We start from the raw sequence: 144,179 nt of genomic DNA on the forward strand, positions 1-144,179 counted from the left end.
TAACAACAGGTGAAGAAAAAACTGGATGAGAGCTATGTCCCTCAAAGAAATCAGCAAGAGAGATTGTACAGGTAAGCAGTGGCGTTGCAAGGGGGGTGCGGGCCGCATCGGGTGACACCAGTCTGATGGGGTGTCACCAGCCCCCACTGCCCGCCGGACTGACTTACTGCAGTGCAATTTAAATGTGTTCAATTCATCACCTAGGTAGGTCTGGTTGGCGGCTGCTACAATGGGGTGTCACCCGCCCCCACCGGCCGCCGGACTGACTTACTGCAGTGCAATTTAAATGTGTTAAATAATTTAATTAATCACCTAGGTAGGTCTGGCTGGCGGCTGCTACTGTCTTGTCTGGCCAGCCTACATGTGTGCCGTGCCGTGCGTGCGGCGCTCAGGCCCAAGGAGGCGTGACTGAGTCTGTCAGTGGGGCCGCGGCGGACGGCAGCACCTGCGCAGCTGTCTGGAGGACTCTGGATGGAGGGAGGAGAGGAGGCTGAGCTGCACTGCTGTGGCCTGTAAAAGCTGCCTCTCCAGGCTGGCAGCAGAAGAACACAGAGAAGACTGAGTGAGGCACGACTTGTTGGCCGACCCTGCTTGACTCTGGAGAAGACAACTTAAGGCTGAGACTGGAGCCAGGACCCGACCCCACTCCAGCCAGACCCCCACTGATATATCAGGTATAGTACTACTGATCATTCTCAGCCCAGAGAAGCTGCTGAGTTGATTGGGGAAGGGGGGACTGTATTGTAACAGAGAGGGGGAGAAAAGAGATAGGGGACAAAATGTACAACATGTCTGTGCCATGGAGCCTGGAGGGGAAGAAAAGAACTGTGCCACCCATTGGGGGGGGGGAGGGGATGACATGATGAGCCCACACAGATATTTTCCTGCATGGGAAGTCTGCAGAGCCAAGGTAACCAGGTCTTCCTAAGGGCAGAGGAATCCCCCTTTTGGGAGTACACCCAGTTGAAGTCAAGGTTTTCTGAGAAAGAAATATAAAAGAGGTCTAGGAGCTTAGAAGATGCAAAATATCTCTGGGCACTTCCATTCCTTAGAGATTGTCCTCAAAGTCCGAATAAGCAGGCAAGAACTTGGGAACGTGTTTGGTCCTTTGAAAATGACTGTTGTGGCAGGTAGAAGGCAAAAACTCCTGTCTAACTTAGAGGCAATTATAGAGGACTGAACGAGATCCAAGTCTCTGGAGGTGGGGAAGCAGCAGAGGAGACTGAGTAGGTGGACCTGGAAAGCTGGTTTTCTATTCTTGGTCTTTTAGAGGGTTGTCTGCCACAGGGAGAATCCTCAGACAAGGCGGTCGAAGGGTACCATGAGGAAGGGGCTTGGTCATCCATGATGGTCTATGGTGGTTTAGAGGTTAAAGGGTTTAACTCAAAGGTTTGTGGCAGCCACAGATTTCCCCTACATTTGGAAGGCATATTCAATTCAAATTGGAGGTATAATGAAAATTAGAGATAGAATGGTGATTCCAATCCATTCTATACCTATCCTGTATGGTTGGTCATAAAAAAAAAAAAGGGAAAAAAAGGCCTCAAAGAGCACGATCCAGCACATTTTGGTGGTTTTGAACAGTACAGCAGTTTATGGGCACATCCCTGGTGGCACATCTCTTATGGTTTAGCCCTTATGGTTTTAGGTGGAAGCGCCTCTCTACAAAATATGGGGATTGACTGTGATTGAGTTACAAACATTATTACTAACTGTCTGCTTATTACAAACCCCTCTGCTGTACAGCTACACCACCCATTGTTAGGGGAGCTCCCCGCAGGCCAGTGAGAGAGTTTTGAACACATAATACTTGTTTCAGGGAAGAGAATTGGTTAAAGAAGACACCCTTGGTGGTCTAAAAAGGTGAGTGGGTTAATGGGCAAATCTGTGGATGGAATAGTTGATGTCCAATGGTTTTATTCACTTTCCCAGGCTTCAGTGTAGTCTAGTGAATGACAGCAACAACCATGAATTGTTATTGCTGACAAGAATATATTATGTTTGACATGTTATGTTCTTAATGTGCATTTGATATGCATTTCTTTCCTTTTTAGGCTGGACTAACTAGTAACTTTTTTGTGTTCAGATAAGCTTCTGCCCAGGGGATAGCCATTATATACACAGGGCTTCTGTCTCTAAATGTAAGCTTCCCTATACCCTATACTGTATGTATAGATGGGAACAAGATCTGATTAAGTACTTTTTGAGATCCGAATGGTATAAAGCCATGCAATGGTCTGGCAAATACACCCATTGCATAAACCATTTTGAGATCATACTTACATTACAGATGAGGTGGTATATTAAGCCATCTAGATTAAATAGATATAATTCAAACAATATGGATCTATGCTGGCAGAACTGCGGTTCAGTAGGCAGCATGATACATATCTGGTGGCATTGCCTAAAACTGAAATGCTATTGGGAAGATATATATATTATCCTTTAAGCGACCAACTTTTACTATCAATATGGAACTGACCCTAACTGAATTCCCCCCAGCCAAAACTATAAAAAAGCACAGCAGAAAACACATTCCAAACACATCAAGGACATCAAACTCTGTGGTACTACAGATTGCAAACACAACAAGCATACTAAAGTGAAACTACAGATTCCAAAATATAAAAAACACACTAGACTCCATGGAACTAAAGATTCCAGAATACACACTAAGCTACAACAAGATCAAAATAGCAGAATGTGGGAGAAAATTCACATGGCATACATCATACTTGACAACAGAATGAAGTTAGGCCAGGACATAAATAGAGTCAACAATCAGAACTCCACCCTAATCAACCAGAAAATTCTATACAATAACCAAACCCATATTAAAATGTAAATTACAAAGCAACTTCCCAAATACAGTTAATAAATAGGTGAACTTAAATCAACAGGCATACACCGCAACAGCACTGCCATAAGGACCTAGTGAGAAGCTGAGAGTGACATATGCTGCAGCTACTTTGACAGGAGGTTGACACGTGAGACCTGCAGGAAAGTGTCAACCCTGAGGAGAAAAAGATGGAACTGCATGCCAGACACAGCAGTCCAGGTGGTCTTAGCAATATGCCAAAGTAAGTAGTTGTTCCATATGAACTTGCAAGTATTCAGTAGCAGATAAATATTGTAAACTGGGATTAAATAAAACGTAACCTTTACTAGGTCATTTAAAATAATGTATCACGCTGGGTGAGAGACGACATTGACAACAATTACCTCCACTATATCAATTCATGTACCATTAAATGAAATGAAAAAAGGGTGGATCTCACCTCGTCTGGGTAGGGTCCACGACCATGGAGGAAGGTCCTGGCAGTGGTAATACCTATGACCGATGTGACCAGGTGCTGATGTCGTGATTGGCACAATATTTACTCCTAAGACACCCTATTATGGCTTTCCTGACTTCCTAGGGGCCAAGGGGCTGTTCTTATAGCCTGCCTACCACAATGGAGCACCCGCCCCGACAGGGGCGACCTCACACCGAACCTTTCCCTCAGTATGGGTCTAAAGTTCTTTAAAGCCCTAACTACAACGCCCTACATGCCATGTTTCTGTCTTTTTCCAGACATCATCAGGGGACTTCACACATGTATTCCAGGGCAATAGAGATCAAGGTGATTTTAGCCTATTTTTGGTGAGACACTGACTGACATGGGACACTTCCCTTGTAACAGTGAGGATAAGAGTTACCCACTATCCTGTCTGATGATACGAGGCTAAAATCACCTTGATCTCTATTGCCCTGGACATGTGTGAAGTCCCCTGATGATGTCTGGAAAGAGACAGAAACATGGCATGTAGGGCGTTGTAGTTAGGGCTTTATAGAACTTTAGACCCATACTGAGGGAAAGGTTCGGTGTGGGGTCGCCCCTGTCGGGGCGGGTGCTCCATTGTGGTAGGCAGGCTATAAGAACAGCCCCTTGGCCCCTAGGAAGGCAGGAAAGCCATAATAGGGTGTCTTAGGAGTAAATATTGTGCCAATCACGACATCAGCACCTGGTCACATCGGTCATAGGTATTACCACTGCCAGGACCTTCCTCCATGGTCGTGGACCCTACCCAGACGAGGTGAGATCCACCCTTTTTTTAATTTCATTTAATGGTACATGAATTGATATAGTGGAGGTAATTGTTGTCAATGTCGTCTCTCACCCAGTGTAATACATTATTTTAAATGACCTAGTAAAGGTTACGTTTTATTTAATCCCAGTTTACAATATTTATCTGTTATATTTGGGTGTAATTAAATACCACGTACACATACCTGAAGAGGTGGTATAATCAATTAATAAGTATTCAGTAGCCCCAACGGTCCACTAGTCTAAGAAGTGTGCCTGTAGAAACCCACCATCAGCAGCATCTGTAACTGTAACCATTGTATTATGAACTTTTTTCTCTTCTTGTTAAGTGAACTGTAACCACCATGCTTTTGCACCTCTCTAGAGTATAGCCTGCTTATTTTTGATCCATACTGACTGATTGTTATAACTGTTGCTGTACCTCTACTCTACCTGTTGTGAAGGAAAGACTCCATACATATGCCCCATTATTATATGTAAGGGGATTTAGTCTTCGGGCTTGCACAGACCTAGCGGCTGGTTGGGGCACCATTTTACATAGCGCTCATCTGCACTGTAATTTATAATTGATCTTATCTAATTACTGTATGTCCAACTTTGATATAATACAATAAAGTATGCATTTCAACTATATGTGTGGTTTTCTTAGTTTGGTGCAGTATACATTGGTACCACACATTATTATTTGTACTACTGTTTGGTGGCCCAAGATTTGAAATCACTGGCTGTTTATGTCATGGGAAAACAGGATTCAAGCCGTATACGAGCATAGACCTATAAATTCGACCAGGCTGACTAGTATGGAACTACAAGTGCCACAAACCACGTTATGACGTATCTTACAAAATCATCTGCATTGTAAGCCATACACATAAAAAAATCTTCAGGAGCTGAAATCAGATGATAAAAACTGCAACACCATGACTTTTGCATTAACTTACAGGGTCGATTGGAAGAGGACGAACTGCCAGGCTGATATTCAGTGATGAGGCTACCTTTCACCTCAGTGGCAAGGTCAATTACCACAACGTTAGAATCTGAGATTCAGAAAACCCATATGCCCTTATCGAGCACATAAAGGACCCATCCAAATTTATCATGCTCTGTGCAATTAGCAGGCACAAAGTCTACGGTCCTTTTATTTTTTGCCAAGTATACTGTTACTGGCCACTCCCACCAATAAATGTTAAGGGATGGTTTATGCCACAGATAGAGGAAGATACGATAATTGAATGAAACTACCAGAATGTTGGATCGGCTGTGCCAGAATAAACGATTACCCAATGTTGTGCTGGTCTTCACAATCACCAGATCTAACACTGTGCCCTAAACTCCACCTACACCAATGTCCCTATTTACTTGGAAGATCTGCCCTAAATGACGGCCCCCAACTTGGTGATGGTCCCTAACTTTACTAAGGGGAGGGGCCTAGAAAAAATGGGGTAGACACTGTCTGACAAAGGCAGACCCAGAAGGTAAAACTTCAGAGTCAAATAACAGACAGGGTCTATACCAGGAGGTGACATCAAAAATATAATCGGCCGTCAGAGGTCAAAGTCAAAGCATAAGTCAGGATCCAGGAGTCACAAAATGTACAAACAATAGTGAGGCAATGAAGACTAATCACAGCTGCCTGTTTAAATCGGTATCCCTGCTCCCAAATAGCCTGACTGTCAGGGGGCTGGTTACCACACCAACAGAATAACCTGGGCTATGCCACCAAAGAGAGGCCGGGCTCGCTGCTGGAGCAGAGAAAAGTAAGTACGTGAGCCCCACTGTGCCACCAGTGGCCCTCACATCAAATATTTGTAGTGTATAGATAAAAGTTGTGAAGATAGTGGGTCTTTTCATGCTAATAAATTTGTGTTATGTTCTGTTATGAATACGAAGACTATCATTTTGCACCATTCTTTTTGAATCACCCTGTGTAGTGCCAACATATTTCACACATAAGAGGACATAGAAACTCGTTACAGATGTTGACCATGGTTGGATTTGAACCCTAGTGCTGCCAGTCACTGCTAACCTCCATACTGCCAGTGCTGGCTTTTGGCTGCACTAAACAGCATTGTGGGCCGAAACTTCTGCCCTGTGTTTTACATCATGTTTAAAAAAGAATATTCTAGAATATGGCTGAAAACTGGCAACATAATATCTAAAGCTGATCATCACATAGAGACATAAGAACATAGGCCCTTCTGTAGACTACATCCCATCTATATATGTATGTAGCTTATAGCTTTAGTTTTGGCTGCCAGCAACTTCAGGAGTTTTGCCCTTTTTAACCATCAACTATGATTAAGAGCAGCCCTATTTCTCAATTAATCATTAGTTTGGACTTTGTTTCCAAGTTGACCTTAACGTTAATTTAAATTTTCATGACTGTATAAAATAATTTTAATTCAATTCTACTGTCTGCACAATGTAAATGATTCCTTATATATTTATCAGCCCAAGGATGGTACATCTGGATCATTTCAATATTGCTCATAACACATTAATGCGTTCATTAATACATGGTATTTCTTGCCCCAGTGCTTCACCGCCAGTGAAATGTACTTTGCCCCTCAGCAAGGATTACTCCTGTGAGAAAAGAAAACCATGTTTTACAAGGACAAGATGTTTGTGTAGCGTCCTTATAATGTAATTAGGCCTTCAGACCACCAGAGCTTTTAAAACAGTTTGTTGAGGATTTCTTCATCTTTCTTGTCGGATATGTCTGGATTTCAAATTATTGCATTGATGTTTTGCATTTGTGGAACCGGAGCAGCAATTGGTGCAGTTGTTTCAAACGAATGGAGAGTGACTAGCCGAGCCAGCTCTGTTATCACGGCCACTTGGGTGTTCCAGGGCTTGTGGATGAACTGTGCGGGAAATGCTTTGGGCTCATATCACTGTCGACCTCACTTAACCATCTTTCATGTAGAAGGTAAGAAGGTCTTCTGTTTCTTTCATATGTCAGGTCTTTTTTTTATTTTCTGTCATCCAAGGAAACTTTTTGTTAAATACAGTACGGGGAATTATGCTGGGGCTGTATAATTAAAGAGAATATCTGCAGATAAAAAGCTACGGCTTTTAGTGAATACTCATATTTAAAGCTAAAACGTATCAAAGTCTATAAAATTATTATTATGGTATTGTTTGCTCAGTAACACTAATATGGTCCTCTATTAGCCATAATATGTAATAATATGTAAAATACTTTTGTTTTAAAAAAAAGAAAAGCAGTTTCATAAAAGTAATGCTGCTATTGGTTAAACCAAACTTTTAGATCACAGAGGTCCCTTCATCAGGTGTATTTACAGATGAATGACCGAAAGGCGAGCACACCATATAAAAGATGTCATACTAAGCCATTGTACATGGGGTGCCTCATCATTAAGATAAGCCAAAGTTATAAACTACATTTAGGGCTATATTACACCAACAGATTATCTGACCAATATCTGTCCAATAAGACCATTAGTTGGACTGAGTGTGATAGGCCACCTTACCAAAATCTGTTGGTATAACATAGCCCTCACTGTTACAGGTGGAAGGGCAATAGAGGTGATTACTAAAGGTGGCCAAACATTTTGGCGAGATCAGCTGAACATTCACTATGGCTGGGGGCCTCTTAACTCTCCCCCGATTTCCCCAATTTGGATTTCAAGTTGCTTGATCCTTTTGTTTTTTCTATTCTTTCAGTGATTCTTTTGTAAACCTGACTGATGAATGGTCATATGTATGTTTCTGAAAGCTTGCAAGTATAATTTGTCTATTTAGCCAATAAAGATATCACTCCGATAATACTTTTGTCCTTTTTGACACAAAAGTACTTTATATTACATAGATTATTCGCTCACGAACAATATAAATCAAGTATTTTTTGGGGGGCTCCTGGCGTTTGACATCACATACAGTATTTAACTTTTTGCACCTATCCATAGTAAGGGCTCTTTTACACTTGCGTTCTTTTCTTCCGGCATAGAGTTCCGTCGTCGGGGCTCTATGCCGGAAGAATACTGATCAGGATTATCCTAATGCATTCTGAATGGACAGTCCGTCCTTCAGGATGCATCAGGATGTCTTCCGTTCCGGAATGGAACGTTTTTTGGCATGCTGCGCTTTTTTGCTCCGGCCAAAAATCCCGAACACTTGCCGCAAGGCCGGATCCGGAATGAATGCCCATTGAAAGGCATTGATCCGGATCCGGCCTTAAGCTAAACGTCGTTTCGGCACATTGCCGGATGCGACGTTTAGCCTTTTCTCAATGGTTACCATGGCTGCCGGGACGCTAAAGTCCTAGCAGCCATGGTAAAGTGTAGTGGGGAGCGGGGGAGCAGTATACTTACCATCCGTGCGGCTCCCGGGGCGCTCCAGAGTGACGTCAGGGCGCCCCAAGCACATGGATGACGTGATCGCATGGATCACATGATCCATGCGCATGGGGCGCTCTGACGTCACTCTGGAGCGCCCCGGGAGCCGCACGGATGGTAAGTATACTGCTCCCCCGCTCCCCACTACTACTATGGCAACCAGGACTTTAATAGCGTCCTGGGTGCCATAGTAACACTGAAAGCATTTTGAAGACGGATCCGTCTTCAAATGCTTTCAGTACACTTGCGTTTTTCCGGATCCGGCGTGTAATTCCGGCAAGTGGAGTACACGCCAGATCCGGACAACGCAAGTGTGAAAGAGGCCTAAGACCTGGAAATATGGTATACAACATTTTGTTTGGGAAGACACGCAGTAGCAAAACTGATGTAGCAGGACAAAAAACTGACCCCCATAGGAAACAGTTTTTTTTTTTGTTGTTTTGTGATCAGGGCCCTAATGACTTTTTCTCTCTAGCTAGAAGGAAAAAGAACATAATATACAGATATAGGTAAGTTACTAAAAATATGTGTAGTAACTGTAACAATTATCTAGCAGATCAAGAAATATAAGTTGCTTCTTATATCGACGTGGCATCTAAAGGCACTGTAAAGGCACGTTACTATTGTGCTGTCTAAGATTTTAATCATTTTATTTGCTATTCATTAATATGTACTGTTCAATGCTGGTTTCAAACTTTGTACAGATTGTCTTTCATTTTACTGTACACTATTCACTATACACCTTTATTTTCTAATGAATGGATAAAATATAAATTGTTTGGATTGACTTTTCTATTATCACCAGGTTTTAGATCAATTCTAAGTTCATATTATAGATACAATTCTCCAAATATTTCAGTTAAAATAATAAACTTTATGTTGCGCTATGATCTCTCAGTAGTTAGCATTGTTGCCTTGCAAGACTGGGGACCTGGATTCAAATGTGGATAGAGTTCTGATTATTAGTTTATTAATGTATAGAGCACCAACATGTCCTGCAGAGCTGTAAAGAGATTATTACCACTCACATTGGTGTAGGTTTTCCTCCCACCCTCCAAGAAAAGACTATGGGCCAGATTTATCATTCCTCTGACAGATCGCTACACTTTCACGTATGGCTAAAGTCAGTTTTAGCCAAGTCAGATTTATGATCAGCCCTTTAAGGCCTCATGCACACAACCGTTTTTTTTTTGCAGTCCGCAAAAACGGGTTCCGTAGTTCCGTGATCCGTGTCCGTTTTTTCTTCCGTGGGTCTTCCGTGGGTTGTTTTGGTGTCTGCCTGGCCGTGCAGAGCCAAACGGATCCGTCCTGACTTACAATGCAAGTCAATAGGGAGGGATCCGTTTGACGTTGACACAATATGGTGCAATTGCAAACGGATCCGTCCCCCATTGACTTTCAATGTAAAGTCAGGAGTCCCTATTATACCATCGGATCTGAGTTTTCTCCAATCCGATGGTATATTTTAACTTGAAGCGTCCCCATCACCATGGGAACGCCTCTATGTTAGAATATACCATCGGATTTGAATTAGATCGTGGAAACTCAGATCCGACAGTATATTCTAACACAGAGGCGTTCCCATGGTGATGGGGACGCTTCAAGTTAGAATATACTACGAACTGTGTACATGACTGCCCCCTGCTGCCTGGCAGCACCCGATCTCTTACAGGGGGCTGTGATCCGCACAATTAACCCCTTAGGTGCCGCACTACGAACTGTGGACATGACTGCCCCCTGCTGCCTGGCAGCCCCTGATCTCTTACAATGGGCTATGATACGCACAATTAACCCCTCAGGTGCCGCACCTAAGGGGGTTAATTGTGCGGATCACAGTCCCCTGTAAGAGATCGGGTGCTGCCAGGCAGCAGGGGGCAGTCATGTCCACAGTTCGTAGTATATTCTAACTAGAAGCGTCCCCAAAACTCTGTGTTAGAATATACTGTCGGATCTGAGTTTTCACGAAGTGAAAACTTAGATCTGAAAAAGCTTTTATGCAGACGGATCTTTGGATCCGTCTGTATGAAAGTAGCCAAAGGACACGGATCACAGATGACAATCTTGTGTGCATCCGTATTTTTTCACTGACCCATTGACTTGAATGGGTCCGTGAACCGTTGTCCGTCAAAAAAATAGGACAGGTCATATTTTTTTGACGGACAGGAAACATGGATCACGGACGCGGATGAACAACGGTGCATTTTCCTAGTTTTCAACGCACCCATTGAAAGTCAATAGGTCCGCAGAAAATCACGGAACAACGGACACGGATGCACACAACGGTCGTGTGCATGAGGCCTCAGACTGTAATAAATGTGGTTTGATGGTAGCAGTTTATCTGTCAGTAAGCGGCTTTACAAAAGTCGCACGTCTTTATGAAAAAGTCGCATGTTCTTTTAAAAAGTCGCATAAGATAAGCATGGTCCTCACTGGAGAGATTTTGCACATTTTTTGCGACTTTTTAAATTGTCGCAATAGTAAATCTGTCTAGAGATTAATTTACACAAGAAAACACGCCCACTTTTAGAAAACTGGCAAGCATAGTGCAGAGCCAATAAAAGTCGCAAATTTTTGCGCAGTTTAAAGGGGTTATCCCACTTTGCGTTTTTATACTTACCTGCTGCCACCGTGCGTTCACTTCCTGGATTCTGGCTGGGTGCGGGCTTCATCTTGATTGAAGTCTTCTCCCGGCCGGGCCGCCGCTGGACTGAACGCGCACGCCGCCGCGCATGCTCCATGGTGACTTATTTCTGGCCAGTATAGTACAGAGCCGGCGTGCGCGTTCGCAGCTCTGTACTATTCTGGCCGGGAAGAAGTCACCGTCGCGCATGCACGGCAGCGTGCGCGTTCAGGACAGCGAGCGGCCCGGCTGGGAGAAAAGAAGGAGTCTTCTGGGCAAGCGCGACCATCGGGATTTTGGAGAAGAGCGGTGGTCGTAACCAGGGGAGACCCAGTCACAACAATAATGTAAGTGGGGATGAATTTTATCCTAATCGGTGGGATTTTGTTAATAAAGTATATTTACAAAAATGATCACTGTCAAATCATTAACAGATTTAACAGTGATCATTATGATGGGATAACCCCTTTAAGCGATTGCGCAAAAATTTGCGACTTTTTCACTCCATTATTCTGACTTGAGCTAATGATATACCTGGCCCTATATGTGTGCTTGAGATATTATGGAAATTAGATTGAGGGCCTCACAATGGACAAGGACTGATGTGAATAATGACATTCTCTGTACAGCCCTACAGAATAGGTTCACACTACTGAATATATATTATAGTATAGATTTCAGAGGCCACAAGGTAAAGAATATAAATGTACTGTCCAGTAATACATAAACTAGTATCAGGGGAAGATTTTCTGCACTTTTATATGTCAATTACAATTAGTTTCATAGTTCCCATTTCAGCAGTAGCTCATTATACATATTGGTGTACTCAATATTTTCTGTTCCCCCTGTAAAGTGTAATCCAGCCTTAACTCTAACACTCGGTTCTGCCTTTTACTGAGCACAATGACAATCAGCAAAACATTAAGGATATTTAGGGTGAACATTAGAATATTTGAAGTGCATTTGTTCAACATATTATCATTGCCACTGTTCTTTGTTTGGGGATTTTACTATACCTTGCCTGTACCATATACTGTTTTTTGCGCCTGATAGTGACTATTTTACTTGCTTCTAACCGCCAGGATTTTTACAAGCCTGCCGAGCACTGATGATTGTAGCCATATGCTTGGGATTCTTCGGCACAGTGTTTGCTTTTGTTGGCATGAAATGTACAAGAATAGGAGGCTCTGATCAAATGAAAGCAAAAGTTGCCTTTTTGACTGGAATACTATTTATATTATCAGGTAATGGCTATTGTAGTATGGTGATACCATCATTTCATTGCTAAGCCAAATCATGAATGGGCACTGATGGGATCATGATATCTATCTATCTATCTATCTATCTACCTATCTATCTACCTATCTATCCTTTATCTACTGTATTTATCTACCTATCATCTATCAATCTACCTATCTCTCTACCTATCATCTATCTATGTCTGTCGACCTAGCTATATTCAACATTTAATTTACAAGACTTAAAGTGGGATTCATATAGAGTTCAATGCAGAGAGTAAGTGCGGCTATCTCCTCACCGAATTCCATGGAGACTTCAGCTGCTCTGAATTGGCAGGTAAGAGTACCGGGAGTGGAACCTGCAAGCATAAATGTTTAAGATGGGAATACCCATTTGAAGGTACAGTCATGAGAAAAAGAAAGTAGACCCTCTTTGAATTCTATGGTTTTACATATCAAGATAAAAATATCTGGCACTTAGAATGTCTTAAACCTTTAAGTACAGGATGATTTTCTGTTTTTGCAATTTCATTTTTTTACTTCTCGCCTTCCAGAAGCCAGAACTTTTTTATTTTATTGTTTAAATAGCTGTGTGAGGGCTTGTTTTTTGAAGAACAAGTTTCACTTTCTATTGGAGTGAATATTGCATACAATGTAGAGAGAAGCTGGAAAGAAAAGCAATATTACCTTCATTCTCCGGGTCAGTACGATTACTGCAATACCAAAATTATATGTTTTTTCTTGTGTTTTAACACAGAAAAATAAAGACATTGATAAAAAAATGTTTTCTTTGAAAGGGAGGTGAAGTGGAAAAAAAATTGTGAATTGGCCATCTTGATTTTTTGCCCCATTACTGTGTTTATCGAATGGCATAAATACGTTTATATTTTAATAGTTTGAGCGTGTTTATTGTTTACTTTTATTATGTGGAAAATAGCGGTTTTAATTTTTATATTTTTACAAACTTTTTATTTAACTTTTTCTTCACTTATATTATGTTCTGTTAGGGTACTTGAACATGCCATTATTAGATTGCTTGTCCCAAAGACTGCAATGAATTACCATTGAAGCCTATGGGACCTTGAATACATTCCTGTAGAGCCCTGCCACAAGAAATGCTCTATAGGAACTATCGCTATTTTAACCTCAGATCCTTTGGAGGGACTTAGGCTACCACAATGAACAGCTCTCATAATCGGCCACAGCATCTGAGGGGATTGCATCAATAAAATCTACAGGGAAAGGGTTATAAAACCCAGTGTTACAGTATGAAATACAAAGTCCTGTCAGTCCCGGAAGATCTGCTAAACATGCATATGATTTATAGATCATGGATCTCCAGGAGCTTCTCCTGAACACATACTGGAAACCCTCTCACTACCCTGAACACTGGACTCATCTCTGCATGTATATAGAGTCCTCTGGGGGGCAGGACAGTGAGAGCATATACAATAGGTAGACAAGACAGCATGAGAAATGAACATTCCAACCAATAAAACCAACTAATTAAACAATGTCCCTATCTCGCTGTTTCGTTGTATCAGTATGAGGGTGATCTCATGGGGCTCAGAAATTCTGCAGCCCAGTCTGATCTCAGTGCGCCCACTATCTGCAGGAACGGGAGTAATGCACAAACCCCCACTTTTGGCCGACAGAAGAAGAGTAAGAAGGCATCAGAAATATCAGAACTTTGAAGTGAGATGTTAGGAGACAGAGATTGGGGGACCATTACTCAATAGGCCAGTCTTGTACCACTTAGTCAAAGAAAAGCATGAGTGCAGTTTAGAGTGAGTCTCTGGAGGAAGCCCGGCAATGTATTTACACCATACTGTAAAGAAAGACTTCACCTTCCTTTCTTTATTCTGGGCTGCCTCTATCCAGTTCACCTTCATAATAAAGTTTAGCTTCTCAGAGAAAAGAGCAAATGAGGGGGAGAGGATGCTTCCAGACTTGAAATATACAGGGTGAGCTATTTATATGGATACACCTTAATAAAATGGGAATGGTTGGTGATATTAACTTCCTGTTTGTGGCACATTAGTATATGTGAGGGGGGAAACTTTTCAAGATGGGTGGTGCACATGGCGGCCATTTTGAAGTCGGCCATTTTGAATCCAACTTTTGTTTTTTTCAATATGAAGAGGGTCATGTGACACATCAAACTTATTGGGATTTTCACAAGAAAAACAATGGTGTGCTTGGTTTTAACGTAACTTTATTCTTTCATGAGTTATTTACAAGTTTCTGACCACTTATAAAATGTGTTCAATGTGCTGCCCATTGTGTTGGATTGTCAATGCAACCCTCTTCTCCCACTCTTCACACACTGATAGCAACACCGCAGGAGAAATGCTAGCACAGGCTTCCAGTATCCGTAGTTTCAGGTGCTGCACATCTCGTATCTTCACAGCATAGACAATTGCCTTCAGATGACCCCAAAGATAAAAGTCTAAGGGGGTCAGATCGGGAGACCTTGGGGGCCATTCAACTGGCCCACCACGACCAATCCACTTTCCAGGAAACTGTTCATCTAGGAATGCTCGGACCTGACACCCATAATGTGGTGGTGCACCATCTTGCTGGAAAAACTCAGGGAACGTGCCAGCTTCAGTGCATAAAGAGGGAAACACATCATCATGTAGCAATTTCGCATATCCAGTGGCCTTGAGGTTTCCTTTGATGAATAATGGCCCCACTATCTTTGTACCCCATATACCACACCATACCATCAATTTTTTGGTTCCAACAGTCTTGGAGGGATTTATCCAATGTGGGTTAGTGTCAGACCAATAGCAGTGGTTTTGTTTGTTAACTTCACCATTCACATAAAAGTTTGCCTCATCACTGAACAAAATCTTCTACGTAAACTGAGGGTCCTGTTCCAATTTTTGTTTTGCCCATTCTGCAAATTCAGTGCGCCGATCTGGGTCATCCTCGTTGAGATACTGCAGTAGCTGGAGTTTGTAAGGGTGTCATTTGTGAGTAGCTATTATACGCCGAAGGGATGTTATACTAATGCCACTCTCCAGTGACATGCGGCGAGTGCTACGCTGTGGGCTCTTGCTAAATGAAGCTAGGACAGCCACTGATGTTTCTTCATTGGTGACAGATTTCATGCGTCCACATTTTGGCAAATCGAAACTGAACCAGTTTCACTAAAACTTAGCAAGCAGTTTGCTAACTGTAGCATGGGAGATGGGTGGTCTCGTAGGCTGTCTTGCATTGAAATCTGCTGCAATGACCCGGTTACTGCGTTCACCAGACATCAACACAATTTCTATCCTCTCCGCACGTGTTAACCTCGGCGACATGTCAATGGCTGTAAACAAGGATAAACTTGTAAATAACTCATGAAAGAATAAAGTTACGTTAAAACCAAGCACACCATTGCTTTTCTTGCGAAATTCCCAATAAGTTTGATGTGTCACATGACCCTCTTCCTATTGAAAAAACAAAAGTTGGATTCAAAATGGCCGACTTTAAAATGGCCGCCATGGTCACCACTCATCTTGAAAAGTTTCCCCCCTCACATATACTAATGTGCCACAAACAGGAAGTTAATATCACTAACCATTCCCATTTTATTAAGGTGTATCCATATAAATGGCCCACCCTGTAGTTTTTTTCACTGATACCACATGCAATAATTTCAGGTTCTTTTTGGTTATATTGTGTTGCATTTTATCTATACAGGCCATAATTGCCTGCATGAAATCCAAATGGGCGTTAGGGTTTAGGTGTTGGGTGGTAAATTTGCGAGCTTCAAACCAGAACTGTATTACCGTATGTGCAAGCATTGCTATGTACAATGATATAAGTTCGCTTCAAGAATACCACATTTAAAATAAGCAGAAGTGGGGAAGACATCTATTTTATAACCTGTTATGGTAGGGATGTATGCCCTCTGGATTAATTTAAGAGGCATTTCCACATGTCTAGCGTTCAGGAGGAAATGAAGGGATTAGTCAACTGATTGGCCTATCCAGTAGCATATAAAACTAGGGTCATACAAGTGTCGTAGCAGCTCCACTATAAGTGGCTTAAATTGGGAGGTCTATTCTTGGGGTGTTACATGGCATAGTATTTCCATGGCATAGCTCGAAGACTGGAGATGGTGAAAAAATAAAAAAAGGTGATACCGGAGAATTTCAGAAAGAAATAGGGTGTGTTTTTGTGTAAAATGTAACAAGGATGCCTATGGAGGCTATACCTCTTATTTTCCAGTCTCAAAATATCTGGTGTGGGGATCCCTGTTGGAATTGGGGGTTCAGTGTCAGAGTAAGGGAGTCATTATTTATTTTTTTACAAAATGCCATGTGTGAAAAATTAAAGGGGTTGGGCCACTTTATAGTTAATATTGATCAATGTATTTGTAAGATGATTGTATAGCTCTTACTAATATAGCCTTTGTTGATATTCTGCACCATTTTCTATCTGTCATAAGGTATGCCCCCTTGTTTGCCAAGTCTTTTGTGCTCTCCATAAGTAGCTCCTATCCATTAAATGGCTCCTGATGGATGGTCATATGACCAGGCAAATCACCTCTATGTGATGTCTCTTCCATTTGGATATATTGTACCTGACATCTGCACTTGCCGTGTGTTTGAATGGAGGAGGCTGAGTAATGTCTGGTTACATGACATCAGGATAGTGCAGTGAATAAATTAAGTGGTAGGCGGTGCTGGGCTCAGGATCGATGGGCGGTGCTGGGCTCAGGATCGATGGGCGGTGCTGGGCTCCAGGAAATCGTGGGACAACCCCTTAGGCTCCTGACAGAGGTGATTTACATATGAATAAAATCGCTTTTTATAAGAATATAAGGCACACAGAGCATAAACAGAGGTATCATGGTAAACACTACATGGAGACTAATGGGCACATATAAATATCTACATATCGTTAATCCTGGTGACAGAACCCCTTTAATTGAGCATCACCAAGTGTGACCACCTCTATAAAAGCAGAATTATTTGCTGGTCTGGAGCATTCAGTTGTGTATTAACACAATGTCAAGGAAGAAAGACATCACCAAGGATTTTAGACAAGCAGTTGTTGCTCCTATCAATCTGGGAACAGTTATAAGGCTATTTCCAAATTTGAAGTTTGACATTTTTGTATAGCGAGAAAGTTTATTTACAAGTGGAAAACCTTCAAGACAGTTGACAATCTTCTCTGGAGTGTACTTTTTAGCAAATTCACCCCAAGGTCAGACCGTTGAATGCTTAGAGAAACAGCAAAACCCCTAAGAACTATTTCTAAGATTCTACAGGCCTCAGTTAGTATTTAAAATTTTCATGACAGTACAACTAGAAAAAGACTGAACAAGTATGGCTTGTTTGGAAGAGCTGCCAGGAGAAGACCTTTCCTTTCTTAAAAAACAAACAAACATGGCAGTACTGCTTTAGTTTGCATTGTTGCATCTGAACAAACCACAAGACTTCTGAAACAATGTTCTTTGGACAGTTGAGACCAAAGTGAAGAAGTTTGGCCTTAATCCACAGCACCGCTTTCGGCAAAAACTTAACACAGCATATCAGCACAAACACCTCATACCAACTGTCAAGTGAGAGGTGATGCTTGATTTTTAGCTACAGAACCTGGCCAATTCACAGTCATGAAGTCCTCTGTATACCAAAATATTCTGCAGTCAAATGTGAGGCCGTCTATACAACAGCTTAAGCTTGTCAATCTAGGTCATGCAACAGGACAACGATCCAAAGCACACCAGCAAATCTACAAGAAAAGGGCTGAAAAATAAAAGAATCAAAGTGTTGCAGTGGCCCAGTAAAAGTCCAGATCCAAATCCAATTGAAATGTTGTGGCAGAACATTAAAGGAGTATTCACATCTCAGACACTGGTGGCATATCCCTAGGATATGCCATCAATGTCGCATAGGAGCAGGTCCCACCTTTGGGATCCGCTCTTGTCTTCACAATGGATCCCCCGAAGTAAAGGAGAGCGCACTGAAAATACAGCTGGCTTGGCTATTTCTGACCGTCCCATAGAGGTGAGGTGGAGAGATGGCCGTGCATAGAAGTGAATAGACAGCACACCCTCATGCATGGTGCAGTGTTCTTCACTTTGGGGCGCATGTTTTGGAGATGGGAGTGGGACCCTGAGGTGGCACCCATATTTATCTAACATTGGTGGCATATCCTAGCAATATGCCACCAATGTATGAGATGGGTGAAACCTTTTAAGAGAGCTGTGCATAAACAAATGCTCACAATCCTCAACGTTGTAAAGAAGAGTGGGACAGAATTCCTCTGGAACAATGTGAGAGAATGATAACATCATACAGAAAATGATTAATTCAAGGTATTGCTGCTAAAGGTGGAACTACAAGCTATTGATTCATGGGTGGACTTAGTTTTTTTTACCATTTTTGCAGTGGTGGAATCTGTTGTGTGCCATTACTCTGAGGTTGTCTATACCTAATTTTAAGACTTTCTAAGGGCCAGATGTTTTTTTGTTCAAAGTATTTTGTAACTCCATGACCATGCAGAGGATTTTTAACTCCAAAAAAGTGGAGATCTTTTTGCGGAACGGAACACCACAGAAGCACTCCGTAGTGCTTCCGAGGGGTTCCGTTCCGTGCTTCCATTCTGTTCCGCACCACATCTTCGGATTTGCGGATCCATTCAAGTAATTGGGTCCGCATCCGTGATGCGGAATATACACCACTGGTGACCCGTGTATTGCGGAACCGCCGTATGCGGCCAGCATCATGGGCACGGAGCCCTTATGTTCGTGTGAACAAGCCCTAAGGCATCATTCACACTTCAGTATTTTTCAGCCAATTTTTTGCCAAAACTAGAAGTGGATCCTAAATACAGAAAAAAATAAACAATGAAAAAATGTGCGCTCCTCTTTCTAAAGGTCCTTTTACACAGACCGATATTTCAGGCAATTATTGGGAACAACCAAAATATAGAAAGTACCAGATGGCACTGCTCACTGTCGAGGTATCCACAAAACCGGAGACATACGCGGTGGAGTGATAGCTCACATGCGGACAGCAGCAGTGCTCAATCCAAAAACAGTCCACTAGAATATCAGAATAATGAAGAAATGATCGCACTCACTGCAATCGTCCAATCTTTCTTTATTTTCATCAAAGGACGCATAAAATACAATGGCGGCAGGGGTACAATGCGAGACACAGGCACCATCAGCGGTGACGGCTGTTTTGCGTAGATACGCTTCCTCAGGCCTTCCAACGTCATGATATCCATGCATCATTCTTATGTACCAGTGCCGATCCTGGTTGTCATGCGCACATGCAACCAAGCATAACGATATCAAATGACACATTTAAAATCAATACATTACTAATACGTTGAATCTTAGATGCTTACAGAAAAACAGAAAGGAAGCCCACGGCGACTAACTCTCTTCTATACTTCGACAGCTTTCACCCCCGAAGTGTTAAGTCAGCAGTCCCCTATGGTCAGTTTGTTCGATTTAGGAAGATTAATAGTCGTGAAGAAGACCATGTGATCCAAGCTGTGGATTTGAAGAAATCCAAAATCGTCCATCAGGCCATGTTAAAGGCATTACAGTCAACCCAAGATGATTTATTATCAAAAAAGTATTTTTCTAAGAAATGAGAGAGCAAACAGAACAGATTTATGTTCTCATTTAAATACAGTCCTATGGCGGATGTCATACGTAGAACTATATACCATAACTGGGATATTTTGAGTAAGGACGAAGCTTTAAGAGACATTGCACAGAACAAACCTATTATAGTATTTAGACGCAGTCATACTTTAAAAGATCGATTAGTAAGGAGTAGATATATGGAAAAAATACCAGATATGTGGTTGAGAGATTATATACCCAAAGGTAACCGTTAAATGTGGCATCTGTTCGTTTTGTAAGCATAAGAGTACTTAAAGGCTGTGGACACCTTTGTGCACTAAAAATCAATAACCCCATATCTTATCATAATGCAGCACATAATAAAACTGCTGATAACGTTAGTGCAACAATCTACAGTCAGAACCATGGTGATATAAGGCCCCTTTAGCCGCACACAGCACCCGGTCTGACCTCCCAGCACTGACGGGGTCACTTAACATTATATTGATTTATGATGCTATGTAACCCTCAGAGGTCTGGAATGTATTAGATAACACTGACATAATGCTGCCAGTGTTATCCAATACATTCCAGAACTGTAAGGGTTACATAGCATCATAAATCAATATAATGCTATGTGACCCCCGTCAGTGCTGGGAGGTCAGGACAGGAGCTGCGCTGCAGACTCGCAGCGTGACAAACCTTCCACTGCAAGGGGCCTAAGCCTGATATAGATCTCATTACTGACAGCTCTCACTACATGCACTGAATACAGTATTGTGTGCAGTCCACACAGTGAACTGTCACTTTTCCCATACAGATTAGTACAGTGTTGACACACAATGTTATGTACACATAGAAGTACATATCATGTTTTTGTGTCTCGATTTTCCGAAAGCCAATTTTTTATTATTTTTTGGGCGATTGTCTTATGTAGGGTCTCATTTTTTGCAGGATGATATGACGGTTTGATTGGTACCATTTTAGGGCACATATTGCTTTTTGATCGCTTGGTATTACACTTTTTGTGTTGCAAGGTGATAAAAAAATATATTTTTTTGTACGGTTTTATATATTTTTTTTTTTATGGTGTTCACCAGACGGGTTAGCTCATGTGGTATTGTTATAGAGCAGGTTGTTGCGGATGTGGCGATACCTAATATGTCTCTTTTTTTAAAGATATTTTGGGTTTAGACAATAGGAGCATTATTGAAAAAAAAATCATGTTTTAGTGTCTCCATTTTCTGAAAGCCATATCTTTTTTATTTTTTGGGCGATTGTCTTATGTAGGGGCTCATTTTTTGAGGGATGAGATAACGGTTTGGGGCACATAGGACTTTTTGATCGCTTGGTATTACACTTTATGTGTTGTAAGGAGATAAAAAATGGATTTGTTGGCATGGTTTTTATTTTTTATTTTTACGGTGTCCATCAGACGGGTTAGCTCATGTGATATTTTTATAGAGCAGGTTGTTATGGATGTGGCGATACCTAACATGTCAGGTTTTTTTTAATATATATTTTGGTTTTACATAATAAGAGCATTTTTGAAACAAAAAAAATCATGTTTTAGTGTCTCAAATTTCTGAAAGCAATATATTTTTTATTTTTTGGGTTATTGTCTTATGTAGGGGCTCATTTTTTGCTGGATGAGGTGACGATTTGATTGGTACCATTTTGGGGCATATGACTTTTTGATTGCTTGGTATTACACTTTTTGTGTTGTAATAATTTTTTTGGGCACAGTTTTTATATTAACTTTTTTAGAGAATTCATCAGACAGGTTAGCTTATGTGATATTTTTAAAGAGCAGGTCATTACGGACATGGCGATACCAAAAATGTTTAGTGTTTTTTATTTAAATTTTTTTTAACCAATTATATGTGCGGATTGGAAGAAGTTAGATTTTTTTTTACTTTATTATTTTTTTTACAATTTTTTGACCCAGACCCACTTGGTTCTTGAAGATCCAGTGTACATTACAGCTAACACTCTGCCCCGCTGCCACCCTGAAAGGGGGGGAGCTTGTGCTGCTCGGCCATCGGGGGGGGGGGAGCTAATGCTGCTCGTGCCGCTTGGCCATCCTTGGGGGGGCAGAGCAGCGGCCTGATGGTTAGCCCTTAGGGCTGGGGGGTGACGCTCATCCTAAAGAGGGGAAGGGGGAGCTAATGCCACAGCAATTGGTTAGCTTCTTCTATACAGCGGTCCCTAAGGACCCTGGCATGAAAGGGGTTATGTCTGCAGTTTGAAGCAGACTGTCAGCTGCATGTTACAGCTGACAGTCTGCACCCCTCTGCCATCCTGAAGGGGAGGGGGGGAGTTGAAGAAGGGAGAGGGAGACAATGTGCGCTCCTATGTGGAGCAAGGAGTGGTTACAGAGAATCCGTCAGATGACGGATTCTCTGTAAATCCACTGAGAGCAGCCTGCTGTGCATAGGAAGCACAGCAGGCTGTAGATCAAAAGCGAAAAAAGCTAAATAAACAGAACCAATTGGATAAATTATTTTCTCCACAAAATAAATGAATTAGTGTAAAAACTTATTTTTTTTTACAAAAGTGTCCCTATCCTTGTCACGGAAGGTGTACAGGAAACAAGGAAACACAAAATGAATAAACGACTGACTGGATCCAAAACTAAGGCGCAAAAAGGGAGACCCCTGCATCAGACCTGGCTCTCTCCCTGACTGCTCAGCCTATGCGAAAATCCCAATGGTAGATGATCGCATATCCTCGTACCTCGACTGTATAACACCTGAACACCCTATAATAGTGAGGGGACACGACCACCAGCTCCCTACACTAGATACGGAGGGAGTCAGGGTCACCTGGGATCCAGCAAACAGAAAAACACAAATGAATGCACAACACTTATCTTGTAGAAGACTGAGAAGTAAGATCAGCATGCACACACACTCCAGGAAGTAATATAAACCGCAAACTGATGCACTATGGGGAGGGATTTAAAGGTATGCAATCAGTACAACTACATGACAGCTGAGAGAGGCTAACGAGATGAGGAACTGAAAGCAAAACAAAGGAAGCTCAAGGAGGAGGTTCTGAAAGGCATCTGTCAGAGCTTCTCAGATGTCTGGTGGTGACAATCCTTTAACCACCTCAGCCCCGCTAGCTTAAACCCCCTTAATGACCAGACCACTTTTTACAATTCTGGTCTACACTACTTTCACGGTTTATTGCTCAGTCATACAACTTACCACCCAAATGAATTTTACCTCCTTTTCTTTTCACTAATAGAGCTTTCATTTGGTGGTATTTCATTGCTGCTGACATTTTGACTTTTTTTATATTAATCGAAAATGACTGAAACTTTTGCAAAAAAATGACATTTTTCACTTTCTGTTGTAAAATTTTTCAAATAAAACTACATTTCTATATACATTTTTCTCTAAATTTATTTTTCTACATGTCTTTGATAAAAAAAAATGCAATAAGTGTATATTTATTGGTTTGGGTAAAAGTTATAGCATTTACAAACTATGGTGCAAAAAAAATAATTTACGCACTTTGAGTTTCTGAGCACCTGTCATGTTTCCTGAGGTTCTAAAATGCTCAGACAGTAGAAACACCCCACAAATGACCCCATTTCGGAAAGTAGACACCCTAAGGTATTCGCTGATGGGAATAGTGAGTTCATGGAAGTTTTTCTTTTTTGTCACAAGTTAGCAGAAATTGAATTTTTTTTTTTCTTACAAAGTCTCATATTCCACTAATTTGTGACAAAAAATAAAATTTTATATGAACTCACCATACCCCTCACGGAATACCTTGGGGTATCTTCTTTCCAAAATGGGGTCACTTGTGGGGTATTTATACTGCCCTTGCATTTTAGGGGCCCATATGCGTGAGAAGTAGTTTGGAATCCAAATGCGTAAAAATGCCCTGTGAAATCCTAAAAGTACTCATTGGAATGTGGGCCCCTTTGTGCACCTAGGCTGCAAAAAAGTGTCACACATGTGGTATCGCCGTACTCAGGAGAAGTAGGGCAATGTTTTTTGGGGTGTATTTTTACATATACCCATACTTTGTGTGAGAAATATCTCTGTAAATGACAACTTTTTACATTTTTTTATACAAAGTTGTCAATTTACAGAGATATTTCTCTCACCCAGCATGGGTATATGTAAAAATACACCCCAAAACACATTGCCCTACCTCTCCTGAGTACGGAGATACCATATGTGTGACACTTTTTTGCAGCCAAGATGCGCAAAGGGGCCCAAATTCCAATGAGTACCTTTAGGATTTCACAGGGCATTTTTACGCATTTGGATTCCGCGAGGGGTATGGTGAGTTCATGTAAGATTTTATTTTTTGTCACAAGTTAGTGGAATATGAGACGCTGTAAGAAAAAATTAACAAATAAATAAATCAATTTCCGCTAACTTGTGCAAAAAAAAAAATCTTCTACGAACTCGCCATGCCCCTACAAAAGTGATCTTTATAGCGCCGCAGCGATTTTACAGTGTTTTTGCAGTGATCAGAAAAGAAAAGATTCTGTCACTGCGGTGGGGCGGACTGAACGCAAGTGTGCGCACAAGATCAGGCCTGATCGGGCGAACACTATGTTTTTTTGTAGAGCCTATAGAACATGTCCTATTCTTGTCCACAATTGCGGACAAGAAAAGGCATTTTCTATATAGTTCTGGCAATGTGCGGATCCGCAAAATGCGGAAAGCACATTGCCGGTGTCCGTGTTTTGCAGATCCGCGGATCCGTGGATCCGCAAAACACATACGGACGCCTGAATGGAGCCTTACAGGGGGGGTGATCAATGACAGGGGGGTGATCAGGGAGTCTATATGGGGTGATCAGGGGTTAATAAGGGGTTAATAAGTGACAAGGGGGGGGGGGTGTAGTGTAGTGTGGTGCTTGGTGCTACTTACAGAGCTGCCTGTGTCCTCTTCTGGTCGATCCAAGCAAAGGGGACCACCAGAGGACCAGGTATCAGGTATATTAGACGCTGCTAACAAAACAGCGTCTAATATACCTTTTTGAGGTTAAAAAAATCGCATCTACAGCCTGCCAGTGAATGATCGCTGCTGGCAGGCTGTAGATCAACTTCTCAGCTCGGCTCTCGCGAGATGACGCGTAGATGCGTGAAGGAGGAATAACCCGGCCGCCCGCAGGACGCATCCCTGCGTTAGCCGGTCGGGAGGTGGTTAATTTTGGAGGTCTGCAGTATAGAGTTGATCATCCTATAACATGTAGAAGCAGGTTTTTAGTATACCTGATATAAAACAATAAGGTATCTATTTGAGAGAATAAGCATTTCAACTATATAGTGTCTGGCAAGGGGTGTCTCCGTTTGAGCAAACATGTTAAAGAGATTCATGGAGGCGAACCCAGGGTACTTAAATTCTCAAGTATAGAGACAGTTCCCAGTCCGTCCAAAATGGGGCCATAGGATATAGACTTTTGTTACGGAAGGAAGCCAGTTGGATCATACAGGCTAACGCTATGGGCCCTTTGGGTTTAAATGATAAAAATGATAGAAATGATGAAGTGTTTTTCTGTAAGCATCTAAGATTCAATGTATTAGTAATGTTTTGATTTTAAATGTGTCATTTGATATCGCTATGCTCGGTTGCATGTGCGCATGACAACCAGGATCGGCACTGGTACATAAGAATGACGCATGGACCTCAATAACGTTGGAAGGCCCTAGGAAGCGTATCTACGTGAAACGGCTTTTGCCGCTGATGGTGCCTGTGTGGCGCTCTGAGCCCCTGCCGCCATTGTATTTAATGTGTCCTTTGATGAAAATAAAGAAAGGTTGGATGATTGCGGTGAGTGCCATCATTTCTTCATTATTCTGACCAATAATTGGGAACAAACCAAACGTTTCCAATAATTGCCGATCGTCAGCAAAGATGAGGGCTTTATTTACATGCATCCTTTCCAAGGTACCACTATGAACTGAACCCGAGTTCGGTACCAAATTTTTTTATAGTAATAATTAGTTCCCATTACATGAAGTCTCGCGCGACCTCTGCTCATCGGAGCCAATACATTCTAATACTGTACGAAGCGGGAACTCTGTACAGTGTTACAACAACGTTTTTAGCAAATCGACTTCGGATGTACCATCCGAAGTCGATTCGCTCATCCCTATTCCTAGGCAGAAGATGCCTGCTGCACAGAAAAGTAGTTTTTCTCTCGTCAAAAGTAACTGATCTCTGACGGAAGTGACAGAAACTGATGCAATCTGAATCCTGATAATTGCTGCCTGCAGAAAGATTTCATGTGCACTGTCTTCTTCTTACCTATGTCCTATGGTTATTTAGATCACTGAGCGTTTATTCCTGTGTTTTAGGCATAAGCTCGTTAGCTGGTTGCTCCCTGTATGCACATAAAACCACTGTGGAATTCTTTGACCCTACACATGTAACAGCAAAGTAAGTGTACAAATACATAACAGATACAGATATACAGTTGTATGTCATATATAATGAACCATTAGCGGTCCAAGCGGTTCAAATTCCCCATGGTTTCCCTTAGAACAAAAGACCATTTCTTACATATGGGATATGTATTTTTTCTATTATGCAATTTATGTTACAGAATAGAACTCCCAGCTTTCCTAAAGCCATAACTTTTTTAATTTTTCAATTCACATAGCCGTATCAGGGCTCGTTTTTTGTGGGACAAGTAGTTCTTTCTAATGGCATCTTTTACAGTTGCATATAAAGTAGTGGTAAGTGGCGAGAAATTCTAATGGGGTGGAATTATAAAAAACATAATTCTGTCAAAGTTTTATGGGTTTTGTTTTACCGCATTTCCTATGTGGTAAAACTGACCTATTACCTTCGTTCTCTGGGTTAGTATGATTACAACAATACCACATATGTATAGTTTTTCTTGCGTTTTAATACAAAAAATATATAAACTTTGGAAAAAATGAATTTTTTCTTTGCATCACCATATGCTGACCCTCATAACTTTTGTGTACGGGGCTGTGTGAAGGCTGATTTTTTGCAGACAATCTGTACTTTACATTGATACTATTTTGGAGTGTGTGTGTGACTGTTTTGATCACTTTTTACTCACTATTTTGTAATTAGATTGCTTCTCTCATAGACTCCAATGCATTAGCATTGGCGTCTATGTGAATTTTACAGTGTTCCTATGAAGCCCTGCAGCAGCCAGGGGATCTATAGGAACCTATGTGCAGCAGCCTTGGATCATTCAGGAGGACTAAGGCTGCCACACACACCATCTAACTTTCCTGATCTTCGATAGGGGTTTTTGACCTCCTAGATGTCATGGTCACATTTGACCACAGCATCTGAGGGGATAAATATACATTAGATCCAGGTGTCTGCTGTTTAAAACAGCAGGCACCCAGTGGCTATGGTGTCCAACATCTCAACTGATGCACTGGATGTGTGAGAACAGTCCCATAGAAAACTATGGGATCAGGTCAGGCATCAGTTCCCCTCCAGCATTTTCTACTTCATGCCGGATGGGAACTGAACTGGATCACCAGACATATTGGAAGGAGGCCTTACACAGACAGCACCTGCCATGTATGGAGTGAGCTCAGCTCCTGGTCCATCTCTATACACTTCTTCTGAACCACAGATCCATATTTATGTAGTGCAGTCAGAAAGGAGTTAATAAATTTGGCACATCTTCTGGCAGCCTGAGCACTTCTTTTTTTAAAATAAATGAAGTACATCTGTTGGGCCATGGGATGCACTACCCTGCTAAGCCCCACCCATTTGTGTGACATAAAACTGAAAAAAGTGACAATTTTTCATGCAAAATACTATCTTACAAAAACTTGACTTTTGTACATCAGAAAACTAGAATGTAGCCTTTAATAAATTCACCTCCAAATGTTTTCTGTAACACCTATTAACCCCTTGAAGACTAGACCATTCTTGTAAACTTTTTTGTATAAGGCCTTGGTTTTTGCAGGGCTATTTATTCATAGCTTAGTATCCATTTTTCTAATCTCCCACCATTACAGCGCTGGCTACCCAACGTGATCGTTGCAGCCAGTCAGATCATTTTTATCCCTAAAGTCTGCCTTCATTATTCTCTGACAATTAAAGTAAATGATTTATATGAAATGAGTCCCTATGTGGGAGCACAATATTTTTTGCTGGATTTTGGAATATCCAGAACTGGATGTATCTAAATCATACATGTTGTTAATTTGCAGATATGAGCTTGGCACAGCACTGTTTATCGGGTGGACTGGATCTCTTCTCTGCTTGGTTGGAGGATTCATTTTTTGCTGCACTTCTTCAGCTCAACACATTATTTTAAGGTACCCAAAGAATTGCTCTTGTTATATTAGTAAAGTAAAGTTAGCTGTGTAGTGTTGCTCATGCTTTATATTAGAATCACTCAAAAATACAATGGATCAATACAAAACCACAATATGAATGACCTTTTACCGGGAAAATACAGTAGTTTATATAATGGGAAATGTCTATTCATAAGATTTTTTGTTCCATACTCTAGAATTATTCACACAAATTGGAATCAATATACTGTAGATATTTAATATAAAAATAAAGAAAAAAAATATTCTGTCAAAGTAAAAAATGCATTAAAACACTTGCCCTGTGGTGTTGTAGGTAACCTTGTCACTGGTAGACAGTAGCATCAGTTGCTGTGTGGGTACATCTGTGTGGCACAATGAAAGTGGCACTGGCAAGCGCTATCAGTGAGCTCTTCTCCTGTTCTCTTGGTGCCCTGTCTAAGGAGTGAGCGGTAAGGGTGGGTTCATATTGCATTTTATGCACATCACTTTTTTTATATATACATTAGACAAAAAGGATACAAAAACACAGAACACCATTTATATATAGTATATAACTGTCCCTATATACAGTATAAGAGCTTCCCTCCCCTCTATGGTGGCCAGTGCCAGCTACCACGTTTTATCCTCCTCCAGATGTCTCTAATAAAGATATGGAGAAGGAGGCTGCTGAGGTGAGAAGTGGGCCACAGCAGTAAGCTTCTACCTTCAGTATTTTGTGTGGTCTTTCAGTGCTACCAAACATAGAGAAGAATACAGAACTACATACCTATTACATCCAGTGGTGTCTCCTCTGATGTAGATGTTCGGTTTCCTCATCATTCTGCCTAGACCACCAGATCAACTTCTTTCAGCCACATGTCATCTCTAAAGAGTTTGCCATACAGGCATCTTAGGTTCCTCACTTTTTACCTTCTATATATACCACTTACATACCACTCACTGTATACAGGTCCTTCTAAAAAAATTAGCATATTGTGATAAAGTTCATTATTTTCTGTAATGTACTGATAAACATAAAACTTTCATATATTTTAGATTCATTACACACCAACTGAAGTAGTTCAAGCCTTTTATTGTTTTAATATTGATGATTTTGGCATACAGCTCATGAGAAGCCAAATTTCCTATCTAAAAAAATTAGCATATCATGAAAAGGTTCTCTAAACGAGCTATTAACCTAATCATCTGAATCAACTAATTAAATCTAAACACCTGCAAAAGATTCCTGAGGCTTTTAAAAACTCCCAGCCTGGTTCATTACTCAAAACCGCAATCATGGGTAAGACTGCCGACCTGACTGCTGTCCAGAAGGCCATCATTGACACCCTCAAGCAAGAGGGTAAGACACAGAAAGAAATTTCTGAACGAATAGGCTGTTCCCAGAGTGCTGTATCAAGGCACCTCAGTGGGAAGTCTGTGGGAAGGTAAAAGTGTGGCAGAAAACGCTGCACAACGAGAAGAGGTGACCGGACCCTGAGGAAGATTGTGGAGAAGGACCGATTCCAGACCTTGGGGGACCTGCGGAAGCAGTGGACTGTGTCTGGAGTAGAAACATCCAGAGCCACCGTGTACAGGCGTGTGCAGGAAATGGGCTACAGGTGCCGCATTCCCCAGGTCAAGCCACTTTTGAACCAGAAACAGCGGCAGAAGCGCCTGACCTGGGCTACAGAGAAGCAGCACTGGACTTTTGCTCAGTGGTCCAAAGTACTTTTTTCGGATGAAAGCAAATTTTGCATGTCATTCGGAAATCAAGGTGCCAGAGTCTGGAGGAAGACTGGGGAGAGGGAAATGCCAAAATGCCTGAAGTCCAGTGTCAAGTACCCACAGTCAGTGATGGTCTGGGGTGCCATGTCAGCTGCTGGTGTTGGTCCACTGTGTTTTATCAAGGGCAGGGTCAATGCAGCTAGCTATCAGGAGATTTTGGAGCACTTCATGCTTCCATCTGCTAAAAAGCTTTATGGAGATGAAGATTTCATTTTTCAGCACGACCTGGCACCTGCTCACAGTGCCAAAACCACTGGTAAATGGTTTACTGACCATGGTATTACTGTGCTCAATTGGCCTGCCAACTCTCCTGACCTGAACCCCATAGAGAATCTGTGGGATATTGGGAAGAGAAAGTTGAGAGACGCAAGACCCAACACTCTGGATGGGCTTAAGGCCGCTATCGGAGCATCCTGGGCCTCCATAACACCTCAGCAGTGCCACAGGCTGATTGCCTCCATGCCACGCTGCATTGAAGCAGTCATTTCTGCAAAAGGATTCCCGACCAAGTATTGAGTGCATAACTGAACATAATTATTTGAAGGTTGACTTTTTTTGTATAAAAAACACTTTTCTTTTATTGGTCGGATGAAATATGCTAATTTTTTGAGATAGGAAATTTGGGTTTTCATGAGCTGTATGCCAAAATCATCAATATTAAAACAATAAAAGGCTTGAACTACTTCAGTTGTGTGTAATGAATCTAAAATATATGAAAGTCTAATGTTTATCAGTACATTACAGAAAATAATGAACTTTATCACAATATGCAAATTTTTTTAGAAGGACCTGTATATCAACCTCCAGACTGCATAATAACCTTACTAACAACCTTTCCATTCCATTTCCACTTTCCTCTGTCTATAGCATATAACTATTGCCATTACTTTGATCTCCATACCTCAGCTTTATGCTTAAGATACCATTCCTCCCAGTCTTGTATCCCTCTATACTTTTAACTAGCAACCCCATATCACTTCATACTTATTAGCACTAATTATATTTTTCACACAAAGGGAATTTTCTGTTACAGTTGGAGGGATTGGTTGAATCCTTTTCTCTGCATTAGTGTTCTTTTCCTGGCATAGTGATATTTGTGTACCTAAAAATGTGTATTCATCCATTATATATATATACAGTACAGACCAAAAGTTTGGACACACCTTCTCATTCAAAGAGTTTACTTTATTTTCATGACTATGAAAATTGTAGATTCACACTAAAGGCATCAAAACTATGAATTAACACATGTGGAATTATATACATAACAAAAAAGTGTGAAACAACTGAAAATATGTCATATTCTAGGTTCTTCAAAGTAGCCACCTTTTGCTTTGATTACTGCTTTGCACACTCTTGGCATTCTCTTGATGAGCTTCAAGAGGTGGTCACCTGAAATGGTTTTCACTTCACAGGTGTGCCCTGTCAGGTTTGATAAGTGGGATTTCTTGCCTTTTAAATGGGGTTGGGACCATCAGTTGCGTTGTGGAGAAGTCAGGTGGATACACAGCTGATAGTCCTACTGAATAGACTGTTAGAATTTGTATTATGGCAAGACAAAAGCAGCTAAGTAAAGATAAACGAGTGGCCATCATTACTATAAGAAGTGAAGGTCAGTCAGTCCGAAAAATTGGGAAAACGTTGAAAGTGTCCCCAAGTGCAGTCACAAAAGCCATCAAGCGCTACAAAGAAAGTGGCTCACATGTGGACCGCCCCAGGAAAGGAAGACTAAGAGTCACCTCTGCTGCGGAGGATAAGTTCATCCGAGTCACCAGCCTCAGAAATCGCAGGTTAACAGCAGCTCAGATTAGAGACCAGGTCAATGCCACACAGAGTTCTAGCAGCAGACACATCTCTAGAACAACTGTTAAGAGGAGACTGTGTGAATCAGGCCTTCATGGTAGAATATCTGCTAGGAAACCACTGCTAAGGACAGGCAACAAGCAGAAGAGACTTGTTTGGGCTAAAGAACACAGGCAATGGACATTAGACCAGTGGAAATCTGTGCTTTGGTCTGAGTCCAAATTTGAGATCTTTGGTTCCAACCACCGTGTCTTTGTGCGACGCAGAAAAGGTGAACGGATGGACTCTACATGCCTGGTTCCCACCGTGAAGCATGGAGGAGGAGGTGTGATGGTGCTTTGCTGGTGACACTGTTGGGGATTTATTCAAAATTGAAGGCATACTGAACCAGCATGGCTACCACAGCATCTTGCAGCGGAATGCTATTCCATCCAGTTTGCGTTTAGTTGGACCATAATTTATTTTTCAACAGGACAATGACCCCAAACACACCTCCAGGCTGTGTAAGGGCTATTTGACCATGAAGGAGAGTGATGGGGTGCTGCGCCAGATGACCTGGCCGCCACAGTCACTGGACCTGAACCCAATCGAGATGGTTTGGGGTGAGCTGGACCGCAGAGTGAATGCAAAAGTGCCAACAAGTGCTAAGCATCTCTGGGAACTCCTTCAAAACTGTTGAAAGACCATTTCAGGTGACTACCTCTTGAAGCTCATCAAGAGAATGCCAAGAGTGTGCAAAGCAGTAATCAAAGCAAAAGGTGGCTACTTTGAAGAACCTAGAATATGCAATATTTTCAGTTGTTTCACACTTTTTTGTTATGTATATAATTCCACATGTGTTAATTCATAGTTTTGATGCCTTCAGTGTGAATCTACAGTTTTCATAGACGTGAAAATAAAGAAAACTCTTTGAATGAGGTGTGTCCAAACTTTTGGTCTGTACTGTATATATATATATATATATATATATATATCTCAATGAAAAACAGAGCAGCACACTTTGTGATGACACTGTGACGCGATTATCCAGCCATGCGCGTACAGTGCATTTCGGATCACGCGGATGCGTCCGGGTCCTGGCGCATGCGCACTTGATCGAACACGTGCTGGTCCAACGGACGCACGCGCATCCAAGATTCTCAGACACTGAATTTGGTAATGGAGCCACATCGGGTATTGTTAAGATGTTTGATTGTATGCATGTATCCATGTCCATAGTCATCTGACCTGACCACTCCCCATGATGAATGTGTGGTAACAGCTCCTTATTTTAACCAATTGTTTCCTGGGTCATTGCACAAGTGCACTTGAAGTACACATGAATTTTGCATTTATTTTAGATAATGTATTACAATATGCAATCGTATCACGGTTCTATTTTATGTCTAAGCACTGTGTTCACCTGATGTACAAATGTATACACATGTATTAACCAAGATATACCCCACTATCCATTCCTAAATAGTGCCATGGCAAGGAATAGTTGCCTTTCATAGCCCTGGGAAAGCTGGGTTACAACCATGTGTAGGGTTGGACTGGTCCACCAGAGTACCAGAGGATCCTCTGGTGGGCCCAGGCTCACAATACTGGTCTTTGGGGCCAGTTACGTGCCATTAGGGTCTAATTTGTTGATTGAAAACCTATTAGACTTTATTGATGAAATAGGGGTTGAGCACCGATAATAATTTCCTCTGGTTGGCCCAAGAAAACCCCAGATCGACACGGTGGCCAGTCTACTCCTGTTGGTTGGCTAAAACTTGCATTCATTGCTAAATTTCACCTGACAGACGATTTTAAAATCATCCATTTTAGTCAATGTTACACTAATGTGTATGGGCACCCTTGCACATGGACTAAAAGCATTACTGGTGGTGTTTTGTTTCCCTTTATCTTAACATTCTCCTTTTCATTCTTCATCTGACATTATCAATAGTGCATGAAAGCTGAAAACAAACAGAGAATGTATTTAGTCTCCCTGCTTGCCAGGAAGTAAGATTGTGTTTAAAGGAAGATTTTTTTCCCTGGGGGTTGCATTACCTGATTTACTTGTAATCCAAAAGGAACAGGATACCATTAAAATGAGAATACTGCTCCATCTGTTGTAGTAGGCTTTGTCCCCGAGATCAGAACTGAGTAGAGTTGGAGCAAAAAGCAAATTGTGCAAGTTTTTTCCAATTGTTCCATGCAAGACTATTGTAACTGCTGCGCTCAAGTCACACAATATCAGCATGCATTTAATATGTAGCCCCAATGTAAAGGGCACCTGCAAAATATAACAAGCAGAGAGCATAGCGTCTTTATTTTTCCTTTCACATGGCTGTTTGAGGACTTGTTTATTATAGGATGAGTTGGGATGGGATGTAAACATTTTAGTATATTTTATTGATTAACCTTTATCACTGGCATAGAAAAAACTGCAGTTTTACCATTGTTTATTGGAAACGTTTTTAGGCTATTCACTATGTGATATTAATAATATTTATTTTATTCTATGAATAAGAAATATGTTTTTTATTTATTTACTTACTTGCTACTTTTGAATGATAAAAGTAGTGTCTAACAGGCATACAGAAACGTAGACGCTGCGGCCAATATTGACTGGAGCAATAGGGTAAATTGTGAGGTAATAGTTATCTACGGTGGCTCAGTGCTTAGCACTGGTGCCTTGCAGCGCTGGGTCTAGGTTCAAATCTGACCAAAGACAACATCTGCATAGAGTTTGTATGTTCTCCCCGTGTTTGCATGGGTTTCCTCCCACACTCCAAAGACCTACTGATAGGGAACTTAGATTGTGATCCCTATTGGGGACAGTTTGATGCTAATGTCTGTAAAGCAATGTAGAATATAGTAGAACTATGCTTAAAATAAATAAATCTCTCATCTAGCCATTAGAGAACCTACTGTTGATGTCACTGGCATAGCTCAATAAAAACTTTTGGGCTGTGGCAAATCCTACTGTTGGCCATTGACATGACATTATTGGTCACTGTCATTTATATGTGTATCAGATCAATTTGTAGGTAACCCAACAGCTTTCTGTCATTTCCACAGGATGAAATATAGGGCAAGTTGGATTTAAATTCATCCAAGATAACATCACTGGAAGTGTGTGGCAGCCAGCTACTCCCTCCCTATGTCGGTTCTGCTTGGCCAAATGGGCAAGTTTTGGAGAAAGCTGGCACTATGGCACAAATGTCAGTTTCATCTGTATCCATAAACTATTCAAGGGGGACATTTACTAAAACCAGTCCAGGATATTACACACCAGTCTTAATGTGTTCCACACTGGTGTCAGATGTACCACTAATAATTATGAAGAGGTACATGGCTCAATAATTGTGACACATCTTGTCACGACCTATCGCTGACCCTGTTGTGCCTGGGGTCAGAAGGTCGCAGTGGGTGGCTACCCAGTAGGTTTCTCAAGAGATCGCTCCATGACCTAATGGTTAGAACAGATTCCAGTTCAGGTTTTCCTGCTTAGGTTTGTGATCCTTTTTGTCCCATTTAGGAAACTGTAGCTTATCCTTTCAGCTGTTCTCTGTCAGCCAATCCCAGCTACTATATATATTCTCCTTTTCTTCTTCCCTTGTTGCCAGATATAGACCTTCCTTTCAGATGTTCTATTCTGACCTCAGGTGGAGTTGGGACAACTGTTGCTGTGGAGCTGTTGGAACTGGAGCAGTCGGATCTCCAATTTTCTCCTGTTGTTGTCTACCTTCGGGGATTGTTTATGATGTTTGTGTTGTTTGTCCATCGCCCTACTCACTACCTAGAGCTTATTTCAGGGTAGGCCAGGGACGAGACACGTGATCGGCATATATGGGTTAGCAGCCCGTCTAGGGACGTCAGGGCAGCCAGGTGCCAGTGCTACCTCTCCCTAGCGGAAGGGTACTCCTCTCCCCTCTGCGCCACACATCTGTTACCTGCCATATCAGATGTGATGCAGGTCTTTGCTCCTGAACAGAAATCTACACCAGCATGGAAGCTGGTATAGATCTCTGCTATAATCTATCACAGTTTCCTGCTATAGTCTATGCCAAAAAGTCACAAAACTTTGCATGTCCCAAACTGTGACTTTTTGACACCAGTTTTCTGGCAACAGGAGTTTACTGGAAAGGTTAATTCCAAAAAATGTAATCTTGAATATCCAAAATTAGGAGCTCTCAGTTACCAGACTGTAAGAAGTAGTTCTAGGGTAACAGTGAAACAATATCACATCTTGATGTCATGCTTTTGCTCATATGGGACAAATGCTATGGGAATGCAAATAAAGCATGCAAGCATAGGGGCCTGAATGGAAAATACATGAGTCTTTTAGGACACAGCTTATAGCAACACATGTGAAGATTTCTGAATAGATAACAATAACCTTGAGAATACTTGCACTTTGTCAGTACTCTCTTCAGCGGTCCACTGCTTACTACTGCAGATACTCCATTGCTTCTTATAGGAATCATATTCACTAAAACTTACATACACCACACTGTCAAAAAGATTTCTATACAACATAAGAGTGCTGCCGTACTGTTTTTTATTTATTTTTTTGGCTTGCAAAAATGCCATGAAATCCCTGTTTTTTTGCAAGCATTTTATGAGTGGAGTTTTTTTAGTCACACTTATTTTCAGATGCACATTTTTCCTATGGAGAAGCCTATGGAAAAAAGTCTGAGAAAATGCCACATCCAGAGTAGAAAACTGCCACGCAAAAACTCTTTGGGGCGGATTTATCATTTGATTACGCCAGAAGCTGTCACAAATTGCATGTTTGCGACTGTTTCCACTGCCCCGCCACATTTATTATCTTACAGGCCAGTTTTTAGTTCAGGCGCATGGACTGCAGGATGCAGGGCCTAAATCACGATGAGGCATACACCTCGTCATAAACCAGGCGAAGCATCCCGCAGAGTTCCTGGTTATCATAGTCAGGCGTACGCCATGCCCCAAACAGCCAAATTGGCTCCTTTAAAGGGGTTATCTGATAAAAGTATACTAGGCAATGAATAGGGAATTTCCAATGAAGTATTATTGCTATATAAATGCAATCTTTTTTTCATGTACGTTTTGCCCTTTGGTAGTGCCCTCTACAGTCTTTTGATCCACCATCTGCACTCAGTAGCTTCCCTGCTCCACTCCTCCCCTCAGTGTTGGTGCAGTGATCTCACAGCAAGTGAAGCCGTCCAGACCCCTTTCATTCACTCATCCCTAAATTCAAAGAAATGTACAGCTATATTTCTCTCTAGACAATGGAGAAGGAAATTGTGGGGGCATTACATATCATAAGTATCTCTGGGGCTATATGTAAGTTAGTCATTTCTTTGCAGATGAAGAAGAGGTTAACAAGAGCTGACTGCAATGTACGTAGGAGATGCCGGTGTTTGTCTGTAGATAGGAAAGACAGATTGGAAGCCATGATCAGGAGAGAATTCAAAAAAGTAAACAAACAGTATCCGTCCTTCACTTTCTCTCCTTTTATAAACCACTCCTGATTTTCACTTTCAAAACTGCATGCAGAAACCTGATCGTGTGACCAAAACCCTAAGAGTTATATACAAAAATGTGGTCATTTATCAAACTGGTGTAAAGTAGAACTGGTTTAGTTGCCCAAAGCAACCAATTAGAATCCAACTTTAAGGGCTTCTGTCACTCCACTAAACTCTTTTTTTTTTTTTTTGTCTCCTTAAAATCCTTATGCTGCGATTTCTCAATATATATGGCTATTACTCCGTTTGGTTTAGTAGTTATATAAAAAAACGGACTTTTATAATATGCAAATTACCTCTCTAGCAGCAGGTAGGGCGGCTACCTGCTGCTAGTAGCCGCATCCTCCATTCATAATGACGCCCTATCCTCATGTTGATTGACAGGGCCAGCGGACGCGCTAGTTCTCTGACTGGCCCTGTCTGTGTTTTAAATCTCGCGCCGGTCTTCAGTTGGCGCAGGCGCACTCAGTGGAGGACGCTCGCTCGGCCGCTCCATCCTCATTGCGTCTGCGGCGATGACATCACATGTACACCCGGCGCAGGCGCACTGAGGATGGAGCGGCCAAGCGAGCGTCCTCCACTGAGTGCACCTGCGCCAACTGAAGACCGGCGTGAGATTTAAAACACAGACATGGCCAGTCAGAGAACGAGCGCGTCCGCTGACCCTGTCAATCAACATGAGGAGGGGGCGTCATTATGAATGGAGGATGCGGCTGCTAGCAGCAGGTAGCCGTCCTACCTGCTGCTAGAGAGGTAATTTGCATATTATAAAAGTCAGTTTTTTTTATATAACTACTGAACCAAACGGAGTAATAGCCATATATATTGAGAAATCACGGCATAAGGATTTTAAGGAGACAAAAAAAAAATGAGTTTAGTGGAGTGACAGAAGCCCTTTAATTTTCCAAAGGAGCTGTCAAAAATGAAAGGTGGAATCTGATTGGTTGCTATGGGTAACTAAGCCAGTTCTACTGTGCACCAGTTTGATAAATGACCCCAAAAGTTCCTATAATCCCTAAAATCAAAGTTCCTAAAATAAAAAATTACCAATGTGAACCAAGCACCACCGTTAATAGCCAATATCTACCAATATCTACCAAAAATATACTCTTACTTGAGGGTTTTTGGTAGATATTGGCAATTAATGGTGGCCATTTTTTATGCTGCCTGAAGTAATTTTAGTTTCTATGTTTATTTTTTATTATATTAATAATTACATTTTAGGAACTCAGTGATTAAAAAAAAAATTCAAATCTTCAGCCTCCCAGTTACAAAATAAAATTCTGATTGCCTGCAAATATCGAAGGAGCAAACCGCATGCATATCTATACAGCTTTCATTGGCATTCATGTGAGCAGTGTAAATTGCATACTAACAGCTCCCCCTAGTGGTAGTAATTAGCAGTAATCGCATTCAGTTGCTGCTGCTGGGTTGCACAATGTACGGGTACCCTCAAATGGGTTTTCTAACTTTAAAAAATTAGCTTAACAGCAGGGAAAGTGATACTTATTAGGTACTCGCAGTTCTTGTGAGACCCACTAGCCTTTGTTTACTGGGCTACAGCAGTGACAACCACTGGCCTCAGGAAATGGTTTCACGTACATGAAGAGTCCAAGGCACTGCCAGATACATTTTCCTGTGCTTTAACGTGGCGCACAAAAGCACATAATCAGGGGCAGATCAATGGGCTATGAGGGAATTGTGCACCTCCAGTCCAGCATTTTAAAATGGTATGCCACACCATGGGGGCCATTTACTATGCAGAAATACGCCTATATTAGCAGTATCTCTCGGACAGATTGCGGCGCAAAGGTTATTTGTGCCGCAATCTGCGACTTTTCCCTGCTTGCGCCAGGTCTAAAAAAAGCGGGTGTGGCGGGGAAGGAGAGGGGCCGTCAGGCCCATTTCATTCATCATTTTCTATGCCTGTTTTAGGCATAGAAAATGGTGTAAATGTAAGACGGCATGGAAGCTGGCTTACATTTCCTGGATACGCAGAAGAGACCGGCACCTCTTCATAACTTTGGCGGATCCACCGCCAGCTATAAAAAAAACGCTGGTCTTAATAAATGACCCCTTATGTGTATAATTACATATTTATAAAATCCTGTGGACACTGGCTAAATCCCCTCCAGTACAAACTGTGCTTACATGCATTCATTACGTAAACTCATCCAGTAATGAGACTGTGCACAGAACGCCACTGCAAATTATTTAGGATAATCAAATCCTATTTGCATAATAACGTTTCCTGTTACCATGTTATCTTAGAGAAATAAAGATGATACTGATTTTACCTAGTATTTGTTAGGTTTAGTGTATAGATATGGTGCTAGAACTAAGCCTGTTATCTAGATGATGTAAAAGGTCGGTGTGCAGTGGTGGTATCAGAACCAAGCTTAGGTATGATGAATACAGCATACATGCTGCACAGCCCATAACGATGGTAACTAGGCCATCCATAGGGCATCGAGACGAGAACCTAGCTTACTACATAGATACGGTAACAGGACCAACAGAACATCGTTACAGTAAAATAAAATAAAAAGTCTACTACATAGATACAGTACCAGAACCAAACTAATTACATTGATATATTATAAGAGCCTAGCTGACCTAATAGATATAGTAACTGAAAGAAGTTTACTACAGAACCTGAACCAATATGGTAACAGAACCAAGCTTACTACATAGGTACAATACCAGAACCAAGTCTACTAGATGCAGTACCAGACCCAAGCTTACTACACAGATTTAGTAATAGAACCAAGGTTACTACATAGATACAGTACCAGAACCAAGCTTACTATAAAGATACAGTTCCGGAACCAAGCTTACTATAAAGATACAGTACCAGAACCATTTAACTTTCTAAAAGAAAAACTGTATTTGTTGCACAAAGCACCTGTTGAAGACAATGGTTGTGAAAACACTGTGCCAACTAACCAGTTTGACTTTGGGCTAATCTTGAGGATGTTGTTCTGGTGGTCCCCTGGTTTTCACCCTTTAACCACTATACAGGGATCTGGTCTTCGCTGCAGGCCGCTACCTCCTGGAATACTGCCAGTGTAGTTGGCAGCTGACACTCTGGGATCAGAGGCACAAGAACATTACACAGACAGAACCAGGTGGAGAATAGGCTGACAGAGTACATGCGAGGCAACCACAGACTGAACAAGACAAAGTCAGGCACACAGAATACATACAAATCCATGGAACAGACAATGGGGAATGATAAAAAATGCAATCAGGGGCAGGTAACACAACTTAGAATATATGGCAGAGGAAATGAACACATAAGAGCCTCAGTAAACTACACTTTGCTGAAAAAACCCAGCTTTCTGGATTATTTTTATCTTGTTCATCTAAGCATTCTGGTGGAGTTATACAAATGTTATACCACATACAAGGTTGCTTTCACACACGCGTTCACCACATACATGAACACTCTCATACATGTTTACCATATACATGGACACTCTCATACACTTGGTCACCACATACATGGACAATCTCATACACATGTTCAACACATATATGGATGCTCTCAGTCACTCATTCACCACATACATTGGTTCACCACATATATGGACACTTCTATATACAGTACATGTTCACAGCATACTTTTGCCATTCACAGACATGTGATATTGGATCATTTTCACTAATAGATAGATAACCGAGGCTAATATTTTCGACTCATTTGTTGGATTTGGTTATTTATATGTACTTTTAGGACTTTTGTGAAAATCTGATGTAGTTTTAGGTTAAATGTATGCAAAAATATAGAAAATTCTGAAGGGTTCACAAACTATCAAGCACCATTGTATGTCTGTGTGTGGGTATATATATATATATATATATATATATACAGTACAGACCAGAAGTTTGGACACACCTTCTCATTCAAAGAGTTTTCTTTATTTTCATGACTATGAAAATTGTAGATTCACACTGAAGGCATCAAAACTATGAATTAACACATGTTGAATTATATACATAACAAAAAAGTGTGAAACAACTGAAAATATGTCATATTCTAGGTTCTTCAAAGTAGCCACCTTTTGCTTTGATTACTGCTTTGCCCACTCTTGGCATTCTCTTGATGAGCTTCAAGAGGTAGTCACCTGAAATGGTTTTCACTTCACAGGTGTGCCCTGTCAGGTTTAATAAGTGGGATTTCTTGCCTTATAAATAGGGTTGGGACCATCAGTTGTGTTGTGGAAAAGTCAGGTGGATACACAGCTGATAGTACTACTGAATAAACTGTTAGAATTTGTATTATGGCAAAAAAAAGCAGCTAAGTAAAGAAAAACGAGTGGCCATCATTACTTTAAGAAATGAAGGTCAGTCAGTCCGAAAAATTGGGAAAACTTTGAAAGTGTCCCCAAGTGCAGTCACAAAAACCATCAAGCGCTACAAAGAAACTGGCTCACATGCGGACCGCCCCAGGAAAGGAAGACCAAGAGTCACCTCTGCTGCGGGGATAAGTTCATCCGAGTCACCAGCCTCAGAAATCGCAGGTTAACAGCAGCTCAGATTAGTGACCGGGTCAATGCCACACAGAGTTCTAGCAGCAGACACATCTCTAGAACAACTGTTGAGAGGAGACTGTGTAAATCAGGCCTTCATGGTAGAATATCTGCTAGGAAACCACTGCTAAGGACAGGCAACAAGCAGAAGAGACTTGTTTGGGCTAAAGAACACAAGGAATGGACATTAGACCAGTGGAAATCTGTGCTTTGGTCTGATGAGTCCAAATTTGAGATCTTTGGTTCCAACCACTGTCTTTGTGCGATGCAGAAAAGGTGAACGGATGGACTCTACATGCCTGGTTCCCACCGTGAAGCATGGAGGAGGAGGTGTGATGGTGTGGGGGTGCTTTGCTGGTGACACTGTTGGGGATTTATTCAAAATTGAAGGCGTACTGAACCAGCATGGCTAACACAGCATCTTGCAGCGGCATGCTATTCCATCCGGTTTGCGTTTAGTTGGACCATCATTTATTTTTCAACAGGACAATGACCCCAAACACACCTCCAGGCTGTGTAAGGGCTATTTGACCATGAAGGAGAGTGATGGGGTGCTGCGCCAGATGACCTGGCCGCCACAGTCACCGGACCTGAACCCAATCGAGATGGTTTGGGGTGAGCTGGACCGCAGAGTGAAGGCAAAAGGGCCAACAAGTGCTAAGCATCTCTGGGAACTCCTTCAAGACTGTTGGAAGACCATTTCAGGTGACTACCTCTTGAAGCTCATCAAGAGAATGCCAAGAGAGTGCAAAGCAGTAATCAAAGCAAAAGGTGGCTACTTTGAAGAACCTAGAATATGACATATTTTCAGTTGTTTCACACTTTTTTGTTATGTATATAATTCCACATGTGTTAATTCATAGTTTTGATGCCTTCAGTGTGAATCTACAATTTTCATAGTCATGAAAATAAAGAAAACTCTTTGAATGAGAAGGTGCGTCCAAACTTTTGGTCTGTACTGTATATAACAAAAGATCAAACTTCAGCACTAGTCCAATAGCCACGGGTGCAAAATCCTCCAAACCGCAGGCTCAGCAGTCAATGTAAGAAGTTAAGGTTAATAAAGGGTCCACTTTCTTCACTTTATTTATTGGAGTGCTGCCTCGTCTTTGGATAAATATATATATACACTACTCACCAAAAGTTAGGGATATTTGGCTTTCAGGTGAAATTTATGGAAAACGTAAAAAGCTCACATTACAGTGACATTATATCATGAAAGTAGGGCATTTAATGGACAGTCAAACCATGCAGTGGTTATTTCTTCATCTCAAACAATTTATTGAAACAAACGCCAACAACAGTGGTGGGTATACCCCACAAAAATGTCAATGTCTCAATAACTTGTCATGTGGCATTGAGCATCAATTACAGCTTGACAACGACGTCTCATGATCGACGGACAGATGACAAATGATGTACTCCTAGCATCCTTGCACATCAGACACAGACTGCACAGCTGCGGGAACCACTCAGCAGCAGCAGCTTTAGATGTCACAGCACTATCCTCTCATTGTCTGGCTGTGTTTATGACGTCTACTACTCAGCAGTTCTGGCACCCATGCAATCTGTGTCGTTACAGAATTCAGGGGTGAAAAGTAATGAGGGCAAAATTTTATGGGCCCCCGCGAGCACCAGGCCATGGGCAGTAGCCTATATTGTCCTCAATATAATCCAACCTGCAGATAACAGCTGTATATATGGCACAAAAGCACAGCAGTACAAGTAAAGCTACTTTCACAAGATCCGTCATGGATCTGCAAAAACGCTTCCGTTACAATAATACAACAGCATGCATTCGTCATGAACGGATACGGTTGTATTATGTCTTCTATAGCCATGACGGATCCGTCTTTAACACCATTGAAAGTCAATGAGGGACGGATCCGTTTTCTATTGTGCCAGATTGTGTTAGAGAAAACGGATCCGTCCCTATTGACTTACATTTTGTGCCAGGATCGTTGGGCTCCGCTTCGTCAGAGAGCAGCGTTTTGGTGTCCACCTCCAGAGCGGAACGGAGATGGAAGGGAGGCAAACTGATGCATCCTGAGCGGATCCTTTTCCAATCAGAATGCATTAGGGCAAAACTGATCTGTTTTGGACCGCTTGTCCTGAACGGATCTCATAAACGGAAAGCTAAAACGCTAGTGAGAAAGTAGACTAAGCAAAAATAAAATCCCTGTAATTCGTCTGCTAGCAGGAAGTCCTGTTTGGCTATGTTTCTCTAGTTGCCATGGTTTATGGATATTAAGTGATGTCTAGGGATGTTGTTCCTGATATCTCTGCTATCTGCTGCTGTCTTCTGTTCAGTGTCTTAACAGGATTAGTCATCATGAGTGAGCTATTTTATTTTTTGAATCCTTTATCTATGGTCAGCATAAAGAAAACTTCTTCTCCTGAACATTTGCAATTAAAATCTACTCTTAATTTGAATCAGCTGTGTAAAGACATCTTTTTATGTATCTTGTGCAGCTACCTCCATTTTCTTCTCTAGTCACACACAATGTGAAAGGAAATATTTTAGGAGTTCCTTGTTTTATGAGCGCTGTTCTTGGCTATCTCCTGGCAGTCCCATAGAGGACGATAGCTTGGCCTGCCACTCCATCAGGACAGGAACATGAGATGGGGTCTCAGGTTCAGTGGGGATCCCAGCAGTCCGACCTCCACTGATCAATTATCCTTGATCTACATAATTTTCATACTTGGAACAATTTCCAGAACTAGATTTGATTACATTAAAATGTTTACAGGACAAATAACATTGGGACACTGTTTTTTTTTTTTTTTCCAGACCGGGATTGTCCAGTAAGATTTCCTATAGCCAAGCTAAAGGGATTACCAAACTGAAGGTGACCAGAGGAACCTCAGAGGAATATAACGCAAAAACCTTTGTCTGAAATATCTTGGTTGAACAGAAAGAAGCAGAAAAGAAGACTTGATGCCTTTATTCTACAAATCTTAGAGTATGCTAAGAGTGTATCAATACTTCCATGATGGGAACTCTTTTTTTGTTCTCTTTCTTACTTGTTCTGTATTTCAGACTTTAGCCTTTCCTATCATTGCAGCTTATTAGATATTGTACTTGTGACTCTAGCAAGTGACTAAAATAGAGAAAAGGGGTATTGACTGGAGACAATGATGTGAGTGGTGAACCTGAGGGAAGACAAAGAAATCAGCACAATTTTCTTTAAAAATTTCAAAGTGGCACATTTGGAGGAACTTGCAAGAGACATGTTAGATGGTTCTCTTTATGCAACCTCCTGCCTGACATACATTTATACCAATATTATACATGAGACTTGTCTGAGCCAAGCTCCTTATTGCCGTAAAAATGTTATAAAACAGAATATATTTAAAGATTGTTTTCCACATTTCTGGCACAGTTATCAGAGTATTCTGGTGCATTTGCTTAGAACCCCCCCTCCCCCCTAGGCCTCCACACACACATTATGTACAGAAAATAAGTTGCACAATATGATAAACGGATAATTACAAATGTTATCATTAAAGGCTATATATACCTTTGGACGCAATTTTTGTTTATGATTGCATTTCACTCATTTTTGTCTAAAAATCATATTTTCAGTTGGCCTTTATTAAAAATATTGAGCCATTCTGTGACAAAGGGTTAACTGTTTTTCTAACTGTGTGACTGGTACTTTCACTTTCTGTCAGTGATCCATTAACCCTTATCTGTAAATTATTAAGAGGTCATAAATGCTTATTTAAGCCACATTCTTATCAGTAAGATAAGAACTGAGCTATGAGTGTTTATAAGGTCAGAGAGCAGAGATAAGAAGTCCGTCTCCTCCTCAGATACAGCATCTCAGCTATGCACGCAAAAAAGGATTCCATATTTTTAAGAAAGACCAATTAAAAAAATAATTTTTAGCTCAAAATAAGTACAATGCGATAATAAAAAAATTTCCCCCAAAGGTGTACATAGCGTTTAAGTTTTATTTAGAAAGCAATAATTTGTGTATGTGTTAAGCCAGTGAATTGAGTATTGTACTTTATATGATTTTAACATTTAACAGTGTACCTAAACCTTCAAACAATTTTCTGTAAAACTATTTTAAATCTTCTAAAAATCGTTTTTGTACTATATTTTATTCATTGATTTTATTCTGTTCCTAGCAAAACAGGAAATTTAGGCCTGTCTACAGTGCTTTTCATTGCAGCGCTTACAGAATTCTTCCATCTGTGGTCATGTATTCGGTGTATGAATTCTGTGTTCTCCAGTAGGCGTCGCAGTAAGCACAGGACTGGCAGGAGTACACATTGCTGCTCCTCCTTGTGCCTGTCAGGTCCGCTAAAAGCTCTGCCTAGCAAATTGGTGCAGGAAAAAAACTGAGGTGTGCAACTCATTGGGAAGATAGAGGTTATTAAAGAGAACCTTTCATGTTTTTATTTAGTTTAATTAAATATCTTTCCTTGTGGGGTACCACACTGCCTGTTTTTTTCAAATTTCGCTCGTATGCCCCGCTAGGCCCCCCCTGCAGTTTTCACACTCAGTATGTTAATCCTGAGCATCGGTACAGGTACAGGGAGGAGGAGATTCCAGGATTTCTCAATAAGCGTCTCCTTCTCCTTGGCTGTGCCATGGTCCAGTGGAGAGCGTCACAGCCAGGGAGAAAAAAAAGCTTCTCCCTGGCTGTGACGCTCTCCGGTGTGCTTGGATCACGGCACAGCCAGGGAGAAGGAGACGCCCATTGAAAAACCCTGGAATCTCCTCCTTCCTGTACTGACGCTCAGGATTAACATACTGAATGGGAAAACTGCAGGGAAGCACAATGGGCAGTGCGAGCAATATTTGAAAAAAAACATGCAGGTTGGCAGCATCAAGGAAAGGTATTTAATTTAACTTAAAAAAAGACATGACAGGTCCTCTTTAAGGAAAACCAGTATACAGGAATATTGTTATGAGCAACTGTGATTTCCCGGCTGCTCACGCTCACCTATCTAATTGTCTTGCATCTGAATGTGGGTTTGGTTATCACTTTGATTTGGCTGTGTTGTGCCTTTACATAATTGTATAACATTTATATCAAAATATCCTAATTATAGTGGATTTGTGTTATATTCACCATTGTGTATGTATTTTAAAGTAGGCCAAAAGAGGTTCATGGAGAGGACACAGTTCATATAATTTATTCTATGTAGATGTACCAGTCTGAGGAGAGTCATTCTTGTCTCCTTATAGATTTATGACTGAGATAAGGATATTTTTTAGATGCATCTGGTGCTAATTATCCCTACGGTTTAATGTCTATTGATGAAGCAGAAAATCTGTGATGTACATGTATATGGAACATTAGTTTTTAATATAAGATAATCAATAGGATATATGTATTGTACTATATTATTGGATATCATGAAGGAAGTCAATGCATCTATTATCTTATATATTCCTCACTAGGAATCCATGTACTCCTAAAACATGATGAGAAGAATTTTAAGTCTAAACTTTGTTAGTAAGATAGTTTTATTTTAACTAATAATCAATCAACCATTGGCGTAACAGAGGAGACACACATGTCTGTGAGAGTAGAAGGTCTATTGTATTCTTATCGGTACTGTAAATTTAGTAGGTTGAGAAACGTCTCAACCTACTCAACCTTAGAGCTGACTTCCCTTAGACTCTGCATATCATCTGCATTCTCGGGTAACGTATAACTTTATTATGTGTAGGATTGATTGAATTAAGTGGCATGATATTTAGAAACTTCCCGTTTTATTGCGGATGTGTAATGTTAGATGTACTACATCAATATTATCACTATTCAGTTAAGATGCATATTACTGAATAAAAAATCTAATATTGATATCAGAGAGAATCTCTGATTGGAATATTCATTCCATAGTCATATCAGGCTTGATCATTTATAACTTATGTAGCAATAGTACCCGCTATCCGCGATTGGTCATAGTTTGAGCAAAGCAAGGGTTCGTATCTGTCCTTATCACTATTGTGTATATCTCATAATTGTCGTCGGGACGTTTGTATTACATTTTATGTTTGAGAGGTGAATGCTGGTAGTCGTGTTAGAGCCATCTAGTGTCGAATTCAGGGCACTGCATATACAGTTGCAAGAAGAAGTATATGAACCCTTTGGAATGATATGGATTTCTGCACAAATTGGTCATAAAATGTGATCTTATCTTCATCTAAGTCACAACAATAGACAATCACAGTCTGCCTACACTAATAACACACAAACAATTTAATGTTACCATGTTTTTATTGAACACATCATATAAACATTCACAGTGCAGGGGGAAAAAGTATGTGAACCCTTGGATTTAATAACTGGTTGAACCTCCTTTGGCAGCAATAACTTTCCTATAGTTGCAGATGCGACGTGCACAACGGTCAGGAGTAATTCTTGGCCATTCCTCTTTACAGAACTGTTTCAGTTCAGCAATATTCTTGGGATGTCTGGTGTGAATCGCTTTCTTGAGGTCATGCCACAGCATCTCGATCGGGTTGAGGTCAGGACTCTGACTGGGCCACTCCAGAAGGCGTATTTTCTTCTGTTTAAAGGGATTCTGTCACCTGCTTTTAGCATTTTAAGCTGGCACCATCGCTATGTTGATTAAAGTACCTTATTTTCAGGACTCTTCTTTTTACTTATTTTCGTTTGGTAGTTTTGATATAAAAGCGATTTTTATGTTATGCTAATTAGGGTCCAAGGTGCCCAGAGGGGCGTTTTTTTCACTCTCCGGTGCACAGTGATGCCCCCCTGGAGTGCCGAAGACAGCCTCCTGATCATCAAAACACCTCCCACAGCCCGGCAAACGCTTCCGCCCCCTCCCCACGTCATAATCTACCTTATAGATATGCCCCGTCCTCCTTCCTGTCTGCGGCCAGAAAACTCGCGCAGGCACAGTACCAAATATCAAAACTACCAAACGAAAATAAGTAAAAAAGAAGAGTCCTGGAAATAAGGTACTTTAGTCAACATAGCGATGGTGCCAGCTTAAAATGCTAAAAGCAGGTGACAGAATCCCTTTAAGCCATTCTGTTGTTGATTTTCTTCTATGCTTTGGGACGTTGTCCTGTTGCAACACCCATCTTCTGTTGAGCTTCAGCTGGTGGACAGATGGTCTTAAAGAGGACCTTTCACTAGATTAAAAAAATCTAAACTAACTATACAGACATGGAGAGTAGCGCCCAGGATCTCCCTGCACTTACTGTTATACCTGGGCGCCACTCCGTTCGCCCGGTATAGGCTCCGGTATCTTCACATGTTAGGCTCCACCCAGGGGAACCTGCCGGCGTCTCTTTCTCCTATGCTCTAGCGCTGGCCAATCGCAGCGCTCAGCTCATAGCCTGAGAGTTTTTTTTTTCTCTCAGGCTATGAGATGATCTGATGGCACTGGGGGAGTGGGGGACATGGCAATGTATGGCATGGAGGGGCTGATGGCACTGGGGGAGTGGAGCTGAAGGCACTGGGGTGGGGGAGAGCTGAAGGCACTGGGGGAACGGAGCTGATGGCACTGGGCTGGGGGGAGCTGATGGCGCTGGGGGAACTGATGCACTTGGGCTGATCACACAGGGGGGAATGAAGGGTGTTGGGGACTGATGGCAGGGGGTCTGATGAGTTTAAAGGAAAACAGTCTATTAATTAATTTTTTTCTTAATAGATTACTCAAATAATTGTTAAAAATAATCGATAGAATACTGTAAATCGTGGGGCTATCTGAGTACCAAGAGGCACAGTCAGTACTTGGGAAAGGTGACTGCCATAGATGAAATCCAGTTCTGCGGTCTTTTGCGCAATCAGCGTCATTACAAATATGACTATATTAGGCTGAGTTCACACGGGCGAGATTTCCGCGCGGGTGCAATGCAGTAGGTGAACGCATTGCACCTGCACTGAATCCTGACCCATTCATTTCAATGGGGCTGTGCACATGAGCATTTTTTTTCATGCATCACTTCTGCAATGCTTTAAAATCGCAGCATGTTCTATATTCTGCGTTTTTCACGCAGCCCTGGCTCCATAGAAGTGAATGGGGCTGCGTTAATAACGCATTGCATCTGCAAGCAAGTGCGGATGCAATGCGTTTTTCACTGATGGTTGCTAGGAGATGTTGTTTGTAAACCTTCAGTTTTTTATCACGCGCGTGAAAAACGCATCAAAACGCATTGCACCCGCGCGGAAAAAACTGAACAACTAAACGCAATTGCAGCCAAAACTGACTGAACTTGCATGCAAAATGGTGCGAGTTTAACTGAACGCACCCTGAACGCATCCGGACCAAATCTGTCACGCTCGTGTGAACTCAGCCTTAGGCCTCTTTCACACTACAGTTTTTTGCGTTCCGTATACGGTCCGTTTTTTGCGTTCCGTATACGGTCCGTATACGGAACCATTCATTTCAATGGTTCCGCAAAAAAACGGAATGTGTTCCGTATGCATTCCGTTTCCGTATTTCCGTTCCGTTGAAAAGATAGAACATGTCCTATATTTGGCCGAGAATCACAGTCCGTGGCTCCATTCAAGTCAATGGGGCCGCAAAAAAAACGGAACACATACGGAAATGCATCCGTATGTCTTCCGTATCCGTTCCTTGCGGAACCATCAATTGAAAATGTTATGCCCAGCCCAATTTTTAATATGAAATTACTGTATACTGTATTTGCCATACGGAAAAACGGAACGGAACAACGGAACGGATACGGAACCACAACGGAAGCAAAAAACGGAACAACGGATCCGTGAAAAACGGAACGCAAAACACTGAATGCAACATACTGTAGTGTGAAAGAGGCCTTATAGAGGTTACTGAGGAAAACCAGTGTGCAGGAATAATGACGATATTGTACAAAGACATACAATTCAGATGCCTATACACTTGATGCTAAGAACATAATCCAAGACTGGGAATTTACCTGATGTCAGTATGGAAGTGCAAAGTAACAGATGCCAGGGACACCCCCCTCCATGGCATGTAATTTAAATGATGCCAGGGAACCACCAAAGCATGCAATACACTTGATGCCAGGGAAACCCTTATTTACTTGTTCATCTATTGGTGCTGTCATAACACTGACATTTCCCTGTGTTGGGGAGTAATAAAGTCGTATCTTATCTTATTTAGAGTAAAACAGTAAAAATAAAATATACTTAAAGGGGTTGGCCCATAAAAAACATTTTATATTTTTTAAACCAGCACCTGGATCTGAATACTTTTGTAATTGCATGTAATTAAAAATGTAGTATCACCACTGAGTTATTCACTGAAATCTATCTGTATAGCGCCACCTGCTGTTTGCCCTTTTTGTAAAAAAAAATTGTCCAGCTCACTGAGGTTGACATACATGTTCAGTTCCATCCTTCAACTGCCACCAGCTACAGCAGAAAGGATACCCGCCCTTAGAAAGTGCATACCCCCTCAGCTGCAATTGCAGCAATGAATGGAGAGATCTCTGGATCCATCTGAGGTACAGGGCTGGTTCTTGCTTTGTTAGACACTGTTATGTACTATATGATGTCTGATTTTCATTTTTTACATTACTCATGGGTTAACCCCTTTAACCGATACCTCTCCCTTTCCACACTGCCAGTGTCCTCTGTCATCCCTGATGATGTCTCCCCACTCCACTGTATCTGGCCAGTTGCACATGAGCATAATGTGGATGTTAGATTCCTATAATGCTCTTAGTTCAGGTTATTATGCTGTGAAGATTTGCACCCATATACTGCCACAATTTGGCAGTGTTAAGCCCATGCAAAACCATCCATTCTAAATATGTGCAAATCTGGAGAAAATGTTTGCGCACTGTTAATAGCAGTAAATAAATGTGACTACCTTACAATATCATACCCTGTTTGACTGATGAACACTTTATTTTTCAGCCATTCATATATTCATATTAGTTATGCAACTTTCTATTTCCCTGAATACTGTATCTCTGAAGATAACATGGAAAACATTATTTGGAAAATGGGTGACTGCTATGCCTCCGGTCTGGTTCTAAAGGCAGATTGCCTTACCTCCTTCTTTGTCCTAGAAGAAAAACGCTCATAGTGCCCACGTTTTTCCTAACAAAAAGGATTATGTATGCTGCATTATATACTCCTATCAGGTTTCATACAAGTCCAAACGCATTCACAGCAGCCAAAGCCATTCAGTTCAAGACCAGATTTTAATACTGTTTTTCTGCTAAAGATGCAGTACAAAAAGGAATGGAAATACAGTACCTCTTTTTTGACCAAGGAATAAATGTGGTATTATAAAAAAATAATAAAATAATCACATAAAAATCTCTGGCTTTACAAACATTCTGTACCGTAGAAAAGAGGAGACATAGATTGCCATGCTTTTGTGCAAATGATATACTGCATGGCAGTTTTGCTGCACTGGAGGACATACATTTCACTGGCGTGTAAAGAAAAACTGGAAATCTAGATAAAAAGGATGTTCTGAAATATTTTTCCGGAAAACTAGAAATCATACTGCAAGTGGCCAAATGCTTGATCAGTTATGTAAAATTCTAGTGTGCAATGGTTCATTATATAAAAGTAATGCAAAGTGATGGAGGCAGCGGAAGTAAGTGCTTCAGTATGAATTCATTGTACCGTACAAAGATAAGAAAATACATAAGCAAATATAATACTACATCTGTGGCCGCGGAGGACACACCTCTGGTAAGACAAAGACATGAAACGTACAAAGGACATAGTTGGAAACACTTTAAGACTGTCAACACTGGCGTTACGAATCCTTAAGGCACTTGTATATTGTATCTCATTGTGGCCAAAGGGTCAGGCATCGGATGTGTCACTGAAATCACTGACAGTAACTAAACTGCTCACTAGTGTGCTGGAGGTGTCAGCGTCACGAGCATCTGCAGAGAGGGAGGAAACGGTAACATGTCAGCAGCCTACCAAACTGAACAAAATAACAAAGGGTAGACTATAGATGAGAACATATCCTATAATTGCTTCTTTACGATAAAAACATAAATGGGCACATGGCACATCGCCGAAGTTATGAAGAGGTGCAGGTCTCTTCATAACTTCGGTGTATCCAGCACCGCTTCTAACAGCAACCTAGCTGTCTTATATTTATTTATTTGTATGCACTTATATAGCGCTACTATATTCCGCAGCGCCTTACAGACATTAGCATCACTATGTCCCCAATGGGTATCACAATCTAAGGTCCCTACCAGCTTGTCCCCTTCCCCATCACACCCACTTTTTTAGACCTAGCCCGATTGGGGAGAAGTCGCAGATTGTGGCGCAACTAACTATTGCACTGCAATCTGCGCCTGAAATACGCCTAATTTCGGTGTATTTCAGCTTGATAAATGACCCCCAAAAGGCATTAAACTAGTGTTTTCACTGTGCAGTAAATCATGTGTGCCAATCTGACAACTTTGGTGCAAATTTACAGCTTTCATCATTTTATCCTATGACACTACTGATGACTCTCCCCCTCTTTTTTACTTATGATTAATCAATCTGCTGCCTTATATAACTCCGCTTAGGCTACTTTCATACTAGCGGTATTACTGGATCCGGCAGGGTTCAACAAAAACGCTTCCGTTACTGATAATACAACCATCTGCATCCGTTATGAACGGATCCGGTTGTATTATCTTTCACATACCCAAGACGGATCCATCATGAGCACCATTGAAAGTCAATGGGGGACGGATCCTTTTCTATTGTGTCAGAGGAAACGGATCCGTCCCCTTTGACTTGCATTCTGGGTCATGACGGATCCTTTTTACTCCATATTCCATGATGGAAAGAAAACTGCAGCATGCTGCATTTTGCTCTCCGCTATGAGAACGCAACCAAACGAAAATGGAATGTATTTTGGAGCTGTTCAGTTACGTTTTGTCCCCACTGACAATGAATGGGGACAAAACGGAAGCATTTTTTTCCGGTGTTGAGCCCCTATGACGGATCTCATTACCGGAAAATATTAACGCTAGTGTGAAAGTAGCTTTGATCATGCTATTTCTCTGAACACTTTTTAAAACGGAGGAGGAAGCTGTAAAAATTGTTGAACACAATATATTTATACTCCAGTTTGTTGGCTGCGTTTGAAGAGAAATCTACCGCATTTTGCTTAGCAAACCTCCCCATGTTTAGTCTTTCTAGGAATCTGTAAGAGATTGCCTCTATAAATACAATTCATTGTAAGTTACTTACCTCCTTTTGTTGACTTGGAAGCACTAAAAGCATTTTTAACAGAAGTTGCAGGAAACTCTTTTTTTGGCGCAGTAGCTCGTCTGGGTTTCACAGATCTTGGCACTTCAAAAGGTTCATCCTCTAAAGAAGTGCTATCAAATTCAGTGTCATCGAGGTCGGTAACCTGTTGTGTAAAAGAAATGCAAAGCAAATAAATAACAGAGGAAAAGCCGTTCTGTACGTAACATCCAGGAGCGAACAGGGACTCTTAGAGCGAGCCCAGCAGGGGATGACAATGCTTTGTCTCCTGCGCTGAAGACACTGTGTTATTGTTTTAAATGTTATACTTTTCCTTACACAACAACCGGATACAAGCAAGTTTACTTTATAAATTAGAAATTATAGGCCCAAAAAGAAATGTTACTTAAAGGGAACCTGTCACCTGTTTTATGGTGTCCTAACTAAGGGCAACATAAATAAGTGACTGATTCTCTTAGCAAAATGCTGGGTCACTTTCTTTAATTGACCCAGTCAATCTGCCAACATCTTGTATTGAAAAGCTCCAGCTGATAATGATGAGTCTTGAATATTCATGAGCTCCTGACTCTCCCCGCCTACCTGCTGCTGATTGACAGTTATTTTCCATATGAACCAGCAGCAGGTGGGCAGGGGAGTGGCTATATCTCTGAATTAAAAAAAAGCTGGACTCACTGACATCACGCTGGACTCAAATCAGCTCATTAGCATGCGGCATGCGGCATGCGGCATCTTTGTATGTATATTATGAGGTAACCATCTGTCACACCAGTAAGTGAATACATCTAAGGTACTTTTTAGTAGTTAATGATTGTATATAATTAGTTAGATTATAATCAAATATCCACATGACAGGTTCCCTTTAAAGGGGTATTCCAGTTATTATGTATTTGATTATATAAAATTCATTAAATTTATATGAATTAAATATATTTATATATATACATGACATTTGCTTATATACCTCTCTTATATCAGGCAGTTGTCCCCTACCTGCACAGTAGACTAGTATAACTAATAGATTAGTCCTGTGTGATGTATCTTTGACCTAACTGAAACATGGCATCTGTCATGTGATACCCTTTACACCGCGTGACCCCTGACATTTAGTAAGCAACAGTGCTACATGACATAATATACATGTGCTGGGTCAGCACACAGGGCACCAATTGTGGAAACAGATTGTTATTGTGGCTTTTCAAAATAATAACATTACTGTGCGTGTATTTACATGGCTGCCTATCACTAGGCGATTTTTAAAATAGCCATCCGTCTCTAGGTGATGTCATCTGTTAAAGAGGATCTCTCCGTTCACCCGCTGTGGCCCCCGTTAAATTCTCCCGCCCTGTATGCTAATTTTCGCATCGGAACAATGAGGAAGAGACTGAGTCTCTCTGTGGGCGTCTCCTTCTCCCTGGTTGTAGCGGAGAATGTCACAGCCAGGGAGAAGGTGACGCCCACAGAGAAAGACTCAGTCTCCTCCTCATTGTTCCGATGCGAAATTAGCATACAGGGCGGGAGAATTTAACAGGGGCCACAACATGCAAACAGAGCGGGGCCCAGAAAAAATAGGAAGCGCTATTAGATCCCCGCTGTATGCCCTACATACCCTGATACTTAGTTTATAAAGTCTTTAATAAAGTTAACTGTCTCTAGATGATGTCATTCGTTAATAAAGTTATCAGTAAAAAAAATTACATACACACACAGAACAATGTTAGATCTGCTCCTACACTGACACTGGCAGACTTAGGCTACTTTCACACTCGTGTTTTGGGCGGATCCGTCATGGATCTGCAAAAAAGGATCCGTTGCAATAATACAACCGCATGCATCCATCATGAATGGATCCGTTTGTATTATCTATAACATAGCCAATACGTCATGAACTCCATTGAAAGTCATCCGTTTTCTATTGTGCCAGAGAAAACTGATCCGTCCTCATTGACTTACATTGTGTGCCAGGACGGATCCGTTTGGCTCAGTTCATCAAGCGAGCAGCAAAACGCTGCAGGCAGTGTTTTGGTGTCCGCCTCCAAAGCGGAATGGAGACTGAACGGAGGCAAACTGATGCATTCTGAGCGGATCCTTTTCTATTCAGAATGCATTAGAGCAAAACTGATCCGTTTAGGACCGCTTGTGAGAGCCAATGACGGATCTCACAAACGGAAAGCCAAAACGCTAGTGTGAAAGTAGCCATAACGAGATGCTGCTACAGATATATAATGTTTATGTTCTGCTCCTCAATACACTACTAGTCACCAGTTAGACACATGGGCAGTTAACTGAATACCAGTTGTCACATGGCACATGTGAGGGTCACATCATTTACTCCATGTTTAGTCCTATTCAGCTCTCTTATGGATGCATTACACAAAGATAATCCGGGCCATACCATTTATTTCTTTCGAGAAAAGCTACTGCCTGCATAGAATAAAGGTGTGCAAGCTAAATTTTAACTACACATATATAAAAAAAATTGTATTACAGATGTAGCAGGGTTAACACACAAACTCTTAACTTAAATTTCCAGGGAACCTGTCACCGGGATTTGGGGTATAGAGCCGAGGACATGGGTTGCTAGATGGCCGCTAGCACATCCGCAATAACCAGTCCCCATAGCTCTATGTGCTTTTGTTGTGTAAAAAAAACGATTTGATACATATGCAAATTAACCTGGGATGAGTCCTGTCCCTGACTCATCTCATGTACAGGACTCATCTCAGGTTAATTTGCATATGTATGAAATCGTTGTTTTTTTTTTACACAATAAAAGCACACAGAGCTATAGGGACCAGGGCTGTGGAGTCGGAGTCGAGGAGTCGGAGGCAATTTTGGGTGCCCGGAGTCGGAGTCGGCAAAAAAAAAAAAAAAAAAAAGAACCGACTCCAACTCCTACTAGATTTAAATTGGGATAAAAAATAAAAAAATAGCAAGTTTAAATGTCCCAATTCACAAAAAGTTATAATTAATTACCGTATTTTTCGCCCTATAAGACGCACCTGCCCATAAGACGCACCTAGGTTTTTGAGGAGGAAAATAATAAAAAAATATCTAAGGCTATAAAAACTTGTAAACTCAGATTGTTAGCTTAAACTTTAAACATGACTATGGGATTCTACTAGGGAAATCATGTTTTACAATAAATGCCCCTTCCTGGATCCTCCCACTGCCCTATCTTCAGCAGAAGATCAGCACACAAAGGAGATGGCAGCAGCTTCCTAGCCAGTAGTTCTGTGGTAATGACATGTATGTTGCCTTTCTTTCCTTCAAGGAATGTATAAAATACATTCGCATATTAAATACAGAGGAGTCGGAAGTACCAAAAACTGAGGAGTCGGAGTTTGAGTCTGAGCATTTATCTACCGACTCCACAGCCCTGATAGGGACTCAGTATTGCAGATGTGCTAGCGGCCATCTAGCAACCCATGTCCTCAGCTCTATACACAAAATCCCGATGAAAGGTTCCCTTTAACTCATCGCGTTATCTTGAACAAAAGCCATTGAAAAGCAATTGAAGGTGTTTGCTTAACGCATTTAGTTTAGATAACACGTCTCAGAAAGCATGTGTGTTAACTCTACTACATCTGGTACTTCCTATTTTATAAACAAATAAATGTAAAACCCGAATACCCTTTTTAATATAGCATAATGATAGGGAAAAAAGCAAAATGGAATAAAAAATAGAAATTGTCAATGAGGCAAACCAAAATTAATAGGTGATACATGTCATGGCCAATTGTAAGCAAACGTCATATAGAAGAAACCGCAGCACTCTCCTGTCTTCAATTCAGTGGAATTTATTTCACCAGCAAAAAAAGGCGACGATTCGACCGTAAAGGTCTTTCTCAAGCAAAAATACTGCAGATTTACTAAATTAGTAGCTGCACTCATTGCTAAGGGCTCTCACAAGCGGTCCAAAACGGATCAGTTTTGCCCTAATGCATTGTGAATGGAAAAGGATCTGCTCAGAATGCATCAGTTTGGCTCCGATCAGTCTTCATTCCTCTCTGAAGGTGAACACCAAAACGCTGTCCGCTTGACGAAACTGAGCCAAACGGATCCGTCCTGGCATATATTCCCCATATGTCTACTTCATGTTTGGATCATTTTGTAAGTTACATTTTCTTTTTTTTGGGGACGTTAGAAGGCTTAGAAGTTTAGAAGCAAATCTTGAAATTATTCAGAAAATTTCCAAAACCCACTTTTTAAGGACCAGTTCAGGACTGAAGTCACTTTGTCTTACATAATAGTAACCATTTTAGAAACTACATCCCTCAACGTATTCAAAATAGATTTTACAAACTTTCTTAACCCTTTAGGTGTTCTACAAGAATTAAAGGAAAATGTAGATGAAATTTCAGAATTTCACTTTTTGGGTAGATTTTCTATTTTAATCCATTTTTTCCAGTAACAAAGCAAGGGTTAACAGCCAAACAAAACTCAATATTTATTGCCCTGATTCTGTAGTATACAGAAACACCCCATATGTGGTCATAAACTGCTGTACAGGCACACGGCAGGGTGCATAAGGAAAGGAATACCATATGGTTTTTGGAAGGCAGATTTTGCTGGATTAATTTTTAGACCCCATTTAAAGCCCTCCTGATGTACCCTACAGTAGAAACTCCAAAAAAAGACCCCATTTTGGAAACTATAGGATAAAGTTGCAGTTTTATTGCTACTATTTTAGGGTACATATGATTTTTGGTTGCTCTACATTACACTTTTTGTGAGGCATGGTAACAAAAAATTGCTGTTTTGGCACCATTTTTATTTTTTGATATTTACAATGTTCATCAAGTTAGATCATGGAATTTTTATAGAGCAAGTTGTTATGGATGTGACAGTACCAAATATGACTACTTTTTTGGTTGTTTGTTTCAGTTTTACATAATAAAGCATTTTTGAAAAAAAAAATTTTTTTGTGTATCCATTTTCTGAAAGCCATAGTTTTCTTTTATTTTTTGGGTGATTATCTTATGTAGGGTAGGGACTCAATTTTTGCGGGATGAGATGACGGTTTGATTGGTATTATTTTATGGTGCATATGACTTTTTGATTGCTTGGTATTACACTTTTTGTGATGTAAGGTGACAAAAAATTGCTTTTTTGACACTTTATTTTTATTTTTACGGTGTTCATCTGAGGGGTTAGGTCATGTGATATTTTTATACAGCAGGTTCTTACGGATGCGGCGATACCTAATATGTATACTTTTTTTATTTATTTAGGTTTTACACAATAATATCATTTTTTAAACAAAAAAAATCATGTTTTTGTGTCTCCAAAGTCTGAGAGCCATAGTTTATTTTTTGGGAGATTGTCTTAGGTAGGTATCATTTTTGCGGGATGAGATGACGGTATGATTGGCACTATTTTGGGGTGCATATGACTTTTTGATCGCTTGCTATTACACTTTTTTGACACCGTTTTTTTTTTTTTTTTGCGGTGTTCACCAGAGGGGTTAGGTCATGTGGTATTTTTATAGAGCAGGTTTTTAGGGACGCGGCGATACCTAATATGTCTCCTTTTTTATTTTTATTTTACATTAAACACAATAAAAGCATTTTTGAAAAATAAAAATAAAATTATGTTTTCGTGTCTCCATAGTCTGGGAGCCATATATATTTTTTTTGGGTGATTGTCTTTGATAGGGGCTTATTTTTTGTGGGATGAGGTGGCATCGGATTGGTACTATTTTGGGGGGCATACACCTTTTTGATCGCTTGGTGTTGCACTTTTAGTGATGTAAGGTGTTCACCTGAGGGGTTAGGTCATGTAATATTTTTATAGAGCCGGTCGATACGGACGCGGCAATACCTAATATGTCTAGTTTTCTTTTTTTCCCTATATTTTACAATTTATTTTTACTTTCTTTTTTACTATTTTTTTTATTTTTACTTGAAACTTTTAATTTTTTTTGTAAAACTTTATTTATTTTTTTACTTCTTTTTTCACTTTATTTTTTTGTCCCACTCTGGGACTTCAACTTTTGGGGGTCTGATCCCCTTTACAATGCATGACAATACTTCTGTATTGTCATGAATGCATGACAATACTTCTGTATTGTCATGCACTGGCTGTAAGTGTATTAGGTTACTTTCACACTCGCGTTTTGGGTGGCTCAGATAATACAACCGCATGCATCCGTTCAGAACGGATCCAATTGTATTATCTTTAACATAGCCAAAACGGATCCGTCATGAACTCCATTGAAAGTCAATGGAGGACGGATCCGTTTTCTATTGTGCCATATTGTGTCAGTGAAAACTGATCCGTCTCCATTGACTTACATTGTGTGCCAGGACGGTTTGGCTCAGTTTCATCAGACAGATACCAAAGCAGAATAGAGACTGAACTGATGCAAACTGATGCATTCTGAGCGGATCATTTTCTATTCAGAATGCATTAGAATGCAAACTGATCCGTTTTGGACCGCTTGTGAGAGCCCTGAATGGATCTCACAAACGTAAAGCCAAAACGCAAGTGTGAAAGTAGCCTGCTTGCCTATGAGATCCAGAGCCAGCCCCCTCACAGGCTAAGAGGGATGGAAGCCACGATGCCTAAGGAAGGCATTGGGCTAACTTCCCTGCCATCGGGTCCCCGTCACAGCAGCGCGGGGACCCGATGGCAGCTCCGATCCCCGCACGGACACTGCACGTGCCGCAGTCAACACTGACCACAGCACATCAAGAGTTAATGCGCCGGCACTAACAGCAGGGGTCTGGCTATTAGTAACTGCCGGACCCCGCCATTGATTGGCCGGGCGCAGCTCCTGCACCCACCCGATCAGCGCGCTGTAATAGTATGACAAGTCACATCCCGCTGCGCCGGGAAGGGGTTAAAGGAGATTTCTGGAATTTTAATATTGATGACATATCCTCAGGAGGATTCAAATCAATGGGTCTGCATCTGTGATTCACATGCCTGGTGCCTGTATATTGTGGATCAGCGTTTGCAGTCTGCAATACGGGCACAGATGGCCTACAGTCGTGTGAATGGATCCTAACACAGAGAATGCTATCAATCACTGATAACACCTCCCCATGTACAACTATCAGTGACTGACAGCTATATATGGTTTACACACTACACAGGGAATGCTATCAATCACTGATAACACCTCCCCCATGTACAGCTATCAGTGACTGACAGCTATCTCTGTATACACACTTACACATAAAACACTATTAATTACTGATAACACCTCCCCCATGTACAGCTATCAGTGACTGACAGCTATCTCTGTATACACACTTGCATAGAGAATGCTATCAATCACTGATAACACCTCCACCGTGTGTACAACTATCATTGACTGACACTTATCTCTGTATACACACTTACACAGGGAATGCTATCATTTATTGATAACACCTCCTCCTCTACAGCTATCAGTGATTGACAGCTATCTCTGTATACACACTTACACAGAGAATGCTATCAATCACTGATAACACCTCCCCTATGGACAACTATCAGTGACTGACAGCTATCTCTGTATACACACTTACACTGAGAATGTCATCAATCACTGATAGCACTTCCCCATGTACAACTGAAGTCGTAAAAGCAGAGATTTAAATGTATAAATTACAAGTTTTACTGAATCTTTTCCCACAAAACTATATATCAATCTGCTCAGCTCCTCTTGATCTATAACATGGTGCACGTAGATTGCACCGCATTTTGTGGTGACAGACCCTCTTTAACTGTGAACCAGGCCTTTTTGCCAAAAATACATGAATACGCACAGTCATGTTCCTAAATCTACTAAAAAGTCTTTCCATAACAATGAAGTATAACAACAGAGGAGGGAACAGCTCCATGTCATGCAGGTATCCCCAAACATTTATGTAATGTATGCATGTAATGATTTTATGGTCAGGTGTGTTACATGATGTGTAGAATAAGTAAGGACCATATTATGTTCCTGTTAGATATATGAGAGCTCTTACCTTTAACTCCATAACTGGGTCCTTTTTCACGAAGGCATCAGCAACATCCACCCCACCAACCGATTTCAGATCAGCTGTACGTGTAGACCGCTCCAGTTCCAGCTGGTTCGAAAGTTCTTTTACCAGTGTAGCTATACAAAAAATAACACAAAAAGAAATCCATAAGGGAATAAAATAATAGGGTGGCTTCACACCCACAGTTCTTTAAATGTTACTGCAGGCTTAGACGCAGTTTCTTGAGCCAAAGCCAGGAGTGGATCTAGCAAGATGAAGAAGTATATATGTCCTTCCTTTGCATTTCTCATTTCTTCTGAAGGCACCTTTGGATCTAAAGACTGGATGGAAATCTGTCACAGAAACTTGTATGAGAACTGGGTCTGATCATTCATATACTATATGACTTTCATTTTTCCAATGAAGGTTGTAAAATAAATGATCTTATTGGTTGTATAGTATTCATGTCTAGCTGTACAAAAAATATAATACCCGCCAAGTGCTCTCCTTGTATAGAAAACAGTAATGCAGTTTTGAATAGACATTAAAGGTGAATGGCGCAGTGCTTGGAAAGCTGCGCTCACCAGAGCTCCGGTGGGTGTGGCAGCTCCCTGAAACAGCTGACTGGCGTGGGTGCAGGGACCGGATTCTTTATTCCATCCAAAAATTAACAAGAAGCCATTGGCCAACGTTTCGGTCTAACCTAGACCTTGTTCACGGCCATAGTATCAGCACGCGGAGCGTTGTATAGAGGAAGGCGTTCTGAGGATAGAATCAAAGAGGCGGTCCTATCAGTGACTGACAGACTTCCCTCTGCGCGCAGAGATAGTGTCACGGAAGGTGTACAGGAAACAAGACAACACAAAATTAATATATGACTCACTGGATCCAAAACTAAGGAACAAAAAGGGAGACCCCTGCATCAGACCTGGCACTCTCCCTGACTGCTCAGCCTATGCGAAAATCCCAATGGTAGATGATCGCATATCCTCGTACCTCGACTGTATAACACCTGAACACCCTATAATAGTGAGGGGACACAACCACCGGCTCCCTACACTAGACACGGAGGGAGTCAGGGTCACCTGGGATCCAGCAAACAGAAAAACACAAAAGAATGCACAACACTTATCTTGTAGAAGACTGGGAAATAGGATCAGCATGCACACACACTCCAGGAAGTTGTATAAACCGCACACTAATGCACTATGGGGAGGAATTTAAAGGGATGCAATCAGTCCAACTACATGACAGCTGAGAGAGGCTAACGAGATGAGGAACTGAAAGCAAAACAAAGGAAGCTCAAGGAGGAGGTTCTGAAAGGCATCCGTCAGAGTTTCTCAGATGTCTGGTGGTGACAGATAGCTGTCAATCACTGATAGGACCAACTCCTTGACTTCAAAGCCCTGAATGAGCAGTAATTTAAATGAATAAAATACAAGTTATACTGAATCTGTATTTCTATCTGCTCAGCTCCCCCAGCTCTATAACATGATGCCTGTAGATTGTACTGCATTTGACATTTGTTAGTGTAGATGCCTGCAGAGCACTAACCTCGGGCTGGTTTGGCTGGTGCTGGCCTATAGGCCGGCTGTGGCTTTATCTCCTCCAGCACACTCCCTTCTGACTCACTTTCAGTTGTAGCAAAACCAGCACTATCTTTTCCATTAAGTAAAGCTTTAGCTCTCGAATCCTGACGCATGTGATGCCGCACAGACTCATCCTGAAAGTCTGACTCATCATCAGAGCTAAATGGAGGCGTCCTGAAAAGAAGCATAATTATTAGTGAAAGAGATCGTATTCACACAGTGCAGTATTTGTGCAACCTTTTCATACCTAAAGTGCATTCTAAAGCTGATTATTATTTAAAAAAAAGTTTTTTTCCCTATTAAATGGAAGTCTATCACCAACCTGACCAGTTTTAAACCAATCGCATAGCTCAGTGTGACACAAAGACATGAGATGTTACCTTTATTTAGTTTTTAAGATCCACCAAATCGCCCAAAAAGGAGTTTTATGATATGCTAATGAGCCATCGCAAGTGCCCAGGGGCCGAGAGTTTGCTGCAAGTGCCCGGGCCCCCCTGCCTTACTTGACCTAACTTCTTCCCTCAGTGTTGTCTGGTCAGCCCTGTGTGACACCATTTTTCCCTGTAGCCCAAATCCCGTGCCTTCGCGCATCACCGCCGGGCCCGGCATGTGCAGTGCTCTGCCCACTGTGAGCAGAGCGCTGGTTACTGCTGTCCGCCTATGCTGCGCCACTTCCGTCACTCCGATTTCGCACCAGTAACTGGAGCATGCACACTGCACATCTCTGCCTCTGTCAATTGTACAGCTTTCCCCAATAAGCTTATTTATATCCATATATATAGATATATATTGCACTTACGTAATACTTGGCTTTTTCACATGAGCATCTTTTGAGGACACCAGCTTATTCCTTGAAAAAGATAAACAAGGTTTTAATTGCACATTTTGAGAACACAACTTTGGGGCCAGGTAGAGGGTAGGTTACTGTATGTGGAGAGTTGATCACATCAGGTGTCTGTAGCAATGCATGAACTAGATCATGGCATTTATGTAAAATACAAATTATCTCATTAAAAGCTGCTACAAAAGACAAGTTGAGAGAACCAACTCTGTAAAGCAGGCTGTCTGCTGAGGGAAGCCGAGAGCGTACACTCATCTGTACAGCCCAAAGAGAAAGAAGGGGACCCACAGCACTCACCCATAAACAGCAGACAATGTCATGGTGACATTTCAATGTGTGCATGTACATAACGGAAAACAACGACATGCACATCAACCGTTTTACGTCTTCAGGCCTTGAAAGAAGTCTGCAGACGCAAGACAGGCCGGTCAGATTATTTATGTATTTGCATTATGTCTATGTACTTGCATTACACTGATAAGTTGTAGTAAAATTGTCTGCTGTCTATGGGCGACTCCTGTGGATCCCCTTCTTTCTTATTGGACTGTTACACATGCATCATGTTGCCACTGATCATTAAAGTGTAACTGTCATTTTTTTTTTTGCCAGTTTATTAGAGCTAGTCTGTCAATGATTGTCAAAAGATCTGTAATTACCCTATAATAACAGCTTTCATTAATGTCTCCTGTCCCTTTCCACTGCTCCCTTAAAAGACTGTTACTAGTGCTGGTCTGTCTTCCCTTCAGTGTAAACAGAAGACAGAGGGGTGATACTTCACACTGCATGCCTGTATTAGGCTTCAGAGTGAGGAGTCTTGTCTCTCAGCAATCCAATCTGATTGGCTGGCAGGAAGCTGCTGGCTACAGCAAGTGTGTATGGGAAGTGAGGGGAGGCAGTTTTGGCCTCAGAGAACTGGCAGAGGAGCCATCTTAAGAAGATCTACTTATTGTAGGGTCCAAAACTGTGGTAACTAAGGGAAAAGCTCAAGGAAAACAGTGGTATGTTAAGAAACTAAAGATTGCTTTATGCATAATGCTGCTGCAGCAGTACCTTATGCTAAAATTGATTTTGATGAAAATATGACAGTTACGCTTTAATGTTCTATGCAGCCGTACCCCACAGAAAGCCCATGATTGTGCTCCATAATTGCCTGTAACGAGTACCGACCACTCATCTATGCTTTGCTAAAACAAAGGTTAAAAACAATTCACCAAGATATAACAGTATCATTGTCTTACCAGATTGCAGGGGTATGTTCACATGTAGCAGACTTGTTACAGAAATCTCTGCAAATAAAAAACCCTCTCTATATACATGAATGGGGTTGTGTCTGCAGCATGTACATGGAGGGGCCTAACGTTTCCCACTCATTACTAGTCTTTGTGAATCACAATCCCCACATTTAAACCATTCTGTTTTGACGTCTTACTTTGGGGTGGAACTAATCACTGGGATGGGGTATCTTGTTTCAGCACGTAGTTCTTCTTGGGAAGATTTCAGTATTGATGGTCGAGACCTCGTCTGTCTAGGCAGTGAAGCAGAGGATGTGCTTCCCAAAGTAGATGACTTAAATGTGGAAAAAACTGAGAAAAAGTTGAACAAAAATTAGAATCTAGAAAAACCTCATCCCCGGGTTACAGGAAATTTAGGGCGAGTGACCAGATTCTTCTTTATGTAAATTACTGTTTACAAGCCAATTAGTAAAGTGATCTAATCTATGTGATGAATTATAATACATTCAATAGGAAAATCCCTGATATTGCTGTAATCAGTGCACTTACAAGCCTGATTAAAGGGCATATACAGACCGTAAAACAGATACGGTTGTCTGAATGAGCCATTAGACTAATTTGGACGTCCTTGACTTTGAGTGCAGAAATAACAGATGCGCATGGTATTACTTACCTTCAGTAAAGAACTGAGCGCTGGAGTTAAGCTTTAAAGATGATGCCGATGCCCGTTCTTCCACCTTTTGGTTTACGTGCTTTATAAGATTTTGCCGGATCTGTGGAAATTCTGGTATTAATGTCTCCTTTTCTTCCCTGAAAGTTTCCACTGTGTCCAAAACTCTATTGAAATGATCACTTGTGATCCCTCGCACACCCTGGCAAATGACAAAGTACCACGTCAGAATTTGCAATGGCTTCATCTAAGATGATGCATTCTTTCTACAGTACAACCATCTCCGTATATTGGGACAGTCAGTTAACACTTTCACCATGGGCCATCTGAAGGCGGCAATCATTTACCGGTTTAACTCCCAAGGACTCCAACTTCTCCACCACCCCCTGCTCCAGGACTTTCCGTAGCTCCCTGGTTAATGACGGGTTCTTCTTCAGGGCATTTATCAACTGCTGTTTGCTGCTGCTTCGAACTTCTTTACTGTCCAAATCTGGAAATATAGGAGAACTTGGGATGACAATCTGCTTTGTACCAACTCCTCTATTTAAATTTCTAGTATAGAAGACCCAATGTTAACCCTTTAGGGAAAAGAAAAGTTCTATATCTTTGTCTTTCCTAAACACGTTCATGCATAGACACAAAAAAGCAAATATGATTCCGTCCATGCAAGATCTACAAATAAATCAGGACAAAGTATATCTGACCAATTAAAATTATTACTATTAAAAAACAAGGCAAAACTTTATATCCTATGATTTTGAGTGGAGAGGAGCAAATCTTTGAGTGCACTGCCACCTACAGGCCATGCATAGGAACACCAGCTCTGCTTGAGACGCTCTTCACAAATAGAAGTATTTCCACATGCTGGTCACTCTCTTTGGAATTTGCAACATGTTTTGTGGAGCACAAAAATGGAAACCACCTATAAAAACCAAGTTTGCGATTTTCACTTGACCAGAAACATTTTTTGTTGTTTTTTCTTTCTTACTATGACTTTAGTTTTGCACGTCACCACTACCAACAAATGTGAACTAGGCCTTAAACAGTCACACAAACTCAGCTGAATAGATGGCCAACAGAAAAATGACAACATGCAAAATGAATGTCACACAGCACAAGATGTAGAATAGACCAAGCTTTCATAGAAATGGCTTTACCTTTCTCCTCAGAAAGCTCCTGAATAGGCTCCAGTACATGTGCCTGCTCTGAGATGGAGCATATAGAAGAAGGATAGCCAGAGCAATTCTCAGAACACATACTATAGCAAATAATTAAAGGCACCTATATAGGTAGAATTCGGTAATTTCAGAAACATTGCTGTACAGTGGCCCCTCAAGATACAATGGTCTCCCAATGGTCTCTCATGGGCCATCATAAGTGGTAACCAACATGGGCATTTCTTTACAGAGTGGTACTACATGCCTGTGCTGCCCTCTGTCTGTGCTAGGATGAACTGCTCTGTTATTTTCATGGTACACTGTGTGCTATACAGGACCCTGAAGAAGCTCCTTTCCTCATTATAAAACATTAATTTACAGCTCCCAGCACCTATTCCTGACTGTTATATGTAAGGACTCGCTTTATCTGCTTATATTTCTTAAAGGGATTATTAAAGGCTGGAAATCCCCCCCCCCCCCCATATGCCTAAGGCACCTCACACTGATTCTACTTACTGGCTCCCCGCTCCCTTTGTCGCTCCTGGTCCCCGCATGGCCACCACTGCTTCTCCCCGAGCGTGAATGAAAACATCCGGAGTCAGGGGGTAGCAGCCAATGGCAGGCGGTGACGGGAACAAGCCTCCCTAGAGTCACCCTCTATGCTAGGGAGGCTCATTCCCATCACCGCCTGCCATTGGCTGCCCCCCTTCCCGAAAGTTTTCATCCGCGCACAGGAGAAAAGCAGTGGCGGCCGTGCAGGGACCAGGAGCGGCAGAGGGAGCGGGTAGACAGGTAAGGCTACTTTCACACTAGTGCTTGATCGGATCCGCTCATATTAATGCAGACGGAGGCTCCGTTCAGTACGGATCCGTCTGCATTAATAACTTAGAAAATTTTCTAAGTCTGAAAGTAGCCTGAGCGGATCCGTTCAGACTTTCAATGTAAAGTCAATGGGGGACGGATCCGCTTGAAGATTGAGCCATATGGTGTCATCTTCAAGCGGATCCGTTTCCATTGACTTACATTGTAAGTCTGAACGGATCCGCTCGCCTCCGCACGGCCAGGCGGACAGCTGAACGCTGCAAGCAGCGTTCAGCTGTCCACCTGGCCGTGCAGAGGTGAGCGGAGCGGAGGCTGAACGCCGCCAGACTGATGCAGTCTGAGCGGATCCGCTCCATTCAGAATGCATCAGGGCTGGACGGAGGCGTTCGGGTCCGCTCGTGAGCTCCTTCAAACGGAGCTCACGAGCGGACCGACGAACGCTAGTGTGAAAGTAGCCTAAGTAGAATCAGTGTGAGGGGCCAGGGCATATGGGGGAGGCATTTCCAGCCTCAGATAACACCTTTAGATCTTCATTTTTTTTTCTTCTTATCTTGGGGTGACATTTTGAGGCTTTGAAACCGATGTAGCAATGTGAACAAAAATGTAACTAATACTATGCTCATTATCAATTTTGGATGGTGCATAGGGGGATACAGTGGGATTGTTAATCTTCATGGCAAATACTACCCCTCATTTCATAACTGTGTTCTCCAAAATTCCTGTAAGGGGATGTCATTTTTTTTCCAAAAATGGGCTAAAAGCAGGAATCTGTATAAAGTAATAACATAACCATTACTCACCAGCTCTCACAATGAACATCACGTACATTGTTATGGCTGCAGCCATGGAGCAGTATGTGACCGCTAAGTCCAGTGACTGGCAGCAGAGGTCACATGAATTATGTATGACCTCATTGCTGCAGGACCAGCGGTGATCAGACAGGCAGGACGTTCCGATTCCTGCTCTTGGTCCATTTTTTTTATTCTGGCTAACCCCTACCCCCAAAGCTCTTCTTGATTTTTGAACATTACACTTGTGTCCATTTGTATCACAACAGCTGTGACAGGTTTAGTGAGATCTGTGTGTAACTAAATAGAATAGAGAAGGAACCTTCATATACTCCAGGAAAATAAGCCCTAGCATTGCTGATATTTTACCACTGCGATACAACAAGTGCCACGAGTGCCTACCAGCCGAGAATATGCCAGGATTAACTGACCTCTTGTCACCGCTGCGCTGAGTTTCGGTTCCATGTTCTGTAATATTGGGACAGGCGCTGGAGCTGAAACATAGAACAAGATCAAAACTTCTGCTCACATGGAACCAAAGCATGACCGTGTCAGTGAGGTCTTAATCTGTGTACAATTTTTTACATCTATTTGGATGCCTATCATACAGACATGTCTGAACATCAGTGGGTGTCCAGTTCACTACTTCAAACCAGCACCTGGATCTGAATACTTTTGTAAATGCATGTAATAAAAAATGTTGTATCACCATTGAGTTATTCAATAAAATGTATCAGTATAGCGCCACCTGCTGTTTGCTGTTTTACTAAATTCTATGTCCAGCTCACTGAGGTGGACATACATGCTCAGTTCCATCCTTAAACCGCCACCAGCTACAGCAGAAAGGAGACACCCCTGAGAAAATGCATGCCCCCTGAGCTGCCAGCTTCAATAAATCTAGCAGACCAATTGCAGCAATGAATGGGGAGATATCTGGATCCATGTGAGGTACGGGGCTGGTTCCAAGTTTGTTAGAAAGAGATTGTCATGTATTATATCAGATTTAAATTTTTTACATTACTCATGGGATAACCCCTTTAAGTGTTGTTTATATCATAGACCCCCACCCCCTTCAGGCCCATTCAACCACCAGAGGCCAAAGGATACTTAGGTTGGTATATGTAGGTATACTTCTTGTTGTATAGACTAGCACAGTCTCTTGTGGTATTCCACACAGACGCATGGACAATGCAAGCCTCTCTATGTGGGAGACATCCGTCTTAGATATATGTTGGAGAATTCTCCAAATGGACTGATACTGTTACATTTTGGAAAATAAAACATGGAATGCTACGCAGAATGTGTAACTGCATCCTCAGGCAGGCGATGCCATAGCATTGATGCAATTTATAGGCCCTTGACACGGGCCGACAAATGAAATGATGATCGCTAACCAGTGTGATTGGAAGAGCGATGGCACTGGTGATCACTCCTCATACTCTGGAGGAGCTGGAGGAGATTGCTGCATGTAAATGCACCGGTCTCCTCTGCTAGTGATCAGCACATTGTCGGGAAGGAACAATTCCTTCCTGACAATCTGCTAGATTGTCATCCCGTGTAAAGGGGCCCTTAGAGTCCATATAATGGCCACATTAAATGGACAGATCTGAACTTCACACGTTACAGACGCGTAAAAGATAAAGTTAATTGACAAATATATTAAACTACACAATAACAGAGTTACTGTATTTTTTTCCTTATAAGACGCACTCTTTCCCCCAAAGTGGGGGGTGGGGGAAATGTCAATGCGTCTTATGGGGCAAATATTAATGAGTCCTTCCACTATTGAGGCACTCATTGGTACAGGAGGACTGGGGAGCGGTGAATGCAGCATCAGTTCTCACCGTTTCCTGGTCTTCCTCGGCTGCACAGCACATGAGCGTCAGTGGTATCCAGAGCAGGAAAGGTAAGTTGATTTATTTATTTTTCCTCTGATCTGAGGTCTGATTCACATGGGGAACTTATTATCATGGAGGTCTGATTTGGGGGGGTCTCATAAACATTGAGGTTCTGATCTGAGGTCTGATTGAAGGTCTGATCTGAGGTCTTTTTGGGGGTCTTATAAAAATTGGGCATCTGATCTAAGGTCTGATTGGGGAATCTATTAACACTGGGGGTCTGTTCTTAGGTCTGATTAACATCGGCGGTCTGATTGGGGCACTGAGCTGAGGATTCATTAACATTGGGGGTCTAAGCTGAAGACTGATGAATATTATTTTTATTATTTCCTCCTCTAAAACCTGGGGTGCGTCTTATGGGAAGGTTTGTCTTATTGGGCAAAAATACAGTATGTTGAAAACTTTTCTTGTTTTGATGATAATCATTTTCATTTTTAAAATTAAAGGGGTATTCCAAACTCAGATATGTATGGCTTATCCACAGAGCCTCTCCCACCTGGTTTCCACACAGACATTGATGTGTCTGTCAGACATTGAATATCTGAGTTGGGAATAACTCTTTGCTAGTGAATTTACACTACCAACACTCTATAGCAGGCATCCTCAAACTGTGGCCCTCCAGCTGTTGTAAAACGACAACTCCCACAATGCCCTGCTGTAGGCTGATACCTGCAGGCTGTTCTGGCATGCTGGGAGTTGAAGTTTTGCAACAGCTGGAGGGCCGCAGTTGGAGGATGCCTGCTCTATAGACTTGTAGCCATTTATATACTGGGTGTAACCTGAATACACATGTAAATTCATGGATGTATATTAGAAAAAAAAAGAAAAATATATCTTAATAAATGAATGCAAAGTGTAATGAATGACTGCTGAATATATCTACTTAATGGTACTTAGATGTTTCTTCTGAACATTACATTTTGTTACCTGAATGTTTTCTGACCACTGGCGGTTTACTGGAGAGTTCTTTAATCTGAAACAAGAAAATGATTCTTAGGACCCATGATAAGTAGAATACATGAAAACCCCTTTAATATCAGTCCACCCTTCATGTACTGCACTGCTGTTGTAATGGTTTACTAGTCCTTTTCATTAACGCTACAGGACTTCCAATCATTGACAAAAATCCTTCTTTTACGAATGTCTGCACAAGACTGTATTTTTCTTGGGTGTGCTATCCGTTTTTAAATGTATATAACTCTCCCATACAATTCAATTGGGCCATGCACACACCACCCATTTTTTTCATGGATCCATGAACCTCACTGCAGGTCCTATTCTTGTCAGGTTTTTGTGGATGAGAATAGCACTTTCTATTGGCATGAGTGAGAGACAGAATGTACGCAGAAGCTACGCTGTATCGACCAAAAATTGAATTCAGTAATATACATGCAGTATAAAGTGTAACTTACTAAAAGATCTAGATCACAAATCTGAGCGCTACGGAATAATAAGGGACTAAGATTGTATTTGAATATTTGTATGAGAACTATTACAACGCGCGGGCGCAGAGAGGGCATACGGTATTCCTACTGCACATATACGAACACTGTCCACCACAAGAACCAGAAGGACCTGTTACTTACCTGCTCTTTTTGGCATTTAATTAATTCATTTTGCCCCTGAAGCCTTTGCCCGAGGTCATCCAATCGTTTCTTGTAGAAATCATTAGCCGTCTTCTGATCGTCATTCAAGGATAGTCTTAGCTTCTCAATTTTTGACAGGAGCTAAAAATAAGCAGGTAAGACAGACGTCCATGTCATCCTATTACTCACTGAAATACGTCATAGTATAATGCAAACAGTCGGCAGCAAAAAAAAAACGTCGATAACCGATCCATGGAAATAATGTTATGTCGTCATGTGTCATTTAACCCCTTCACACATTATCTTGTACATGTACGTGATAATGTGTGAGGGGATGTATGAAGAGGGCCTCTGCAGGGCACCCAGCTGCACTGACAGGGATTGGCGATCACACTGCCCCCGTCATATAACCCCTCCGGTGCAGTGATCAACGCTGATCGCGGCACCTGTGAGTGAAAGCGGAGGGATGCGGCCCTACAGCAATCAGTGTTCCGATATGTCCTGGGATCTTAGGCTGTCCATACACGTTTTTGTCTTACATTTAACACATAAAAAAAAAAAATTATGCGTTGAACTAGGGATGCCCATCCTGAGGCCCACCAGCTGTTGTAAAACTACAACTCCCACCGTACCCTGCTGTAGGATGATAGCTGTAGGCTGTCCGGGCATGCTGGGAGTTGTAGTTTTGCAACAGTTGGAATGTTGGGCATCCCTGTGTTAAACGGATGCCTCAGACAGATGCCATACAGTGGCATCCGTCACAATACAGATCCCTTTAAAAAATAAATTAAAAAAATATACGTTAATATATATATAGTTTCCTTACTTGACAGAAAAGCGTAGTGTACAATGCTTTTGTATCCTTTTTTATTTCAAGCGTTTATACTAAATATAGGGCAAAAACGTGATGTGTACCCAGCCTTAGGGCTCATGCACACGAACGTATTTTCTTTCCACTTCCGTTCCGTTTTTTTTGCGGACCGTATGCGGAACCATTCACTTCAATGGGTCCGCAAAAACAACAGAAGGTACTCCGTGTGAATTCCGTTTCCATATTTATGTTCCGCAAAAAAGTAGTGCATGTCCTATTATTATCCGCAAATCACGGTCCGAGGCCCCATTCAAGTCAATGGGTCCGCAAAAAATATGGAACGCACACGGAACACATCCATATTTTGTGGATCCATACTGTAGAAATGCTATGCCCAGCCCATATTGCTCATGTGGTTGGTGATTAATAAGTTACTGTTTCCGTTCCGCAAAAAACGGATCGCATACGGAAACCATACGGATATGTTTTGCGCAATAATGGAACAGAAGAGGACTTAAATCAGAAAAAAAAAAAATGATACGGAACAACGGATCCATGAAAAACGGACTGCAAAACAACAACGGTCGTGTGCATGAGCCCTTAGGCTACTTTCACACTTGCGGCAAAGTGATCCAGCAAGCAGTTCCGTCGCAGGAACTGCCTGCCGGATCCAGCAACCTGCATGCAAACGGACAGCATTTGTAGACGGATCCAGATGCAGATCCGTTTTACAAATGCATTGCAAGAACGGATCCGTCTCTCCAGATGTCATCCAGAGAAACAGATCCTTTATATATTTTTTTCACATTGTTACCGGTCTGCGCATGCCGGCACTAACACATTTCAATGTTCATTATATCCGGAATTTTAGACTGAGATAATACCGCAGCATGCTGCGGTATTTCCTCCGTCCAAAACGCCGTTCAGTGACTGAACTGAAGACATCCAGATGCATCCTGAACGGATTTCTCTCCATTCAGAATGCATTAGGATAAAAGTTATTTTCCGGTATTGAGCCCCTATGACGGAACTCAGAACTCAGTGCCGGAAAAGAAAAACGTGAGTGTGAAAGTACCCTTAGATAGCTGAGCCAGCTTTTCCTCTGACGCCTCATACTGAGGTCTTCTGAATAGTGAGAGGAGAATAAACCGCTGCCTGACACATCTGGTTGCGGCTCAATTCTCTTGAGATCAAAAGGATCAGGCATGTTGAAATACAACTGCCTGATCCTTCTTTCCCCCAAAACATTCCAGTAAGGCCTCATGCACACGACCGTCGTGTGTTTTGCGGTCCGCAAATTGTGGATCCGCAAAACACGGATGGCGTGTCTTTTGCGGCCCCATTGAAGTGAATGGGTCCGCATCCAAGCCGCAAAAACTGCAGCTTGGATGCGGACCAAAACAACGGTCGTGTGCATTAGGCCTAAGGCCTCTTGCACACGAACGTTTTTTTTTTTCCATTTACGTTCCGTTTTTTTGCATTCCATATACGGAACCATTCATTTCAACGGATCAGCAAAAAAAAAATGGTACTCCATATGCCTTCTGTTTCCGTATTTCCGTTCAAAGATAAAACATGTCCTATTACTGTCTGCATAACGGATAAGGATAGTACTGTTCTATCCGGGGCCAGCTGTTCCATTTGGCAAAAAACGTAATGCACGCGGACGTCATCCGTATTTTTTGCGGTTCCGTTTTTTGCGTACCGCAAAATAATGAAAAAGCCATACGGTTGTGTGCAAGAGGCCTAAGAGAGAGTTGGGACATCCTTTTACACATCAGATGGGTAGCTGGTCCCACCAAAATCTGCAGATTTGGGAAACATTCATCTGATGTGCATGGCCACGTTTCTATGTACCGACACAGTATTATTAGTACTTGTTAGGTTTTCATTGGTTCAGCTGAATCCAGAAAGAACGACATAAAAGTCACATTGATTTAATACAAAGATCTGATGTGCAGTACTCCATATGTGTTCATAAGCACAATACAGCTCTGCACAACTTGTAATACAGCTCCTTATATCTGGACCGTGTCTGCATCTAATAAAATAAATCATTCTCCACTGGATGATGGGAGTATTCTTCCCTTCAAGCAATACTAAGTAGGCAATATACAGCCACAGCTCCAAGGTATGAAGCCATCTCCATGCACACAGATCTGTCATGTGCATAAGGACTAACTCTAAGGTCTCATGCACATAACTGTGTCCGTTTTTGCAGTCCGCAAATCGCGGATCCACAAAACAAAGACAACGACCGTGTGCATGCCGGATTTTCCCTTCCGCAGGTTCTGCTGTTTGTTTCAAATGCTTATTCTTGGAATGTTCTGTGGAACAGAAGTACAGATGCAGACAGCATTGGGTGTGGCCCCATTGAAATGAATGGATGTGCAAAAAATGGGGATTGGATGTGGACCGAAACTAAGGTTATGTTCATGAGGCTTAAATGAAATGGCCACTGACAGCATGGAAACAGTAGGCTTTGAGTTACAGCTTATGGAAACCTTGGGAGAAAACGTTTCTGCCATATTGTACATTTGGGCAGGACGTGTATAACCTACCTGTACGTCCATGGTTCACCCTTTCAGGTGTAAAGGGCTCCTGTCACCTAATTTGTGGCCACTAAACCACCAGCCTGTCATTGTGTAGCTGCCCATACCAAGCCTGTGTAGCCCTGCAAAGTTCAGTAAATAAGGAGGTAACTTACTGGTAGGTAAGTCCGGGACTCATCTTCAGCAGCACTTGGCCAATGCGCATGGCAGCGATGGGGACACATCGGGGTCATGAGTGGTGAAGCATCCTCAGCTCAATCAGAGCAATGCACATACGTCCGAGTCCTGTAAGTTATATCTTCATTTACTGAACTCTCCAGGGTCAGACAGGTTTGGGATCCGACCCCAAACCAGGTAACAGGTTCCCTTTAACAATTACATCTCTGTTTGATGTGGATATACAATTATCATTAGACACTCATGTTTCAGTAAAAGCATGTATGGGATACAAATAAGGCTACGTTCACACTTGCGTTCGTCGGTCCACTCGTGAGCTCCGTTTGAAGGAGCTCACGAGCGGACCCGAACGCCTCCGTCCAGCCCTGATGCAGTCTGAATGGAGCGGATCCGCTCAGACTGCATCAGTCTGGCGGCATTCAGCCTCCGCTCCGCTCGCCTCCGCACGGCCAGGCGGACAGCTGAACGCTGCTTGCAGCGTTCAGCTGTCCGCCTGGCCGTGCAGAGGCGAGCGGATCCGTTCAGACTCACAATGTAAGTCAATGGGAACGGATCCGCTTGAAGATGACACCATATGGCTCAATCTTCAAGCGGATCCGTCCCCCATTGACTTTACATTGAAAGTCTGAACGGATCCGCTCAGGCTACTTTCAGACTTAGAAAGTTATTAATGCAGACGGATCCGTACTGAACGGAGCCTCCGTCTGCATTAATATGATTGGATCCGTTCAGAACGGATCCGATCAAGCGCAAGTGTGAAAGTAGCCTAAGGTGGTGGGGATGGAAAAGGGACATGCCCAGCTTTAGTGTGTATTTTGTCTATTTTGGAGTCACAAAAATGACATTGATTAATGGCGTACCTGCTTCTTCTCCTTGTCGTGCTCTTCATGAAGTAGATGTATGCGCTTCCCCCACTTATCTTCCTTCAAAGGAAAAAGATACATTAAAATAAAATATCGATTTGTGTGTAAAATAATGGTAGAAAGTGCAGCTTGTAGTGAATATTGGGGCTGTACCTGCATGTCAAGGAGCTCCTTCACACTCTGGATGTCGTGTGGACACTTGGATTTACCTTCTTCTGCATCACTCTGTGGGCTCTCCTGCAGAATGCCAAGGCCAGACCTCCTGTGAAGGCTGTCGTTTTTAATTTTGTGAAGTTCCTGAAATTGGCAAATCGTGTGACAAATGACTGTTAGCTGGAATGGCTTCATAGGAGGCAATGAGAGACGCAAATTTGTTTCTATGTAATAGTTATTTATGTGTTTTGCTTTATGTAGTGGAAAATGGGAAAACACTTCATTTTATCCTACTGTGATCCTATCACCTACTATTTAAATCACGTTTTTGGTATTAAATATATATATTTTTTTAATTTTAAAGATCTTATCAGCTGTATATAGGATCCTCAGGCAGGGCAGTGAGGAGAGCTGAGGCAGCTCTTTACCTCAGTGCTCTGAAGTAACTTGTCCTCCTGTTGTGTGATTAGCACAATAGAACAGCGGCCAAATACCTAATGAAAGGTATTTGGGAATATATTTATAATAAAGTAATATGTAGGTATTTTCAGTAATTTAATCCCTTTAAGCATTCATACACGCTTGGCTAAGTGTGAAAGTGATGGAATCTAATCATTATATCTCTGTATAAAATGAAACGGAAATGGGGACTTACATTTTCTAAAGAGGTGTTCTTAGAGGTCACTTCTTTAAGTTCTTTCATAAACATCTCCCTTACTTTGTTCAATTCATCATCAAATTTCTCTCTTTCATCGTTTTTCCAATCATCAAACTTTTTCAGAAGACCCTGTTCAATAGTTTTCTTATGTTCATTTTCCTGTATCTATAGAAAAGGGATTCATGCAAATTTAAAATACAAAACTGACAGCCCTATGATAAATATAGTAGGCACCCTATATACAATCTATAGCAACTGCATCTATCATATACAAAGCTTAGTTACAAGAAGGTCAGCAAAGAAACATGCATAGGACGTATTGTAATACACATGTAGCATGGCGGGAATTACCAGCAATATGAAGCACCACCTGTTTCCATGCTGACTTTTAAAATACATGTTTAAGGTAAAGGCTACAAAGTGACATTTGGTCATGATTTTTTGGGGTCAGAATTTTTTTTCATGGTGGCAACATCGCCTACAACTTGTTTCCCTTAGGCTGGTATTACACAAGCATTAGAGTCATCAAGCAGGCTGTTCTAGCAGAGAACCGCCTGCTGGAGCTCCCTGGATGTAGCACAGCCAAAAAGTGCAACCTGCCTGCTTGACCCCATTAACTAAAATGAGAACTGGAGGAGATCCGGCCACTCTCCGGCATATATGCCGGGATTCTGCCAGACAAAAGTTGCTGAACGCCACAGTTTGTCTGGCTGAATCCCAGCATATATGCCTGTCTGCTGGATGTCTACTAACACTGATGTGAAAATAGCCTTAGAGAAGCTTTGATGTTCCTGTGATTTTACTGCAGTTCTCGTGCAACCAAATGTTGTTGTGTAGCCTTAAATGAAGAGTTAAAGGGATATTCCGGTTGTTTGAAGTTATCCTGTATATAGGGGATAATTATTAGATCGGTGGGAGTCCTACCGTTGGGTCCCCATCAATCACGAGAACAGGAGCATTTTACCCCCTGCAATGAACAGAGCAGCCGGTCGGGTGTGAGTGTAGCTGCTTCATTCATTTCTATGGGAATTTCAGAGATAGGCGAGTACAGAGCTCAACTATCTCCAGAACTCATTCCTGACCGGCCGCTTTGTTCATTTCAGGGGGGCTGCAGGGGATACGAAGCCCCCGTTCTCATGATTGGTGGGGGTCCGTGCTGTAGGACCCCCACCAATCTAATAGTTATCCCCTATCCTGTCGATAGGGGATAACTTCAAACACTCAGAATATCCCTTTAACTGAAAACCAAGATACCACTATGAACCCAAACAAACTGTAATGTAGTTGTGTGCTCTTTCTGCATACTCCCATGCTTTAATTGCTGGGACGCTTTATGATCAGGGGTGGTCCGACCTCTGAGACCCTCACTGATCCTGAGAATGAGGGGGCAGCAGAGCTGATTTAGTACTGCATCCCCATTCACCCTTGAAGACATCTTACCTGTGACAGCTTCTCTAAGTGAGCGGCTTGCTCTGCCTCCAGCTGACTTTTAGTAAGCCGTAATTCCTCCTTTAGACACTTTACCTCATACTGCAGGTTATTACTGGACTGGATCATTTGCTTTCCTTTATAAAGAGAACACAATTAATGCACAGTTAGTTCTGGGGATGAGTGCACCCGGCTGTCTCCCAGTCTTAAGCATCACTGCCGAGAACAATTATCTGCCGTCCCACAGCCTCGGCACATTTACTGTGTACGTCCTGAAAATGTCTTTTATTAAACCGCTGGAAAACCAAACCGATATAGGAACCACTTTCATCTGCTTTTGATCTCCGTTATCTCTTTCAATGCCTTCTGGTCAGAGTTAAAAAAAAATCCTGTAGATGAAGCAGAAGTCTGGCTTTGTAGTGTGGGCCGAGCCCTCGCTGCTATCAGGATGCGTACGGCGCTGATTACCATATTCTGCAACCATACACCCTCAAAGTGACACTGAGTCGTAATACCGTGCCCAGAAATGTCTTTACTCTGGTAAGGGACATTTCAGACAACGTTTTCTACCATAAATAAATGTTTTCCTAAATAAAGTATATTACTAAAATTTACCCTGTCACTGTCCCTACACATTAACAAAAAATAAAATAAAAAATTCAACAGCAGCTACAATTTTAAAAAAAATTGTCCGCTAAGGTATACATAGCCTTTAATACTCAATCCGTTAATATATACCCCACCACTTGACAGGTGCTATTGTAAGGAGATACATGTCATCCTCTTCACCTGTCAGTGGTTTTAGGTTATGTTCACACGTCGGATTATTGCCACAAGCCACATCTGTGCTGAAACCGCCTCCCTTTGTTTTCAATGGGAGACTGCACCAAAGTACCTGCAGCTGTGGATTTTCCAATTGTGTTTTTTTAGACATTCATGTATGGCTTTTGCACTTTTATGTTGACTAATGGGGACCTTTCATCATGAAATGCAGCACAATCTGCAGGCAGCGAGTTTTAGAGCAGGAGGAGCTGAACAGAACGATATAAAGTATAGGTTTATGGGAAAAGATTCAGTAAGCTTGCATATTTTTTTTCATTTAAACCTCCGTGATTAGGAGTCATGTGAGCGGTCCTACTTGCTGACTGACAGCTCTACATGACTAATCATATACAGATAGCTGTCAATCAGTGAGTAGGACCGCCCACATGACTCTTAACATGGTTGTCTCATCACAGACAATGGGGGAATATCGCTAGGATATGCCCCCATTGTCTTATAGGTGCGGGTCCCACCTATATCGATAACGTAGCCCCGCAAGGTGGTGGCTTGAGGATTCCAGTCCGGCCACCACCAAGCGCTCTCCTCATAGAACTGAATGGGAGCACACGGCGCAAGACCGGCCACCGCTCCCATTCACTTCTATCGGCTTGACGGAAATAGCCAAGCCAGAGCTCCGCTATTTTTGACAGCCCCATAAAAAATGAATGGAGGGCAGCTGTGCATGTACAGTGCGCCCTCCACCACCTTCGGGGATCCGTTCTCGATAAATGTGTGGGTCCCAGTGTTGGGACCGCACCTCTAGGTGTTGGGGATATACAGCAAATACTTTATATATATATAAAAACTAATGGATCAAAAGAAAAATTATTAAAATGATATTCATCCGGAGATGGACATATTAGTTTGATCGAGAACCTAATTATTTTGTGCTATCAGTAAGAACAGGGTACAAGCGTCTAAGCAAAAATATAAATGATTTATTATACAATAATTTAAAATACAATCGAAAATTAATCAATGTAAATCTCAATGATACACAATGATATGCAGTACCCAGAATTTATCACTAGATGGTGCCAACAAAACACTATTCAACCAACACAAGAATATTATGCAATACTGCTTTCAATTATGAGAGATATAGCAATCAATTGATTATGCACAGAAATTCAATCAAGAAAATGACAGATACGAGCCCTTGCTCTGCTAACTATGACCAATCTCGGATTGTATTAGTAGTATTGCAATAAAACTTATAAATTTATCGGATTGATATCAAACCAGGGAATATAAAGATTACCAACAGAGAAGTTTACTCTGAATTCAATATTAGATCCTCTATTCAGTTATATGCATTGTAACTGAACAGCGGCAATATTGATGTAGCACCTTAACACTATAGCCACACAAAATTGGGAATTTGGCTAGATATCAAGGGAATGAATTTATAAATATTACACACGCATAAAAATCATACATTACCCCTGAATGTAGGTGATAGACAGAGTCTAGGGGAAGTCAGCTCTCAAAAGTTTCTCTCATAATCAAGATCCCTCTCCAGGGCCTCTTTCTTTGTTTTCCTTCTTCTTTCTTTCTCTTCCACCTTTTTTTTTTTTTGGTATGTGGTTTCTTAACCAAAAACTTATCAGATGAACACACCTTCCTAGTTTGGAAATTTCCAATCATGATAGGTGTGTACATTGATAAGGAATGTGATGTCATAACACTACCCAGAATGCACTTTTGCTACTGGTGTAGTATTAACTACTTATACCTAGGTGGCAATGTTGTATAAGCTATAAGCATCATACCATTAAGGGTTAACTCATACATGCCTGACATCTTCAACACTATACATACCTCACATCTGGAAGCCTTATCTCACAGCTGCGGGACAAACTTTGATACATGAATCAACTATAATATAGACTCGGGGGAAGATCTTGACACTTCTCACGTTGTGGAATTTATGTTCACATAAGAAATACAATGAAGCCTCTGCTACCAGAGGTTGTGTGTATCTTTTAACTGTCTAAATGACGATTGACTATTGGTTACAAAAACACAACTTCATCTGAAAGAAGTCTCATTCCCAGAAGTCCATACAAAAATAGTGACTATAAACCAACATCGCTCTTAAAGGCAATGAATATCCATCATAACTAGACTAAGTAGATATAACTGTTTATACAGACGTGGACAAAATTGTTGGTACCCTTTGGTCAATGAAAGAAAAAGTCACAATGGTCACAGAAATAACTTTAATCTGACAAAAGTAATAATAAATTAAAATTCTATAAATGTTAACCAATGAAAGTCAGACATTGTTTTTCAACCATGCTTCAACAGAATTATGTAAAAAAATAAACTCATGAAACAGGCATGGACAAAAATGATGGTACCCCTAGAAAACACAGAACATAATGTGACCAAAGGGACATGTTAATTCAAGGTGTGTCCACTAATTAGCATCACAGGTGTCTACAACCTTGTAATCAGCCATTGGGCCTATATATGGCTCCAGGTAATCACTGTGTTGTTTGGTGATATGGTGTGTACCACACTCGACATGGACCAGAGGAAGCAAAGGAAAGAGCTGTCTCAAGAGATCAGAAAGAAAATTATAGACAAGCATGTTAAAGGTAAAGGCTATAAGACCATCTCCAAGCAACTAGATGTTCCTGTGAGTACAGTTGCACATATTATTCATAAGTTTAAGATCCATGGGACTGTAGCCAACCTCCCTGGACGTGGCCGCAGGAGGAAAATTGATGACAAATCTAAGAGACGGATAATCCGAATGGTAACAAAAGAGCCTAGAAAGACTTCTAAAGAGATTCAAGGTGAACTTCATGCTCAAGGAACATCAGTGTCAGATCGCACCATCCGTCGTTGTTTGAGCCAAAGTGGACTACATGGGAGACGACCAAGGAGGACACCATTGTTGAAAACGAATCATAAAAAAGCAAGACTGGAATATGCCAAACTACATGTTGACAAGCCACAAAGCTTCTGGGAGAATGTCCTGTGGACAGATGAGACAAAAATCGAAGTTTTTGCCAAGGCACATCAGCTGTATGTTCACAGACGAAAAAATGAAGCATATCAAGAAAAGAACACTGTCCCTACTGTGAAACATGGAGGAGGCTCTGTTATGTTCTGGGGCTGCTTTGCTGCGTCTGGCACAGGGTGTCTTGAATCTGTGCAGGGTACAATGAAATCTCAAGACTATCAAGGAATTCTAGAGAGAAATGTACTAGCCAGTGTCAGAAAGCTTGGTCTCAGTCGCAGGTCATGGGTCTTGCAACAGGACAATGACCCAAAACACACCGCTAAAAACACCCAAGAATGGCTAAGAGGAAAAAATTGGACTATTCTAAAGTGGCCTTCTATGAGCCCTGACCTCAATCCTATTGAGCATCTTTGGAAGGAGCTGAAACATGCAGTCTGGAAAAGGCACCCTTCAAACCGGACACAACTGGAGCAGTTTGCTCATGAGGAGTGGGCCAAAATACCTGCTGAGAGGTGCAGATGTCTCATTGACAGTTACAGGAAGCGTTTGATTGCAGTGATTGCCTCAAAAGGTTGCGCAACAAAATATTAAGTTAGGGGTACCATCATTTTTGTCCATGCCTGTTTCATGAGTTTATTTTTTTACATAATTCTGTTGAAGCATGGTTGAAAAACAATGTCTGACTTTCATTGGTTAACATTTATAGAATTTTAATTTATTATTACTTTTGTCAGATTAAAGTTATTTCTGTGACCATTGTGACTTTTTCTTTCATTGACCAAAGGGTACCAACAATTTTGTCCACGTCTGTACTTCTGAAAAGGCATAACATAAGACAATGGGGGCAATCTGCTCAGCTCCTCCTGCTCTATAACATGCTGCCTGCAGATTCCACTGTATTTCATGATGACAAGTTCCCTTTAGATCAGGGGTGCACAACCTTTTTTGGTCTGGGAGCCGCATTGTCACATCGCAAGGGGCTGCTAAAAAAAAAGTTAATCAGCGCTTGTTTGCATCAGCCTATTACACAGGCTAATACAAAGTAACTGGGGAGGAATGATCAATACCACAGTCATTCCTCCCACATTCACTTCTATTGACTATCGGTAGCAAACTCCTGATTACACAGAGAGATGTGCTGTCAATAATTGTACATCTTTCATCCTGATAAAGTATGAAAATCAGCCGACAAACAAGTGATTCCTTGTTTATCGGCTGATCAGTGGCACAATTATTCCGGCCAGATATCAGGAATGAGCATTCCTATGTACACTTGTTCCCAGTAATTGTCCTGAATATCGTGCCGTGTAACAGGGGCTTAGATATTTCCTGGTAAAAAAAAAAATTGACACGTTCCTGCAGCATGGTCCTGAAACAGAAGGTTCATACTTACCTGTCTCCATCTTCCGGTCCCCACGCTGTTCACATCCGGCTGGCTATGGGTATAGTCACATGCTCCGCTCCAGCCAATGACTGGCTTCAGTGGTGATGTGGCCACAAGCAGTGTTTCACCGCTAAAGTCAGTCATTTGCTGGTGAGGACCGAAAAAATGCCGACAGCGAGATCAGCATGGAGCAGGAAAGTATGAATCTTCTGTGTCAGGGGCCATGCTGCAGGAACTGGTTAAAAATCATTTTAACTAGGAAACTAGAGTTGTCACGATACCAAAATTTTGATTTGATTTCGATACCATAAAAAAGTATTGCGATACTCGATACCATTCGATACCAACACGGAAAAAAAATACACCGAAAAAGCTGTGTGCATTCCGCATTTTATGGAACAATCGGCCCATAATAGAACAGTCCTATCCTATTTTGTGAGGGGACAAGGTGACTAAAAAAAAGTCGAATTGCTCGGTTTTTATTTTTTTCTGTTCCAGCGTTCATTTTTTTATATTTTAATAGTTTGGACTTTTTCGGGCGTGGGGATACCTAATATGCTTATTTTTTTATTGTTTATATATTTTATATTTTGGTGTTTTGTTTTAATTTTATTTTTAAACTTTTTATTTAATAACCATTAGCCCCCTTAGGGGGGCTAGAGCTCTATTAGGGTGAATAGGACTTCACACTGTCCCTGCTGCCTTGGGCTTTGTGCACACCACAGTAGGGAGCTTACCATGGCAGCCAAGGCTTCAGTAGCGTCCTGGCTGCCATGGTAACCATCCTGGCTGCCATGGCTCAGATCGGAAGCTGCCAAAGTGATACATGATGGGGTTAATGTGAGGCACAGGTACAACCTTTCCTAGTGATAACCCCCCAAACCCTATGACGTATCCATATCCTTGCATAATGGGCAACATGGGGTTAATGCATGAGCTACATTAACAGTCACTTGCTATTGGTACAGTCCTATGAATTTTGACTTCCAATCCATGTGCCTCATATTAATAAGTGGCCTGTATTCTGTAACTCACATTAACCCCGTGTTGCCCATTATGTGAGATGGTACTTTGGGGGTCACTTACTATTAATGTGAGGCGCATGGGGTCCAGTCCAAAAGCATGTGCCCAGTCTGACATAAAAAATAAGTGACCCCCATCATGTTTAAAACATGGCAGTGGCAAGTAATCTTACTGGCTGCCTGATACATCTGTTTTGCTTTTGCCTGCCTTTATTTTGAGGAAGGGTAATCACTCTTGCACTGTGTGGGGGTGGGGTACCTGCTATGCTGGCTGCTCACTGACTGTGGGGCTGGGGCCTGGGCTGCCGCTGAGGAGCTGGCGCAGCAGTTTATTCCCTCCCCGTCCCTCCTCCTGCTTTAATTAGCCGCACATTCATTGGTGGCAGTGGTGCGGGCAGCTTGAGAGCCTGCTCTTTTCACTGGTTTCAGTGGCAGCCGCATCATAGGAGTGAGGGACTCCCTCCTTCTCCACTGTCTGGCCGGAGAGAACGTACCGCGCGCCGAGCGCGGCACATGCCATATTTTCTTACAAGAGGAGATACTAGGCTGTGCAGTAGCACAGCCTAGTATCGCAATAACGCAAATCCCGGTACCGAATACTGGCACAAAAGTATCAATTGGGTATCAAAATTTCGATACCCGATGCAACCCTATAGGAAACTCCTTTAAGTGGCGACGTTTCCTTCCTGCCTCCTATTCACTAATGAGTGCTTTACACTGCAGAAGACGTCGGTCACTGGTAATACCACCTTCTGCCCCCCCCCCCCCCCCCCGATATGCTGTAGGTGCCCTGAAATGACCAGTAAGCATTTTCCCTGAAGGCTCACGCACACGGCCATTGTTTTAGTCCACATCTGAGCCGCATTTTTTATGTGGCTTGGATGCAGACCCATTCACTTTAATAGGGCCGCAAAAGATGCGGACAGCACTCCGTCTGGTGTCCGCCTCCGTTAATCCGTTCTGCAAAATGCAGAACACATATGGCTGGTGTCCTGCGGACCAAAAGAATTTATTTATTTTTTTACTTATTTTTTTTATATGTTTCTGCTACAAAAAAAGACCTTTGGGGGACACTGACTTTTTTATTTTGCACATTTTCCTTTTTTTTTTTTTTGTATTTTATTTATTTTGTATACATTTTTTTATCATCACTTTATTATTTATTTTTAAAATATATTTTTGCCACATAATATGACAGTGAACAATTTTATTTTGCACTTTCCTTTTTATAGTTTTCTTTTACTTATATTTTATTTATTTATTTAACATTTTTTTGGCAAAAATTTTCTTTTTGGCAAGGCTTTGTACAAGGCAGAGCTGGTGAAGCTCTGCAGTCCTCTGCCCCTGACACACGGCAATCACATGATCGCCGGGTCTAAATTGCATAGCATGCCGCTCACCTGTATGAGGAGAAGGCAGAAGCACTGATACATTGCTTCTGCCTTCTCCTTGGCTCCCCCGCTGTCACTGACAGCCGGGGACCCGTCCTTTGCCTGCTACAGTGCGGGAGCAGGAGCTGTAATGCCGCAAACAATGGCTCTGGGGGGCCACATGTTGTGCACCCCTGCTTTAGGTCAACATAGAAGTGCAAAAGCCATAAATGAATGTCTTTATGTACATACAATGAGCAGTACAAATTTGATGGTAAATAATTTGCTTATTATTAATGGCCGCCTACTGGATGCCACACCTGGAACTACCCCGAGGGTACGGCCACAAGTTCAGGTTTTTGGATGCAGTTTTTGAAGCCAAAAAAGAGGAGAGGTTGTATCTTGTATACATTCTTTCCACTCCTAATTTTGGCTTCAAACACTGCATCAAAAAACCTGTATGTATGGCAGCACCCTAAGGCCTCTGGCACACGAGCGACACAGATTGTGTCAGGATCCGTTTTGGTTTTGCATGAATCAGTTCTTATCTGTGATTGCGTTCAGTCTTTCAGTTTTTCCGCACAGATGCAAACCCCCCCAACTCTTCCAGCAACCATCAGTGAAAAACCCATTGCATCCGGATGTCTTCTGTTTTCCACACAAGCCCCATTCATGTCTATGGGGCCAGAGCTGAGTGAAAACGCACAATATAGAACATGCTGCGATTTTTCCTGAATGCAAAGATGATGCATGAAAAATTACGCTCGTGTACACATACCCATTGAAATGAATGGGTCAGGATTCAGTCTGAGTGCTATACATTCCCTACGTGCATCGCATCCAGATTGAAAACTCGCTGGTGTGAAATTTGCCGAAAGGCATGTTCACACGTCAGATTGTGAACATGTTTTTTCATTGTTTGAAGCTAAACCGCGAGCAGGCTTCCGCTGCAGTTTCCTAAGGTGTCCGCATGGTAACCGCACCAAGAATAAACATTTTTTAAGCAGTCTGCCTTTTTCTCTTCTCCTGCAATATAACAGGTACTTTTAAGGGGACCTCTGTATTGTTCTCAGGATAGATCATCAATATCTGATTTCCTGACACTCCCGCTGATCAGCTGTTTGACGTGGCCGTGCCGCTCCGGTGCCCTAATCAAGCACAGCGCCATATGCGATCTTGGTCTCTTTGAACAGCAGTTCGGTGGGGGTGCCTGGAGTCCTGAGGAAAGGCTATCAATATATGAATCCCAGAAATCTTCTTTAAAGGGGTACTTCCCAAAAATCTCAATCCCTTGTAACCATGTCCTGTTTAGTTGTTCCCACCACATATTAGGTATATTGCCAGTCAGAACCTTTCCCAGAAAGACAAAGTAGCTGACAAGGAGCTGGAGGACATAGCTACTGGTCATTTTCTGGTGTTATCCTCACTATAAGGGCTTGTTCACACAAACGTGCCGTATTTTGTGGTCCGCAAATTGTGGATCCGCAAAACACGGATGCCGCCCGTGTGCCTTCCACAATTTGCGGAATGGACGGCCCTTTATAGAAATGCCTATTCTTGTCCACAAAACGGACAGGAATAGGACATGACTCATAATTTTTGAGGGACCACGGAATGGAGAAACGGATGCTGTCCGCATCTTTTGAGGCCTCATTGAAGTGAATGGGTCCGCACCCGAGCCGCAAAAAATGTGTCTCGGATGCGGAACCAAACCAAGTCGTGTGAATGAGCCCTAATACTGTTCTGATGTCCCTGTATGAGCAGGTATCGCTGAAGCAGCTGGCTAACCATGAACTTTGCCGAGTACAGGGAAAGGCTTTATTTTTCAGCCTCAGATATTCCAGTGAGAATGGTTTCCTAAGACTGCAGTTATCTGCATGGCCAGATCTACCTCTTCTGACATACGTTCGCCTCTTTTACTGACTAGTGTACGACAGGGTGGCAGACAACTAATGAAACGCACTGTTCATTAGCGAGGGCATCCATGTCTGATATGAGGAAGAGCCAGCGGAGCAGAACTCGTAAGGGGCTGCTAAACATCTGTACCAAGCACTTCTCATCGCTCCGTCGTCTGACCACAAGCTGCTTGTCAAAATGCAATGAACACTCCAAATATTGAATATATGAAGGATGTTCTTAGGAGCAAAAATTCTGATAAAGACACTGAAAAGATAATAAAATGCTATGAATTCTGATGCTGTGCCGAGGGGGAGTAAGACTATCCATTACATCGCCATGTAAGAGCAGGGCCCGGGCCACAGTAAACCGTTCTGTCTGGACGTAGGCCTCGTTATCTATAAGACAGGAGTACATTTTCTAATTTTCTTGGGTTCACAATCCCCTCCTGGTTTTACATTGTGTGAAGTCGGTCTAATAGTATTACATGCCTAGCCTCTTAGGCGATACGGAACGAGTCAGGATCTGTTCAGGGAAAAACTCATGGTTTTGCACAGAAGTTGAGTCGCTTTTTTGTCTGGGACTACGTTCAGTGTTTCAGTTTTTCCCACGCGGCAGCAATCAGTTTTTGATGCACTTTTCACGCCTGTGAAGAATAAGGCTTGCTTCACACTGCTGGCAGACTGTTACGGCATAGTGGTATTTGTCTGGTCGATTCTTGGGATATTTGCCAGATCGCTACCCGATCACTGACGGACACCATTATAGTTAAGATGCCTGATCTGGCAGGCTGCTCCTGGCCGGAAGAGCCTGCTGGATCGGCAGACGCAAATGTGAAACAAGCCTAAGGCTACTTTCACACTCGCGTTTGGTGCGGATCCGTCATGGATCTGCACAAACGCTTCTGTTCAGATAATACAACCGTCTGCATCCGTTCAGAACGGATCCATTTGTATTATCTGTAACATAGCCAAAACGGATCTGTCTTGAACACCAATGGGGGGGCGGATCCGTTTTCTATTGTGTCAATGAAAACTGATCCGTCCCCATTGACTTATGTGTCAGGACGGATCCGTTTGCCTCCGCATCGTCAGGCGGACACCAAAATGCTGTACAGTGCAGCACAGCTTGCAGGGCTCTTCTATACACACCAGCTTGATGGAGCTGTCCAAAGGGCCATCCTAGGGCCTCCGATGGGTGAATTGTTTCCTATGGGTCTGTTTACTGCCATACCCACTGAATATATCGCTCTGATGCAGAATACAGGGAGGGGATCACTACTTAAAGGACCATTAAATGGCTTCTAGCGTCCTGACTGCGACTACTGACAAAATGTGCATTATCCACATGAAGTACAGGATACGGATTACACAGCGGTTGTTACCAGATATGCACCTTCTGGATGTCTCCTTGTCATGTGGCTTTGCAAATAGGAATGATTCATGAACGTCTTCTCACAATGTTGGCACTGAAATGAGAAGAAACCGTTATTTTGGTATTTTATATTTGTGACTAAAATGTATACTCTTAGCAATCTATGTACCATATTCTGCAGATCTAAAGACTATAAGACGCATCCAAATTTCACTTCAGCTGCCGTGATACTACAACTCCCAGCATGCACACTTGCTTGGCTGTTCTTGGAACTACCACAGAAGTGAATGGAGCATGCGAGGAGTGTCAGAGGTTGCTACTTGGTCTAGAGTAGTTTAAAGAGTTAATACAAGATTCCCTGGTGGTCTAGGTTCGTAGATAGGCTAACATCTGGTGTCCAGCAGTATTTAGTAGAAAATATGTATGTATCTTATTACCAAGGTGAACAGACATAAGTACATTGTGTATGAATGTTCACATACCCACAATCCATTATTAAATGGTGGGCAACAGCAGAAAAATCTTTTTATTTAGCAGCAATTCCAGCCCTTCTGTGAACATACTCTGCTGGAGGGAGACTTAAAGGCTATGTACACCTTTGGAGTCAATTTAACTTATTTTGGGTGAAAAATCATATTTCCAATTGGTCTTTATTAAAAATATTGAGCTCTTCAGTCACAAAGGGTTAACTGTTTTTCACTTTGTGCTGTCATCTAATAAGCCTTCTCTCTAAACTACTAAGAGGTCATAAACACTTACTTAAGCCCCATTCTTATCAGTCAGACAAGAACTGAGCTATAATGAGTGTTTATAAGGTCAGAGAGCGGAGATAAGAAGTCCTTCTGCTCCTCAGATGACGGAAATGACAAAAAATCCACAGGAAGCTAGTAGAGCATGTCAGCTCTGTACAGAAAGAAGGGTTCCATATTGTTAGTAAAGACCAATTGAAAAAGTGATTTTTAGGTTAAAATAAGTATAATGCAATAATAAAAAGAATTGCCCCCAAAGGTGTACATAGCCTTTAACCTCTTAAGGACATAGGGCGTACAGGTACGCCCTTGTGCCCTGGTACTTAAGGACACAGGGCGTACATGTACGCCCTGTGTATTTCTGATCACTGCCGTACGGCTGGCAGTGATCGGAACCCGGTGCCTGCTCAAATCATTGAGCAGGCACCTAGGCTAAATGCGCCGGGGGGTCCCGTGACCCCCCCATGTCGGCGATCGCGGCAAACCGCAGGTCAATTCAGACCTGCGGTTTGCTGCGATTTCTGCAGTTTCTGATCCCCGCGGTCCCTGACCGCGGGGATCAGAAACTTTAGCATTCCTAAAATGCATCTGTATCCCCCCCTCCTGCACCCCTTAGTGATTTTTGCCGGGTGGGAGGTGCAGGGGGAGGGTTGTGGGCGGTGCGGGAGGCGGGCGGTGCGGCAGGCGGGATCGCGATCCCCCGCCCGCCTCCCATTGCGTAATCGTTGGTGTCTAGTGGGTATACCAGGGTGCCAGCACATTGCTGGCACCCTGGTATAAACGGCTGACATCGGTGATGCGATGTCAGCCGTTTAACCCTTTCCATACAGCGGTCCGTACGGACCGCTGTATGGAAAAGGTTAGCAGCGCAGGGAGCTCCCTCCCTCTCCCATCGGGGGGCTGCTGTGCCTTTGCAGCCCCTCCGAATGGAGAGGGAGAGAGCTCCCAGGCAGCCCCCCAAGCCCCGTCCTTACCCTTCCCCGTCTGCGCAGTTCTGACCATAACTGAGCAGACGGGGAAGGTTCCCATGGCAACAGGACGCCTTCTCAGGCGTCCTGCTGTCCATGGTGCTGAACAGATCTGTGCTGAAAGGCATAGATCTGTTCAAACAAAGTGTAAAATACAGTACAGTACTATATATTGTACTGTACTGTATTATACAGACATCAGACCCACTGGATCTTCAAGAACCAAGTGGGTCTGGGTCAAAAAGAAAGTGAAAAAAAGTGAAAATAAAGTAAAAATCAAAAAACACATTTATCACTGATTAAAAATAAAAAAAATTAAATTCCCTACACATGTTTGGTATCGCCGCGTCCGTAACGACCTGATCTATAAAACTTAACATAGTAACATAGTAAAACTTTACTATGTTACTTTACCCAAACGGTGAACGCCATAAAAATAAAAAATTAAAAACTATGATGAAATTGAAATTTTGCCCACCTTACTTCCCCAAAAAGTTAATAAAAGTGATCAAAAAAGTTGTATGTACTCCAAAATTGTAACAATCAAACCGTGATCTCATCCCGCAAAAATCATACCCTACCCAAGATAATCGCCCCAAAACTGAAAAAACTATGGCTCTTAGACTATGGAAACACTAAAACATGATTTTTTTTGTTTCAAAAATGAAATCATTGTGTAAAACTTACATAAATAAAAAAAAGTATACATATTGGGTATCGCCGCGTCCGTATCGACCGGCTCTATAAAAATATCACATGACCTAACCCCTCAGGTGACCACCGTAAAAAAAAAAAAAAAAGAAACGGTGTAAAAAAAGCAATTTTTTGTCATCTTACTTCACAAAAAGTGTAACAGCAAGCGATCAAAAAGTCATATGCACCCCAAAATAGTGCCAATAAAACCGTAATCTCATCCCGCAAAAAATGAGACCCTACTTGAGATAATCGCCCAAAAACTAAAAAAAACTATGGCTCTTAGACTATGGAGACACTAAAACTTTTTTTTGTTTTAAAAATTAATTCATTGTGTAAAACTTACATAAATAAAAAAAATTGTATACATATTAGGTATCGCCGCGTCCGTGACAACCTGCTCTATAAAATTACCACATGATCTAACCTGTCAGATGAATGTTGTAAATAACAAACAAAAAATGGTGCCAAAAAAGCTATTTCTTGTTACCTTGCCGCACAAAAAGTGTAATATAGAGCAACCAAAAATCATATGTACCCTAAACTAGTACCAACAAAACTGCCACCTTATCCCGTAGTTTCTAAAATGGGGTCACTTTTTTGGAGTTTCTACTCTAGGGGTGCATCAGGGGGGCTTCAAATGGGACATGGTGTCAATAAAACCAGTCCAGCAAAATCTGCCTTCCAAAAACCGTATGGCATTCCTTTCCTTCTGCGCCCTGTCGTGTGCCCGTACAGCAGTTTACGACCACATATGGGGTGTTTCTGTAAACTACAGAATCAGGGCCATAAATAATGAGTTTTGTTTGGCTGTTAACCCTTGCTTTGTAACTGGAAAAAAAATATTAAAATGGAAAATCTGCCAAAAAAGTGAAATTTTGAAATTGTATCTCTATTTTCCATTAAATCTTGTGCAACACCTAAAGGGTTAACAAACTTTCTAAAATCAGTTTTGAATACCTTGAGGGGTGTAGTTTCTTAGATGGGGTCACTTTTATGGAGTTTCTACTCTAGGGGTGCATCAGGGGGGCTTCAAATGGGACATGGTGTCAATAAAACCAGTCCAGCAAAATCTGCCTTCCAAAAACCGTATGGCATTCCTTTCCTTCTGCGCCCTGTCGTGTGCCCGTACAGCAGTTTACGACCACATATGGGGTGTTTCTGTAAACTACAGAATCAGGGCCATAAATAATGAGTTTTGTTTGGCTGTTAACCCTTGCTTTGTAACTGGAAAAAAAATATTAAAATGGAAAATCTGCCAAAAAAGTGAAATTTTGAAATTGTATCTCTATTTTCCATTAAATCTTGTGCAACACCTAAAGGGTTAACAAACTTTGTAAAATCAGTTTTGAATACCTTGAGGGGTGTAGTTTCTTAGATGGGGTCACTTCTATGGAGTTTCTACTCTAGGGGTGCATCAGGGGGGCTTCAAATGGGACATGGTGTCAATAAAACCAGTCCAGCAAAATCTGCCTTCCAAAAACCGTATGGCATTCCTTTCCTTCTGCGCCCTGTCGTGTGCCTGTACAGCAGTTTACGACCACATATGGGGTGTTTCTGTAAACTACAGAATCAGGGCCATAAATAATGAGTTTTGTTTGGCTGTTAACCCTTGCTTTGTAACTGGAAAAAAAATATTAAAATGGAAAATCTGACAAAAAAGTGAAATTTTGAAATTGTATCTCTATTTTCCATTAAATCTTGTGCAACACCTAAAGGGTTAACAAACTTTGTAAAATCAGTTTTGAATACCTTGAGGGGTGTAGTTTCTTAGATGGGGTCACTTTTATGGAGTTTCTACTCTAGGGGTGCATCAGGGGGGCTTCAAATGGGACATGGTGTCAAAAAAACTGTCCAGCAAAACCTGCCTTCCAAAAACCATACGGCGCACCTTTCACTCTACGCCCCGCTGTGTGGCCGTACAGTAGTTTACGGCCACATATGGGGTGTTTCTGTAAACGGCAGAGTCAGGGCAATAAAGATACAGTCTTGTTTGGCTGTTAACCCTTGCTTTGTTAGTGGAAAAAATGGGTTAAAATGGAAAATTAGGCAAAAAAATGAAATTCTCAAATTTCATCCCCATTTGCCAATAACTCTTGTGCAACACCTAAAGGGTTAATGAAGTTAGTAAAATCAGTTTTGAATACCTTGAGGGGTGTAGTTTCTTAGATGGGGTCACTTTTATGGAGTTTCTACTCTAGGGGTGCATCAGGGGGCTTCAAATGGGACATGGAGTCAAAAAAACAGTCCAGCAAAACCTGCCTTCCAAAAACCATATGGCGCACCTTTCACTCTATGCCCCGCTGTGTGGCCGTACAGTAGTTTACGGCCACATATGGGGTGTTTCTGTAAACGGCAGAGTCAGGGCAATAAAGATACAGTCTTGTTTGGCTGTTAACCCTTGCTTTGTTAGTGGAAAAAATGGGTTAAAATGGAAAATTAGCCAAAAAAATGAAATTCTCAAATTTCATCCCCATTTGCCAATAACTCTTGTGCAACACCTAAAGGGTTAACTAAGTTTGTAAAATCAGTTTTGAATACCTTGAGGGGTGTAGTTTATAGAATGGGGTCATTTTTGGGTGGTTTCTATTATGTAAGCCTCGCAAAGTGACTTCAGAGCTGTAGTGGTCCCTAAAAATTGGGTTTTTGTAAATTTCTGAAAAATTTCAAGATTTGCTTCTAAACTTCTAAGCCTTGTAACATCCCCAAAACATAAAATATCATTCCCAAAATAATTCAAACATGAAGTAGACATATGGGGAATGTAAAGGCATCACAATTTTTAGGGGTATTACTATGTATTACAGAAGTAGAGAAACTGAAACTTTGAAATTTGCAAATTTTTCCAAATTTTTGTTAAATTAGGTATTTTTTGGTGCAAAAAAAATATTTTTTTTAACTTCATTTTACCAGTGTCATGAAGTACAATATGTGACGAAAAAACAATCTCAGAACGGCCTGGATAAGTCAAAGCGTTTTAAAGTTATCAGCACTTATAGTGACACTGGTCAGATTTGCAAAAAATGGCCTGGTCCTAAGGTGTAAAAAGGCTGTGTCCTTAAGGGGTTAAAGGGGTTTTGCCACTACAGCAAATAGCATTTATTATGTAGAGAAAGTTTCCATGGTTACGACCACCCTGCAGTCTAGCAGCATGGCTGTGCTTGCATACTATAGAAAAAAGCACCAGCTTACGTGAGCTACCATGGTCCCGGCAACCAGAGTGGCTGGCATTTTTTCTTATAGTGTGCATGCACGAGTACCACTGCTGGATTACAGGGTGGTTGCAACAATGGAAATGAGCAGTGTATAATCTGATAGAAAAATGAATCCAGCCAGCAAAGGAGGCAATATGGACAATCACAGTACATTAGTAAGTGCCACTTGGTGAAGTGAGATAACCCTTTAAGACCACCCGGTCAACTATCAGTGACTGATAGCTATGTACATATGTATACACACTTAGGCCTCATGCACACAAACGTATTTTCAATTTGCATTTTTTCAAATGCAGACCCATTCATTTCTATGGGGCCGCAAAAAAATGTGGACAGCACACGGATGTTATATGTGTGCTGTCCGCATCCATTTATCATGTAGAGAAAGCTAATACAAGGCACTTACTAATGTATTGTTATTGTTCAAATTGCTTCCTTTAGTGGCTTTGTTCACGTTTCCATAACATTATATACTGCTCATTTCCATAGTTACAACCACCAGAAAAAAATGCCAGCCTCACTGGTGGCCGGGACCCTGGGAGCTCACGTAAGCTGGTAGATAAAGTTAATACAAGACACTTACTAATGTATTGTTATCATCCATATTGACTCCTTTGCTGGCTTGATTCATTTTTCCATCACATTATGCACTGCTGGTTTCCATGGTTACAACCACCGAGCAATCCAGCAGCAGTGGTCGTGCTTACACACTAAGAAAAAAGGGCTGGCCTCTATGGTGGCAGGGATCATGAGTGTACACGCAGGCTAGTGCTTTTTCCTACAGTGTGTAAGCAACCACTGCTGCCGGATTACAGGGTGGTCGTAACCATGGAAACGAGCAGTGTATAATGTGATGGAAAAATTAATCCAGCCAGCAAAGGAAGCAATATGGACAATAACAATACATTAGTAAGTGCCTTGTATTAACTTTCTCTACATAATATATGATATTTGCTGAAGTGAGACAACCCCTTTTAGACAAAACTGGTCCAATGGATTCCTACAAAGACAAATTTGTGTCTTATTCACAGCCTTATTCACAAATTCAAATAAAGGACAAATTTTGGGAAAATACAGAGGTTATCTTACAGCACGGCATGCTCCACCCCTGGCAATTTTGTAGCACTTTTTGCACAATTTAGTGGCAACCGCAACAAAGACATGAAGAGAAATGTTTTCCTTAAAGAGGTTGTGCCAAGTTTAAGTTACCCCCTATCCGGAGGACAGAGGATAATTAACTGATCACTGGGGTTCTGACCACTGGGACCCCCATAGACTACGAGAATTGGGGTCCCTTTACCCTGTTCTAAAGGAACAGCAGGTTGTGCATGCGCAGTGACGCTCCATTCATTCTCCATGAGACTGCTGGACATAGTTGAGCGCTGTACTCACCATCTCTGGTGCTCCCATAGAGAATGAATGAAGCAGCACTGCGCATGCATTACCTGCTGCTCCATAACAACAGGGGAAAGGGACCCCCATTCCCATGATCGGTGGGGTTCAGCGGTCAGACCCCCTGCAATCAGCTAGTTATCCCCTATTCTGTGGCTAGGAGTTAAGTAAAAAATTGGGCACAACCCCTTTAACCACTTCCCGACCGCCCATTGACTATAAACGTCTTTGGGCGGTCGGTTTATCTCTGAATTGTGCAGCTGCCGAGCAGGGAGCCCACTGTCATTGCCAGCAGGACACCCCAGAGAGAAGGCAGGGACCGTTCCTGTATGTCCCTGCTTTCTAGATCGCTGTATACACAGTGCTCAACGAGCGCTGTGTATACAGATGAGGAAGCGATATGCGCTTCCTGTCCAGGTGGTCATGTGACCGCCAGGGCCGGGAGAGTGCAGGAGCTGTCGGGTCTTCCACAAACCTCGATCAGCCATGCACTGAGGCTGTACAGCACCGTATACTGCTGTACAGACTCTCTGGGAGGGGGGTATTTCCACTGTAACTGAGGCTACTATGTCAGCCGTAGTTACAGGAGAAATCAATAGTTTAAAATAAATAAATAATGAAGTTAAATGTCCCCCAGAGGTCTTGTATGACTTTATGGGGGACACAAAGTGTAAAATGAAAAAAAAAAAAAAAAAGAGTGTTTAAAAAAAAAAAAAGTTTCCCATCTTAAAAAAAATCCCCCCCAAATCCGTTATTTTAAAAATGTTAAAAATAGAAGAAAAAAAACAAACAAAACATGTTTGGTATCACCGCGTCTGCAACGAACAGCTCTATCATAATATCATATGATCTACCCTATCAGGTGAACACCTTAAATAAATAAATAAACATCACGCCAAAACAGATTTTTTAGTTAGCTCCCCTCCCAAAAAACATAATGTTAATCAATCAAAAAGTCGTATGTAGCCCAAAATAGTATCAATAAAAACACCACCTCATCCCGCATAAAATTAGCCCCCACACAAGACAATAGCCAGAAAAATATAAATAAATGGCTCTAAGAAAATTGCAACACAAAAACATGATTTTTTTTCTAAAAATGCTCTTATTGTGTAAAAAGTAAAAAAATACGTGAAATTGGCTCTACAAAAATATCACGTGATCTACCCCATCAAGTGAACGGTGTCAAAAAAATATATATAATTATGCCAAAACAGCTTTTTTTTTAGTCACCTCACAAAAAAACATATCAATTTTCCAAAAATCGTATGCACCCAAAAATGGTAATCGTATGTCCCACAAAAAAAAGCCCTCACTCGAGACTATAGCCAGGAAAATTTAAAAAATCTGGCTCTAAGAAAATGCCAATACAAAAACACAATGTTTTTATTGTGTAAAACGTAAAAAAAAAAATTTATACCGTAAATAAATAATAAAAATAATAAAATACATATTTGGTATCTTTGTGTCCGTAATGACCGGATCTCTAAAAATATCACATCAAGTAAAGCGATATAAAAAAAAATTGAAAAATGACACCAAACAGTTTTTTTTGTGACTTCACCTCCCAAAAAATTAGATAAAAAGCAACCAGAAAGCCAAATGTACCCCAAAATGGTGTGAATAAAAACTACAGCTTGTCCCGCACAAAATAAGACCTCACGCAGCTCATTCAACAAAAAATTAAAAAAACTTTATCACTCTTAAAAACCCTGACAGATAATTCCATGTTAGAAAATCCAGATGCCGCTCCCTCCCTTCTGAGCCCTGGCGTACCTCAAATAACAGTTTACGACCACAGTTGGGGTGTTACTGTATTCAGGAGAAAGTGGGTACCAATTTGTGGGGGGGGGGGGTATTCTCCTGTTATCTTTTGTGAAAAAGAAAGTGTGGGCCTAAAGCACAATTTTCTTGTAAAATCTGTTGAGTGAAGTGCTCACTACACCCCTTAAAAATTCCTTAGGTGGTGTAGTTTACAAAATGTGGTCACTTTTTGGGGGTGTTGACTGTAGGAGAACCTCAGGTTCTTTTCAAATGCAACATGGTGCCCAAAGACCATTCCAGCAAAATCTGCCCTCCAAAAACCATATGGCGCTCCTTGCCTTCTGTGCCCTGTCGTGTGCCCAAACAGCGGTATACGACCACATATGGGGTGTTTTTGCAAACTGCAGAATCAGGGTAATAAATATTGAGTTTTGTTTTGTTGTTAACCCTTGCTGTGTTTCAGGAAAAAAATTGATTCGAATGGAAAATCTGCCAAAAAAGTAACATTTTGAAATTTCACCTATATTTTGCTTTAATTCCTATGGAATAGCTAAAGGGTTAACAACATTTCTAAAACCAGTTTTGAATAGTTTGAGGGGTGTCGTTTCTAAAATGGGGTCATTTTTCGGTTGGTTCTATTATGTAAGCCCCACAGAAGTGACTTCAGAACTGAACTGGTCCTTAAAAAAGTTGACTTTGGAAATTTTTCTAAATATTTTAAAAAGTGCTTCTAAAATTCTAAACCTTCTAACGTCCTAAAGGATTAAAATTACATTACTAAAATGATGCCCATATAAAGTATGGGGAATGTTAATTGATAAATATTTTGATATTTATGAGGCATCACTATCTGTCTTAAAAGCAGAGACATTCAAATTTAGAAAACAGTGAATTTTTCAAATTTTCGCTAAGGCCTCATGCACACGACCCTATGTATTTTGCGGAACAGAAAAAAATACAGATGATGTATGTGTGCATTCCGTATTTTGCGGAACGGAACAGCTGACCCCTAATAGAACAGTACTATCCTTGTCCGCAATGCGGACAATAATAGAACATGTTCTATTTTTTGGCGGAACAGAAATACGGAAACGGAATGCACATGGAGTAACTTCTGTTTTTCTTGCCGACCCATTGAAATGAATGGTTCCGTATACGGTCTGCAAAAAAATATGTAATGGACACGGAAAGAAAATACGTTCGTGTGCATGAGACCTAACTTTTTGATTTTTTTAATAAATAAAGGTAAAACATATTGACTCAAAATTTACAATTAACATGAAGTATAATGTGTCACGAGAAAACAATCTCAGAATGGCTTGGATAAGTAAAAGCGTTACCACATAAAGTGACACATGTCAGATTTGCAAAATTAGGCCTGGTCAGGAAGGGGGTAAATGGCCCGGTCTGGAAGTGGTTAAGAGGATGCAACCATGGGGTAAAACCCTGTATTAACACACATTTTCCTGCAGTCTTTTGGATGGATGGGCTTTCTACTCTACCACTTCTGGAACATGTGAACTCAGCCTAATGGCAATGAATGAATGTTCCTCCAGTCTACAGAAAACTAAGCCATAAGAGGGGATTTACAGAGTACACTGAGAGAATGGGTGAACTGGCCATAGACTCTACAGGGAAGTTCTCAGGTGGGCCATTGCCCAGAGGCCCGCCCAAGCCCTCCTCTTGGCTGCTAGACAGGTACCAATGATCTGATGCTCTCAGCATTAATTAATGTAGGCAGTATTTTGTACTGCACTGTGGTATCTGGTTCTGCTGTGGAAGTATTATGTGCAGCACTGTGGTATGTGGTTCTGCCCAAGCAGTATTTTGTGCTACACTGTGGTATTTGGTTCTACTGGGGCACTATGTTGTGCTACACTGTGGTAACTGGTTCTGCTGGGTCAGTATTTTGTGTGCACTGTGGAATTTGGTTCTGCTGGGTCAGCATTATGTGTACACTGTGGTATTTGGTTCTGCTGGGGCAGTATTTTGTGCTGCACTGTGGTATTTGGTTCTACTGGGGCACTATGTTGTGCTACACTGTGGTACCTGGTTCTGCTGGGGCAGTAGATTGTGTACACTGTGGTATTTGGTTCTGCTGGGTCAGCATTATGCGTACACTGTGGTATTTGGTTCTGCTGGGGCAGTATTTTGTGCTGCACTGTGGTATTTGGTTCTCCTGGGGAAGTATATTGTGCTGCACTGTGGTATTGGAATCTGCTGGGGCAGTATATTGTACTGCACTGTGGTATTTGGTTCTGCTGGGGCAGTATATTGTGTGCACTCTGGTATCGTATTTGGTTCTGCTGGGGCAGTATATTGTGTGTACTGTGGTATCTGGTTCTGCTGGGGCAGTATATTGTGTGCACTCTTGTTGCTGGTTCTGCTGGGGCAGTATTTTGTGTGCACTTTGGTATCTGGTTTTGCTGGGGCAGTATATTGGGCTGCTCTGTGGTATTTGGTCCTGCAGGGGCAGTATATTGCGCTGCACCCTGGTATCTGGTTCTGCTGGGGCAGGATATTGTGTGCACTCTGGTATCTGGTTCTGCTGGGTCAGTATATTGTGTGCACTCTGGTATCTGGTTCTGCTGAGGCAGGATATTGTGTGCACTCTGGTATCTGGTTCTGCTGGGTCAGTATATTGTGTGCACTCTGGTATCTGGTTCTGCTGGGGCAGTATATTGTGTGCACTTTGGTATCTGGTTCTGCTGGGGCAGTATATTGTGTGCACTCTGGTATCTGGTTCTGCTGGGGCAGTATATTGTGTGCACTCTGGTATCTGGTTCTGCTGGGGCGGTATATTGTGTGCACTCTGGTATCTGGTTCTGCTGGGGCGGTATATTGTGTGCAGTGCACTCTGGTATCTGGTTCTGCTGGGACAGTATTTAGTGTGCACTCTGGTATCTGGTTCTGCTGGGACAGTATTTAGTGTGCACTCTGGTATCTGGTTCTGCTGGGGCAGTATATTGTGTGCACTCTGGTATCTGGTTCTGCTGGGGCGGTATATTGTGTGAACTCTGGTATCTGGTTCTGCTGGGGCAGTATATTGTGTGCAGTGCACTCTGGTATCTGGTTCTGCTGGGACAGTATTTAGTGTGCACTCTGGTATCTGGTTCTGCTGGGGCGGTATATTGTGTGCACTCTGGTATCTGGTTCTGCTGGGGCGGTATATTGTGTGCAGTGCACTCTGGTATCTGGTTCTGCTGGGACAGTAGTGTGCACTCTGGTATCTGGTTCTGCTGGGGCGGTATATTGTGTGCACTCTGGTATCTGGTTCTGCTGGGCGGTATATTGTGTGCACTCTGGTATCTGGTTCTGCTGGGGCGGTATATTGTGTGCACTCTGGTATCTGGTTCTGCTGGGGCGGTATATTGCGTGCACTCTGGTATCTGGTTCTGCTGGGGCGGTATATTGTGTGCACTCTGGTATCTGGTTCTGCTGGGTCAGTATATTGCGTGCACTCTGGTATCTGGTTCTGCTGGGGCGGTATATTGTGTGCACTCTGGTATCTGGTTCTGCTGGGGCGGTATATTGTGTGCACTCTGGTATCTGGTTCTGCTGGGGCGGTATATTGTGTGCACTCTGGTATCTGGTTCTGCTGGGGCGGTATATTGCGTGCACTCTGGTATCTGGTTCTGCTGGGGCGGTATATTGTGTGCACTCTGGTATCTGGTTCTGCTGGGGCGGTATATTGCGTGCACTCTGGTATCTGGTTCTGCTGGGGCGGTATATTGTGTGCACTCTGGTATCTGGTTCTGCTGGGGCGGTATATTGTGTGCAGTGCACTCTGGTATCTGGTTCTGCTGGGACAGTATTTAGTGTGCACTCTGGTATCTGGTTCTGCTGGGACAGTATTTAGTGTGCACTCTGGTATCTGGTTAGGCAATATTTTGTTCTGCACTAAGGGAACTTTCACGCTAGTGACAGGACGGATCCGACAGGCTGTTCACCCAGTCGGATCCGTCCTGCCGCTATTTCGCCGTGCTGCCGCTCCTTCCCCTTTGACTATAATGGGGACATGGGCGGAGCTCCGGCGCAGCACGGCAGTGCACGGCGAGAGGCCGCCAGACTAAAAAGTCGGACATGCAGTACTTTTAGTCCGGTGGCCTCTCGCCGTGCACTGCCATGCTGGAGCTCCGCCCCTGTCCCCATTATAGTCCGGCGAAATAGCGGCAGGACGGATCCGACAGGGTGAACAGCCTGTCGGATCCATCCTGCCGCTAGTGTGAAAGTACCCTAAGGTACTGCTGGACCGCCTACTTCTGTTACACCATCTTCTGTCAATTTGGACCCACCCCTGATTGAGGGCTTTGTATAATATGGGAGGTATAAGTTTATGTGTGCAAACATGTGGAAGCTAAGAAGAAACTGATATCTAGTAGTCAGCGCCACTCACTGTACCTTGTGGTAGGGCTCAGCACTGGCACTGATCAACATCTGCTGGGTAGAAATGATCTTCTTCCTCCGCTTGCATTCCTCTTTAAGTGTCTTGACCTCCTGAGCCTGTTTGGCCATTTTGGCTTGTATGTGCTCTGTCTCAGCCAGGGTGGCGCGGACCTTCCCTTCTAATGTCTGTAGATTAGTGGTCAGGTACTCCTGAGTATGGAGCAGGTACTCAATAGTGTACTGAGAGAGTCTGAACAGCTTTAGCAGTACAGGGTCCAGGCTGCTGTGACAATGCGGGCACTTTTCATTCTCTACGTTACAGAAAGTGATGCCCATGATGTTTTCCTGAAGGGTTACAAAGTCTAATTCATTTGCCAACCTGTCCACATCAATGGCCCCAATCCTTCTCCAGTCGACACTCTCATGGCGGGTTCTGAATTTAAATCGGGAGTCATGGTGGTAGGAGGGCATTCTGGGTGGTGTTGAAGGACGTGGCATCCAAGGAGTACTTAGGCCATCAGGTGAAATTTGTGCCTGCTCAGGCTCAAGAGGGTAGTAAACATTGTCATAGAAAGGCTGAAAAAGAGGCAAATACCAATATTAGGACCAGTCAGCACTGAGAATGAAGGCAGCTTATCAAGACGTACCGTAAGATCGCTCTGCACCAGCTCCTGGTTGTCTGGAGATCCTGCGGGCTCAACATGCACCCAAAACTGTACCAAGCCAAAGTTACCGCATATAGACACCTTTGGGGCAATTTTGTTATCACTGAATTCCACTAATTGTGGACTAAAAAGTTTTTTTTTTATTTCTCTCAATTGGTCTCTATTAAAAATGTTCAACAGTTTTTTCCTCTATAGCTTTCACTGAGTCTACAGCATAGGGGGTCAGCAACCTTCAGCACTCCAGCTGTTGTGAAACTACATTTCCCAGCATGCTCCATTCATTTGTATGAGAGTTCTCCGAAGTGCAGAGCAAGTATTCATGCTGGGAGTGCCGGAGGTTGCCTACCCCTGATCTACAGACTATTGCCCTATGATGGAGCTGCTCTGATGGCTTGTTCTGTAACCCTTAGGCCCCTTTCCCATGGGCGAGTTTTCCGCGCGGGTGCAATGCGTGATGTGAACGCACTGCAACCGCACTGAATCCTGACCCATTAATTTCAATGGAGCTGTGTAAATGAGCGATGTTTTTCACACATCACAAGAAAGGCAGCAGGAGATTAGGGAGGTAAACAAGTGGTGTAGGAAGGAGCGGTTTGGGTTCCCGGAGAACTGGGCTGACTTTTATCTTGGCCACAGGCTCTATCGTAGGGATAGGCTGCACCTCAATGGGGAAGGGGCAGCTGCGTTGAGGGAAAAGATGGCTAGAAGGTTGGAGGAGTGTTTAAACTAGGGACTGGGGGAGGGTAATTATGTTATAGGAGGGGAAGAGCAAGGTAGTGGGACTGGGGGAGGAATGGATGGACTAGAACAGTTCAGAAGGAAAGGTGTAGGGTAAAAAATATACCGTATTTTACGCCGTATAAGACGCCCTTTTTCTCCCCCCAAAATGGGGGGAAAATGCCCCTGCGTCTTATACGGCGAATGCTGTCAGTTTTACATCGCAAGCTGCGATGTACGAGCGAGCGGGGACTCGGGGAGGGACTGGGAGGAGGAGCTGGGGGCCGGCAATAGCGGCGGGGCGGTGCAGTCACTGTACTATAGCCCCGCCGCTCCGGTATACTAATATAAAATGTCTTATTCAATTAATAGTTATTAAAAATGCCCCTTCATTCCTAATAGTACCTTAAATCCTAACCGCTTCAGTACAATGCAGGCAGGGCGGGCGGCAGCGTAACTTCCTGATGTCACGTGCCTGCGCCGCCTACTATATGAATGAAGCAGGCGGCGCAGGCAAGTGATGTCAGTGAGTGACGCGCCGGCCACCCGGCCTGCCTGCCTCCATTGTACTGAAGCGGTTAGGATGTACGGTACTATTAGGAGTTGGGGGGCATGTTTAATAACTATTAATTGAATAAGACATCTTATATTTGTATACTGGAGCGGCGGGGGATCTGTGGATGACATTTTTATGGGGGACATCTGTGGATGGCACAGTTATGGGCTGGGGGGGTCTGTGGATGGCACTGTTATGGGGTGGGGGGGGTCTGTGGATGGCACATATATAACAGTGCCACCCACAGATCCCCCGTGTAACAGTGCCATCCACAGATCCCCCCCTGTAACAGTGCCAGCCACAGATCCCCCTGTAACAGTGCAAGCCACAGATCCCCCCATAACAGTGTCCATCACAGATCCCCCCCATAACAGTGTCCGTCATCCACAGATCCCCCCCATAACAGTGTCAGTCATCCACAGATCCCCCCATAACAGTGTCCGTCATCCACAGATCCCCCCCATAACAGTGTTCGTCATCCACAGATCCCCCCATAACAGTGTCAGTCATCCACAGATCCCCCCCATAACAGTGTCTGTCATCCACAGATCCCCCCCATAACAGTGTCCGTCATCCACAGATCCCCCCCATAACAGTGTCCGTCATCCACAGATCCCCAGAAATAGTGCCATCCACAGACCACTATTAGTTCCAAACCCACCAAACACACAGCACACCTTTTGGTTAAAAATATTTTTTTTCTTATTTTCCTCCCCAAAAACCTAGGTGCGTCTTATGGGCCGGTGCGTCTTATAGGGAGAAAAATACGGTACATAAACCTCTTAATTGTATGTATACTAATGCCAGAAGCCTGACTAATAAAACTGGTGAACTGGAATTAGTGATGTGTGAGGAGGACTATGACATAATGGGAATAACGGAAACATGGCTGGATGATAGTTATGAGTGGGCGGTTAACGTACAGGGTTACAGTCTGTTTAGAAAGGATCGTCCAAAAAGGGGAGAACACATACGGAAATGCATCCGTATGTCTTCCGTATCCGTTCCGTTTTTGCGGAACTATCTATTGAAAATTTCATGCCCAGCCCAATTTTTTTCTATGTAATTACTGTATACTGTAAATGCCATACGGAAAAACGGAACAGAAATGGAAACACAACTGAAACAAAAAACGGAACAACGGATCCGTGAAAAACGGACCGCAAAACACAGAAAAAGCCATACGGTCGTGTGAAAGAGGCCTTACAGAGTGATGAGGGGGGAGTCGCAGAGAGCGAAGAGAAGAAAGCAAAGCTATTAAACATTTTTTTCTCCTCTGTATTCACTGAAGAAAATAAACTGTCAGATGAAATGCAGAATGTAAAAGTAAATTCCCCATTAAAAGTGCCCTGTCTGACCCAGGAAGAAGTACAGCGGCGTCTTATAAAGATTAAAATAGACAAATCGCCAGGACCAGATGGCATACACCGCCGTATCCTAAGAGAATTAAGTAATGTTATAGCCAGACCCTTATTTCTGATATTTACAGACTCTATACTGACAGGGAGTGTTCCACGGGATTGGCGCATGGCAAATGTGGTGCCAATATTCAAAAAGAGTCCAAAAAAAGAGCCCGGAAACTATAGGCCAGTAAGTTTAACATCTGTCGTGGGTAAACTGTTTGAAGGTTTTCTAAGAGATGCTATCTTGGAGTACCTCAATGTAAATAAGCAAATAACGCAATATCAGCATGGCTTCATGAGGGATCGGTCATGTCAAACTAATTTAATCAGTTTCTATTAGGAGGTAAGTTCTAGACTTGACGGCGGCGAATCAATGGATGTTGCATATCTGGACTTCTCCAAAGCATTTGACACTGTACCACATAAAAGGTTAGTATATAAAATAAGAATGCTCGGACTGGGAGAAAACGTCTGTATGTGGGTAAGTAACTGGCTGAGGGATAGAAAACAGAGGGTGGTTATTAACGGTACACACTCCGATTGGGTCACTGTCACTAGTGGAGTACCTCAGGGGTCAGTATTGGGCCCTATTCTCTTTAATATATTTATTATCATTTATTAATGATCTTGTAGAAGGCTTGCACAGTAAAATATCCATTTTTGAAGATGATACAAAACTGTGTAAAGTAATTGACACAGAAGAGGACAGTATACTGCTACAGAGGGATCTGGATAGATTGGAGGCTTGGGCAGAAAAGTGGCAGATGAGGTTTAACACTGACAAATGTAAGGTTATGCACATGGGAAGGAATAATGCAAGTCACCAGTACATACTAAATGGTAAAACACTGGGTAACACTGACATGGAAAAGGACCTAGGAATTTTAGTGAACAGCAAACTAAGCTGTAGAAAGCAGTGTCAGGCAGCTGCTGCCAAGGCCAATAAGATAATGGGTTGCATCAAAAGGGGCATAGATGCCCGTGATGAGAACATAGTCCTACCACTTTACAAATTACTAGTCATACCACACATGGAATACTGTGTAGGGTTGGGCGATATTAAAAATATTCAGACGATAACGATATATATCGCGATAAATACCCGTTTAAAAGAAAAAAACAAAAGGAGACATTATAATGTATGGGGCAGCCACAAGGAGACATTATACAGTATTGGGGGCCACAAGGAGACACTATATACTGTGTGGGGCAGCCACAAGGAGACATTGTACTGTATGGGGGCAACAAGGAGACACTATACTGTATGGGGGCAGCCACGAGGAGACGTTATACGGTATGGGGGCCACAAGGAGACATTATACTGTATGGGGACCACAAGGAGACATTATACTGTATGGGGGCCACAAGGAGACGTTATACTGTATGGGGGCCACAAGGAGATGTTATACTGTATGGGGGCCACCATGAGACATTATACTGTAAGGGGGCCTCAAGGAGATGTTATACTGTATGGGGGCCACAAGGAGACGTTATACTGTATGGGGGCCACAAGGAGACGTTATACTGTATGGGGGGCCACAAGGAGATGTTATACTGTATGGGGGCCACAAGGAGACATTATACAGTATTGGGGGCCACAAGGAGACACTATATACTGTGTGGGACAGCCACAAGGAGACATTGTACTGTATGGGGGCCACAAGGAGACACTATACTGTATGGGGGCAGCCACGAGGAGGCGTTATACAGTATGGGGGCCACAAGGAGACATTATACTGTATGGGGACCACAAGGAGACATTATACTGTATGGGGGCAGCCACAAGGAGACATTATACAGTATTGGGGGCCACAAGGAGACACTATATACTGTGTGGGGCAGCCACAAGGAGACATTGTACTGTATGGGGGCCACAAGGAGACACTATACTGTATGGGGCAGCCACAAGGAGACGTTATACTGTATGGGGGCCACAAGGAGACGTTATACTGTATGGGGGGCCACAAGGAGATGTTATACTGTATGGGGGCCACAAGGAGACATTATACTGTATGGGGGCCACAAGAAGGTGTTATACTGTATGGGGGCCACAAGGAGACATTATACTGTATGGGGGCCTCATAGAGATGTTATACTGTATGGGGGCCACAAGGAGACGTTATACTGTATGGGGGGCCACAAGGAGACGTTATACTGTATGGGGGCCTCATAGAGATGTTATACTGTATGGGGGCCACAAGGAGACGTTATACTGTATGGGGGCCACAAGGAGATGTTATACTGTATGGGGGCCACAAGGAGACATTATACTGTATGGGGGCCACAAGGAGGTGTTATACTGTATGGGGGCCACAAGGAGACGTTATACTGTATGGGGGCCTCATAGAGATGTTATACTGTATGGGGGCCACAAGGAGACGTTATACTGTATGGGGGCCTCATAGAGATGTTATACTGTATGGGGGCCACAAGGAGACGTTATACTGTATGGGGGGCCACAAGGAGACGTTATACTGTATGGGGGCCTAATAGAGATGTTATACTCTATGGTGGCCACAAGGAGACGTTATACTGTATGGGGGCCACAAGGAGACGTTATACTGTATGGGGGGCCACAAGGAGATGTTATACTGTATGGGGGCCACAAGGAGACGTTATACTGTATGGGGGCCACAAGAAGATGTTATACTGTATGGGGGCCACAAGGAGACGTTATACTGTATGGGGGCCTCATAGAGATGTTATACTGTATGGGGGCCACAAGGAGACATTACACTGTAAGGGGGCCACAAGGAGACGTTATACTGTTGGGGGGGCAAAGTCTTGTGGCCACCATACATACAGTAATGTCTTCTGGTTGCTCATGTTTGGGGGACTCATTATACCCTAATGCCTGCTATTATAGATCAATGTGCTGACACTAACTGCAGCTTGCAGGCAAGAAGGGAAGGACTAGGCCAGGGCCACAGAAGACACAGACAGTCTGACATACCACCTTTATTTATGACACTATTCTATTAGGGTCTCTCACTCACTCCTGTTCCTCTGCCTGGACACTCCTCGCAGGCCAGGAGTCGGGCCAAGTGGCGAACTCTTTTCCCGCGGCTGCCTCGCTTGTGTGCTCTGATTCTGACATGAGATGTCGGTGGGCGGAGATTTGAATATTGGAGCAAGGAGGAGGGAGAGTCGGGAACGGCCAGCTGCGGGAAGTAATACGTTTCTAATTTCGCCATCAGAGCACACGAGCGAGGCAGCCGCGGGAAAAGTCTCTCCAGGGACACCCTACTCACACAGAGTTCGCCACATACAATAGAACCGGCACGGGTGGGTGACGGACGGTAATGTGAGATCGTGGGTGGAGTCTGGAGACTTGAATATGGGAGGCGGAGCAAGAAGGAGCCAGGAGTGTGTGATGGGAGGGGAAGTAATGTGTTGTACTTCTCAGCGCTATGCAAGGTGCAGGGGCGGGCGGGCGCAGATTTAGAAGCGGTCAGCGCACATGACCACTCCTATGACGTCACAAAATACTGCGGTTATTAGAAAACAGCGATATCGCCATATTGCTGTTCTTTAATACCGCGGTATATCGTTGCCACCGGTATACCGCTCAACCCTAGTACTGTGTACAGTTCTGGCCTCCTGTGAACAAGGCAGACATAGCAGAGCTGGAGAAGGTCCAGAGGAGGGCAACTAAAGTAATAACTGGAATGGGGGGACTACAGTACCCTGAAAGATGATCAAAATTAGGGTTATTCACTTTAGAAAAAAGACGACTGAGGGGAGATCTAATTATTATGTATAAATATATCAGGGGTCAGTACAGAGATCTATCCCATCATCCATTTATCCCCAGGACTGTGACGAGGGGACATCCTCTGCGTCTGGAGGAAAGAAGGTTTGTACACAAACATAGAAAAGGATTCTTTACAGTAAGAGCAGTGAGACTATGGAACTCTCTGCCTGAGGAGGTGGTGATGGTGAGTACAATAAAGGAATTCAAGAGGGGCCTGGATGTATCTCTGGAGCGTAATAATATTACAGGCTATAGCTACTAGAGAGGGGTCATTGATCCAGGGAGTTATTCTGATTGCCTGATTGGAGTCGGGAAGGAATTTTTTCCCCTAAAGTGAGGAAAATTGGCTTCTACCTCATATTTTTCTCGCCTTCCTCTGGATTATCTTGCAGGATAACAGGCCGAACTGGATGGACAGATGTCTTTTTTCGGCCTTTTAAACTATGTTACTATGTTACTTGTGCGTTGTGTAAAAATCGCAGCATGTTCTATAGTCTGCGTTTTTCACACAACGCAGGCCCCATAGAAGTTAATGGGGCTGCGTGAAAAACGCATTGCATCCGGAAGCAAGTGCGGATGAAATGTGATTTTCACGGATGGTTGCTAAGGAGATGATGTTAATAAATAGGGATGAGCCCCGGGACCCCATTAAAGTCCATTTACTTTATTATTTTCCATTATAACATGGTTATAATGGAAAATAATAGCATTATTAATACAGAATGCACAGTCAAATGTCAATTGAGGGGTTAACAAATGATAAAAAAATTACCTCATCCACTTGATCGCGCAGCCGTTATCGTCTTCTTCTTGCAGGACCTGCAAAAGGACCTGCGTTGACATCATCGCGCTCACCACATGGTGTCAGCGCAGGTCCTTTTGCAGGTCCTGCAAGAAGAAGACGATAACGGCTGCGCGATCAAGTGGATGAGGTCAGTAATTTTTAGATCATTTGTTAACCCCTCAATGGACATTATACTATGCATTCTGTATTAATAATGCTATTATTTTTTCTTATAACCATGTTATAATGGAAAATAATAAAATCTACAGAACACCGATCCCAAGCCCGAACTTCTGTGAAGAAGTCAGAGTTCGGGTCTGGGTACCAACATTCAGTTTTTTATCACGCGCGTGCAAAACGCATTAAAACGCGTTGCACTTCTGCGGAAAGAACTGAACAACGCAACGCAATTTCAGACAAATTGCATGCAAACTCGCGCAGGTTTCCCTGAACCCGCCCACAACGCATCCAGACAGAATCCGGCATGCTCGTCTGCAAGGGAATGTTGTGCATCCGTTCCGTGCATTGAAGACCGCAATTTGCAGTCCCTAATGCACGGGCAACGTCCGTGCGGCGGCCGGGATGGATCGAGACCCATTCAACTTGAATGGATCCGTGATCCGAACACACTGCAAAAAAATAGAACAAGTTTTATTTTTTTGCAGTGTGGAGGCACAGACAGAAACACCACGGAAGAACTCTGTAGTGCTTCCGTGGGGCTCCAATCCGTGCTACTTACAGTGAGTCCAGGAGCATGGCAGACCTGGAGGAGAAGGAGCGAGGGGCCAGCGCCAGGAAGCAGGTGAGTAAGCTTCCCAGGAAAGTGTGTGTGTGGGAAGGGGGGGGGGGTAGGTATTGACCAGCCCCCCCCCCCCCCCTATTCTTGCACAACCTCTTTAAAGCATCACGCACACAACCATATGTATTTTGTGGTCCACAAACCGCAGATCCGTAAAATATGGATATCGGTCGCGTGCACGCTCATTTTCCTAATAGAACTGCCTCTTCTTGTGACCTCCGTGTGCCATCTGCATCTTTTAAGAACCCATGGAAATGAATGTGTCTGTGTGCGACCCAAACATGGTGGTGTGCAGTGTCCCACTATCGCAGGCTAGGACTATGCGTAATGGCGGTGGATGTAGTGGTGTTGTGACTGTTGGATTTCCCCAGATTACAGCATTTACGGTCATGCGCCCACAAGTCGCCGAGTCAATGTACTAATCCTACAGGTCGGGATGTCTGACAACTATCTGGTCGCGGCAACCTGCGGCTTTCACCACATCCATCGTCATCAGGTGTTCAGTAAGGCGACATTGTCATCTGCTTTAATGTCCTCACGTTCTTCTATCAGCCCAACGACAGCCATAAAAGTGTCTTTTTGACAGAATTCAGGCATATTTCAGAAATAAGTCCAAATTCACACACAAAATTTAGTTCTGTTTTTTATATTTTCTACTTGGGTTGAGTCCCCGTGACCAGTTCAGATTGCTACTGGTCTGACTGGGCAGTGTGTATAGCACTGGACAGGAGGGCACATCATAGTAATGGGCAGAAGATGGGCATATGGGATACAACCCTGCAGTGTAAAGCACAGGGGGCCCCACCTCCACCCGGCTGATGTGGAGGGAGATGAGCACAGGTCCGCACACGCCGCACATTCCTCTCTGGCAGTGCGGCCGGGGGCCACGCACACAGGACAATAGCACGGGCTCCATTACCCAAAACATCCGGCACGCGGCTCATCCCCCAGGCTAGGAGGAGACTGCAAGGGGTTAAATATCCCGGCAGCCCCCCATGTACGGACTCGCAGTGCTCCCCGGAATTCCCTCCCTTCCCCCACTTCCTCACCATTCCCCCTTGCTCCGCTTCTTCTTCATCCGGGGACTCGCTGAGCTGAAGGCATTAGGCTGGAGGAGCCCGGGTGGTCTGCACGGTTACCACGACAACGGCAAGAAGCCCCGCCCACAATCTCCACACTGTACTCTGCACAGCTTGAGAAGCAGGCGGCCCCAGGCTCCGCCCCCTGGCATCTCTCAGTCCTGCTGCGGCTTGGACTTTGCAGGGGCCTGGGTGCAGGGTACCTGGTGCTGTGGGCAGGGTGCAGGGTACCTGGTGCTGTGGGCACTGTTGCCAACCTGCATTTTTCTTTATTCTGGACAACATAAGGACAGATTGAAAAACCCCCACAAGGATTGTGGCTTAGGCCTCGTGTGCACGAACACCAACCGCGGGGAAGCCGCAGCGGACCCATTCACTTTAATGGGTCCACGATACGGCTGTTCAGCAAAAAGATAGGACATGTTCTATCTTTTTGCGGAACGGAAGTACGGGACGAAACCCCATGGAAACACTCCGTATTGCTTCCGTAGGGTTCCATTCCGTGCTTCCGTTGTGCACCATTCCGCATCTCCGGATTTACGGACCCATTGAAGTGAATGCGTCCGCATCCATGATGTAAAATGCACATGGAACGGTGCCCGTGTATTGCGGAGCGCACACGTTCATGTGAAAGAGGCCTTAGGGTACTTTCGCACTAGCGTTTTTGTTTTCCAGTATTGAGTTCCGTCACAGTTTTATTCTAATGCATTCTGAATGGAGAGCATTCTATTCAGGATGCATCAGTTCTGTCCACCTTACGTTTTTTTGGACGGAGAAAATACCGCAGCATGCTGCAGTTTTCTCTCCAAAAATACAGAACACTTGCCGGATCCGGCATTAATTTACATTTAAGTGTGTTAGTGCCGGATCCGGCATTAAGTGCTCCGGCAAAACAGATCCTGCTTTCCAAAATACAAAAAAAAATTAATACCGGATCTGTTTTTCTGGGTGACCGCGGAGAGATGGATCTGGTATTCCAATGCATTTGTCAGACGGATCCGTCTGACAAATGCCATCAGTTTGCGTCCATATTGCCAGCGACGGAACTGCCCTTAGTGCACTGATATGAATGCATTGGTTGGCAGTCACAATGATCTGCTCAAAATAAAAAATCATGGACATGTCCATTTTTTTTCACGGACACTGGAAAAAGTGCCCTATTTTTACGGACTGTCCAGGAATTTCTGGACGGTTGGCAACCATGGCTGTAGGGTGGTCACTGACTGATAATGCCGGCGTGGAGAGCCCATGTGCGCTCATGTATGGGGACAAGTCCGCCTGTGGCCTGGAGGCAGACGGGAAGCCTTGAGGTCCTGTATGGGTAAGGCTACTTTCACACTAGCGCTCGTCGGTCCGCTCGTGAGCTCCGTTTGAAGGAGCTCACGAGCGGACCCGAACGCCTCCGTCCAGCCCTGATGCAGTCTGAATGGATGCGGATCCGCTCAGACTGCATCAGTCTGGCGGCGTTCAGCCTCCGCTCCGCTCGCCTCCGCATGCTTGCAGCGTTCGGGTGTCCGCCTGGCCGTGCGGAGGCGTGCGGATCCGTTCAGACTTACAATGTAAGTCAATGGGAACGGATCCGCTTGAAGATGTCACCATATGGCTCAATCTTCCATTGACTTTACATTGAAAGTCTGAACGGATCCGCGCAGGCTACTTGCGCACTTGCGAAATTTTTTAAAGTTATTAATGCAGACGGATCCGTACTGAACGGAGCCTCCGTCTGCATTAATATGATCGGATCCGTTCAGAACGGATCCGATCAAGCGCAAGTGTGAAAGTAGCCTTAAATATATATATATATATTACACGGTTCAGGTATACATTGCACGCCATCTGCTATCACGTTCTCCCTTATAGGGCGTCATTCACATCTGCACTACTATTACCGTCCGTTATAGGAGGGCAGGCAGTCATGATGGACGCCAGCAGCGCCCAGGGGCCCCTATCACTACAATGAGGGTCCCCTGTGTATGGCTTCTGTGGTGTGGCTATACAGAGTGTTATTTGACACCAATGGTTTGATCATATTTTGAGTTTTTTGGCTTTTTTTTTCCTATTATTTTTAATATGCTGTATAATGCAGCCACAAATGACGTGAAGGCCTCATGTGTATATACAACTATAATTAAAGGAGTTTTTATGGAGAAGCAAATAACCACAAAGCCAGGAAAATCCATCCCCTCCACCGATTACCCTGCTGCCCCTGAACCATGCAGCCCTATGCAGGAGCCCAGTTTGCCTGGTTTGTTCTGTAACGCTAATTCATTATCGTTTATGGCGACAGTGAGAGAAAATGTCTGACTGAGAGAAGCCTTCTCCACCTGTCAGATCTGTTAGATCTTCCTCCATGGTGTAACGGGGGGAGCGCCCTGCGTATTTTACACGTGGACAGGAGGACGGTGTAAAATGGAAACCTCACTGATCTTTGATGTGGATGCTGGTGAATATCTTGGTCGTGGAATCAATAAAATGGCCTAATGAGGAGCAGAGGGGATGACATGAGCAAGCGCTCATCCTCACACTACTGCGCTCATCCTCACACTACTGCACTCATCCTCACACTACTGCGCTCATCCTCACACTACTGCACTCATCCTCACACTACTGCGCTCATCCTCACACTACTGCGCTCATCCTCACACTACTGCACTCATCCTCACACTACTGCACTCATCCTCACACTACTGCATTCATCCTCACACTACTGCGCTCATCCTCACACTACTGCACTCATCCTCACACTACTGCATTCATCCTCACACTACTGCACTCATCCTCACACTACTGCACTCTACTGCACACACCCTCACACTACTGCACTCATCCTCACACTACTGCACTCATCCTCACACTACTGCGCTCATCCTCACACTACTGCACTCATCCTCACACTACTGCACTCATCCTCACACTACTGCGCTCATCCTCACACTACTGCGCTCATCCTCACACTACTGCACTCATCCTCACACTACTGCATTCATCCTCACACTACTGCACTCATCCTCACACTACTGCGCTCATCCTCACACTACTGCGCTCATCCTCACACTACTGCACTCATCCTCACACTACTGCATTCATCCTCACACTACTGCACTCATCCTCACACTACTGCGCTCATCCTCACGCTACTGCATTCATCCTCACACTACTGCACTCATCCTCACACTACTGCACTCATCCTCACACTACTGCATTCATCCTCACACTACTGCACTCATCCTCATACTACTGCATTCATCCTCACACTACTGCATTCATCCTCACACTACTGCGCTCATCCTCACACTACTGCACACTACTGCGCTCACCCTCACACTACTGCACTCATCCTCACACTACTGCGCTCATCCTCACACTACTGCATTCATCCTCACACTACTGCATTCATCCTCACACTACTGCACTCTACTGCACACACCCTCACACTACTGCACTCATCCTCACACTACTGCACTCATCCTCACACTACTGCACTCATCCTCACACTACTGCACTCATCCTCACGCTACTGCATTCATCCTCACACTACTGCACTCATCCTCACACTACTGCACTCATCCTCACGCTACTGCATTCATCCTCACACTACTGCGCTCATCCTCACACTACTGCGCTCATCCTCACACTACTGCACTCAGCCTCACACTACTGCGCTCAGCCTCACACTACCGCGCTCATCCTCACACTACTGCGCTCATCCTCACACTACTGCACTCATCCTCACACTACTGCGCTCATCCTCACGCTACTGCATTCATCCTCACACTACTGCATTCATCCTCACACTACTGCACTCTACTGCACACACCCTCACACTACTGCACTCATCCTCACACTACTGCGCTCATCCTCACACTACTGCGCTCATCCTCACGCTACTGCATTCATCCTCACACTACTGCGCTCATCCTCACACTACTGCGCTCATCCTCACACTACTGCGCTTAGCCTCACACTACTGCACTCATCCTCACACTACTGCACTCATCCTTACACTACTGCATTCATCCTCACACTACTGCACTCATCCTCACACTACTGCGCTCATCCTCACACTACTGCACTCATCCTCACACTACTGCACTCATCCTCACACTACTGCACTCATCCTCACACTACTGCACTCATCCTCACGCTACTGCATTCATCCTCACACTACTGCACTCATCCTCACACTACTGCACTCATCCTCACGCTACTGCATTCATCCTCACACTACTGCGCTCATCCTCACACTACTGCACTCTACTGCACACTACTGCACTCTACTTCACACTACTGCACTCATCGTCACACTACTGCACTCATCCTCACACTACTGCATTCATCCTCACACTACTGCACTCTACTTCACACTACTGCGCTCAGCCTCACACTACTGCACTCATCCTCACACTACTGCACTCATCCTCACACTACTGCGCTCATCCTCACACTACTGCGCTCATCCTCACACTACTGCACTCATCCTCACACTACTGCGCTCAGCCTCACACTACCGCGCTCATCCTCACACTACTGCGCTCATCCTCACACTACTGCGCTCAGCCTCACACTACTGCGCTCATCCTCACACTACTGCACTCATCCTCACGCTACTGCATTCATCCTCACACTACTGCGCTCATCCTCACACTACTGCACACTACTGCACACTACTGCGCTCAGCCTCACACTACTGCACTCATCCTCACACTACTGCACTCATCCTCACACTACTGCACTCATCCTCACACTACTGCGCTCTACTTCACACTACTGCGCTCATCATCACACTACTGCGCTCATCATCACACTACTGCACTCTACTGCACACTACTGCGCTCTACTTCACACTACTGCGCTCTACTTCACACTACTGCGCTCATCATCACACTACTGCGCTCATCATCACACTACTGCACTCTACTGCACACTACTGCACTCTACTTCACACTACTGCACTCATCCTCACACTACTGCACTCATCCTCACACTACTGCGCTCATCCTCACACTACTGCGCTCATCCTCACACTACTGCATTCATCCTCACACTACTGCGCTCATCCTCACACTACTGCGCTCATCCTCACACTACTGCACTCATCCTCACACTACTGCGCTCATCCTCACACTACTGCACTCATCCTTACACTACTGCATTCATCCTCACACTACTGCACTCATCCTCACACTACTGCGCTCATCCTCACACTACTGCATTCATCCTCACACTACTGCACTCATCCTCACACTACTGCACTCATCCTCACACTACTGCACTCATCCTCACACTACTGCACTCATCCTCACACTACTGCACTCATCCTCACACTACTGCATTCATCCTCACACTACTGCATTCATCCTCACACTACTGCACTCATCCTCACACTACTGCATTCATCCTCACACTACTGCGCTCATCCTCACACTACTGCGCTCATCCTCACACTACTGCACACTACTGCGCTCACCCTCACACTACTGCACTCATCCTCACACTACTGCGCTCATCCTCACACTACTGCATTCATCCTCACACTACTGCACTCATCCTCACACTACTGCGCTCATCCTCACACTACTGCACTCATCCTCACACTACTGCGCTCATCCTCACACTACTGCATTCATCCTCACACTACTGCGCTCATCCTCACACTACTGCGCTCATCCTCACACTACTGCGCTCATCCTCACACTACTGCGCTCATCCTCACACTACTGCGCTCATCCTCACACTACTGCGCTCAGCCTCACACTACCGCACTCATCCTCACACTACCGCACTCATCCTAACACTACCGCACTCATCCTCACACTACCGCACTCATCCTTACTACTGCACTCATCCTCACACTACTGCGCTCAGCCTCACACTACCGCACTCATCCTTACTACTGCGCTCATCCTCACACTACTGCGCTCAGCCTCACACTACTGCGCTCAGCCTCACACTACCGCACTCATCCTTACTACTGCGCTCATCCTCACACTACTGCGCTCAGCCTCACACTACTGCGCTCAGCCTCACACTACTGCACTCATCCTCACACTACTGCGCTCAGCCTCACACTACTGCGCTCAGCCTCACACTACTGCACTCATCCTCACACTACTGCGCTCATCCTCACACTACTGCATTCATCCTCACACTACTGCGCTCATCCTCACACTACTGCACTCATCCTCACACTACTGCATTCATCCTCACACTACTGCACTCATCCTCACACTACTGCACTCATCCTCACACTACTGCATTCATCCTCACACTACTGCACTCATCCTCATACTACTGCATTCATCCTCACACTACTGCATTCATCCTCACACTACTGCACTCTACTGCACACTACTGCACTCTACTTCACACTACTGCACTCATCCTCACACTACTGTGCTCATCCTCACACTACTGCATTCATCCTCACACTACTGCATTCATCCTCACACTACTGCACTCATCCTCACACTACTGCATTCATCCTCACACTACTGCACTCTACTTCACACTACTGCGCTCATCCTCACACTACTGCACTCTACTGCACACACCCTCACACTACTGCACTCATCCTCACACTACTGCGCTCATCCTCACACTACTGCATTCATCCTCACACTACTGCACTCATCCTCACACTACTGCGCTCATCCTCACACTACTGCACTCATCCTCACACTACTGCGCTCATCCTCACACTACTGCACTCATCCTCACACTACTGCACTCATCCTCACACTACTGCACACTACTGCACTCTACTTCACACTACTGCGCTCATCCTAACACTACTGCACTCTACTTCACACTACTGCACTCATCGTCACACTACTGCACTCATCCTCACACTACTGCACTCATCCTCACACTACTGCGCTCATTCTCACACTACTGCACTCATCCTCACACTACTGCGCTCATCCTCACACTACTGCGCTCATCCTCACACTACTGCACTCATCCTCACACTACTGCGCTCAGCCTCACACTACCGCACTCATCCTCACACTACCGCACTCATCCTCACACTACCGCACTCATCCTCACACTACCGCACTCATCCTCACACTACCGCACTCATCCTTACTACTGCACTCATCCTCACACTACTGCACTCTACTTCACACTACTGCGCTCATCCTCACACTACTGCGCTCAGCCTCACACTACCGCACTCATCCTTACTACTGCGCTCATCCTCACACTACTGCGCTCATCCTCACACTACTGCACTCATCCTCACACTACTGCGCTCAGCCTCACACTACTGCGCTCAGCCTCACACTACTGCGCTCAGCCTCACACTACTGCGCTCATCCTCACACTACTGCACTCATCCTCACACTACTGCACTCATCCTCACACTACTGCGCTCAGCCTCACACTACTGCGCTCAGCCTCACACTACTGCGCTCAGCCTCACACTACTGCGCTCATCCTCACACTACTGCACTCTACTTCACACTACTGCGCTCATCCTTACTACTGCGCTCATCCTCACACTACTGCGCTCATCCTCACACTACTGCGCTTAGCCTCACACTACTGCACTCATCCTCACACTACTGCGCTCATCCTCACACTACTGCGCTCAGCCTCACACTACTGCACTCATCCTCACACTACTGCGCTCAGCCTCACACTACTGCGCTCAGCCTCACACTACTGCGCTCAGCCTCACACTACCGCACTCATCCTTACTACTGCACTCATCCTCACACTACTGCACTCATCCTCACACTACTGCGCTCAGCCTCACACTACCGCACTCATCCTTACTACTGCACTCATCCTCACACTACTGCACTCATCCTCACACTACTGCGCTCATCCTCACACTACTGCACTCATCCTCACACTACTGCACTCATCCTCACACTACTGCGCTCATCCTCACACTACTGCGCTCATCCTCACACTACTGCACTCATCCTCACACTACTGCGCTCAGCCTCACACTACTGCGCTCAGCCTCACACTACTGCGCTCAGCCTCACACTACTGCGCTCATCCTCACACTACTGCACTCTACTTCACACTACTGCGCTCATCCTTACTACTGCGCTCATCCTCACACTACTGCGCTCATCCTCACACTACTGCGCTTAGCCTCACACTACTGCACTCATCCTCACACTACTGCGCTCATCCTCACACTACTGCGCTCAGCCTCACACTACTGCACTCATCCTCACACTACTGCGCTCAGCCTCACACTACTGCGCTCAGCCTCACACTACTGCGCTCAGCCTCACACTACCGCACTCATCCTTACTACTGCACTCATCCTCACACTACTGCACTCATCCTCACACTACTGCGCTCAGCCTCACACTACCGCACTCATCCTTACTACTGCACTCATCCTCACACTACTGCACTCATCCTCACACTACTGCGCTCATCCTCACACTACTGCACTCATCCTCACACTACTGCACTCATCCTCATACTACTGCGCTCATCCTTACTACTGCACTCATCCTCACACTACTGCACTCATCCTCACACTACTGCACTCATCCTCACACTACTGCACTCATCCTCATACTACTGCGCTCATCCTTACTACTGCACTCATCCTCACACTACTGCACTCATCCTCACACTACTGCACTCAGCCTCACACTACTGCACTCATCCTCACACTACTGCATTCATCCTCACACTACTGCACTCATCCTCACACTACTGCACTCATCCTCACACTACTGCACTCATCCTCACACTACTGCACTCAGCCTCACACTACTGCGCTCAGCCTCACACTACCGCGCTCATCCTCACACTACTGCGCTCATCCTCACACTACTGCACTCATCCTCACACTACTGCGCTCATCCTCACACTACTGCACTCATCCTCACACTACTGCACTCATCCTCACACTACTGCACTCATCCTCATACTACTGCGCTCATCCTTACTACTGCACTCATCCTCACACTACTGCACTCATCCTCACACTACTGCACTCATCCTCACACTACTGCGCTCAGCCTCACACTACCGCACTCATCCTTACTACTGCACTCATCCTCACACTACTGCGCTCATCCTCACACTACTGCACTCATCCTCACACTACTGCACTCATCCTCACACTACCGCACTCATCCTTACTACTGCACTCATCCTCACACTACTGCACTCATCCTCACACTACTGCACTCATCCTCACACTACTGCACTCATCCTCACACTACTGCACTCATCCTCACACTGCTGCACTCATCCTCACACTGCTGCACTCATCCTCACACTACTTTTCTGGAAAAACAGATCCTCCATGTGACAATCAGACAGCAAGTATACTCTGATTGATGTGGGATTGATAAGGTGACATCACATCTGCATCGTAAGCTGTCCGGGGCCTCTTGACCAGTCCGTCAAAAATACGGGACAAAATAACCCAGTATGCGCACTTTTCTGTCCAGTAGAATGGAAATCAGATCCAATTATAATCAATAGGGTCTGTCACGTGGGATTCGTTTCCATCACTTGACAGAAATGTATTTTGGCTGCTGTAAACTACCGGAGTTTCAAGGTGTCGGTAAAAATAAAACACCTGCCAGATGGCAACCCAAGGCGGCGGGTCCATTAGGGGCCTTGGTCACCGATTCTGACACAAATGCAGGACCAAGTAAAATAGCCTGCTGCTCTTTTTTATCTGCCAGAAGGAAGGACGCCATAACTAATACCCGGCAGACCCCAAGAGAGTCAGTGCGGGCGCTGATGGTGTCCGTCATATGATGGATCCCTGTCGTTTTCTTTTCCGGTACATAAAAATGTAAAATATGGGGCAGACATGTATGTGAAGCACAAGATGAATGTCTGGTCAGCTCCAGTGTGTAAGAGGCGCCCATTGTGAAGGACACTGTGCTGGCATCAGCCTCAGGTTATGAACTGTGCATGTGCTAGCTGTCCTGCACGAGATTACGGTGCTTCAACTGCGTGATGTCGTGGGGGGGTTCAGGGAGGGGAGTTGGAGGATGCGGGGCGGTGGTAGCAGCTCCTTGGGCTCCTTACTGACCTAATTAGCATATTTATAAAATCGTTCTTCTAACTAAACAAAAGCATCCCTAGCTATGGCACATGTATATTGCGGACATGCTAGCGGAAAGCGGCACATGTAAAGGGCTTTATATGATAAACCTAGCTGACAGAATCCCTTTAAAGAGAACCAGTCATCACCTTTATGCTGCCCATACTAATATATATATATATATATTGTATATAAAGTAGAGACAGGTGAGCTGATTTCATCGGTCTGTCCTTTATAAGTTAAAAGTAAGTGGTTCCCGAGAACCAACATCACAGTCATTGCAGACTGGGCCTGGAAAAGAGTCCCGGCCACCTGAGAAGAGTCCTGGTTGTTCATGACTTCCTGCTCTCCTGCCCACCTGCTGATGACTGACAGGCTTCTACCTGGTTTTCTCCCTTTGTCTCTAGGAGAGAACTGCCAACCATCAGCAGATAGGCAGAGAGAGGAGGGGATTATGAATAACCAGGACTCTTCTCAGGTAGATGTGACTCTTTTCCAGGCCTGTTCTGCAATGATTATGATGCTGGTTCTCGGCAACCACTTACTTTTAGCTGATGAGTGACACACCGCTAAGATCAGCATTTCTGTCACTATTTTATGCTGCCCTCAGTGAGATCACCATAAAGTTGATGACAGGTTCCCCTTAACTTAGGTGAAGCGCCCCTTACAGGTCCATAAAACAATAGTACTATTACTGTAGCGTGAAATCACATCTGGGCTGGTAGACAAATACTACAGTACTGTGTATCCCTGGGCAGCATTAAGCGAAAGAAGCGGCTATACCCGGCCTCATCAGGTTCTTTCTGAGGGCCAGTGTGACCAGTAGAGGACTGGAATCCTGGGCGACCCCAGAGGTAACTATTCTGACATCATAAGCTTGTCCCCCAGTAACTGCATCTCCATTGTAATGATGGTATCAGGAAGGATGGTTTAACTGTGAAGGAACCTGGAATGGAGATAAAATCCCAGTAGCTTTTTGTCAAAAAATAAAGCCCAGGCATTTTTGGCATGCTTTACTGCAGGCCCCAGTCAGTCAGTCCCTGGAGGCACCGTACTTAGAAAGCAGCATGTGCTGTTCAACCACTTGCAGACATGGAATCATACAGGGAGTGCAGAATTATTAGGCAAATGAGTATTTTGACCACATCATCCTCTTTATGCATGTTGTCTTACTCCAAGCTGTATAGGCTCGAAAGCCTACTACCAATTAAGCATATTAGGTGATGTGCATCTCTGTAATGAGAAGGGGTGTGGTCTAATGACATCAACACCCTATATCAGGTGTGCATAATTATTAGGCAACTTCCTTTCCTTTGGCAAAATGGGTCAAAAGAAGGACTTGACAGGCTCAGAAAAGTCAAAAATAGTGAGATATCTTGCAGAGGGATGCAGCACTCTTAAAATTGCAAAGCTTCTGAAGCGTGATCATCGAACAATCAAGCGTTTCATTCAAAATAGTCAACAGGGTCGCAAGAAGCGTGTGGAAAAACCAAGGCGCAAAATAACTGCCCATGAACTGAGAAAAGTCAAGCGTGCAGCTGCCAAGATACCACTTGCCACCAGTTTGGCCATATTTCAGAGCTGCAACATCACCGGAGTGCCCAAAAGCACAAGGTGTGCAATACTCAGAGACATGGCCAAGGTAAGAAAGGCTGAAAGACGACCACCACTGAACAAGACACACAAGCTGAAACGTCAAGACTGGGCCAAGAAATATCTCAAGACTGATTTTTCTAAGGTTTTATGGACTGATGAAATGAGAGTGAGTCTTGATGGGCCAGATGGATGGGCCCGTGGCTGGATTGGTAAAGGGCAGAGAGCTCCAGTCCGACTCAGATGCCAGCAAGGTGGAGGTGGAGTACTGGTTTGGGCTGGTATCATCAAAGATGAGCTTGTGGGGCCTTTTCGGGTTGAGGATGGAGTCAAGCTCAACTCCCAGTCCTACTGCCAGTTTCTGGAAGACACCTTCTTCAAGCAGTGGTACAGGAAGAAGTCTGCATCCTTCAAGAAAAACATGATTTTCATGCAGGACAATGCTCCATCACACGCGTCCAAGTACTCCACAGCGTGGCTAGCAAGAAAGGGTATAAAAGAAGAAAATCTAATGACATGGCCTCCTTGTTCACCTGATCTGAACCCCATTGAGAACCTGTGGTCCATCATCAAATGTGAGATTTACAAGGAGGGAAAACAGTACACCTCTCTGAACAGTGTCTGGGAGGCTGTGGTTGCTGCTGCACGCAATGTTGATGGTGAACAGATCAAAACACTGACAGAATCCATGGATGGCAGGCTTTTGAGTGTCCTTGCAAAGAAAAGTGGCTATATTGGTCACTGATTTGTTTTTGTTTTGTTTTCGAATGTCAGAAATGTATATTTGTGAATGTTGAGATGTTATATTGGTTTCACTGGTAAAAATAAATAATTGAAATGGGTATATATTAGTTTTTTATTTTATATTAGTTGCCTAATAATTATGCACAGTAATAGTCACCTGCACACACAGATATCCCCCTAAAATAGCTAAAACTAAAAACAAACTAAAAACTACTTCCAAAAATATTCAGCTTTGATATTAATGAGTTTTTTTGGGTTCATTGAGAACATGGTTGTTGTTCAATAATAAAATTGTTCCTCAAAAATACAACTTGCCTAATAATTCTGCACTCCCTGTAGAAGATTGACAGTAGACCACATGGTCCGTCTAGTCTGCCTATATAACTTATCTTAGGATACATATGTGTTTATTCCAGACATGGTTGAGTTCACTTACTGTAGATCTTCCAACCACATCTGCTGGTAGTTTATTCCAAGACTCAACTACTCTTTCAGTGTAAAATATTTCCAGACATTGGTTCCGATCTTCCCCCGAACTGATTTTAGATTGTGCCCCCTTGTTCCTCTGTTTAGTTTTGTTATTCAGGTTCCCTCTTGACCCTTATCCTTGCCTTTCACATACCTAAAGCTCTCTATCATGTTTCCCTGTTCCATTCTTTCTTCAAAGCTAAACAGAATGGGGCTCATGCACGCGGCCGTGTGTCGGCCATGCCCGTGCTGCGGACCTCAAATTGTAGTCCGCAATGCACGGGCACCGACCGTGTCTCTGCTGTCACTTGAATGGGGTCTGAAATCCACATCCGAAGGTCTGCACCACACACAAAATGGTGCATGCACTACTTTTTTGCGGAATGTACAGAAAACCCACGGAAGCACTTTGTAATGCTTCTGATCCGTGCCTCTGTTCTGCAATGTACCATATCTCCCACATTGCGCACCCATTCAAGTGTCTGACACCCAGGACCCGGCCGATCAGCTGCTTAAGAAGGCACTGGACCCAGCAGTAACGCTGTGCCCTTCTCTCAGCTTTTCATCAGCCACGTGGCCTAGGTACAATGTATGGCACTGTGCTTGGTGAGCTGAGAGAAGGACACAGCGCTACTGCAAGTACCGGTGCCTTCCCAAACAGCTAATCAGCGGGGGTCCCGGGTGTCGGACCCCCACCCATCAGATACTGATGACCTATCCAGAGGATAGGTCATCCTTATATAGATCTCGGAAAAACCCTTTTACCAGTCTTGTTGAAACCTCCTGGGCCTGTATTTGCCCTGTAACTGGGGCTAATATGTCAGCCCAGCTATAGAAGAAATCAACAATAAAAAGGGGACATTATGGAAAAAATATATATATATATTAGATGCAGTTTGCTATTAAAAACAAGAAAAAATGTGAACAGACTATTTTTTCATAAAAAAAATGTCCAGAGTTAAAAAAATAAAAAAAAATAATAAGGCTACTTTCACACTAGTGTTAATATTTTCCGGTATTGAGTTACGTCATAGGGTCTCAATACCAGAAAAAAACGCTTCCGTTTTGTCCCCATTCATTGTCAATGGGGACAAAATGTAACTGAAGAGAACGGAGTGCTCCAAAATGCATTCTGTTCTGTTCCCATACCGGAGAGCAAACCGCAGCATGCTGTGGTTTGCTTTCTGTCCTGGGATGCGGAGCAAGACGGATCCGTCATGACCCACAATGCAAGTCAATGGAGATGGATGACACAATCTGCCACAATAGAAAACGGATCCGTCCCCCATTGACTTTCAATGGAGTTCTTGACGGATCTGTCTTGGCTATGTTAAAGATAATACAGCCGGATCTGTTCATAACGGATACACATCAGTAACGGAGGCGGTTTTGCTGAACCCTGCCGGATCCAGTAAAAACGATGGTGTGAAAGTAGCCTAAAAAATGACATGTAAATAAAGTCCATGAATCACTGAAAAAATACCAAAATTATTTAACTAACTGAAGGGGAAATAAAGCTGGCATTAGAAGATGCAAGTACTAAAAGAAATGGAAAATGCATCTGGTCAGAAAGTGGTGTAGATAGCCCAGACTTGAACTGGTTAAACATTGCCATTGCCCCAACTCAAATTATATAGAGCATCTTAGTGGTCTGTGTGGTGAAGGTTTCCCATACCCGCCTTCCAGGGACCTAAGGTATACGGTATATAGTAAGTTGTATTTACAGGAAATGCAAATGGGAATTCATAATCTCTTTTTTGGCTAAAAGGCATTGAAAACGTAAACAAAGACTGGAGCTGCCCATACACAATCCCCCAATAACAGTGACGACACAGACCCCCATCAACAGTGAGTACCAGCAGTGCTAGTAGCAGGAGGGGCTGCTCATTCCCCAACAGTAACAGCACTGGGGTCCTAACTTTACCCCTTTCTCCCAGTAGTAAGCACAGAGCCCTCCTTTCCTGCAGTCGCGGTAGCAGCGAGCTGCCCCCAGAAGTACTTGTCCACGTATACTCTTACCTACATGGTGTGCCCTCTGCTGTTATCATTCCATACGCAAACCATATCATCAGTAAGTTACTTGTCAAATAACCCAAATCCTGACAGCTAGACCCCTTTTATGGTGTCAGATTTGGGCTTGTGTTTTGATGGCTGGACATACCTAAGGCTACTTTCACACTAGCGTTTTGGCTTTCCGTTTGTGAGATCCGTTCAGGCTCTCACAAGCGGTCCAAAACGGATCAGTTTTGCCCTAATGCATTCTGGATGGAAAAGGATCCGCTCAGAATGCATCAGTTTGGCTCTGTTCCATCTCCATTCCCCTCTGGAGGCGGACACCAAAACACTGCTTCCAGCGTTTTTCTGTCCGCTTTACGAAACTGAACCAAACGGATCCGTCCTGACACACAATGTAAGTCAATGGGGACGGATCCGTTTTCTCTGACACAATCTGACACAATAAATAAAAAAACGGATCTGTCACCCATTGACTTTCAATGGTGTTCAAGATGGATCAGTCATGGCTATAGAAGACATAATGCAACCGGATCCATTCATGTTGGATGCATGCGGTTGTATTATTGTAACGGAAGCGTTTTTGCAGATCCATGACGGATCCGCAAAAAACGCTAGTGTGAAAGTAACCTTTGCAGAAGGTGATGTGATAATCTGTTCTCATAGTGACACACTTTGTAAGGTTAAAAAAAGACATCCAGGTCCCTCCATTTCAGCTCATTATCCTACAGTGCTGATCCAGGCAAAAAACAACGATGTAGAACCTCATGTTTTCATGTCACCTCCAAATCTGGTGGCAGTCAGGAGAGACAGTCAAACATTCTGGGGTTCTGCATGGAAAAATCCCATATTTGTATAAATGGGCTCTTATTCTGCTGCTCGTATTAGCCACCAGACTAGTCAGCTCCAGCTCTTTTGTCTTTACAAGTTGGTTCCAGTACTTTGTGACAACTTATTAGATTTGCCCTAGGCAAAAGAAACCTGAAATCACGTAATAAAGAATTCCGGCATGCCCAAACAAGATTTTTAGCTCCATTCATTTCTGTGGGATTTATTCTGTGCATCTATTTCCATTTTGGACTCTTTTTGGTGGTTAACGGGGAACTTGTCCCCCCTGATATTTTAAAACCAATAGCCTCCCATGATATTGGCCCCAGGCCCTGTTCATGTGCACCGGGAGGCCTACTGATGTATATGCTAAGTGTGTCCATGGGTGAAGGCTAGGTTCGCGTCTGTGATGAAGGTTCATGCAGGAGCCTCCATTACAGTTTCCGGCAACAAAGAGGGGCAAAGTACCACTGCACACAGCAGTATTTTGTTCGGCAGAGTGCCGCTATCCTTGCCACAAACCCGAAGGACCCCATTATAGTCAACGGGCTATGCCGGATATGGCGATTCTTTTTTCCCCCCTGTATAGTAACATTAGACCCTTCACCTCAGATGTGAAGCTAGCCTTATATTGGCCAGATGGAGGCCAAAAGAGAATTATTTTGGCCTCCTTCTTGCTGGTATACATCAGTATAGTAAAAATAAAAGCTATGGAATATCCTAGTAGACTCTCACACAAGCCTCTGTCAGCCATATGTCCAGAGCTTTCCTGACTTGGTGACTGTGGTCGCTATGTGCCATTGCTATTAATACCTTCCTTCAGTTCCTTACTTACCAACACTTCAGATCCAGAAAACCCACCAGGGCCATCCACTTGTGGGTGGGGCTTAGCATAAGCCCTGCCCATCTCAGCCTGGGACCGCCTGAATTTTCAGGGAAGTTCAAGACTTGGCAGCTATGCTTACTGCCATTATTCCAGCACCTCATGAGTTCCCCTTTATCCTCTGCCCCTGCCTTCACCCCTTTCACTGTGGCACCTGTCCTCTCCTCCCATTTCACTGTACCCCCTATTTGCCCCTTTGCTATACTTTGGACTCCTCTACTCCATCTTGGTGCTGTGTCCTCCAGGCCCCGGCAGTATGTCATCCCAGTAACTGTTCTTCTGCCTAGGCCTCTCATTGCTGCTGTTACTCATCCCAGAGGTGACTCTTGCTGTCCAGAAACATTGGGGACAGGGTAGCTGGCTGCACTCAAGATGTTCCTGTAGATACTAGTGGCAGGGGAAACACTTGGTGCCCAGATTGGGCACTGTGGCTTAGTTGTGACTCAGGTAGCTAAGCTGTCCATTGTAAGAGTTGTTTCTTGTCAGTTTCTCAGGGATCTCAAGTCTCCCGAACGTTCAGGGAGTCTCCCGCTATTAGATAGCGGCTCCCTGACGCCCGCATGTGAAACAATATATCCCAAAAAGGTTTACTTGCAGTAAACCTTTCCGGCAACCTGTAGCAGTGTCCCCTTCTCGGCGCGTGCGCACAGTGCAAGAAGAAGCCGATGCCAGCAGTCCGCAACGGCGCATCAGGCTGAGCCTGTGCGCATGCGCGGGATCTCAAAGCGGGAGGAGGGGAGGGAGAGGCAGCACTGAGGAGTAGAAGGCGGCGCTGGGCACGAACAGACCTCCCCTGCTTGGGCACCTTAATTCAATGATTGACAGGTTAGTAAAACCTCTTTTTCTGCAGAATAAAGCCACAAATAGCTTTTATAAGGTCACCTTAGAAATCAGAATGCTACCCTGGACATGAGCATATGTTTAGCTCACAGGGTTTATAGGTGGTGACAGAATCCCTTTAATCATATACATAAATATGATAATTCGGGGCAGGGTAATGAGCCCAGTCCTCCACACCATAGAGCAGAGTGTGCAGATAATGCATATGTTTGGAAAATGTAATAAAAAGTTTGTGAAAGAAAAAAGAAAGAAAACCTCCCGGAAATGAGAAGTGCACTTCCCTGAAATGAGTTTTTGTAGGTTGGGATGTCTGGTTTCTGCACAATGAGATATCCACCAAAATTTACCTTGCACCTGGTATACAGATCCCCCACCATATGGGAGTAGGACGCTGTGCGAGGCTTCATTTTATCAGAAGATTTCTGTACAATCAGGGACGGCAGCCACGTATAGCTGCCATACACTATAGATGATGTCTGACTCGCCGCTAATGGCAGATGTCATATGGAAGGATTTCAACATGCCCACAGATAAACCACCTGCAAAAACTTCTGGCAGTGGCTTCCGTCCTTCTCCCTTTCACAACACATGCACGCTCGGCCAATTCGGGGGCGGTGGGTGGCGGAGAAACCTTGTCGGACCATTATCTTGTGTATGGCCAGCTTATGGTTTAGATGTACAGCATAGTAAATGATAGTGTTATGACTCAGTCACGTTTCTTCTAGGCCCTATAAATGCCTCTGGGTAGTTTAATTAAAGGGGTTTTCCCATAATCATGGCATATCTCTAGGATAGGTGCAAGTCTGACCTCCGTCATCCCCAGGGTGCTGACAGTGAAGGCGATGCAGGGCTAGGTTAGTGCAGCGTTCACTTCATTCACCGAAACAGAGAGGCTAATCCTAACTAATACTTTGAACACGTTATCTGCTAGGACTACATGGTGACTTGTGGCTGTACAACATGAGGTGTCCCACTGCTACTTTGTAACCAATGATAGTGAATCTGGTGGCATTGCGTTCTGCAAGTATCCGAGGCAGCCAGCTGAAATCCAAACCCGCTGGATTTTAGGGTCCATTCAGACGTCCACAAAATGGGTCCACATCCGTTCTGCAATTTTGCGGAACAGGTGCGGACCCATTAATTTTCAATGGGGCCGGAATGTGCTTTACGCATCCAAATTTGCGGATCCGCACTTCCGTTCTGCCCAAAAAATAGAACATGTCCTATTCTTGTCCGCAATTGTTCTATGAGAGTGCCGGCGATGTGCGGTCCGCAAAATGCGCAACGCACATTGCCGGTGTACGCGTTTTGCAATCTTAATGACCCAGGGCCAACGTCACTAGGCCAACGTCACTATGTAGTCCTAGCCTTTCACAATTGAAAAGCATGTAATATGTAATGGCACCAGTGCAGAGTGGGCAGAAAAGAGATGCCATGTTCATTGCCGTTCTGGGACCGTCACAGCAACAGGCTCCACCATAGTCAGCTCATCTTAAAAGTTGTCTTTTTAAATGTCAACAAATGTCTACTTTTCAAACAGCGACATCTTGTGGTCCTTTAAATGTATTGCATATAATGTAAGTGTACAAAGTCTCATTACTTATAGAGTACCAGTATATTGCGCCATATTACACAAGGAATGCACGCATTGGTGTAAAGTACGCTATAGTGTATTTTAATGGTAGAGTAGCATCTAAATAGTGATGAAGAATTTTAGTTACAGAAATCTGGTTAGTTCTTCATGTTGCCTACATATTCCACAGGTCTCAGTCCCTGTCCCCAATTTCCCCATAATGTGCGGTGTCACCCCAGCGGAAGAATGTTTGCTGGTTGTTTAATTTCAGCCTAAAAAGAAAAGCTGAAGGTAGTATGGGACTGAGCAGAACAAGTGACTGAGCTGTGTTGGCAACCTTCCCTCGTCATATTCTCCTTTAGGCCTCATGCACTTGACCACGCTGTGATTTGCGGTCTGCAAATTGCGGATCTGCAAAATAGGGATGCTGCCTGTTTTGTAGGTACGTGTGTGTAGTCATATTACTGACAGAATAGGGACTGGTGTGGGGTCTACTATCCGGCAATTATTTACATGCTTGTGGTTATATATATGTCTGAGGACCGGTCATGTGACATTCCAGTCACATGATACATCTGATGACCGCGCAGTATATGACGCAGAGATGTGAGGGTACGCCCAGCGGTTTGCTGAGTTGTGCGGCATATTATATTAATCAATTTAAAATCGATCAGATGGGATCAATTGACCTATGCTGGGTATTTATAGGGTCTCTAAGCTCTTTGGTTTTACTCCCCCTGAGGAAGCTGACGCGAAACACGTGTCGGGTTCTGCTCGGAAGTACTACCGGGTCTGTATTTTTACATATTAATGATTGTAGCTGTGATGTTTGGAAGGGTGAACCATATGGTTTGATCATGTATTTACATGGAACTCTACTTATATTATACTAGTGCTCTGTGCTGCCATGAACATTTGACCCCTCGGGTTGGTTTGGTTGCCTCCTTGTGTTTGTGTCTGTCATGCCAATTCATTTTTGTGTCTATGTATTTGATCAACGTTAATAAAGATATATCTTTTATATGTTTTGGGTAGTTCATGATATACAGAGTGCTTGGGTTCTTTTCCCATTTAGGTGTGTGTGTCATTAGAAAAGCTGAAGGTGTTATGGGAGTGAGCAGATCAAGGGACTGAGATGTGTTTGCAACCTGCGGCATCTTCCCTTGTCATAATACCCTTTAGGCCTCATGCACACGACCACGCTGTGTTTTGCGGTCTGCAAATTGCAAATTGCAATTTGCGGAATGGAGCGGACCTTCAGTAGGAGAAATGCCTATTCTTGTCCACAAAATGGAAAAGAATAGGACATGGTCTATATTTTTTTGTGGGACCACGGAACGGAGCAACGGATGCGGACAGCACACTGAGTGCAGTCTGCATATTTTGCGACCCTATTGAAATAAATTCAAATGCGGACCCAAACAACATTCGTGTGCATGAGGCCTTAATGGCATCCCATCAGATTATCAGCATTAATCCAGCTGACATGTGACATGTGCACGTCAGCTGAATGTAATGCTTTATGTGCCCTCATTATGTCTAAAAATCAATCTTTTATAACATGTAAATGAGCCCCTGGGTGCAACGAGGGCGGTGCTGTAGCAGTGCCCCCCCCCCACTAAGACGGATACAATATTGCAATGCGACATGTCACATGTAGCCCAAGCCTTACTGAGCACAGCTGGTCATTGTAACTATAAGGGGCATGACATGCTTAGTGGGTACAATGGTGATGGTGGTGTCAGTAGACACAAAGTGGAGCAATTTCTTAACATTGCAGAATAAACAAATGAATACAATACGGAGGGGGTTGAAGAACCATAAGGCCCCTTTCACACGGGCGAGTATTCCGCACGGATGCGATGCGTGAGTTGAACGCATTGCACCCGCACTGAATCCCGACCCATTCATTTCTATGGGGCTGTCCACATGAGCGGTGATTTTCACGTATCACTTTTGTGCGTTTTTCACGTAACGCAGGCCCCATAGAAATGAATGGGGTTGCGTGAAAATCGCAAGCATCCGCAAGCAAGTGCGGATGCGGTGCGATTTTCACGCACGGTTGCTAGGAGACTATCGGGCTGGAGACCCGATCTTTATTATTTTCCCTTATAACATGGTTATAAGGGAAAATAATAGCATTCTGAATACAGAATGCATAGTAAAATAGCGCTGGAGGGGTTAAAAAAAATAAAAAATAATTTAACTCACCTTAATCCACTTGATCGCGGAGCCCGGCATCGCTTCTGTCTGTCTTCTGTGCTGTGTGGAGGAACAGGACCTGTGGTGACGTCACTCCGGTCATCACATGATCCATCACCATGGTAAAAGATCATGTGATGGATCATGTGATGACCGGAGTGACGTCACCACAGGTCCTGTTACTGCACACAGCTAAGATGAAGACAGAAGGAGATGCCTGGTTCGCGATCAAGTGGACTAAGGTGAGTTAAATTATATTTTAACTCCTCCAGCGCTATTGTACTATGCATTCTGTATTCAGAATGCTATTATTTTCCCTTATAACCATGTTATAATGGAAAATAATACAATCTACAGAACACCGATCCCGAACTTCTGTGAAGAAGGGTACCAAACATGCGCGATTTTTCTCACGCACATGCAAAACGCATTACAATGTTTTGCACTCGCGCGGAAAAATCCTGTGTGCTCCCGCAACGCACCCGCACATTTTCCCGCAACGCCCATGTGAAAGAGGCCTAATTGTCAGATCCCACGTCATATCACAGAGACCACACCCAGGCTATGTTGCTTCACACAGTCTCACATCAAACTCTCAACATCTGCCATATAATTGACGATAATTAGTTATTTTCCTAGTCCTATGACGGAAAATATTGATTTTATAAAGACGGGAGGCTTGTATCATTGCATGAACCTTCTTTAATGCTCAAATAGCAATATTAATGTGCATATAAAATAGGATACTTTAAAAGAAAAAAAAGTATGTGTATATATCATATTCTGCATAGTAACAGATATTCAAATGAGGAGCTGAGGCATCCAATCACAGCTTGATCTTTAGTCTATATAAACTGCTGCGCTGCGTAGCTCCACCTCTTTCGACAAGCGAATCAGAAAGAACCCAAAAACTTGGAGATAATAATCCAATTGAGGAGAACTTTAGGAACTGGAAACCATGAAATGAGAAAAGACGATCGGTAGATCATAGGAAATAAACAGGAATCTCTTATGAAATGTAAATCTTTAGTATCCTGTAACGATAGAAAAAATAAGTGTAGGGTGGGGTATTTGGGAGGGATGATACTCGCCTCCCGTCTTTATAAAATCAATATTTTCCGTTAGAGGACTAGGAAAATCACTAATTTTATGACAGACGGGAGGCTCGTATCATTGCAATTTTAAAGCTTCAAGACAATATAAAAGACAAGTTAAATATTATTATGATATCACTGACATAGAAATGTGAGGTTGTGGTCTATAATAGAAAGTTTTAAAAGTAGTGTCAGACGACCAGTCTGCTGTCTTAAGTATTTCGGTTAAAGAGCCTCCTGATTGGGCTACTTTACTTGTCATTGCGCTCCGAGAAGAGTGGGCGCCAAATATAGAAGTGTCAATGCCAGCTAGTGACATGTGTGACAGTCAGTTATTTAGCTCGCCCTTCCAGCGGTGAAAAGGTAGGGGGATTAGTCTGATTATTTCGCTGAAGGAGACCTCAGGAGACAGAAGTGCATTTCCACTGGGGTCCTGCCAGCTTTATTTCACAGGTTGCATTTAAAACACAAAACATAAACGGAACACCTAGCCTTATCCAGGCTCTAACTAAACAATAGGTCCCTCTCTAGGACGTAGATGAGCTAACCTCAGTCCACGCAAAATAAGCACGCTGTCTGTACAGCAACCTGTGATACTTGCAGTTTGCAGGCTCTGGACCTTCAGGGTCCCTCAGTGAGATGTGGCTTCTCTCACTCCCAGGGAGTTCTGAGCAAGTGTGTTGACAGCCCAGTTTTCTAGCAACTCCCCAGGTGCAGCTCATCAGGACCCAGGCTTAGGTTTTTCTTAACCCTTTCCTAAACAACTTTCTTCAGCATATGCTAAGAACCTGGGAGACACGTATATACCCTCAATTACTTCACCCTGTGAGACACCACACATGGTTAATTTAACCCCTTAAGGACTTAGGATGTACCGGTACAGCATGGTTCCCGAGTCCTTAAGGAGGGGGGAAAAAAGTATACATATTAGGTATCACCGCGTCCGTATCGACCAGCTCTATAAACATATCACATGACCTAACCTCTCAGATGAACACCGTAAAAAATTAAAAATAAAAACTGCTAAATAAACCATTTTTTTGTCACCTTACATCACAAAAAGTATAATAGCAAGCGATCAAAAAGTCACATGCACCCCAAAATAGTGCCAATTAAACAGTCATATCATTCCGCAAAAAATTAGACCCTAAGATAATCGCCCAAAAACTGAAAAAACTATGGCTCTCAGAATATGGAGACACTAACATGTACCCTAAACTAGTACTAACAATACTGCCACCCTATCCCATAGTTTCTAAAATGGGGCCACTTTTTGGGAGTTTCTACTCTAGGGGTGCATCAGGGGGGCTTCAAACGGGACATGGTATCAAAAAAACCAGACCAGCAAAATCTGCCGTCCAAAAACCGTATGGCATTCCTTTCCTTCTGTGCCCTGCCGTGTGCCCGTACAGCTATTTACGACCACACATGGGGTGTTTCTGTAAACTACAAAATCAGGGCCATAAATATTGAGTTTTGCTTGGCTGTTAACCCTTGCTTTGTAAAAGTAAAAAAAGAAGAAGAAGAAGAATGGTAAGATTCAGTCATTAGTTCGTAAGCCTTCAGACATCTGACTACACATAATTTTGGTAGAAGAGGAAAAGCTGGGTAAAATATAGATTGAAGACCAGCCCACCACACAGTATACAGTCCCACACAGTATACAGTCCCACACAATATACAGCCCCCACACAGTATACAGTCCCACACAGTATACAGCCCACCACAGTGTATACAGTCCCACACAGTATACAATGAAAGTTTGGGAACGGGAACCGCGCTATATATTAACAGTTAATGAAAGTAGTTGGAAAAAAAGAACCATAAATATACTCAGCCGAGCTTCTACTCAGCTGCCGGCAGTGTCAATCACAGGTCCGTGCTTCACATAGAATGAGCCTGCTATCCACCTCCAGCCAGCCGTTTGATCTCCCCTTTGAATCACCAGCCGTGCACACCAAACCGGATCAGGATTACCTTCACAAGAAGCATAAACATATGGTGCAATACCCTCTATATTTCGTGGTAATCAACTTTTATTATACTCACATATTCCAAATTTTCACATGCATATATGATTTCCCGACCCGGGTTTCGCTGTTAGCTTCGTCAGGGGCTTTTATGTTACTTTAGCCTTAATGTGGACCTGTAAGCCTGTGGTACTGTATCTTTCTCATCTTCCAGCAGACTGTAGGCTCCTTGTAAAGCTCTTCAGGCCCTCCAAAACATTTAGCGTATTTTTCAAACTATAAGATACACCTTAGTCCACTTGCTCGCGAAGCCCGGCATCTCCTTGTGTCTCCGCTGCTGATGAACAAATAATACACTTATTTTTTCTATCGTGGTTCATCAGCAGCGGAGACACAAGGAGATGCCGGGCTTCGCGAGCAAGTGGACTAAGGTGTATCTTATAGTTTGAAAAATACGCTAAATGTTTTGGAGGGCCTGAAGAGCTTTACAAGGAGCCTACAGTCTGCTGGAAGATGAGAAAGATACAGTACCACAGGCTTACAGGTCCACATTAAGGCTAAAGTAACATAAAAGCCCCTGACGAAGCTAACAGCGAAACCCGGGTCGGGCAATCATATATGCATGTGAAAATTTGGAATATGTGAGTATAATAAAAGTTGATTACCACGAAATATAGAGGGTATTGCACCATATGTTTATGCTTCTTGTGAAGGTAATCCTGATCCGGTTTGGTGTGCACGGCTGGTGATTCAAAGGGGAGATCAAACGGCTGGCTGGAGGTGGATAGCAGGCTCATTCTATGTGAAGCACGGACCTGTGATTGACACTGCCGGCAGCTGAGTAGAAGCTCGGCTGAGTATATTTATGGTTCTTTTTTTCCAACTACTTTCATTAACTGTTAATATATAGCGCGGTTCCCGTTCCCAAACTTTCATTTTACATTGAGGAGATTGAACCCACTCCATTAAGGGCACCGCTGCTCGATCCTGTTTATTCACACCAAACATCACCTGTTATACCACACAGTATACAGCCCACCACACAGTATACAGCCCACCACACAGTATACAGCCCCCCACTATACAGTAGTTTACAGTATATTAACATAACAGCCCCTGAGTGTCACCTTTTCCTGATGTAATCTTCACACAAAAAAGCTCCACAGTTAACTTCTGCAACACTCCTGATAGGACCTGTGATGACCTCATAGCCATGTGACCAGTAATTGCTAGGTTACTGGTCACATGGTGATGATGTCATTAAGGTCCTAAATCACAACTTTAACACAGTACGATCATGATGCCTGGACTCCTGGAAGAGCTGACAGCCTGACACCCGGGGCAGTGGCTAGCAGGGCTCAAGAGGAAGCTGCCTTGGGCCCCCCAGGAGCAACTGGGCCCGGGGCAGCTGCCCCTTTTGCCCCTTGGTAAAGACGGCCCTGCGGATACCCTTCATGAGACGGCATATTAATAGGTGTTTACCTACAGGGATAGAATCAATGGGTAAGTGGTAGAAGAGATGGCTGAACGATAAACGTTTATCGCTCGATAAGTCTTGCCGGATTCAAAAGACTCAGAAACCAATGAACCCAAATTTTCCAGGCCGATCTGTAAGCCGATCTGGTACCTGGAGCCCAAGCTTCTGTGAAGAGATCTTTAGAGGATTGTGAAAATTCTGAACTAGATGTTGTTAGCTGGATATCAACCAAACCACTAGAGAAAGAAGAACCGACAGAAGGAGAGGGTGGTAATTCCATGATGGGTCTGTAAGAGTGGATTGGTGGGATGGAAGGATCCTCGGAATGTCTATCGTCATTCCCAGTAATTGAAGAAACCAGGATTGAGTAGTCCACCATGGGGTAATGAGAGCCACTGTGGCCCCCTGGTGTAGGACCTGAAGAAGAACTCTCGGTATGAGAAAAAAAGGAGGAAAAGCATACAGAATTCCTTGAGGCCATGATTGACGAAATGCATACACCCCCAGAGTGTCCGGATCCGGACGCCAACTGAAGAAATGAGGGATCTGGCAAATAGTCGGGACGCAAATAGATCTATTTGGAGAGGACCCCAGAGAGCGCTCTTTGAAAATCAGTGGATCTAATCTCCAATCGCTGGAGTTGGATAGATACCAGGAATTCTAGTCCGCCACTGAATTGGAAATTCCTGGAATATATTCCGCCCTCAGGACAATGTTCTTGTCCAAACAAAAATGCCAAAGTCTCTGCTCAACCACATAACACTTCTGTGTTAACTGGTTCACCGGTAGAAGTGGACTGTTCTGACATGTTATTTATTTTGGTCAGTGCACCTAATAAGTCCAATAATTTATCTTGGATAGATTTAAAAGATCTATCTATCCCCTTTTTTGGGTGCTTTCCTGTTTTCAATAAATACTTAGATAGAGCAGGATCAATATCTGGACTAACGGCTGCTTTAGAAGGCAAAGACGGGCAAGGGCACTCCGCCCTAAGTTTGTTGCGATCGACCTTATCCAAAGGTTTATTTACTAGGAATGCAACATACTTTGCTACTTGGGGTAGTGGAGCCCAATCCCCTGATCTGGGGTGTTTTATTTGGTTTGGTGTAAAAAAGGGTAAACCCTGAGTATCCAATATAACTGAATCAGAATTTTGTGGTATAGGGGATTCCTCATCCAAACAATCATAATTAGCCTCCTCACTATCATATGCATATTCCATATCTGAGGAATTAGACGCTGCGGATGATTCCTGGCTAGAGTAATCTACATATGAATCCGGCTTATTGTGTCTACTCTAGAGGATGTATGTGCCCGCTTATGACATTCTTCCTCTGAAGCCGAGGGTCTAAAACGTGAGGGGAGAGATTGTTTGGTTGTACCACCGTGGTGAGATGGGGTCTTAGAAATATTTATACTTTCTCCTGCCATATATTTAGTAGGAGAGTAATCATTGTCCATAATATGACGCTTCCGGTTTGACTTCCCGGGTCTGTGTGTGGTCGAATCGTCTGCTGACCAAAATTGGTCGGAAGGCGTCGAAGGATGGATGTTGGGTTCAGATATCTGTTTAGGTTTTGACATCGCCATGGCAACGGATTTATTGATATTATCGTTAAGCGATGATATAGCAGATCCAAGGGCTTGTTTTATAGACTTGTCAACTAAATCTTTTATAGGATTAGCTGAAATTCCCTCAACAATTGCAGATGTATGTATTTCCTGCTCCATCCTCATTTCCACACCTCATCAGACATGTTCTGAAGAGGTATATATAGTATTTCTTATATATTAATGAGGTAAATTATATCTATATTATAATTATATAGTGACATTTTTTATATGTTTGAGGTAAATAAATACATAAATCTAATTTAATAAGAGTTAAAATCAACCCTTATGTTATAATTAGTACTAATGGTAGTTTAAGTAGAAGTAATACTATGTGAATGCTCTAGGTGGCAGGCTAGGATAAGATAAGGTGAGCGTTACGTTTCTAAAGTCAGAATGTCCGGCATCTAACAGGAGAAAAAGCCAGCGAATCGCAGTATTATAACTGCGTTGCGGTCGAAATCTCGCGAGATCTCGGGGGAAGACCCAAAACTTGGAAATGTGCTGCCGGTATGCCCTTGTGAAACGGAGCAGGAACCGGAGGGCCCTGGAAATATAGAGATAAGTTGAAAAGAGAGAAATACATATATATATATATATATATATATATATCTATATTCAGGGAGCACAATTATACATATAGGAGAGGACACGGTATTGTACTTATCTGTCATCTGATGAGCAATAAAGAAAGAGGTGGAGCTATGCAGCGCAGCAGTTTATAAAGACTAAGGATCAAGCTGTGATTGGATGCCTCAGCTCCTCATTTGAATATCTGTTACTATGCAGAATATGATATATATCCACATATATTTTTTTTCTTTTAAAGTATCCTATTATATATGCACATTAATATTGCTACTTGAGCATTAAAGACATTTAATGCAATGATACGAGCCTCCCGTCTGCCATAAAATCTCGCTTTCTGGCCCTGCACTCGTGGGCTGTGTCTCTATCAGAATACCATACAGTAGGCAATCATATTACGGGACACTCAGACCACACTCAGGTCCTATTCACATACACTCTCTCACTCCTATGGTAAAGTTTCTTTCACACCAGGGCTTTGACTCTCAAAGGTTCCTGCTATGCCTTCCACTGTCTATTCAACCTATTCCAGTCTAGGTCAGGACTATAGTACCAGGCAGGGGCGTAGCTAAAGGCTCATGGGCCCTGGTGCAAGGGTTCAGCTTGGGCCCCCCTTTCCTCAGTGCTTTGTGGCCAGGGGCCGGGAAGCACATAGCCCTCCTGCAGCCTGAGGCAAAAATTGAAACCTCCCCCCCCCCCCCTCCCCCCATTCCAAATTCTTGACCTAACCCCTTCCCTCCAGCCAGAGATATAACTTGATTGAAGATTCTGGGGCCCCAGTGCAAAATCTATAACTGAGCCCTCCCACCTTCTAATATACCAGTTTCTTCTTATGTGGCACAAGGGTCTTTGGGCCCCCTCAGGCTCCTGGGCCCAGTAGCGACTGCTACCTCTGCACCCCCTATAGCTACGCCCCTGGTACCAGGCCACATCTCAAGCCTGCAAGGCAACCAGGTCCCGCTTTAGTTGTTTCACTCTCCCACTAAGACAGGAATCCTCCTAAACCCCCAATGGAACCTAACTACAGAACTACAGCCTCTTCCGGATTCAAGAACAGTACCAACACTGGTCCCCATAACAGTCTATTTCCACCACCCTGACAGACTCTACAGAGTGGGCTGACAACACATTTCTGCCATAAGCATTTAAGTGTCAGCCTATAAGAAATACTACCTTTCCCTCCTCTTACATGGCACAATTCTATCAGCTCCCCAGACTACTACAAGTCACTTGCTAGCTCACCATCTGCTCCGTGACCCACGTATCAGGCCTTGCTTCGTGATTGAGCACTGGGTAATCTACACTGACGAGCAAAAGGGTAACAATGTTCAGAACTTTTGACTTTCAGGCTCCATATCTCACCATCCACTACAGCTTCGAACGTAAGACTACCATCATTTTATAGACAACCCTCTTGGCTATCTCATACATTAATTGGACTTGCAGCTATTTAGCATATGATTAGTTATGCAGATTCTTGTCATGTAACTGCATTGTTTTGTTCCTAAAATTCTAGATTTAAATTTTTATTATTTTGTTAGTATTTAGTAAATCCACCTTTGGCTTTCAACACTGACTGCTCTCGATCAGATTCAAGCTTGTCTAGACCGATATCTATTCCCAGGTCACTTCTACATGTTCCCAATGTTAGTGCACACTGGTCGACTCAGGTATGAATACAGCTTTTTCTTCAATTCTACCTACAAGTGTTCGATTGGGTTGAGGTCTGGGGACTGTGGGGGCCAATCTAGCACCTCAACTTCATTGTTATTGAACCATTTCTTCGATAATCTTGACGTATACTTCGGTTCGTTGTCCTACAGGTACACTATGTAGTCCTTTTCACACCCATAGTCCTCGAATGTAAGAAGTAACTCGTCTCGTAGGATACTCACATACAGCTCAGCATTGAGACCACCATTGATTTTGGTCAAGTTTTAAGCCACCTCCACTGCTGTGCTTGTCGTACCAGAACTGATAGACCTTGTGATGAGCCGATCTGTTGACTTCAATATTTTGCCTGGACGTCCACCTCTTGGCTTTGGAATGGATGGACGGACTGCTATTTACTGGCTAAGGCTACTTTCACATCAACGGTTTTCCTTTCCGTTATGGAGAGCCGTCACAGGGTCTCAATACCTGTGGAAAACGCTTCCATTTTTTCCCTGTTCATTGTCAATGGGGACAAAACTGAAAAACTGAACTGAAAGGAAAAGAGTGCACCGAAATGCATTCCGTTCCGTTTGGTTGCGTTCCCATGCCGGACACAAAACCGCTGCAAGCAGCATTTTTTCAGTGCGTTATGGGATGCGGAGCAAGACGGATCCGGCATAAAACAAAATGTAAGTCAATGGTGCCGGATCTATTTTCTCAGACACAAAAGAAAATGGATCCGGCACCCATTGACTTACAATGCTTTTAGTGCCAGATCCATCATGGTTATTTTAGAGATAATACAAGTGGATCTGTTCATAACGGATGCAGATGGTTGTATTATGGCGACGGAAGCATTTTTCTGAGCCCTGCTGGGTCCAGCAAAAACGCAGATGTGAAAGTAGGCTAACATGGTGCAGATACATTTTTTACTTTGATATCAGACTAGTTACTCCCAGGTGACTACTGCTGAGTAGCATGTAGCAGTTTTTATTAAATTACTTTATTCCTTGTAGTATAACAAGCTATTTTGAGGGAGCAAGGTATTACAAGCACCGCAACATCACGGTTTATAGGGTTGTCCAAGACTAAAGTGACACAACCCCTTAAATTGTCCCATATTGATTAACTAGTTTTGGCAAGTATGTAGCCATTATGTGTCATGCACTATTCTGACCAACAAAGCAGTTGGTAACATAGTAACATAGTATATAAGGCCGAAAAAAGACATTTGTCCATCCAGTTCGGCCTGTTATCCTGCAAGTTTATTAAAAATAAATGAACAATAAAAAAATAAAGATCATAGGTATTGCCATGTCCCAAAACACTCATACTATTACCCCCTTAGTGACCACAAATACGTCTTCATACTGTGTTCCAGTCTAAGCGCTAAATGGGTTTCCCATGCATCCAAGACCTGGGCTCCTGCTGTAATGTCCTGAAATGGCAGAAGTGCCAATCTGACCCATTTAACCCCTAAGTCTATAGTAACTTCTGCATCTAAGCAGTTATAAATGGAGCAAACAGGTTGCCCATGTCTTGGCAAGGAAGCCTAGGGCCTAATAAAAGGCCCAGGTCTGCCTTCAGTGCATTCCTAGAAGGCTGTGCCTCTCTGGTGCAGCCTGCTGGTGGATGTCAGTATAGCACTGACAAAATAATACGGTACATTGAATTGTATAAGCAAAGCTAAAGCTAA

General features: G+C 43.2%; 2 protein-coding genes across 2 annotated transcripts; one reads left to right on the top strand and one right to left on the bottom strand.

Moving 5' to 3' along the window:
* The first annotated feature begins 6,581 nt into the window (after positions 1–6,581).
* Positions 6,582–45,608, top strand: CLDN10 (claudin 10). Its single transcript, XM_044287387.1, has 5 exons — positions 6,582–7,017; positions 12,149–12,310; positions 26,221–26,302; positions 28,075–28,182; positions 44,556–45,608. The coding sequence occupies exons 1-5, from the start codon at positions 6,804–6,806 to the stop codon at positions 44,659–44,661; spliced, it is 672 nt and encodes a 223-aa protein (XP_044143322.1). The 5' UTR covers positions 6,582–6,803; the 3' UTR covers positions 44,662–45,608.
* A 6,293-nt stretch (positions 45,609–51,901) lies between these two features.
* Positions 51,902–112,982, bottom strand: DZIP1 (DAZ interacting zinc finger protein 1). Its single transcript, XM_044286174.1, has 18 exons — positions 112,872–112,982; positions 103,160–103,720; positions 89,999–90,071; positions 79,148–79,272; positions 77,705–77,872; positions 77,050–77,193; positions 76,894–76,956; positions 72,494–72,634; positions 71,835–71,880; positions 69,441–69,503; positions 66,590–66,732; positions 66,246–66,444; positions 65,770–65,923; positions 64,299–64,349; positions 63,465–63,673; positions 61,917–62,047; positions 53,941–54,103; positions 51,902–52,622 (listed from the first exon to the last, which is right to left on the bottom strand). The coding sequence occupies exons 1-18, from the start codon at positions 112,872–112,874 to the stop codon at positions 52,540–52,542; spliced, it is 2,520 nt and encodes an 839-aa protein (XP_044142109.1). The 5' UTR covers positions 112,875–112,982; the 3' UTR covers positions 51,902–52,539.
* Positions 112,983–144,179: the final 31,197 nt, after the last annotated feature.

Source organism: Bufo gargarizans, chromosome 3 (genome assembly GCF_014858855.1).
Source record: "Bufo gargarizans isolate SCDJY-AF-19 chromosome 3, ASM1485885v1, whole genome shotgun sequence".
NCBI lineage: Eukaryota > Metazoa > Chordata > Amphibia > Anura > Bufonidae > Bufo > Bufo gargarizans.

Coding starts and splice junctions, on each gene's coding strand:
- CLDN10 (XM_044287387.1), top strand. CDS start 6,804: ATGTCTGGATTTCAAATTATTGCATTGATGTTTTGCATTTGTGGAACC. Junction 26,303..28,074: donor CCTACACATGTAACAGCAAA/GTAAGTGTACAA, acceptor GTTAATTTGCAG/ATATGAGCTTGGCACAGCAC. Junction 28,183..44,555: donor GCTCAACACATTATTTTAAG/GTACCCAAAGAA, acceptor TTTTTTTTCCAG/ACCGGGATTGTCCAGTAAGA.
- DZIP1 (XM_044286174.1), bottom strand. Junction 65,924..66,245: donor CGCTCAGTTCTTTACTGAAG/GTAAGTAATACC, acceptor ACTTTTTCTCAG/TTTTTTCCACATTTAAGTCA. Junction 54,104..61,916: donor ACCCAGTTATGGAGTTAAAG/GTAAGAGCTCTC, acceptor TTTACACAACAG/GTTACCGACCTCGATGACAC.